We start from the raw sequence: 144,179 nt of genomic DNA on the forward strand, positions 1-144,179 counted from the left end.
GCTGATGACCTCGTCATCTGGGTTTCAAAACCAAAGAATAAACTCAAGTCATTGGAAACCCAAATTAACACAGCTATGACTAAATTGGAATATTGGTGCTCTACTAACCTAATGCAAGTAAATGCAGACAAAACTAAGTATCAAATATTCACAAATGTCACTAAACCAGTTAATATAAACATCAAGCTTAACTGACTTCCCTTACAAAGAGCAATCAGTTCACAATATCTAGGAGTCATATAATAATAATAAATTTAGCTTCTCTTATGAAAAGGTTGCCAGATTTGACACAGTGTATTACATATAATTTGGAAACACACCTAATACACATTTGAAACGGTTAGGGAACCGAATATGCAAAATGTCAGAAAAATTTACAACTGAGTAGCGTTTGTGCTCATTTACAGTTAAGAGAGGGGGGGGAAAATATCATCAGATAGGTTAGAACGATTTGAATGCCATATACCGCGAGAAAAATAATAGTACCGATTGATTGGCATTGATATCTAAACCAATCAACAGCCATCGGTTAAGATAACTTGAAATTTCCATTATCACTCCCATACAAATGATTTCTCAATATCTGAACTGATCCTCTGAGGGCACTAATGGCTATTTCCTTCACAATGCTGTGGTTAGGTCCAGGTTTTTACATTCGTTGGCAAAGAAGGAGGGTGTGGTACCTCGTGCTCCCACCATCAGACCAACACATCAATGTGGGACAGGCTATATTTATCTTTATAGAATGGGATTGTTGGTTCATAGATCTATTTCTTTTCACTGTCCACCTCATGCGGTTGGTCTGCATGTGTCTCAAATCTGAAGGTGGGATCGAGAATGTATGCCGAGTTGTTCTTAATGGCAATGATATCAATTCGCTGAACACTTCCTTGTGTGGCTAGTCCCTGCACCTCTTGATGGACTGTAAACCCTACTTCCTTCAGTGACTCGGCCAGTATAGAACGGACAGCATGGTGACAGATGTTGCAAAGGGCCTCACTATAGGGGCAGAAGCCAAGATATGGGGAAGAGTTTCAATCTCGCTGAGACAGCGCCTACAGCGGATACCATCCCGACTTCTACCCGGTAAAGCTCGGACCGGAGCGACATAGCCTACCATTTTAAGGCCGTCTATCCATTCCGAGAGGATTAGACCTTTGTGGTTTCTTATCCAGCTGTTTGCTGGGGGGAAACCTTTGTTAAGAATCACTCCTTTACCCTTTTGTTGCAATGTACACCAATTATTTTCAAATTCTTTGTCTCTTAAAGCGTCTCTAACTTTTCGAGAATCCACAAAATTTTCACGATTATTTATAAAAGAATTAGCAGGAGTTAATTTAAGGCTCTTTAAACATGTTTTACTCTCCTCAATAAGGTCTCTGGTGGAAGTAATGTAAGGATCATTAGTTCTGTGTAATACCCTTAAGCCGTTAATGTGTTGTAGTGTGGATTCCGAGTGTACCCTAAAAAGACCAAGTCCTTTATATTTACGATGTGTATATATCATAGAATCGGGTGTGTCAGCTGGTAGTTGCAAAATTTCTTTAAGAGTGCTTTTAATAATTTTATCAGCGTTATCTAAAAAAGTATTGGGTACTGTTATCAAAGGCCTTGTCTGAAATGTGTAGATTAATGATGGGCAAATTGAGGAATTTAATATACAAAACATTTGATCAGGATGTAATAAAGGCGACGAAATTAGCAAATCTAATCTAGTTTTCAGGTCGTTTAAAACGGTTTGGGAATCGAATATACAAACATCAGAAAAATTAACACCTAAGTAGCGTATATGCTCATTTGCAGTTAAGCATGTAATAGTCGTGTCATCAGAAATGTTTAGTTGATTTGGATGCAGTTTACCGCGAGAAATATTAATAGCTACAGATTTATTTACATTTATATCTAAACCAATAGCTTTGAAACGATCAATAGCCATCCTTTTGAGTTCTAAAGCAGAGTTTTTGTTTTTAGCTATGATAACAGTATCATCTGCAAAACCAAGTACAGTAATAGGTTTTAAACCTGAAACAAGATTGAAACCATATTCGGCAGCGATCAAGTTTTCTGACACTTCATTTAGGATGTCATCAGTACATAGATTGTATAATGCTGGTGAAAGGGGCGATCCTTGCGTAACTCCTTTTCGTAAATCTATGGGATTAGTTTTTCTATGATTGATTTCTACTCTAGTGGAATTATTTAGTTGAAGATTCAAAATTAACGTTTTCAACAAGCTTGGAATAAGCAAGCTATCTAATGTGTGTGATAGGTGCAAGTGCCCAATATTATCGAATGCCTTACTAATGTCATGGAAAATGAGAGTTGCATCACATTTTTTAGATTTTGCGGATATTAAAATGGACCTGAGAAGGGATGTATTAACTATTGTTCCTGGAGAATGTGTAAATCCCCTCTGATGAGGATTGAATTTTATGTATTCTCGAAGGCGTTTATCGAGGACACGTTCAATTACCCTACGTAACATGGAACAAATAGTAGGCCTAATTGGTCTCCAGTTTTTAAAGTCATTTTCGTCACCAGATTTATAAATGAGAACACTTATTGCGGTCTGGAAGCATGGAGGTACGTGACCAGTGTGGAGCATTCTTGTAGCTACGGAGGAGATGATTTCTGCAGCACTATCATCCTTCAGAACTCTCATCAGGACGTGGTCTGGGCCAGGAACAGTGTCCATCACGATTCGAGATATTGAAAGCGCAACTTCTGACTTGGTGATAGATTTCTGGAATGTTTCATCTAATTCGAGTATTTGTGCTTCGGTGTAATGGGATGGGTATTCTGATCGAATATTGTTATTTGGTTGAGAAAAATTTGAACTGTCATGTTGTTGCACCTCGCTGACATCTAATTTGCACGTTGCTTTATTTTGACTCAGTACTGTTCTTATTGCTTTCCGCCATTGATTGAAGTAGTCGAATTGTGTTTTCTCATAGAGAAATTGTTTTTTTTTTTTTTTTTTTTTTTGTCGGTCTCATTTTGTGGCTCTTTCTGGGTTAGTGTATCTGCTGTAAGTCCTCTGGTTATTTAAATTTTTCTTTAGTTTTCTGGCTTCGTAATATTTCCTTGTTGGATGTTTGGGTCCGGGCAGATAATCAATTGCTTCATATAAGGAAATCAGGAATTGCTGTGTCACATCATCAAACACATTGTCGGATAACTCTGCGCTAAATTTATCCTTCCAAGTAGAAAGATTTTGTTTGTAGAATGATAAAGGACTTGTATTAGCAGTAGAGTGGTTTTCAGAATTATTAGTTAAATTATTGGAATTGTTCTTCCACACGATGGTTGAATATTGGGGTTGTTTACAAATGAGACGTTCTCGATGAATATCTGGGTGAGATTTACTAATATGTATGGCTATTCCTCTTGAATTTAAGAAGCATTTTTCACAATAATCACACTGAATTTGATTAGGACTCTGCGTTGTATTACAAGTATCTAAAGAAATATTATTTATGTCTGTTGACTCTTCTCCTGTTGCAGCCTCCATGTAGTAGGAAATATCAAAGATTTGCTTATACTTGACCAGGTAAGGGTCTATAAATTAATAATAATATGTGGTATTTGTAAAGTTTCATATACCGGTATCGCAATAGTCTCACCTACAGTATATTCCAAAACTTATATCAGACACAGCACAGAACTATAAAACTTTCATATCACGATATGGAAAACCAATAAAAACTGGACGTTGTTGATAAAATGTCTATAGCAACACATAACAATTCAGGAAACAAGACGAAAAAGTCACAATTTTCCAAAAGTAATTCAATAAATTATTATGCGAATATCACTTTGTTTGGAAAAGAATAATTACTATGTATATCTTGCATAAAATAAGTCGAAACACCTTAAATGACACTAATAAGTTCACATAAATAACGTCAAATCGTTCTGTTTCTCCGATCTCATCTGGTAACAAATTATCTTGGAAAGATCATATTAATACCTTTACTGTAGTAGAAAAAGCCCAAAAGAGATTAAATCTGTTAAAAAGATTAGCTGGCTGCAAATGGGGAACCCAAAGACGTACACTAATTTCCACATATATGTACATGAAAAACAAATGTAGCCTAGAGTCAAAGTAAATGCAGAATTGTCGGAAGCATTTCAAATAAGTAAGGGATTAAGGCAAGGAGATCCTTTAGCTTGCCTGTTGTTTAACGTTGCCCTAGAGAAGGTAATAAGGGCAGCTGGAGTACAAACAACTAATACTATTTTCTATAGAACATCCCAGACCTTGGCATTTGCTGATGACGTAGTTATCATTAGTAGAAACATCAAAAGTCTGAGTAATGAGTTTGAGAGACTGAATGAAAAGGCTGGACACATGGGATTAGCTATCAATCAAGAGGAAACAAAATATATGTATAGTGAGGAATACTAGAATATCAATACCAAATGAACTTAAGATATAGGAATTTACGTTTGAGAGGGCCAAGTCTTTTAAATATTTGGGATCAGTAATAACAGAAAACAATACCATGGATAGTGAAATAGGAGCTAGATTAATAGCAGCCAATAAGAGCTATTTTGGATTAGCAAATATATTAAAAGCAAAGAATGTTCCTTGTATGATTAAAACTAAAATTTATAAAACAATGATAAGACCGGTGTTGATTTATGGAGCAGAGACTTGGACCCTGATAAAAAGAGAGGAAAATTCTCTGGGAACTTTCGGAAGAAAGATCTTAAGAAGAATATATGGAGTGATGAGGGAGGAATATGGAGAAGAAGGTTTAACCAGGAATTATACCAGTTATATGAAGAACCGGATATAGTGGTGATTATAAAAGCAGAAAGGATAAGATGACTGGGTCATCTCATGAGAATGAGCGAAGACGAAATAGTCAAAAAGCTGCTTTTAATGAAACTGGAGGGATGAGGAAAAAAGGAAGACCTAAGCTCGATGGTTTGATGGCGTGACAGATGACTTGGTGGCATTGGGAGTGAGAAATTGGAGGAGGAAGGCACAGGAAAGACAAACATGGAAAAGAATTGTTGAGGATGCCAAGGCTCATGAGTGGCTGTAGTGCAGAGATGATGATGATGTACATGAAACCTGTTCTCAAATATTGGAATGAAATACTCATCACATGCACCCCACAACAATGAAATAAAATAGAAAAATTTCAAAGCCAAGCACTATGCTTAATTACGGTGCAGTGAAATCCACACCAATAGATTCAATGAGACGACTTACTCAAAAAAACCACTGATACACAAGTTTGAAGAATAAGCAGAAATCCGGTATGAGAAATTATCAGACTGTCTAATGCAGACTATAGGAGAAAATACAAAATCTTGCCTACTAAATTAAAAACACAAGAAGTATTTATGCAGAAAGTTAAAAGATTACAAACGCATCTCATTCCCCAAACTAACATTGAAATGTCACAAATCCGACAAAATCCCTTGGAATACATAAATATTCAAACAGGAAACAACTTATTGGAACCAAACCAAGACCAAAGGCTCTTTCCTTAAACACATCCAAAACAACTGTTGTTTCATTTTCACTAAGGTCTAGTGGTCTTAAATCTCCTCAATCTTCTTTTAGGCTCAAAATTCATCATTCTGATTGTTCTTCTCAAAATTGTGAATGTCCCATATTAACCGAATCCTCAGAAGTTAAGTATTTAGGCATTACAATCGACCAACATTTACGATGGAATAAACATATTACATATTTATGCAATAGATTACGTAAAACAATTGATATCTTTGTTATACTTCGGACTTCGGTCATATTTACCAGTTAATATTTTACGTCTCATTTACTTAGCTTTATTTCAATCCATTCTCCAATACGGAATTTTAGGATGGGGAAATGCTTGTAATTCTAATCACATTCCAATAATACTTATTCAGAAAAGAATAATTAAGATATGCCTTAATAAACCAATTGATTACTCATCCGAGCTTTTGTTCACTGATTTAAATGTTTTGAAAATTAAACAGATTTATTATATTGCCTTATTAAACTTCATACCTGTACATAAAAACTGTAATAAATTCAAATTGTATCATCATAAATATGGAACTAAAAGATCTGATTTTATACGACTAGAGGAACCAAAGTGTTTCACAAGCACAGCTCTTAGCCATGGCACCTACTTTGGTCCAAGGTTATATAATAAAATAATTGATAAATACCCAAATTTGGAAAATTTTAGTATCAAAAATTTCAAAACTAGCGTTAGGAATTCAATTTTTAAAGAATATATGAGGCATTCAGAGCTGAAGTGGATTAAGTCACAAATTTTCATAAACTGAGTTTAATTCATTTTCTGATTAAGTGAAGTTGGAGGTTTTCTGACTAGTAATGGATCAAGTTTTAATACCAAGCATTTGCCGGTAGATGACACCAGTCACTATTGGCTCAGATTATTTGTTCACGATGTTCTGAGCCATAGTGGATCAAGTCACCAAAGTGTTGCATCAATTTACATCACAATTGTTTATATTTTATAAATCTAGAATTTGAGAATGAAGCGATAAAATTATTGCTAGGGAAATTAGATAATCCACTAGAGTAAGTTAACTTTAAGTCCTATTATCTCAAAACTACGACTTGTGGACTTGATCGCCTCATATATTGATTTAATATATGTATGTATTTGTATGATTTAAATTGTTAAAATTGAAATTGTATTTTATTCCTATAATTGTTTTTTTCTTGACCCACTTTGTGTCAAATAATTATCTTTGTTTGTGTAAAGTATGTGTTTAGATAACTCCCTGAGCACGAGTTTTTTACTCCTTCAAGGAAGAATTAAGAGTGTATTTTTGTACATGTTATTTTACTAACAATAAACAACAATAAGCAATTGTTAAAAATGATACAAATCTAAATGTAGCAAAACAATTAACATTAGAAACAATTAATAGCAAATATCGTTGTGAAACCTGGCTACACATTTACAGTGATGGATCTTTACTAACCGATTTTGATGCTGCAGGAGCTGGAGGAACTTTTAAATTTTTCTCGTTCTATAAAGAAGTCAGGAAGGACTCCACAAACTTTGATGGAGAAGATGAAGCTGTATTCACTATTCTAACCAGTCTACTTCAAATAAAAAATACATTTTCCAAAGCTGTAATCTTCATTGGCTCAAAAGCAGCTATACAAGCTACAGCTAATAATAGTTCACAGAAAACTGACAACTTCTCAGTGCTGCATCCTGATCAAGCAGCTCCAAAAACTGGCAATAAAATAGTTCTGCAATAGGTTACAGCACACTGCGGCATTACAGGTAATGAATTGGTGGGTCAACTGGCTGTGAAAGGCTGCACCCTAGTACAAAAACTTATTACTCAAAAATAATTTATTCTGTCACATTAAATAAAAAATTTCAATACAAACAAAAACTTTTGAACAGAATAAAGGAATGAGGTAAAGATAAATCATGAGAACCCCTCTCCCAAAATTTAAACATCATCCCTGAAGAACCAAGAAATTCAGCAGTGACAGCCTTCTGCCTTCTGACCAGGCATGATTGTTTGGCAGCTCATTTATATAGAATCGGCATCTCCCTCTCACCCAATTGTGTGTTATGTGGAAAGGACGTAATCTTGGATAAGTCATCATCATCACTGGCTCAACAACCCATTGAGAGTCCTAGCCTTCCTCAGTATTTTATTCCAGCCGTCTCTACTTCTGGCCTTGACTGTCCACATTCGTGCACCAATAAAGTTGGCGTCTTCATATACATTATCCTCCCATCTGCTCTTCGGTCTTCCTTTGGATCTGCTTCCTCCAGGATTGAATGTAAAGGCTCTTTTAGCGGGTCTAATATCGTCCATTCTTACCAGGTGTCCAGCCCACTGCAATCGACCAATTTTAATAACTGTTATAATGTCTAGCTCCTTAAATAGATCGTATATTTCTTTATTATATCTAATTCTCCATTCATTATTTATTTTGATGGGTCCATAAATTGCTCTCAGAATTTTCCTCTCGAAGATACTAAGTCTTCTGATGTCCTGTTTGTTCATAGTCCAAGTTCCCGAGGCATACATCAACACCTGCCTAGTAAGCGTCTTACATATTCTTATTTTAGTTGAGATGGTTAAGAATTTCGATTTAATATATTTCAGTAATCCAAAGTAACATTTATTCAGCAGCGGATTTTCAGGGGAGGCAAGGGAAGCCTGGCCTCCCTAAATATTTGTCAGAGACAACACAAAATGTGTTATCCCAGCACTCATGAGCTGAGATGGCAATATTCAAACTGACCGCGTTTCTAGTCTTAGGGAGAAACATGTAATTCGTGCTGCTAGCAACAGGAAGCGCTGCAGGTAGCACTATGGGGTGGAATACACAGCACAAGCACGGAAGTTACTGTACTATAGTGACATCTAGCGACCTTGCGTTCTAATAGTTGGGAGTAGGTAGGCAAAGCAGAACTCAGCTCCTGGTAACCATGACGACAGCTGTTTAGCCAATAGGGAAGCTGTCTTGTTCGCGCACTTCATACCAAAAAGACGCCATGAAAGGAGTTGGTTTTGGCTTAGGCTCCTCGCTTCAGTCTGATGCAGTGAGCTTGTAGCAATGGATGTGAGTGATAATATTGTGGTTTCACTGTTGGTGGTTCCCTTTTCACGACGAAATGATTTCGACAGAAGAATTATACTACGGCAAGGTAGACCTACTCCGAAATTTTCATTTCTTCAAAATGATAAAGGTAAGACCAGAACATTAAAATCCTCGTGGTACTATCAACACAAGTGGCTGTGTGATAGCAGTACGAAGGAGAATCTGTTTTGTTGGCCATGTATACTTTTAAGTAATAACAAAGGCATCTGGTCATATGAAGGCTACAGTGACATGAAAAACTTGTCTAGGGCTTTAGTTAGGCATAGCTCAAGTAGAGACCACTTGAATTGTTACGTGGCATTTAAAGGACTCTGTAAACAAACCCTTAATATATCGGAAATGTTGAGCGAACAGAATAGACTGTTAAAAATTAAATACAATGAAGAAGTAAAACTCAACAGGGAAATTTACAAAATTTTAATTGATGTCACGTGTGCTCTGGCTGCGCAAGAAATCGCGTTCAGGAAAAGGAATGCTCTCGAAACCCTGGAAATTTTAAAACTATATTTCTTCTAGTTCTAAGTAGAGATGTGGCATTAAAAAAACATTGGGAGAATATGGGATACTTTAGAGGGGTATCGAAAACAATTCAGAATGAACTCATAGAGTGCATTGAAGAAGAAATACAAGATTTCACTGGAAAAAGAATTAATGAGGCCCCTTTCTTTGCCTGTATTGTTGACGAGACAACTGACATCACTGAAACATCTCAGTGTTCTATCGCTGTTAGGCTAATTGACACAGAAGGTGATATTCAAGAGTTTTTCCTTGGTTTTCATGATGTTAATGAAAGCAGAAATGCTGAAGGCTTGTGTAATGTTCTTCAGAAATACGATGTTCAAAGTAAGTTGGTGGCTCAAACCTATGATGGCGCAAGTGTTATGGCAGGTGAGTTGAATGGCTTGAAAACTAAAGTTAATGAGCTTGCTCCACAAGCTTTATTTACTCACTGTTTTGCACACAGATTGAATTTAGTTTTACAACAGAGTTGTTCTAAAATTAAGTCTGTGAAAATTTTTTTCTCGACACTTCATGGAATACCTGCCTTTTTAAATCGGTCCTCAAAGCGTACTGCTATTCTCGACAGAACTGTGGAACAACGTATGCCTACAAGCAGTGATATCAGGTGGAATTCTAATATCAAACTCATTTCTGTAGTGCACACAAAAAGGGTAAAATTAATCGAAGCTTTCAATGAAATAATAGATTTGCCAGATTCAGACGGTAATTCAGCAAGGGAAGCACAAGGATTTATAAACAACCTACGTGATTTCAATTTTGTTTTTCTTCTCTTGACTTTCCAAGAAATATTTAATAAAACTGAGTTATTATTTAATATTCTTCAGAAGAAAACAAATGATATTCGAATGTGTATCAATGCAATTTCAGATTGTCTCTTGTACATAAGAAATTTAAGGAGTGATCAGCAATACAGTGTATTCATGGAGGCTGCTGGAACTGCTACCAGGTCAGATTCATTGATTTCTTTAAGAAGAAATGAATTAATGGAAGAATGTGCTCCTTACAAGTATAAGCAATTGTACTTCGAAATTTTGGACAATATTTTAACACAGTTGGAATCAATATTTCAAAATTATGGGAAATTGAAGTTTCTTGAATTAGGTGACTCTACTCGATTTTCAATTTATAGTCAGCATTTCCCTACAGAAGCACTAGATTCATTATTTCAGAATTATGAAACTTATTTTGACAGTGTGAAATTGCGTGTTGAGCTTCAAACTGTGTTTTCTCCACTGCACAAGGAGACATTCCATGGCAAGAGTTTGAGCGAACTGATAAAGAAGATGATTGAAAGTGAAACAAGTGAAATTCTTCCCAATGCCTTTAAACTTTTCTGTCTTATAGCCACAATTCCTTCCACAAGTGCTTCCGTGGAAAGGAGTTTTTCGTGTTTGAATCGCGTAAAAACTTTTTTGAGAAACTCCATGACTCAAGAACGGCTCTCAGCATTGGCATGTATATCTATTGAAAAGGGGATCCTCCACAAACTTCAGAGTCGACCCACATGGAATGATGACCTGATCGATCGCTTTGCAAAGAAGAAGGATCGTCGAGTGAATTTGGTGTTCAAGTAATGTGAGTACCGGTATACGTATTTTTAAATACTTTTTATTTGTAACCCTTCATCACGTGCTGGCCTCCCCAAGCTTTGAACCCACCGTCCACCACTGCATTTATTTGTTATAGATATTCTTCTCTTAATTTAGAGACTGATGTCGTTGTCATTATTGATCATGGAGCCAAGATATATAACATTTTTTACATATTCAAATTTGTAATTTTCAATTGTAAGATAAGTTGGTGCTTTATTAATAATGTTTCCTTTGCGACTGGAGATATCATGGATAAGCACCACCTGGAAGATTGAGAAGCCTTGCCTGTTAACCTCATCATCACGGAAAAATACTGAACTGCAAGACGGCTGATGGCTTCATTGCCATGATACCAGAACTTTGGCTACCTACTAACCAACCAACCAACCAACCAACCATATTGGTGTTCTCTGAATGAGCTGCGTTTCAAGTATTAGTTTAATTAAAAGTGAATATGTGTTGTCTATTGCATATTAATTTTGTGTAAAATGACACATTGAAGTCATTATTTGTAGAATTAAAAGGGAAACTGTTTTCAAGTTGGACGTATGAAACAAAATGTGCTTACAAAGACAGAAGATCGACAACGAATTTACATATTAAAAAGCACATGGAGGAAAACAAAGTATAAATTTTCAATTTTCATGGTATAAGAAATATCCTTCGCTAACAGAGTGTTATGAGACATATTGTTGTTGTTCCTGCAATAACTCCTATGTGACATATTTATCGATTTTCAGATTTTTGCTCTATTAAATAACTTAAACAGTGATACAGCAAATAATAAAATCTCCTATATGCAATTATATTTCTTTGTTTCGAAAATGTAAGAATTCACAGTCTCCTATGTACTGCTGCCTTAGGATGAATAAATGTGTTTTTTCTTCCTACTGTAAACTTTTATATTTTGCACATAGGAGTTATTGCACGAACAACAATAATATCTGTATTCTGTTCGGAGGTGAAAATGAGTGGTCCTCATCTTCTTGAGGGGTCTGTCACAAAAAAATGATAGAAAAGCCGAGAATATTCTGCTTTATAAAAATATATAAAGTAAGCAAATTTTTTCAGCTTAGGTATTTATACGGTACCTTAGCTTCATCACTGATATGTAGAGCCCGGATTTTATGTAATTACATATTTTGTTCCTATATATGTAGCTATAAGGAAAGCTAAAATGTCGGCGAATCATATCAAAGAGATAATTATTCCAAAGTTTTAAGTTACATATTTTTACACATTTTGGTGCATAATAAATATTTTAGCATATTTTACATATTTTGAAAGAATACACATTTTTTTCACCAATTTTCCCTCTACTTAATTCAAAAGTTATACGTTTTAAAATTGTTTATAAAGCTTATTTCTTCGTCTCTAGTGCGTAAATATAATTCAATAATTGAAAATAATAACGTATTCTGTGAAAAAATGGACATTTGTTTGCAATGCTAATAGTGTGTATATCCCTTAAGAAGTAACGGTAAAGTAGGAACAAATACCACTGCGAAGGGTAGGTCATTGTACTGCTAACGCGGTGAAGGAAAAAATAAAAGTTACCCTGTGGGTATGACCATTTCGCACAAACATCTGCAATCAGTTGCTCTAAAAGAAAACAATAGTTTTTTCTGTTTTCTTAAGAAGCTTATTTTGACATCAGGTGATATAAATAGCTAGTCTACTGCTATTCACATCCAAGCTTAAAGATTGGATTTCAATTGACGATTTCTTTACTATGATGGTAAAATCGTGCTGTGCAAAGTGTGTGACAAACGCATTGAGTGCTCCATGAAGTCACAATTAGAACAGCATTTAAAAATTGAACTTCACGTGAGAAATAAAAAAATGTGCTCCGTCGAAAAGAAACAATTTCTTCTTACACAAATGGTGCTGAAACATTCTTCGTCTTCTACCAGTGAATTCAATAAAAATTTGTGCATGGCAATGGTTGCTGCAAATATACCATGGTATAAACTTGGAGTTCCAAAGTTTCAAGCTTTCCTACGCAAATACTACAACTTCAATAATTTGTATGAATCAACACTCCATAAAAATTATTTGAACTCCTGCTACTCTGACACAGTGGAAACGATGAGAGCTGAACTTGATGATTCCTACTTATGGGTTGCCACTGACGAGACAATCAATGACAGCAAAAAATATGGAAAAATATTTAATTATTAATTGCGCCACCAAACAATAATTATAATTAATTGAGGTTGAATCACATGTGCACCTCTAATTTTTCATTAGTGTGCAAAAATACATCTAATAAAGTTTAATTATTAAATTACATATTTTTTTTATTTATTACATATTTATCTACATATTTTGCCATTTTTAGCTACATATTTATGTACATATTTCTCATTTCCATATTACATAAAATCCGGGCTCTACTGATATGTGTGTCAATTTATTATTATGTACTAAAAGGAAGGTGGGTATAAAGCAGATAATAATAACACATACTTATTTTCTTCTGGAAGTGGAATAAAATAAAGTTCTTAATGGATAGCTTACAGGCCCAAAGCTAATATGAATATATCTTCTCTACAAAGTAAAGAAGTATGTGTTTAAAAATTGATTTCAATAAATGTTTGTCATATGAAGATCCAGTGTTATAACAATTGAATTGGTCATTGTAGAAAGGGGATAAGTCATGAAAAACGCGAAAATGAGTTAAGAGTGCCATTGCTTTCTCCAGACCTAGACACACATTTCCATACAGGAATGGGACAAATTTGCTCATTTTCAACGCAAAGCAGAGTACCATAAGCAGCGCAGTCATTGCAGAAAGGGGACAAGTCAGCGACTTACCTTCTTTCTGCACTGACTGACTGGACGTGACGCAACTGAGTGCCGCGCGCATAAGTTATGCGCCCATCAGCTGATAAGAAAAATGACAGATAAGCTAGAAGTAGTAAGTGACCCAGGGGAAGAAAACTGTGTTATTAGTGGTAAACATAAGGTAAAGGTAAAAGGTAAAGGTATCCCCGTAACATTCCATGAAGGCACTTGGGGGACATGGAGGTAGAGCACTATGCTTTCCATGACCTCGGCACTAGAATGAGGTGGTAAACGCAATGAAATTAACTACCACAGAAATGTAAATAAGAAAAATAAACTGAAGGCATTGGAACGTCAATTCCATTGGGAACTCTATAGCAGCCCGTACGATTGGAGAACAATGTGGGTAAGAAACTACTCATTGTTTGTTTAGACGCTACTTTGGGTCATCAATTTCCAACATTCACAATTTCAAAGACCATAAGGCGCACTTCTATTCCTATCATGAAGGTAAATATAGGCCACAAATCTTCAAATGAAGTGTGTTCCTTCTGAACTACATTGAAAGTAATGTCCCTTCTTCTGTCAAGGAATTGTATCTTTTCTCTGATAACTGTGGAGGGCAAAATAAAAATCATACCTTAATTCGATTGTTGCTTGTACTGACCCAAATGGGGAGATTTAACAAAATCATTCATTATTTTCCACAACGAGGCCATTCATTTCTTCCCTGTGAGTCCACACCTGTGGAGTAATAGTCAGCACGTCTGGCTGCGAAACCAGATGGCCTGGGTTTGATTCCCGGTCGGGGCAAGTTACCCGATTGAGGTTTTTTCCGGGGTTTTCCCTCAACCCAATATGAGCAAATGTTGGGTAACTTTCGGTGCTTGACCCTGTACTCATTTCACCGGCATTATCACCTTCATCTCATTCAGACGCTAAATAACCTGAGATGTTGATAAAGCGTCGTAAAATAACCTACAAAAAAAAATTCTTCCCTGTGACCGCAACTTTGGTGTAGTGAAGCGCAAACTAAGGAAGACAGACAGGGTATATGTGCCAGACCAATACAATACCTTCATCCACCAGGCAAACACAACAGATTTTCTGTAGAATCAGTTACTACTGATGATATTTTGAATTTTAAATACTGGTGGCCAGAGTATTAGGCCTACAAGAAAACCACCTGGTCATTAGACGCACTGAGGAAGAAAGGGAAAGATAACAATATGTTTACTTCAGTACAATTCAGTGAATTTGTTTACTCTAAAGATGATCCAGGATGTGTGACTGCCAGTTTGTTCATTGGTAGTGAAATGAGGAAACAGATTCTGTATGAAAAAACCAGTTTCTGGACGCATAGTAATGTCTACACAAAAGCATACAATGGGAAAATTCCCATTAATACGAAAAAAAACTTGGAGACGTATCGAAAGTGAGGCAATACATTCCATTGGAACACACTTTCTTTTACGAAGAGATCCTGAACTGGCCACCTTGTGACAAGGAATCTACAAATGACGTATTTTCCAACGTCTAACAATACACTCTATAACAATTGAAACTAATGATTTTGTATAGTACTTTAGTGTATATTTATTGTGCTCTCGTATATGCAGTTTTTAAGTATTAGTTTAAAAGTAGAGCTTTGATTTAAAACTGTGATATAAAGTCACATATTGGTACATTTCTGTAATACGAATAATGACTAAAATGCAAAAATAATTATGTAAATGGTGACAGTATGTAGTTATTACACACAAAACATCGTTATCATTGTAATTATTACCATCTAGTTCGATTTCAAATATTTCATTAGCCCAAAATTGTAAATTATATTTTTTTCTTTTATATTTAACAATTCCTTGCAGAAAGGGGATAAGTCATGGTTCGATTAAACAACTTTAAACAAAAGTGTTTGAGATGTCAGATGTCTAACATGATATATTATACTTCACTATTCATAAACAAAGTAAGAAAAAATATTTATGATTACTCCAGTATTGGAAGAAGAAAACAGTTTTTATTGATTATCTCAATCCCCTTTCTGCAATGACCGATTCAATTATAAAAAGTCTCTCTGCAACATACATTTTGATTTATGTAACTTATGTATACTAAAGTATTAACCAGTACTTACTACCAATACCGTTACTTTTCTCAGTCTTAGAATCTCCTTGTTTTCCTTAGCAAGACTGCTAGCCAGAATATCTTGTAGGAGATCCTCCTTTGAATCAGATAACTGCAATGCACCACTCGGCAGCTATGAAGAAAAAAAGAAACCAGTAATAATTATGCTGGAAAAAGTATGAGGTGTTGTGGATACTTTGTATTAGGAGCAACCTTGAAATCGTGATTCTTTGTTGAGTTCACCCCTACTACACGCAGTGCCTCATATATTCCATTGCTTTTTAAATAAATTTTCTGTATTTTTCCTTATACAGATTGAACCCTAAGTAATATCATTAATTTCTCGTTCTCGTTCAGCAAAAGAATCTTACAATCTAGCAGGAAAGAAGTGGGGATGCTCTAGGAATACTTTATAAACTACATTCAAAATGTTTATACAGTTAGTGTTGACATACTGCGAAGAAATTTTAATTACTTCACCTTTCATAAACGAAATAGAATATGTTCAAAACCAAGCACTCAGGCTCATTACTGGTGGAATCAAAACAACTCCACTAGATTCTATGAGATTCCTCACTAATATTAACAGCATCAAAATGACAATAGAAGAAAAAGCACTAATTCAATATGAAAAACTTATCAGATTACCAGGAAACAATTGGCAGTCATACAGTCCTCTCTATAGACTGAAAACTCAAAAAAGTTTCATATACATGGTTCAAGAATTAAAACTGAAAATATAATCTAAATTTAACAGAAAAAAATACTGAAATCAGAAGTAAACACTGAAATAATAAAACAATTGTCTTTAGAGACAATTAATATTAGGTACCCTCCACAAAACTGGCTTCATTTCTACACCAACGGATCCTTGATCTCCAGAGAACAAGGTGCCGGTGCAGGCATTACGTGCTGTCTCTTTTCACTTTATAGATCTCCTGGATATGGAACAACAAGTTTTGATGGAGAAATCATTGCAATAAGTGAAGGTCTCAGGAATCTTCTATGCCACATCAATAAATTTAAGAATGTAGTTATATTGTCAGACTCCAAAGCAGCTATTCAATCAATAATCTCTAAACACATACCTTCATCTCAAACAGCAGGAATAACTAAAATACTCTCTCAATTAATACCACTCAATAAAAGAACTATATTGCAATGGATACCATTCCATTGTGGAATCCTGGGAAACGAGAATCTGGATGCTTTAGCAAAGAAGGGCAGCACTGCTATTTACAGACCAGTTACTAAATCTACATATTACTTTGTGAAAAGATTTATTAAATCTACATACTTAGACTTCAACAAACAAAATTTGATAACACAATCTCAAGGGAAAAAAATGGAACTCGTGCATCATAATCCACAGTTAATTCCCGATTTACCACGCAAATCGTCTGTAGCTGCATTTGGATTGGCAACAGGCCATGATTGTTTGCCCAAACACCTTCATAGAATTGGAATATATCAGTCCCCTAACTGCCCATTGTGCAACTCAAACCAAGAAATGGATTCGAAACACCTCAAAATCTGTGCTTCAGTGGCTGACCATGATAATATCTTTGAAAAATATTGCAGTGCAAGAGGTCAAATGACTTTATTGTCAAACGCCTGGCATTAGAAAACAACAACAATCTTACATTTATCCGAATTAAATTTCTGCACATTTAAAGAACAAAACTAAAATTCTTTCAATCATTCATTATCATAATTCATTGCTCTCTTAAATTGACTGAGCATATTGGGAATTGAATCAGTGGCTTTCCCAAAATTTGCTATGAAATGTTTCATATAAAATAATTTTTATCTCCAAAAGGAAGCAAAAACGAGCAAAATTGTGTTAAACTGTTTTGTTTGAAATATCTCAAACAACTCCCTGAAATTATGGATATTACTTACTGTTCACTCTGAGAATATTAAACTCTAGTAGACTCATTGTATCATTTAATGATATTGAGTTGAATATTTGTTCTAGAGCTGAAATTGGCAACTCCTATTCCCTGTGTAATAGTTTCTTCTGTCAGTAACAGGCTTGAAGGATATTAATAGAGCCTACTTTCAAATCTCCAATATGTTTCAGCCAGAAAATTTATTGTAAAGCCATTCTTATTTTTTTTAACTTGAGAGAAGTTTTAAATGATATTCTTACTGAATTTGGTATCCCAAAGAAACTAGTTCGATTAATTAAAATGTGTCTCAGTGAAACGTACAACAGAGTCCGTATAGGTCAGTTTCTGTTAGATGCGTTTCCAATTCACTGTGGGCTAAAGCAAGTAGATGCACTATCACCTTTACTTTTTAACTTTGCTCTAGAGTATGCTGTTAGGAAAGTCCACGATAACAGAGAGGGTTTGGAATTGAACGGGTTACATCAGCTGGTTGTCTATGCGGATGACGTGAATATGTTAGGAGAAAATCCACAAACAATTAGGGAAAACACGGGAATTTTACTTGAAGCAAGTAAAGAGACAGGTTTGGAAGTAAATCCTGAAAAGACAAAGTATATGATTATGTCTCATGACGAGAATATTGTACGAAATGAAAATATAAAATTTGGAAATTTATCTTTTGAAGAGGTGGAGAAGTTCAAATATCTTGGAGCAACAGTAACAAATATAAATGATACTCGGGAGGAAATTAAACACAGAATAAATATGGGAAATGCCTGTTATTATTCGGTTAAGAAGCTTTAATCATCCAGTCTTCTGTCAAAAAATCTGAAAGTTAGAATTTATAAAACAGTTATATTACCGGTTTTCTTTATGGTTGTGAAACTTGGACTCTCATTTTGAGAGAGGAACATAGGTTAAGGGTGTTTGAGAATAAGGTTCTTAGGAAAATATTTGGGGCTAAGAAGGATGAAGTTACAGGAGAATGGAGAAAGTTACACAACACAGAACTGGATGCATTGTATTCTTCACCTGACATAATTAGGAACATTAAATTCAGACGTTTGAGATGGGCAGGGCATGAAACACGTATGGGCGAATCGAGAAATGCATGTAGAGTGTTGGTTGGGAGGGCGGAAGGAAAAAGACCTTTAGGGAGGCCGAGACGTAGATGGGAAAATAATATTAAAATGGATTTGAGGGAGGAGGGATATGATGATAGAGAATGGATTAATCTTGCTCAGGATAGGGACTAATGGCGGGCTTATGTGAGGGCGGCAATGAACCTCCGGGTTCCTTAAAAGCCAGTAAGTAAGTAAGTAAGTATAAGTTCTGTTCAACACTAGCTAATATCCCAGAAATTCGGTCCATACATCTTCAGGCCAGTTTTGTCGTGCATATAATTTCTAAACTACACGACACATTCCAATAAAGTAAATGGAAACCGACAGAAGGATAAATGTATCCAACATATCATTGAATTGGAGTGAGTGACATCATCTATCTTCACTGCGGTAGAGGGGAAGTTTAGGCACGAATTGGCAGGTCCCATAGAAGCCTTGGTAGTGTAACTCGAGAATGCGAAGCGATAGAACGTTCACAATTGTGTAAATGATTCGTACCAGTAATGAACCAGACTACAATCCCAATTGAGAAACAATCAATAGTCGACATGTTAAATTGAAAAAATTCCAAAGTGCAATTGAATGAAGAGAGAAAATTCACAATGTCGAGACATATGCAGCGCAAAGGGGAGTGGGAGTACTAGCAACGGGTAGCAAACAATACAGTACAATGGTTAATGTAGCTACCGACATATTTACTTTCAATGCATACAAGGTTGGGACAGAATTTCATGTAACTTCGAAAACGTTGAATTACATGACAAACAAAAATCTTTATCCCTCGCCAACTGTTGTACATGATTAGCTAAGAATTTCAGACCTGCCGTTTAAAAAAAAAAAACAATCCAAGCATCCCCTGCTTTGTAAATATTGATATTGTAACGGTATGTGTATGAATGATTTGTCTTTGTAATCTGACAGGATGTAATGACATGTATGATAGGGTGGAGTGAAAAGTATATGGAAAAATTTTTTTGTTGAATTTCAAATCGGCAGAGTGTGCAAAAGTTGTGTATTGATATAGCTATTATTCATTGAAAGTCTCAAGTTTCTATCTCAATTCTTTGATGCACCCCAAGTGCTGTGAAGTATAGAACAAATATCGGAACATCAAACGGTTAAACATTTTTTATAGTAATCTACAAATTACTATTTCAAAGCATATTTCAAATCATTTTAAACATCTAGTACATACACTTCACTTACAAATACTAATTTCGGTAATTACTACTAAAATCCCCACTTAAAAAAAATAATAATTCAATTTTAATGAAATAATTATTTACTTATAACAGCCCTTGGACAAAAGTGCATATTACAAATGAATAAGTGAATACATTATACCATATTTTGTTAGTGATACAATTTGTGTAATATTTTGCAACTTATTTTCCAAATTTCAAGGAGTATATTCAGACTTTGTATTGAATGATTTCATTAGAGACCTTGATTGTAATTCTGCAAGAACAAAACCATGTCCACTGTCTTCCCCACAAACACTTTTGGATGTTTCTGTTATAAGGTGAACATAAATCTCATTCGCTCGAGTGTGACGTGGAAATTTGAGTATGTCAATGTTCATCTCCTGTCGTGAATGAATTACATCTAATATTTCTTCTTCTTATCTACATTTTTTGTTCTGATGGTTCGTGTCTGTGTTTCTTGCCAGTGAATGAGTTCAGTGTAATACTTAGCTTAAAAATTCACTTCTGGAACACGGAACATTCTTACCCTTGTAAAAGATTTAGAAGAATATCTTGCTGCTATAATTCTTCTGATTGCTAGTTGCTGAATGTCTCTTCTCTCCTCAGTTATCATCGATAAAATAATGTTTTAAGAATGAGCAAAGAAGCTCTTTCTCTGAATAACTGGATCAATAATGGCCTTTATTTCTTTAGGTAAATATCGAGACAGATTTATCAGTTTCCAGAGGTGACGTGAACCTTCTGTTGATTTTGGTTTCATTTTAATAGAGAACCAGACTGGTTAATAACATATGTTGCAAGTATTAGGAGTTCCTCAGGTTTTTCTTACTGATATAGAGTCCCAATATCCTGCTTGCTGTAGTCAACCATCTGGAATGTAGGACTGGTCCTGGCTTCCTTGGTGATAATTCTGTGAACAGACATCAGTTGATATAACTTGGCATACATCATTCAGGTATTTCTGATGTGTACTTAGATCAGATATTACTTCTTAAATTATGTGTGGGAAATTCTCTACCTTTATACGATTATATTTTATAAGGGGAATGTCTTCACATTTCTTTATTGCTTTCCCAATTGGTCCAGGCAGAGAAGTTGGGTTTACTGTGTTACCATCCATTCTGTGAAATAAATGTCTTAAGGGCAGGTGATTATTATGAAGAAGACAAAAAAACCATTGCAAAGGCCGATTTAGTTCCACTTCCAATAGACGTATGACTCCACCTTTGACTCCAGTATTTACATTTGTTCCATCACATCCTATTACTTTGAGATTTTCTAAGCAAATATTCTGTTTATGGAATAATTATAAAATTTCTTGTAAGATAACTTTTTATTCACCACTTGGAACTGTAATGTGACCTATGTATCTTGAATCTGGTTCTTGAACAAGTATGTAATGATCTTCCAATTGAGTAGATGCATGGAATTTGTAACTCTTCTTAATTTGAACTGTTTTAAGACCTTTTCTTCTATCGAAGTACAACCCATTAAGAGGGCGGGAATTTTTAGTAAATCTTTCCTTAGCTTTCTGTCTAAACTTCTTCCTTTCTATGCGTACTTTACTATGATCGATGACATTACTTGTCTCACCATCATATCCAACACCAATGTCTTGCAAAAGAGCACTAGCAATAGAGGCAGCTGCTTGATGTGAAAGGTCACGCCTTGCCATGTTTGGAAGATGCGATCTCATTTGATTTTTCTTTATTCTGGTTATTGGTTTAATTCTACTTTTATTTCCTTCCCCATCTTCTAATCCTGAAATGCTTTCAGATGCAATACTTATCGGATATTCTGTTGACACTCACTTCCAGTCTCCTTTATTCCTCTTTCTTCTTAATATACCAGGTCATTTTAAGGTCAATACCACCAATTACCATTTTCTTCATAGTTCTCTGGTCAACAATGAACTCTCATTACTTGGAATCTTCTTGTCTTTTGGACACTTGCATTTTGAAAAATCTGTACATTTGCAAAAGGCAATATGGAACAATTGTGAATTAGTAGTTTTGCAGTAGTTTTCAATTTTAGTTTTGTAATTCGAACCACTTTCTCTATCTTAGAATAGTTTCAATATGTTTCTGTATTCATTGTGTAATGGAATGATGTTTCAACTACACGCTTATGAGTAATGTGAGGAATAGATGCTTTCCTCCGCATCTTCTCAACATCTACGGAAACTATTTCTGCAATATCTCCGATGTCTGGTTCTTTTGAATGAATATCAAGTTTCATGTTCCATCTCACAGTTAACAGTTCCTCAGTACATCAGCACTGGTGGGAAGAACATTTTCTGATATTTTTGGTAGAGTGTCAGATATTGGGCATTCTGTTGTGCTCCTTGTATTTGGGTACTCTTACCCCTTTCCAATATCTCGCTACGACTGTGATCCACGTCCTCTCTCAAACTGAAGATGAGGTAATATAATCAATTAAGTAATAAGAATAAAACAAAAGCTCATTTTTCTTATTTTTAGCTATAAGGACATTTTTGAAGCCTCTGGGGCGCATTTAAATATTAAAATAAATCCAAAAAATTTCGTACACAATCATTTGACATTAAATGACAACTTTTTAAAGTCCTGCCGAATTTTAATTGTGAAATTAATTTTTTGACTCCACCCTAATGTATGAGTGCTGTTTATTTATAATTTTAGAGCATGTGCGTTCAGAAAAGGTTTTTCGATGTGGCAAATTCTGATATGTTTTCTCGTTTCTACGTACATGCGTCGATGGCCCTTTGGCCGCCAGTTCGATGGTGTAGGCTGGGTCAGTCTGTAGTTGACTAGAACTGGAGCCATCAGCTCAGACTGGAAAGGCTTGGTGTCCATGTTTGGGAACCATAGGCCTATATCTCAACCTATGATGTGAAGGTAAACTGGCCACTGTACTTGGGTTTTTCTCTAAAACTAATTAAATTATAGCCCACCGAGTTTTTATTTTGTGCATATTGTGGGATTTTGGTGAAATTATTTAAATTCTAAAAGATGCTTTCCTTTTCCTTTGAAGATCGGCCATGGCACTTAAAGATTTTGCTAGGCTGAAACGAATCCACATCGTAAGTCTGCATGCTGTAATGATTAGTTAAGATTGTGATTTATTCTGATAGAATAACAAAGATCATGAGCTGATTATGTATAGATATGAGATGAATAATGTTGAATGATTGAATTTTAATTTTATCGTTATTGTTAAAATAAATTCTCAGTGTCAGTTTAATGTTGCTCAAAAACAAACACAATTTTGTACATTTAGCTTGTCTAATTTTTCAACATTATGAAACTAGTTTAATCAAAGGTTTTGAGGTTTAAAGAGAATTGTTGGTTTAAGGTTGAGTTTACTTAGTGAAAAATAAAGTTTTGATACAAACTGCATATTTCGTAGTGTAAGAATTTATTATAATCTTTGGTATATATAGGGATAACTTCAGTATCATATTACCATAATATCACTCATCACCTGGCAACCCTGTGTATAGCTACATGTCGTCATTGTTCCTGCAATAACTCCTAAGTGACATATTTATCGATTTTCAGATTTTTCTTTCTATTAAATAACTTAAATAGTGATACAGCAAATAATAAAATCTCCTATATGTAATTATATTTCTTTCTTTCTAAAATGTAAGAATTCACAATCACCTACGTACAATGATGAATAAATGTGTTTTTTCCTCCAACTGAAAAATTGTGTATTTTGCACATAGGGGTTATTGCAGAAACAACGACGATATAAGTCACTCAGCTGAGTGCGCTCCTAGTATAATGGCAGTTGGCATTGGACATATACGTCAACATATATGCCTAACTTGGAGTCCGGCCATAAAGGGAAACATTGAAGGAGGAGAATTCGATCCAGTGCTGTAGATTGAATTCAGTGTAGCTCAGTGGTCAGAGCGCTTGGTACGTAGAACCAAGGACCCGGGTTTGATCCCCGGTGCCGGAGCGGATTTTTCTCCTCAAATATTAATTGTCAATATTACAGAGAATATTCTGTATGACAAATTAATAAATCTATAATATTCTCATAGCTAGCAGTGCATATGTCTGCACAGATAACTGTGCACTTAACTGCTGAATCCCGGCCAAATAAGTCACTCAGCTGAGTACGCTCCTAGTATAATGGCAGTTGACATTGGACATATACGTCAACATATATGCCTAACTTGGAGTCAGGCCATAAAGAGAAACATTGAAGGAGGAGAATTCGATCCGGTGCTGTGGATTGAATTTGGTGTAGCTCAGTGGTCAGAACGCTTGGTACGTAGAACCAAGGACCCGGGTTCGAACCCCGGCGCCGGAGCGAATTTTTCTCCTCTAATATTAATAATGCATTTACTTTGATTGATATATTTTGAATTTTAAGGTCATTTCAAAGGTCAGTTTAATAATATATGAGGTGTACGAACAACACTGTTATGCACTGTATAAGGATCATGTGCAGAGACTAAGTGGAAGGCAGAGAATAGGAAAGATTGGAGAATGCCGGGTTTGCAGTGAAAGGCCTGCCCTTGGGCAGAACACGTGTGTGTGTGTGTGCGTGCGTGCGTGCGTGCGTGTGTATTTTGAGAAGCCTCTTACAAATCCTGAGGAATTGAAATGAGAGAAATTTTAGCAGTCTATATATATTTTTGGGGAGGCTAAAAACAAACCATCATCTTTCTTATCGTTCATCTCGGGGAAGGATTACACCAAAGAGAGAAAATACTGCAATGGAAGAAAACTGGATTTGCAAGAATTTTACAATGGACACATATTTAACATACCTTGCTGTATAATGGCAAAGAACATCATTTTCATGACATTTTTATTTCATATTTGGAATTACGTTGGTAATTTTAATATTCTTATTTCACAACTTAATACAACATTAGCCAATATTTTAAGAACTTTAAATGAGTCATATTGTAAAATGTTGGTCATACCTGACTATATTCATCAGAAGTCAATATCCGATCACTATTACCTGGTATTTCATGAGAAGTCCCGGTACATGAAGTATGATGTCAAGATTAGGTTTCTGAAAATATACAGAATTTGATATTACAAATTTAATAAGAGTAATTACAATACTCATTGGCCACTCCACAAAAAGTATTTCACATCTAGGTCTACAATATTTTTAATAGATATAATTGATCATCCAGCGCTGTAGCATTATATCTATGAGAAAATAAATAAGATAACAGTAAGTTAATAACAAGAAGGAAGTGAGCAAATTTTATAGGTCCATCTGTGCCAGAAAAAGAATGTTTGAAAACAGTTATTCGATAAATTTATAAAATTATGTATTCTTCATCAGATGAAGTGGATGAATCTGAAGGTTATAGTACAGGGATGCGAAACTCGCAAGTAGGGGTAAGATATACTTTGACTCACCACTGGCAGTATCATTGTCAAGCAAGTATTGCGCAGTGCAGGAGATTCTGAGAGAAAAGCTACAGTTGGGGACAGTAGATGATCGAAAGCGGACTGGCAGGCCCAAGAAATTGACTGCAAGGGATGAACAATATCTGAAAGTGACAGCCCTGAGAAGTAGAGCAGCTTCAAGTGCACAGCTGGCAGCAGAACTTTCTGAAAACAGTAATACTAAAGTACATGCATCTACAGTATGACGGTCACTCATCAAAAATGGTCTTCATGGACGTGTTACTGCAAAAAAACCTCTCTTACAGAAGGGTAATAGGACAAAGCGATTATCATCTGCCAGAGAACACAAACTATAGGGAGCCAATAATGGAAACAAGTCCTTTGGAGCAACGAATCAAAATTTGAAATCTTTGGAAGTCATCGAAGGCAGTATGTCAGGCGGAGGAAAGGAGAATGATTAAAGGAGGCATGTCTGCAACCAACTATGAAACACGGGGGTGGTAGTGTGGAAATATGGAGTTAATGGAGTGAGTTATTAATAAGAATTGAAGGTAAGCTGACAGCTGTTAAATACAAACAAATATTGATTCATCATGCAATGCCATCAGGTTCGCGATTAATTAGAAGATATTTTGTCTTTCAAAAGGAAAATGATCCGAAGCACACAGAAAATATAGTGAAAACCTACTTGCAGCAAAAACAAGGTAGAGGAGATGTTCAGCTGTTGGACTGGCCTCCTCATAGTCCAGATTTAAATATTATCGAGTGTCTTTGGGATTATCTGGGCAAAGAGAAGGTAAAAAAGTAGCCAAAGTCTGCAGCTATATTGTGGCAGGTGGAGGAATATTCCTGCCACAGTTCTCCAGAAATTGCAAGAAAGTATATCTAAGAGAATTCAAGAGATACTGTTGTCTAAAGACGGCCACACATCATATTAGTGCCATGAACCTACTCTGTGACTCTTGTGTGTGATATTGCTTTTTTCTGTGTTTTCTAAATACGGTACTTTGGTAATAAATACTTTATTTTTCATGGTATTTTTACTGCCTAAGACAGTAGTGTAGATTACCTGACATTTGCCTTACGATTGGGGAAAATCTCGGAAAAAACCCAACCAGGTAATCAGCCCAAGCGGGAATTGAACCCGCACCCAAGCACAACTCCGGATCAGCAGGCAAGTGCCTTAACCGATTTAATCTGCTGCGTATGTCGCTTTTAATGATATCATCTTGGAAAATAACTTGATGACTCAGAACGAGACTGTTACAACTCAAAAATAGAGATTTTTCAGTACAGACATTTAAAGTTTTCCATTTTGATTACACAACTTTTAACACTATATCACTTCGGAATATGTATTATATATCTTGTGCGTGTTAAATATTACAGTACCTAATTAACTAGTGTCAGCCTGTTATGGGCCATCTTCAGAACTCTGAAACTAGTTAACCAGGTACTGTAATATTTAACACGTGAAAAATATATAATACATATTCGTAAAGTTTTTCATTGTAGATGGTAAATCAGATAATCATCTCACAGCAATGAAAATTGGTATATACATTCATTATTGTTATGAAAGTATATTAAAATATTAATTTTGTCGGTATTTATTTTATGTAATTTGGGATGCAACATTTCATGAGCTGATTTTAACCATTTTCTCGAAGGACACCATGTTTTTAAGAGTTGGTGGTTGTACTGTCCTTTCTCAACCCCCAACACCTGTCTTTGGTCAGCGGGTCCTTCGGACCTAGCTGGGAGGGCTTACTTGAATCCACCGACCGTTCCCACGTTTGCCTCCTGTGGGACGCATCTCTATGCCATGACAGGCTAGCATAGATAATTACCTGTTGGTCCACGGGAGATATTTTATTTCTCTCCTACCACTCATTTCTGAGAGGCATTCCCCGATCCGCCACCTGGGGACACGCCCTCTAGGTCTCGATCTAATCCACTTCAAATAACTTCAAAGTAGACTGCTGCCTTGATCTTGATGAAGTCTTCAACAAAAACGATATAAATCCAGAAGTAGCAAAATCCATTGCCCTACAAACAATTAATAGAAAATATCCACAAAAAGACTGGTTGTACATTTACACTGATGGATCTCTCATGGATCAAAATGAAGGAGCTGGAACAGGAGCTACTTATCAATACTTTTCTCTTTATAAAAATTTTGGCAAGTACACAACAAATTTTGATGGTGAAGTTGAAGCCATTTATACATCACTTCAAAATGTATTTGTTGGCTAAACCAATGCAAAAACATAGAAATCCTGTCTGACTCCAAAGCTGCAATCCAGTCCATCAGCTCAACTACATCCCCTAAAATGGAAAAAGTAAAAGAAATTCATTGCATGGTAAAACAAATTCAAATGCTAAATAAAAAAGTGGTCTTCCAATGGATCCCGGCCCACTGTGGACTGAACGGTAATGAGAAAGCAGATATGTTAGCAAAGAAAGGAACTAAAATCAACTTAAAAACAAATTTCAAGTTCCCATATGAATAAATAAAGCGAGTCATAAAAAGAATAAGTAACAGCCAACAGGCAAAACATCAAAATTAAAAATGGAAAGAATCACTCAAAGATCCAAAACTAATTCCTGATCTACCTCTAAAATCTCCCTTGGCCATGTTTAGATTGATTACTGGTCATGATTGCCTCAGTAAACACCTCCATCGTATTGGAGTACTGAATTCACCTAAATGCTTACTGTGCACCAGAGAAGAGGACATGGAGATGGAGCACCTGGCTAATTGTGAAACTCTTAGGAAATTTGTGGACCTTCCATCAAAATATTGGGAAGCAAAAAGAATAATGACTTCATTGTTAAATCCAGAGCATTAGATACACACACACACACACACACACATTTTATGTAATTTTTATGTGACTTTTTTTAGTTGCATCACTTTCGCATTAAAATATCCAGACAAAACTTCTCAGATATAACTGTATATCATAATATTTTGTTATTTGCAACAGGTTTTTCCTTATATGACTATGTAATAAGTTCAGATAATACAATGGAAAAATATGCCAAATATAGATTTTGAAACAAAATGAGATTGGTTGGTATCAGGATTATTACAACAATAAAAAGAAATAAATTACACCAACCAGGATGACTGCAACAACAATAATAATAAATAAATTGCATCTTGTAGTCAGAAAAAGTATATGTTTATTTGTTAGTCAAATGTAGCTCTATTTTCTAAGATGTCTGGTACCGGTATATCTAATAATAAAGTTATGTTTTATTTAACGACACTCGCAACTGCAGAGGTTATATCAGTGTCGCTGGATGTGCCGGAATTTTGTCCCGCAGGAGTTCTTTTACATGCCAGTAAATCTACTGACATGAGCCTGTCGCATTTAAGCACACTTAAATGCCATCGACCTGGCCCAGGATCGAACCCGCAACCTTGGGCATAGGAGGCCAGCGCTATACCAACTTGCCAACCAGGTATATCTAGTTCATTGACTTTGTACATAGGGTATTGCCTTTTCTCTTGACCAATTTCAGTACTGGTACCTACCTATTGTGTTGGCAGTATAATAGGTCTTCCTTTAAGAACTCTTCCCACCCCACCGTTTAACTGTAGAATGCACAGTCATTCTCGTTCTGGGTAAGACCTGTGATTAAAAATTTCTGTGCTATGACCAGGGAAAGGAAGTTCATGCCCTGAAAACGTGAAGAATATGTATGCATTTATGCCGTAAAAATAGATAAATATGCTACAAAATATGCATTATCAGTCTGAGATTATTTTAACAGAATAATAAGGTACCGGTATAGGTAACTTACGTTTAGTCTATGGATTTTGAAGTGATTGCCTCATTGTTGAATGCTCCATTTATGCTGTTACAGTTCACAACTAAGCAGTAACGTATGTTTTCTGTTGTCATTCTTCGCCTGTTGTCTCTCAGCATAGCTTTGTAGCGTGAAAAACTTCGTTCTACGTCACAAGAAGTAAGAGGGGCTTGCGCAAAAGCTGGGAGCTGTTCTATAGAAAATTTTCTTGGTTTTTGGGGTGTTTTTCCTTCAAGAATATCTTGAATTTCTTTAAGTTGATAATAACCAGGGTTTTTTTTGGAAAGAATATTTGCTGTTTTCTCGTTCACTTTATCTCCGACATTTCCTGGAACTGATGTTAAACTGGCTATTGTTCTATCGAAATCTGCTAAACACTGCAGTAAAGGAATACCAATTGCTAACTTGAGAGGCTCCCTATGAGGGTGTCATCGTTACATTCAAAATTCATAAACATAAATTAGTCGTGTTTACGAGGTTACACACTTTTAAAAATGAGAGAAAGACTAATAAACATACATAATATGCAGTTTCCCTGCATAAATGTTAAAATATGATGCTTTTATAAATAAAGGCAAAATATGCACTTTTATGCACAATAAAAGTAATATCATTGTATTCGGAAATTTGTGATTCATGTAGATAATCTTTCAGCATATTCACACAACGATAGAGAACAAATATGCAAATGCATGAACTTCCTTTCCCTAGTTATGACATTAATATGACTCAGGTCAGTTACGCAGTACAAAAGTAATGAGGCAATGGATTTGTTCTTGTTTTGTCCAGCACAATTGTCTAAAAATAAAATTACCTGGTTTTTTACTGTGTTGGGCAAAGAAGTAAGAAATTTATAGAGACATATGTCAATCTGATTTGAACCTCTTTTGATCAAACCCTTATATAAAAAATAACAATGGCCCTGGCCAGTGGCGAGGCGTGGGTCCAAGAGTAGGGGAAGCTCGTCTATAGAAGGGTCTTTTCCAACTTTTGCCATAGATTATATAAATTTAATTGCTTTCTGAATTATGTTAACATTTTTATAAAACCTGAATATCCTTACCTTATTTTTTGAAGTTGAGTTCAATCTTCCGACTTTTGTTGGCGAAGATATCTATGACGTCATCATTAAATGTCGGTATTCTCCGTAGTTTTGCAAGCAAAGCCTTCTCAATGCTAAGAAGAGCAAGTGACGACAATCTATCTTGATCTTTAGAGTTTCGAAGATATGTCTTTATGCGCTTCAGCGTTGAAAAAGATCTTTCAGCAGAAGCGCTAGATGCTGGGATGGTTATAATGAGTTGGGCAAGCCTGTATACTTCTGGGAGTACGTCCGTAAGATCAGAATTTATTAAGTACCTATACAATTCAACGATACTCTCTTTGTGCATATGTGGTTCTTTATACAGTACAGATAGCTCACTTCTCAATTTAGGGAAGTCAAAGAAGTTACCATAACTCTCTTTTAGATTTGAAAGTTCATCTTCCGGAAACTTTTTTTCAAAATTGTGAAAATTTCTGACATCTAAAAGAGGGAGGAACTTTAGCTTGAAAATGTCACTGAATCTGTGGTTAATGTTAGCATTCATAACATCAATTATTTCGAAAAACAATCTTCTATATGAAGATTTCCTATCATCGCCTGAAACATTTTCTAGTCTAGCTCTCTTTGTGCGGTTTGTGGGCAGCAAGTCACTTTCTAACTGAGAGGTGACGATTTCAGTTTTACACCATATAGAGCCGAAATCTTCTCTGAGCCGTGTAAGATGAGCAGTGAAGTTATCAATGCTCTTTATGCAGAAACTAATATCAAGAATTTTTTTTTAAAGAACTTGAAAGAGTGCATCAGAGTGGGGGAAAATTGAAGCGAATACTACAAGAAGGAAGTTGAAATCAGAGTCTTGCAATTTTGAAAGCAGGCCTGCAGCTAAAATAATCGTATCAGAATCCCATTTGTCGGAATTTTCATTTATGGACATAAATAAATCGCGTAAATCAATTTTGTATTCATACACCGTTTCTAGGAGCCTGCTGTTATAGTTCCATCTTGTGGGAGCTAAACTGGGAAATCGTTTTCTTATTTCAGTATCTAGTGCTTCAGTCCTCTTTGTAGATTTGGAAAAGAATGTCCCGAAACCTGTGAGAATGATGAAAAATATCTTACACTGTTTGATGTAACTAACAGCTTGTGATAGAACCAAGTTCAATCTATGGGCGTAGCAATGCACAAAAATTGCTTGGGGACATTTTTCGCACACCCGAACTTGAAGCCCGCTGTGTTGTCCTGCCATAACGGCTGCTCCATCGTAAGTCTGAGCAACTAACTTTTTCTCACAAAGTCCATCAAAGTATTGAAAACATGCTGAGCTAGGGCATTCGCGGAACGGTCCTCACTTATGTTCCTAAAACCTAGAAATCTTTCCTCAATACTACGTCAATGTTCACATATGGTACCGAATTACGGTCGACAGTTGTGATTTTGTACTGATATCTGTCGTTTCATCCAAGATAACAGCGACAAAGGGGGCTTGACTTAGGCCTACATCTTTCTTAATTTCTCGATACATGTATTCTGAAATGGATGATATGATGTCATTCTGAATATCACTTGACAATCCTGAAAAAACTGTTGAATTATTTAAATGAGCTTGTAGTTCGGGATCCATCTCTGCCCTTTCGTGTAATAATTCAACATAATTTCCCCTATTTATAGAGCTTGCTGACTCATCGTGGCCGCGAAAAGCTAATTCTTGTTTCCCCAAGAAACACGCAACTTTAATAAAATGAGTAACTAATCTCCTGTTTTTTCTAACAGTTTCATTGTGGGCCTCAATAGACGAACGTAAATGTTCATTCAAGCTACATTCTATTCGTACTTTTCCGAACTGTTTTAACTGGATTTGAACTTGTATATGACTTTGAGAAAGTGTATGTCTTTTTTGAGCTTTATGAAAATTAGTCAGGTCATCGAAACCTGCTTTAGACCAAACATTTTTCTCATTGGAAAACAATAGACAGGGCCAGCAAAACAACTTTTGTAATTTACTACAACCACATAACCACGATGTTGAATCGTACATTTTCATATTAAAGTGGCGCGTAAATACTTTACGTCCTTTTTGTTGAATTTCTAGCTTAAGATTACCCAAGGGCCTACCACTTTGAATACTATTCACTTTATCTTGTAACATAATGAACTGAAACTCTTCTGCTCAATAAGATGGTCAACTGAACAGCAGGGAGTGGAAGGCGAAGTGAGTTATTGTTACATGCTGGAAGCACGCGGCCGACATCTGAGCTTCCTGCCTCCATATCAAACAACACTATGATCACTCACAACATGAATTCAGAAGAATTTCAGTCAATACTGGGATATGGATGGAACAGGTGAAATCATATTAATATAAAGTTCTTCACTTCAACACGCAGACATCTAAATAACCACGAAAAATAACACTTTACAGCACCAACACGTGAACTGGCCACTGCGAATGGGGACTCTCTGCTTGCTGTAGCGTCTCCAAGTCTCCAAGTAGGCAGACGCGGGCAGTGGAGAAGTGAGGGTGGTTAGCAGTGGCGAATAGTGGAAATGCAGGGAGGCGCGGGCAATGGAGTGTGGGCTAGGTTAAAAGTGGCTACTCGGCTAACTTACCGGTCTCACTCTCGATTCCATTCCGCGAACGAAATTCATATTTAACGGAAATAGACGCAATTCCGCAATGAGAGAATTATGTTATTGGACAAAACAAACTAAAAATAAATGAAATAAAATCGTCAGCATTACAAAGCAGAAGAGGAAGCGCCGCTTCCAGCGCGTCTATGGACGCTTCGCCACTGGCCCTGGCTGTTTGTGATGTCATTCATATATGAGGCGTTCAGAAGTCAACATGATTAACTCCTTTTCCAAAGATTTTGAGATATTCAAGGTTAAAGTTGAATACACACAATTGATTCTGTGTTGTAGTCAAGAATAATATTGCGTTCTGTGGGCTTTTTACTGAACTATGGAGTTAATCACTTTGACCACTGAAAATAATGGTCAATTTAATACATTGCCAACTTAGAAACTCTGAAATAACCAGAAGTGGAGTTAATCAGGTTGACTTCTGAACGCCTCATATATATAAATTCTCCCCCCCCCCCGCTCTTATTTATACTCGCTTTAACATATTTGGTGACATCGCGAGTTAATCATCTGGGTGAAATCCGAAGGCCTGTGTACTATTGTTGAGACTGGTTCTATTGTTGTGAACTAGATGGCGACTGTATATGTATTACTGATTTGGTATGAATAAGATTTAGATGATGAATGAGGCCGGTGATTTTCAAAGACATTGTGGCCCGAATTTCCTGGCATTTGGCTTACGGTTGAGGGAAAACCCTGAAATTCAACCCGACCAGGAATCGAACCCGGGCCCTCTGCGTAAGAGACCAGCATGCTGACCCCTACACCACAGAGGTGGTCATATTCATATATTGTGAGATTGTAACAGGACAGTTTTCTTTTATAATATAAAGATGAACACTCACCACAAGATGAAAGAAGTAGCCTACTACCTGAAGATCAGAGTAGCACAAAACTTTGCTTGGAGCCTGTTTTGCTGATTTAATATCTTTAGTCTTTGTAGCCCTTGATGTTTCTTTCCTTTATATCTCTATTATAACTTTCTTGCAGTTTTAATTTCTCTGTTTCTGTACTATTCTTATATGCAGTATATACACAACATTGATCTTTCTTAGGGATATAAAATATGAAGGATTAAAGTGAATTAAATACTGATGTGTAAGAACATGCACGATGATTAATATTTCAATACTACTTCGATGGTGAAGACAAAATTAATAACAACATTGTTTTTAAACAATGCAGGCAGCATTATGCTACCATTATTGTAAGTACTGCAAGGTGTGCAAAATTTAAACTACAAGCATGGATATTTTCAGTACGAAAGTGTTACAAGTCAAAATGGAACATTGCTTTTAGCAACAGTTGAGAATGGAAAACTCTTACAACGTAAAATATAACACTTTCCAATTGAAAAAAACTAAATAGCATAACTTTAAAACTGTTATATGTGCATTTATGTCCTAGTAGGAAATTTTTAGAGTTGTAACAGTTACCCTCATCTAAAGATTAAGAAGATTAAAATTGAGATAAAACCTAATAATTTTACCTTCTAGGGAGAAGATCTAAAAATATCAATATTCGTGCACGTACATAAGAATTATAGAAACACATACTTAGTGGTCAGTAATAATAATAATAATAATAATAATAATAATAATAATAATAATAATAATAATACATTATTAAGCATGGCAATTAATGTTTCTATATACTCCTAATTGAACCGTTGAGCAAAGTAAACATAATATTACATTTTGTCCGAAAGAACAAGAAAAAAGTTCTTCATTCTTTATGATACCACCTCTTACTGCTTGTAGAGACAGAGTTTGTAGAGCGACATAATACCGCTACTGCTTGTCTTCAGTACGTGAATGAAACACACAGCAATGTACAGTAAACTCCTCGTACCCGTTTGAATGTCTATGATTACACGATGTAATCACGACACCCACTTTGGTCACCGCTGTTCTAGAGGAAGAGAGGAGAGGATGCGTAACTATTTTGTATACCAACGTACCTGAGTTATGTATCCCGACCCCAGTGGTCGAGCTACGAGTCCCAGAGGCCCAAAACTTAGGGTTCTAATAATTTAATATTAATATCATTATAATACACGAGTAAGAATCATTCTGGCCAGACATATAGTCTGGGATTTATCATTAAGAAAATAACTCATGACTTTAAGTCATGCGTCTTATCGCCTCACGAGGGTACGAGTCACAGTTCACCCTAGCTGGACTCATATAGGATGACACCCCATCACGGGGCCATGACTGTCAATATGCAACGTCATTCTGTCAGACCATGTAAGTTTGACACCAGAATTGACACGTGACCCAAGCCTGGAAGAATTCAATAAAACTGAGGGTTTTCAGCCTCTCACCCTCTTTCGTTTAGCTGTCGTCGAAATTGTAATAACTGATCAGCAGGCTTCACGTCTCAAGTCTTGGGTTCAAACCCTGACTGATTACCTAGCTGACATGTAGTTCAGTCTAAGGGAATTGTACATTTCAGAACCGGCTATACAGGATTGAAAATAAACCAAGTATCATAAAACTGGCTTCTCATTTCGGTTGAATAAGATAACACACAGCGCAAAGTGAACCAACGGACCGTGGCTTCAAGTTCGCGATATACAAATACTTGTTAAGCTGCAAAACTTAACTCCTGTACCTGCGCTGTGACGTCACATATACTTTGTATCAGGCAACCTCATTCCTGTTTATAGGTAGCTGAATTACAAAGCCTAATTATTATTATGGGGTGTATACAACAGTAGCGGCTCGTACCTGAAAAAGTAGGTGAAGCACAAAATTGTTGCAAGGTTTTCAAAGCCCATGTAGGCTAGTTGCATTGACAATCGGAACTCTATGTAACTAAAGTAATTCCCTCCCATAAATTCCCATGATATTCAATCGTGAAAGTGATTTCATTGCATTTATTTCTGCCAGTTATCAATGCACTTACCGGTACATGTCAATTAAGATATGAAGAGTCCACTGCAAGAATGATGGATTCCATTTGGAATACATTTTTCAGGATAAACAATTGAAAGTTTGAAATGCTTAGCTCTCAAAGCTTAACTGTGATTTTCCGATCATTACTGGACAATAACTATCAGTGTTAATGCCATATAGGCCTAACTCTCTATTTACAGTCTATATGTCTTAAGCTATACATTGACAGTCTTGGTTCATTTTCGACAAGAAAGTGACATCCATCATTCTTGCAGTGGACTCTTCATATGCTTATTGCTTACCTATCTTGTTCACTAAGTTGATTCTCTGATCCTTCAGGGCTGCGAACCTGCCAATAACGTTCTCATGGAGGGGCTGTGATTCCATCATCTTGTCCAACATATCTTTTTGGAGCGAAATATTCCCTAACGCTGACAATATCTACTGTGACATTGAGTTTCTTTGTTTTGTTTTTATTCGTTTTAAACACGAGAAGTTCCTCTCGACAGATACGCTAGTACGACGGTAGTATCAAAATGAGGGAATATAACTTATACACTTCTCCAAATACATCTTTGTGTCACGAAGAAGTCTAGCACTTTCTTAACTGGTATATTCCTATATTCACTGTTCTGGTATAAAACTCAAGTTCACTTTTTGGAACCTGCGTCTTTTTTAATATGTTGAAATAGCTAGCTTATAGTGAAAAAAGCGGATCATGTGGGAAATTTCTACTATAGGTAATTGTCAAATTTGGAAGTATCAGCAAGGCTGACGAAACGAAGTTTTTCTAAATCCCCAAAATCTTTTATCGATCTGCATGATGATGTTGTCAATGATCTCAAAGAACAATATCTTGTAATTACGATCATGTTCTACATCACTTTTTCCACTGTAGCCGCAGTCTGTACTTTCTCCCTGAGGATTCACTTCTACTTTTTGCTACGTTCAAAATTCTAGCATAGTGCAGTACGCCATCTGAAATTTCCACATTAAGCGATGAAGTGCTTTCGTCATGGCCCCGAAATGATAATTCCTGCTTGCTTAAATACAAAGCAGTGTCGATGACTGACCGCATAACATGTCTGTTTAAACAAACATTTTCAATATATTGCACTAACAATAGCCTAGCATTTTTTTCAGGTTATTCCCAATAGTGTTCATATTTTTCTGTAAATTTTTGAACTGCAGCACGCACTTCAAAAAAATGTTCTGCCGAATTTTCATGTTTTTGTAGAGCAAGACTAACATTATTTTAGAAAATCACTGAATCCAGTTTCATTCCGCACATTTTTTTAACTCAAAATAGTAGGCATGATTAACAAAATAGTATTTCAATGTAGTGGCTCCCACACAACCACTCACTGATGCTTGCAGTACCATGAAGTTTTAAAATTAAGTTCGTATGATTTACCAGTTTGTGAGTTTAACTTCTTACAGTTTATGTCTGAAATTGGTTGAGTTCTGTCTAGAAACAATAGATATCTCTTATAGGCCTACTGCTCACACCAGCGATTAAACGAGGTTTGAATTAATGTACACACTGTGTCACTGAACGGATTCATTTACACATTGCAACATAACAATACAAAAACTTATATGGTAGGTCCTAACACACTTATTAGAAATTAATTAAAAACTGAAATGCACTTAATATCTTCACCTAATAAAGTGATAAGTAAAATAAATTATATTTTAAAAATTAGGCCTATCATAACTGAATAGCTCGACATAGGCCTACAGACACAAAACACGACGAAAACAGACTGAGGAAAGGCAAAAATTCATTCTCAACTTCCACTAAAAAGGCTGTGTTCAGAATATCAAACTTTCTTTCCATTGCTTTCATAGTATTAATCTTTAATGGAATTTTCCTATGAGTGACAGTAAAATTGTAGCCATAAGAATAAAAAATGAAAGAATGAAGATATCAGCATAAAAATTAAAATCATAAAACGTAATAGAACCTACTCGTATATAGGAAGAAGAATTGACGAAGCAGAATTTTTAGGATAGAATTTTCTTTAGGACGGGCCATGTTGCTGGCCAGACAAGTAGTCGTAAATCTCCGTGTCACCCACTATATAAAGGGCATCGGTTGGGCTGAAGGCCAAACACGTGTTCGTCACAGCAACACCCGTATCTTGAAGAATATGGAAGTGCGGGGGGAAATGTCTCAGTCGTTGTCATAGCAACCACCCTAACATAGAAGAACAAAATAATATTTTAAATCTGAGAATCATTGCCTCGTCGCTGCCGCTCAAGGAACTGAGACGTGAACAGCGGGAATATTAAAACAGCCTGGCGATGCTGTACTTGACATTTATTGATTTATAGCGCTATAGTTTTTAAATTGAATAATTTAATACATGAAATATAAATCAAATGATTCGCAAAATAACAAGTGAAATGTTCTTCACCTTCTTCATTTGAATAGCCGCTACTGCTATACAGTAGAACCTCGCTAGTTCGAACCAATTGGGACAGGGACCTGTTCGGATTATCGAAATTTGGGATTAAGTGAGGGACAGGGATGCAAGTAGGGAAAACACGCCTTATCCATCCCCTCCCCACCACTCACTGATCACTCTCTGTTCAGTTTCATGGTCGGAAGAAGCTTAGGCTACATATTATCATAAAATTATAGCAAACAAGAACTTACATTCATTCATTAGTGATAAAATAAGTTGTAGTACTGCATATACCTGTATAACCTGTTTCGTATTTACTTTTAAATATTTACGAAGACTTTCGGAATTTTTTTAGTTTTCCATTGTTCTCTTCTATTCTCTGTTCCATTCCAGCTTGGGCTGATTAGTTGGTTGGTTTTGTCCGAGATTTTCCCCAGCCGTAAGACGAATGTCAGGTAATCTGTGGGGAATTCTCGAGCTCATTTCGCCAAATACCACCTCGCTATCACCAATTCTATCAACACTAAATAACCTAGTAGTTGATCCGGCGTCGTTAAATAACCAAATAAAACAAGAGTATTATATTATTCCTTGAACTTCATATCGCCACCGGTGTAGCTCAGACGGCTGAGACGCTTACCAGCCGATTCGGAGTGCGCTCGGGAGTGGGTTCGATTCCCGCTTGGGCTGATTACCTGATTGGGTTTTGACAGAGATTTTTCCCAACCGTAAAGTGAATGCCAGTTAATATATGGCGAATCCTCTACCTCATTTTGCCGAATACTATCTCGCCATCACCAATTCCATCGACGGTAAATAACCTCGTAGTTGATACAGCGTCGTTAAATAAGCAATTAAAAAATCTTTCCATATCAAATTCTAGAATGCGCGCAAACTTGGATCCGAGAGCGGAACTGTGGACTCATCTGAGAAAGCAGGCTCGTAGGGACAGGACGTGCACGGGTCCGTCACGCACGGGTCCGGGGCTGTGGTGCCTCCCCTCTCTCTGAGGACCGCGTCCGGATTGATCCCCAAATCCTCATGAATGACGTCTGAGTGGATTCCACATTTGATTTCTACCTATGTTTACCTAACGGATGTTGATGAAAAGTCATCTTCTTATTTTTCACATTAGGACGATACCTATTAATATAGAAATCCTTTCTATGTTAATACTCGTATCAACGTAAAAAAATAATTTCTTATATTGCATTTTTTGCATTTTTTTGACGTTTTTGAACTGCTAGGTCATTTTTATATTTCTCTCGGCATTTATTGGTCATTTTTAATAATTTGAAGAACTTTTAGATCATTTCGAATGCACTTTACTTTCTTCTTTACCGATAGGTCTGTTAAATCATTTTCTAAGCAAATAGGTCAGTAGTAATTACCCACTGAATAAGTGAATTACAATGAAGTTTGAGTTTTGTAGTTTGGAATAGACTCTAAAGTCCATCCCTCATTCCACTGAAGGTTTCACTAAACAGAAAGGAAGTAATACAGGATGTTTCCGAGGTGGTGTTACAAACTTTCAGGGATGATGACGAAGGGCACATGTATCAATTTGAGATAAGGAACCCTGGTCCGGAAATGACCGAGTCGAAAGTTACAAGCAAAAATAGTTGTGTAGAAATGAAATAATTTTATTCCTCTGTACACCTTATTTGTGTATTTATCTGTACATCTTACACATACTGTATTCATCTGACGTTGTTTACGTTGTCTACTTACAGTATTCCATTCAGTGCGCTGTCTGAGGGATGGGGACAGGAAACTACAATAAAACAATGCAGATAGCGTAATGTGTAACGGACATGGTCGGTCCTGATATGCATGTCTGTAGACAGCAGTGTATGTGTACAAGTTGCAGTGTCCAGTCGATCAGTTCTAGTAAAATGGAGGAGTACACGAGAGCGGAATAAGCAGACCTGATTTTCGAATACAGATGAGCCAATGGGAACAGTAGACAAGTTCACAGATTGTATCAGGCCAAGTACCCACGTAGGAGACAACCGACCCATATCATTTTTCCACGACTGTTCCAAAAGTTAAGGGAAGAAGGGCATGTGGTACCAAATTACAATTCCATTCCTACACAACTATTTTTGCTTACAACTTTCGACTCAGTCATTTCCGGACCATGGTTCCTGATCTCAAATTGATACATGTGCTCTTTGCCATCATTCCTGAAAGTTTGTAACACCACCTCGGAAACACCCTGTATAAAATGCTTGACAGCAGTTTAGTTTGAGGACTTTGACCGCTACTGTTATTTTGTCCTTACCAGGGTGTCTTTAGAATTTATGTTTGGAAGGGGGGACACTTTCATAGTGTCCTGGAAGGGACGTCTACTGTAGTAGACAGTATTTTAACACAAAGATTGCAAGAATGCATGCTGCGCCCACAATTTGTTTTGTGATTCACACTCTCTCATCTTGAAGATCTGGTAACAAAAGAGAAGCGCAGAAGGATGAGGAAACAGAGAATGAAGACACTGACATGAACCACCCCTGATTGAAACACATTGTAAACCCTCATTAAAATCTATAGTTTTCCTTAAAACCTTCATTTTGTCGCATGTTCTTTTCCTTTATCTTAGCCAAATTCCAGGAAGTTGCCTCCTCTCTCCGAGATTTGCAGGGCAGTCATTAAAACAAGGTGACTAATTTTTAAGAAGTTGTGGTGCGAGTACGGTAAATAATACTTAAATGTAATTTTCTTTTAATTTCATATCATTTTTTCATTAGTTTAAGGGAATTTTAATGATAATTTTAAGTAAATTTTAGGTTATCAACATCCGTCCCCTAAATATAAGGTTATGTTTAGTGAAAAAGATAAGAAGCTGTTAGTGGTGAACGGGTTCAAATTCTGCTTTCACAAACGGTTATGTGACGATGTGGAACGGTACATATGCACGAAAAGGACATGTAAGTGTTTTTGTAAACTAAATTCAATGAATGTAATTATTGATTCTCAGTTGTGCCATTCTGACGAATGTGATGATCAGACACTTAACGATGCTACACTTACGTCTCACAATGTCGAACGTATAAGAAAGAACATTCACGCCAGTCGTAGTAGATGTCTTCCGAAGTTGCCTAAAAAACCCTAGCAGAATTACATGAATAATTGAAAAAAAAGCATTGTCCCATTAACATGTGTAAGCAATATGGATGTTCTCTCGAAAATGAAAACCCTATTTTTAGATGGGACGTTCAAATCCTGTTCGGTGCTTTTTTTATCAGATTTTCATAGTGGGATAATCATTACGTTCGTCTGGTTTTTTCTTCCTGCAAGGTAAAACTGTTGAAATATACAAAATGACTCTTCAAGTATTAAAAAATCATACAAATCCCGATGTTGTTTAAGTTGATTTTGAGAAAAGCACTCACTGAGCAGTTATCTCAGTTTGGCCAGAAACTATACTAAAAGGCTGCAGGTTCCATTTGGCGCAATATTGGTGGAGGAAAATAAATCCTGTGGATTTGTGAAATGAGTTTAAAAATAAGGACTCTGAGATAGGGAGACTTTTAAAATGTATATTTGATTTACCCGCACTTCCACCGGTTGATAAAGTAGCAGACTGTTTCACTTTTGATCTTATGGCTCGTAAACCCGTGAATGAAAAGCCTGATGAGTTTTTGATTACTTACTGGATACCTTCATCAAAGAAAATTGCGAATTTCCACCTGCAATGTGGGCAGCATTTAGTTCAAACACAGAACGCACTACAGATTGTTGTGAAGCGTTTCACAGTAAGTTGAATGCAGAATTCCATTCACTTCATCCGAACATTTTTCACTTCATTGAGGTTGTAAAATAAATTCAATGTAACACTTACATGAAGCTTCATAGTCATGAGAACACTCAGAAAAAAAAACCAAGAGAAAGAGCAGTAGGCTTATTGAACAGGAAATGATTAAATACAGTAGCGGAGCAATTAGCCGTTTTGATTATTTAAAGCTTACGTGTGGAAGTTCCTCCCAAACATTGTTATTATTTTTAGTTGTTTAGTTAATTTTATTCACAAATCTGACATAAAGAGCAATTAGCCGTTTTGATTATTTAAAGCTTGTGTGTTGGAAGTTCCTTCCCAACTTTAAGTTATTATTTTTAGTCGTTTAGTTAATTTTATTCACAAATCTGACAAAGAGCAATTAGCCGTTTTGATTATTTAAAGCTGGTGTGTTGGAAGTTCCTTCCCTACGTTAAGTTATTATTTTTAGTCGTTTAGTTAATTTTATTCACACATCTGATACAACGGAGCAATTAGCCGTTTTGATTATTTAAAGCTGGTTTGTTGGAAGTTCCTTCCCTACGTTGTTATTATTTTTAGTCGTTTAGTTAATTTTATTCACAAATCTGATACAACGGAGCAATTAGCCGTTTTGATTAAGTGACACATTTTTAACCATACCTGTTTACAAGGAAACTGCGTGTAGTAATTGATTCCTTGTAAATAGAGAGTCCTAATTCTGTATTAAATGGGAAAGAAAATGTGGGATTTAACTCGGATAAAATGTATGCAGACTCCATTCAAGACCTGGGAATCTACTCGGACATCACCCATACGGGATAACTTAGATAACTGGGTATCAATTCGGACGTTTGGGAATCTATTCGGCTGCGGTGTCTCTGAGTATACTCTTTCGTCATTTAAGTAGACAACTGCGTCATGAAACACGAAATTCTCAACCCTGCGTCCACATCTACAACGTCTAGACTGTTTACCAGAAATTCCTAAAAGTTAACATTCGATACACAATAGACTATACCTAATTAAATACAGGCTGCACGGCACAATAATGACATACTGACGCAAACATTTATTATTGTAAAAAAATAATAATTTCAATTGAACAACGTTGGGCCTTGCCGCGTTATACTGTTCAACAAAATGAAAATACTTTGAGGAACAAATGCACAATACCGCAGCGGCGAATTTACTGGGAAATAAAAACGAAATTACACTCCCGTTCTCTTCTCCTCTTACTCTTCCTCTCTATCTGTCATATCTCAACATATTTTTTATATCTGATATCATTCACAGTGTCATTTATTTCACACATTACCAGTAGCGGCTGGTGGTCAAAATAATGATTGTGCTACAATCTCTATATCGGCCTACTGTATAGGCCTACACTTATATGTATTTATCATATCTTAATTTGAGTCGTGCCTAGTGATGAAATATGAAGTCCATACGACGTTCTTTCGTAATGCAGAATTTGTCATTTGGTGTTAACCCCCCCCCCCCCAAATCTTGGACATCATACTCTTTTCTATTGACAGCATTGCAAGAGCAGTGAGACGATCCTGGGACATAGTGTACCTTAAAAACGTTCATGCGTTTCAAGCAAGAAAACATCTTTCTGGCTCAGCAGTGGTCATTGGTATTGTAACCAAAATATTTACAACTTCCTTACTTCACAGAATGGATCCTCTAAATTGTTGGAGACTATGTATTGCAACAATTGAACAGCCATCTATATTTTGGAAGTCAGGTCTTCCGTATAGAAATCCAAGTTGTATCTGTAACACTCTTTTGTTCAGTATAGTATAGCTGTTGACAGGAACTTCAATAGCTAGATGGCAGCAGCAGTCGGACACTTGAACTACCAAATACATTGTAAATAGTTCCGAGTTCCTCCACAAACAAGCATTCTTTCGTTATTCTTTACTTTTGCAATCTCCAAGCTGTGTTGTGCTGAAGCTGACTACAGCACTTTCCCGCGTAAAAATAGTCAATCAGAACAGTGATTTAAGCTTCGCACAATCGCATAACTGTCTACATTCTCATGTGGAGTTTTGAGTAGCACAACGAACCCCCTGAGGCACCGAATAGCGAAGACTAAGCACTTTATAACGCGTCATGAACATAACCACGGGAAAATTGTCAAATGACAGATCAAATACTATGGTATTACAAATACATTATTTGAGCAAAAATTATCATTGTGCTGTAGCACTGTAGCACGTAAGGACGGGCCGCCACTGCACATTACTTATATTTAACCTACATTAAACCGACTACAATGCATATCGTGGCGGCCGGGTAGCTCAGTTGGTAGAGCAGCTAGCTACGGACTGGAAGGTCCGGGGTTCGATCCCAGGTGGTGACAGGATTTTTTCTCGTTGCCAAACTTTCAGAACGGCCCCGAGGTTCACTCAGCCTCCTATAAAATTGAGTACCGGGTCCTTCCCGGGGGTAAAAGGCGGTCAGAGCGTGGTGCCGACCACACCACCTCATTCCAGTGCCGAGGTCATGGAAAGCATGGGGCTCTACCTCCATGCCCCCCAACTGCCTTCATGGCATGTTACGGGGATACCTTTACCTTTTACCTTTTTTTACAATGCATATCGTATTTTTAAATTACCTCCTCTTCTAAGGGGCATTTGATCCTCGAATCTCCAACTCTACACACTAGTACAGGCATGTCAATTGATGCCCACAGGAGGAAGCGCGCGCTTTAGAGCCCAGGAGAGTCTGAGCGCTTTACAGCGGAAAGGAAAGAGATAGACGAAAGAGGTGGTATATGCCGCTTGGTCGAGCTATATTCAGGGATGGCCAGCACTGATTCTATAGATAAAGGGAAGAGAACTTATTAAAACTGTATCCATGTTAATTTTTAGATTTGCCTGAGAACTATAAGTGCATTATAAGAATGTAAGTTTTAATTTTAATGCTCATTTTTCACAAGTTTGGTATTTTATTCTAAAGAAATATTTTTTTCAACTTTTCGTATAGAAAAGTGAAATTTTCAGGTATATTGGCCTATTTATTTAGTAGCCTTACAGAATGTTTTCGTAAATCTAATATACCGTATATACGTATTACTGAAGATAGTGTATTGAAAATTTGAAAATATTCGAATGGAAATTGTTTGTAAGGAAATGAATTAACAAAGCAACTACTGTTACATCATAAGCAAAAGATACGTGCCCATGTGTTGTAAAAATGTCAGCTCTATAGCTTCAGCAGATTTCGAGAAAATAATTTAATATTCTGATGATAGGAAGTTGCTCACAAATATCACCTTAAAAGCATAATGCGATATGAGTTTTGTTATGTAATATTAGTTACACTTAAAACAGATACAGTACCTAGGTAACTTTGCTTTGTACTGTTATATTGTTTTGATTAGTTTATTTATTACTTTTGTAAGGCTAAAGATACCTTCAATATAAATTCCAACTTAAGTCATACTCAATCTCTTTCTTTGGAATATCACTTTCTTTATGAATGATGTGTTTCATCCACTTAATACAGTATAATATTATACTACTATGGAATTTAAGCGAATATTCCTTCTTAACTCTCTATTATGTTATTAAGATTTAAAACACAAGTGCAATATTAAGAAATCACCGTTAGTACTTTTGTTTTACAGACAATATAGATAATATTAAACAGAAAGAAGTCATATAAAAATAACGACATAAAATTTCACGTTCCGTTTGAAGTTCGTGCACCACTGTTTTCTTAATCCAACAGGTTGCTTATTCATGTACACAACCCTTCCTATTTCCATACTTAGCGCTTGCTGCCCGCGCACGACGTCAAGGTCAGAAAATTGCGCTTGCTTTGACATCACTGCACTAGTAGCTTCAGTAGCTTAACCACTATGCTACAAAGTCAAGTTGAAAGAACAACCTCTAAATCTCTAACATAAATACACATTCAGTAATAGAAACCCCACACTAGATATCATCAACAACGATGTTAATTCCGAGCATTGAAAACAGGGTTTAAGCAGACGCACAGTGGTCCGGATCGCTAAAAAGCCGGACAAAAGTCATTTTTCAAACTTCATATTAAAAATACAAAATTACCTCAATAATAATTCTCAATAGTCATTCTAATAAGACCAAGTGTTTTTCGAAGAATACTTCAAAGGTTCTGGTCAATACTTACGAGCAAAAGTGACACAAATCTTTCGTGATTAATTCTGCGATTTTGTAAGTGATTTTTGAACAATGTGTCTGCCTTAACAATGCAAAATAAAAATCTGAGAATATTTTTTATGAATGTATTAAGGTCTTATGTATAGGGGAAAATTATAATTATCATTGTTTTTTGTTTCTAAGTTCTAATAATAAATACAAATTTTAATGCTCGTGTTTTGCGAAAAAATAAAGAATGTTTTAGAGTTTTAAAAAAATGTTCACGAGTGTACACCGTGAAACTTACATATTGTATATTGGTAGACATTTATAAGTTCGTCACTGAAGGTTTTATCTGCGGAACCCTGCAGTACTGTGAATCGTGACCTTCAAATCATCCCCATGCGCGTGGTCAGTCAACACATGTTGCGAGATAAGCACGCAGTAAAATTTATGTTTGTATATTTAGATATTGAGGAATAATTTATTGGATGTAAACAGCATAGGCCCTTGACTTTTCAGTGTCCAGAGGATTTCTGTCGGTCTCAGTTCAGTGTATAATGTGTGAATACAGTGTATGAAAAATGAATTTACGTGTGAGTCGCCGAGAAATTTACGACATAATTCGAGGAAAGAACAGTGGGACTCGTGTGCAACAAGAAGAATATGTTGTGGATTATATGAAGAACAAATTTGAATTACATTTGGACAATCGTGGGACAAATTCTCTACGAAGTGTAATAAAAAGGCGCTTTTTTCTTCCGTACTATCAGTTTTGGAAGAAATGTTATCGCAGCGAAAAAATGTTTGTTCCTAAATATTCAGACTGGTTACGACAAGAAATTGAATTACCACTTACAAACATTCCTTCCGCTTCTTTCTCTTCAGAAACGTTTGGACGTCCTTCAAAAGAATTTCAAGAATTATGTGAGAGAAGTAAGAGGAGGAAAATAGAGTATTTGAGGAAGAATCTGGATGCTGAGGAGCTTTCATATGCCACAGTGATGAATTTGAGGGCTAGAGGTGACGAAAATTCAGCAAATCTGTTAAAAGAAATTACCACAACGACACCTATCACAGGTAAACAAATTCATGAATCGTGGCTGAAGAAAAGAAAACAAGCTACGAAACTGTCAGAAGAAGAAGCGTTATCAACGACAGTAAGTACAAATTTATCGAAACATCAATACATGTCTATTAGAAAAATGGCAATTAAACACAATCATGACTTGTATCCGAGCTATTATGCAGTTCTGAAAGCAAAAGACGCAACTTATCCGAACAATATAAGTGCTAGTGTGAGTGCATGTGAAGTGAAAGTTCAGAAATTATTGGACCACACGTACTTCTAGCAGAATTTTGACACTTATATCTGACAGCGAGCATCCTGGTTTCCCCCACTCGCTTCTGCTCTCCCCTCTGTAAAGACTAGTGGCTGGGCTGTCTTAGCTCTTTTCTGAAAACATTAATTTCTGTTAGGAATTGGACGTCTACGTAATATTGTGTAACTGTTTAAAATAACTTAAATAAAAGGGCCTCGTTAAGTAATTAACTGTTATGTGAGTTCCCCCCTTTCTACAACCCTGCGACAAAACCAATTGGACGGATAGTAGATAGCATGTCTGAGTAATTTTATCTATTCGGATTGGGCAGAAGTGAAGATTGAATTTACATTATTTTATACTGTCCATCCATAAACCACAAAAGAAGTAAATTAAAATCATCAGTACCAGTTGCAGAAGACACAGTCCTGCAGTATATATTGACTACACCCCAACTCTGGCTATTAGCAACAGAAATCTACAATGAACGATCAAATATATGTACACCTCATTTCTCATGAAAACAAAAACTGAAAAGACTACGGTGGACTATAGTGGACTTTATGTTGTCAGCAAACAGCTGGATACATTAAGAAGATTGTTTGATTGATTGATTGGTTGATTGATTGATTGATGTTTGAATTGCGACCTTGAAACAGTTCTGTATTTCAACTTGTCTGCATTTACAATAATGAAACTACTCAGTGCAATCAAGGCACACTTCTCAGATGCAAATGCTCAACACCTTAGTAAGTATCAAAATGCATACTTTATTTCTGCTTAGCCATAAACTCCATAACAAATGTATAAAAATGTAGATATTCTAATATAATTTAGCACAATAATATAATGGAATTTACAAGTATGCAAGTTCATACAAGTTATATTGCCAGTAGTATTAAATGGTACGTAACATTTTGGATACCCCTACAAAACTACGAAAATATTCACGGATTCTTTATGTTACTAAATGTAAGAATGTACTCACCCACAAAAATACAATCCTTAATTGAATTTCGATTATAACTTATACAGATTATATATAATTTTAAACTTGTGGATTACATAACTTATGTAACTTTTCAACCCTTATATTAGGGGTTGCTGATGAAACCGTGTACATAAAATGACTATAATTATTGCATTTATCGAGTTTTGCAATAAAATAACAGCAGTGTGATAAAAATATCTAATCCGGCCCTTATTAATGAAAGCATAATTATCTCACCGCTCAAGAGGGGTAGTTATTCATTTCCAAATGGCATTAAAATTTGCACACGTTAGATACATGTTATTAGTAATAAGTGTACCAAATTTCAAGTTAATATGGCCACAAGAAAAGAAGTTATTACTTTTGTCCGGGTTTTAAGCGGTTCGGACCACTGTGAGACGTTCCCTCAACACGACACAGTTAACCAGCATTGAGTGAAATCAACAGTAAGGCTAGGGCTCCACGAGTGGGGCTACTTCCGTCATTGACTTCTAGCTGAATGTGGTAGGCCCTACCCACAAGTGGCGTGGTAACACGTTAAAGTACGGAGTGTCCAACATGCCCGACTGTCCAACAGACCCTAGTTTACCCTATCTGTTTTTATCAACTTGCTCATTGTGTTTTGCAATCGCGAGTCTGTAGTGTGAATTTAACTGATTTTCATTGTTCACTTTACCCAGCATAGACAAACTGAAGACGCTATTCATATTAACCTTTGACTTATGATGTGTTTTTATTTTACCCCATAAATGTACTAAATCTGTCACACCCACTTTTGACCAGCTAAGTTCACCTCGGAACAGAACACACGGGAAACAGAAGAACGCATTTTTCACATCACATCCACACAACCAGTTGTTTTTTAAATAAATATCTGGGTTGAATTTGCGAGATCTATTAACTTTAGCACTTTGCTGCTTTTGATGGATATTTAAGTGCGGTGTTGGTCTGCCTAATTCTTTAACACGAAGTTTGTTTTCATATGTTAATGTTGAAAACGGAGATTTCAATAAAGCGCCAACCGAATTCATTTTTTCACAGTACACAACACGATAACACAACCACTATTACGATGACAACCTCACGACTTAACACGATCACACTACAATTGGTACTGTTGTAGAAATAATAAAGTGAAAACTTTCTCAAGCAAGTTTTCAAGAAACCGGGAGAGATTTTATTATCTTATTGTTGCAGTCTTCGCTCTACGAAACTTGTTCCGACGAAGTGGAAGGGCAGACAGAGCGAGAGGTAGTAAGGGATCGGCGTAGAAAATGGGGATGTATACAGTTTTACAAGCATTGCAAAAGCCAGCGGCAATTTGTGCCTGGCACATTTTAGATCATGCTTTGGATGCTGAAAAGGACGAGCGAACATGAAGACTGCGCGCGCATCCCATTATATTTCTTATGGGATGTAGTGCCTGGCACAGATCCATCCTCCAAACATTGGTTACAACGTGTTTCTCTGAAAAGATCATATTGACGGTAGAGATTGTATAAGCGTAACTTGTTTCTCTCAGGTTTTGAGCGGAAAATATGAATTCTCCTTTTCCTTCTGTATTCTGGTAGTGCCATGGCACAACGGCACTACCTCTAAAGCCGCCCCTGATTGTGACACAACTGCAAACACTGCGAAACGTAGACTGTTTTACTACAGCTGGTAGCTGACTACTACGATCAGTGGAGTCAGGCTTCGGCGACAGATAACGGCACGAAAATGGAACATGTTCTATTCCTCCGGCAGTAGACCTTGGCACTGCCGCCGTAATTCTGTTAGGCGCAGTGAAATACTGCCCATATAGCCACCTAGATTATTTTGCGTGTATTCCATTTTCAGGGAGTAGTCTGCAGCTCACAACAGCTGTCAAACACAGCTAGTGGAGCCCTAGCCTAAACGGAGAGCAGTGAACCGTCAGTGCAGTGCAGCTACTTCAATTTTACGAACGATATCCGTATAGGTTAATGTTAATGTTTTATTACTTCAGAATATCACATTGACAATTCAAAAGTACGAATGAAGACTAGAATTAGATATAAGGTGAGCACTAAAATGACATTATCTAGCTTAGACGATATTCATTGCATTTACGATACAGCCGGGGGCTTATAGCGGGAGGCAAGCCCCTGCTGGCCCCAAGATGCCTTCGCCATAACACTTCTATATTATTCCTGAACCATCAAAAACCAACATAATGCATAACAAACATAGATAAAAGTATCAGAGTTAACAATAATGTCTACGAGATTTGAGAGTAGTTCAAAAGTGGCATATGTGAACAGCTGGCGTCTTCTACGAAATTACCACACTCCCGCTCCGGTATTGTGCACTTAAACCACTTTGATCTAAATGTACCAGTATCTTATTCTTCGGACTTTGTACAAAATTACTGGTAAATATCATACTTCAAGTAAAATGACATAATTAGAATAAACTGCATTATATTTCTGTTTAATAGTAAAACCTAAAATTTACTACAGGATATAAACTCCTAGTCTTAAGAAATCTCACGACAATATTATGAGGAAGTATTTTAAAAAGATAATCATGAAAGCAAGTTTTGCTGCTGTTCGATGCTAACCTTTCGCTGTCAAAATGTAGGCTACATCGAGCAATGTTATACAAAAACAACAATTATGATTTAAAAACTTTCCGCGTATCTGCATTACGTTTAGCCAGGTTTTTTAGAAAAGTTCTACTCCTTGCTTTGCGATTTTGTTAGTGTATGTCAATCATGCCTGTGTGTAATGTCATGTTTATATACACCGCACGCGATCATTAATATGGTCGTTTCATAATATCGCGCCAGCCAATATCATGTCATAGGCTATTTGCACGTAAACAGTGAAGAGAATAGTGCAACCTACAACGTAAGACTGTTCCGATTTGCTAACAAACTATGAAAACATTTGTAGAATATATTACATAATAAGACAGAGGCATTGAACTTCTACACATCTATCGTTAATAGTGGAACATTGAAATAGATTGGAATAATCTTATTTTCATATAAATGCTGAGATAAAAATTTAAACAAAAGTTAATAAATCATGCTAAGAATAATAGGCCTATTATTAAAAAAATATTCGCCGCTTTTCTAAAACCACTAGCAACGTGTTACATGTGGAAGGATTAGAATGCTTGGTTCTAAAAATCGGACGCAATATCTATATACTGTAGTGTGTAAGGGGTATAAGTTCTGTCCTTTTCTCAGTCGTCGGGCACAGTTTACAGGATCAAAAAATGTCCATACAACATAGGGTCAAAACTTGATAATATTCCCAGAAAAAAAAATATTTCTTTTTTTATTTTATTTGCGTTATACTTACTTATGTCGTTAGTAAAATTACGAAAACAAATACATCAGTAGGTACATCTAGCAAAGAGTTAATATTAGTTTAAATAAATATTTGTGTATTCTGTTAAGTTTTCATGAAATGAAATAAAAAAGCATGCTTAATTTTTTTAATGTTCTGGCTTGAGAGACGTGGCAACGTGTTCAGCAGGCAGTACTCTGCACAGACGTAAGTACGAGTCAGCTGAGTTCAAGCTCCTTGTCCATAAGTCTACTGCCGAGCGGATGGCAGTTCAGTACAGGGTATTCGATAAACAATTTACAATGTCATTCCCTAGTTTAAGAAATTAATGTGTTATTAATTTATGGAGAAAGTCGTCGTAATTCAAGTGAGGCAAGAAGATGTACCGTCAACGTTTTCGGCGAACTTTTGTAGCAGTTTCGCAACGATTTTTATAAACTAGGAGTTTCTTACTCCGTTTTGAAAACCACACAACCAGGAATTTGTTTAAAAATGATACTGATTTACGGAAGCGGGAGAGATTAAAATGTTGCATTAGAAAAAATGTTTGTGTGATTTTGTGCAGAAAACCATTTTTGTTTATTTTTTAAACGTACAATAAAAAAACGGAGCAATATTGTTACATAAAATGTAAATTTACCATAATGTTCTATTAATGACATTGAAAGTTTATATTTACTGCTCGTTTTATGTAAACAACAGTATTGTCATGGTCGCTCCTGCATAAGAACAGAGCATCTGTTGGACCCCCTCCTCCCCGCTTGAGCTGCACTGTGTACTTCTAAACCACCTTCCCCCCCGCTAGAGCTGTACTGTGTACTTCTAAACTCCCTCCTCCCCATCCAACAACGTTGTAAAACGTCTATTATTGTAAACTTTAATAATTGGTTAAATATTGAAATTAGAAAAAAATTGTAAGGACATTTTTTCTTTCTTACGACATGAATAATCATCAGTTAAAATAATGACACACTCTGTGTTTACCGCATCAACGCGAACATTATTATGGTTAGGTTTCATCACATCGCGCAACCCAATATTATCTCATATTTCCACGTAAACAGTGAAGAGAATAGTGCAACCTACAACATAAGACTGTTAGGAATTGCTAACAAACTATGAAAACATTTGTATAATACGTCACATAATAAGACAGAGGCATTAAACTTCTACACATCTGTCGTTAAGTCGACCTGGTTGGCGAGTTGGTATAGCGCTGGCCTTCTACGCCCAAGGTTGCGTGTTCGATCCCGGGTCAGGTCGATGGCATTTAAGTGTGCTTAAATATGACAAGCTCATGTCAGTAGATTTACTGGCATGTAAAAGAACTCCTGCGGGACAAAATTCCGGCACATCCGGCGACGCTGATATAACCTCTGCAGTTGCGAGCGTCGTTAAATAAAACATAACATTTTAACATTCTGTCGTTAATAGTGGAACATTGACATACATTGGAATACTCATCTTATTTTCGTATAAATACAGAGATAAAAATTTAAACAAAAGGTAATAAACAATACTAAGAATTATATTATTAAAAAAATATTCGTCGCTTTTCGAAAGCCACTATCAATGTATTACATGTGGAAGAATTAGAATGCTTGGTTCTAAAATTCGGACACAATATCTATCTATAACGCTGTACTAAAATTGCAACTTACCTGTTTCTTCAATGAAATTATTTACGATATTCATGAACAGTACTACACATCACTATGTCCTAATGACACTTAACATTTTTACGCTGTATTTTAACACTTAACATCCTCAATATAATTTTTATCTTTAAGCATAATGATCAAGACAGTGCATTATTACCTTTCAAGATCCGAAATCTTCGTTCCTTCCATTTTCAAATATTAATACACATAGGACAGTCTGTGTTATCTAACACATAATAAATCAATATCCCTTATGGCGACACACGCATCACAGATTGCTACTGGATAATTTTACTTAGAAAATTAACAGAATTTAAATATTTACAAACACATTTATTCCAAGAATAATTAAACACTCCGCGCACCACACCGAACACGATACAGATGCGAGGAGAATGCCAATATAATTCCTGACATACGAAACTCCCTTCCTGCCTTTTAGTTTTTATGGGAAAAGTTGACCTTGCAGCGTGCACAACTTGGATTCGTTTTATTTCGCTCTCTGTGGTGCAACTTCTAAACTACTGGGATAGCCTAGGGATAACTGCCAGGCATTTAGTCTTCATCGTAAGACCACAGTCTATTATATACAGTCGCGAAGCTCAATATGTAGTAAAAATGCAAACATGGGTAGTTGCCCACCACCAGGATCGCTACTATCGCCTCATAATCGCAGATCTCTCTCCTAGCGGACGACAAAATATGTTCCACTTTCGTTGTCGTGTTCTTTTGGAAAAATTAACACCTTGTTTCCATTATTGAAATATTAAATGCATAAAGTTAATTTATTATTTTAATGAAGTATATTAAATTTCACCATAAACTCGAAGATACCTGCAAGAAATAGGTTAATATTATTTTTGTTTGTGCAAAACGAACTGAAATTTACTATAATCGCTTCACTCATTCAAGATTATAGCGATAATTAACTATTAAGCCAATAAATATTAATTTGCATTTCCCTTTACAACAATAATAATGTAAATATGAATTAATCGAGTAACTTACGTGTACCGGTACTTGTAGTGTAGGCTTACGAAACTAACAAAGTGGGATGAGGTTAAGCAATAATAATCACACCAGAATTGGAAATAAAACGTGATCAATAAATTTTATTGTAACAGACTTTTTCTACGTCTCTAGTAAAGTAACAAATACAAATAACAACAAAATTAACAGCTATAATTAAAAACATATCCTTTGAAAAAAAGTAGGCCTAAGCAATAATAATCCCACCAGAATTGAAAATAAAACGTGATCAATAAATTTCATTAAAACAAACTTAATTTTTCTACGTCTCCAGTAAAATATTATTATTCCAATTATTGTATTTTAGCCATTAACATTTTCATTACAACCAATAACGAACATTTCACAAGCATCAATATGAAATACGCAACGAGCTAGCACTCGATGGAAATAAGATACAGTCCAAAGTCGACCGTGGACAGTCTATTGTTTCTAGTTGCTAACCGCTTGGAGCGCTTTACCACGAGATTTGCAAAAAATCACCTCAAGTTTCGCGACTGTATATAGTAGACTGTGGCAAGACGATAACTTGATCAAGTTGCATTATATTTCTACTTTCATAAATAAAGTTCTCACTGTCATCGTACACAGAAGTAATTTGTTCGTTAATGCAGATTTAGTCAAATTAACAAATATGATTACAAAGAAGTAAGTTATATCACAATAACGTAATGTATTTATTTGCATAGGTTACGGAAATTGTATTGAAGTAAAAGTCACGTATCGGCTGATTCATCCCTGGTACTTGCTATACTTACTGTTATTTTACTTCGGTTTCCTTCAAAATTTATTAACATCAATAGTGATACTGTACTTGCTATTTGGGAAAAGGAAATTGTACCAGAACAATGGAAGGAGTCCATAATTGTACCTGTCTTTAAGAAGGGGGACAATATCACTTTTGTTCTCGTCGTACACCAATGGTCCTCAGCTCAGAGCACTGTGTCGTCATCAAGCCTTGCCCGCTCGCCCGCTGGGCAAGGGAAAGTCGTAACAGGGCAGGTAAGACGTTCAGCGGCGGGACCACAATATGAATTTACTGCATAGGTTTGTGATTGTTTTCTGATGATAAAAGATACGGGCTAAATAGAAATAGCTACATTAAATAAACTGTCTTAAGCAATTTGAAAAAAAAGCATTGTAGCATATTTTCAACAAAGTTAGAAGTTAATAAATTTATAATTACTTTCAGAAATGTAATATACATTTCATGTTAATTATTCGGGCAATGCATGGCAATTACTGTAAATGTATAAACTGCTTCTGTTAAAGAAAATGTTGAACAAAACATATATAAACCCTAGGAATAGTAATGTCACAGTGTACTATATACAGTCATGAAGCTTGAGTTTTGAGGGTGCTAGAAACAATAGACTGTGACGGTACTATTTTCCATTGCCTGTAATGATCCGATATTAGAGATCCTAGTGGCGAGCAACTATCTAATGTTTGCATATTTACTACGTATTGAGCTTCGCGACTGTATATAATAGACTGTGGTAATGTAGAAATTAACTCCATTCAGTTCACTCAACACTGGCATTAGCATTGATTTTTCAGGATTTGTGTAATTCTCTTTTCCCTCAGCAGTTTCTCAACGTTTGGAACTATTGTTTGTATAGTGCATAATGTGATAGCACATTTTAAGTTGTGATCCGATACTTGGCTTCCATGACATGGCTTGTTTATCTTCATCATACGAAAAAATTACTGTTCGCACAGTTATGTGAATCCGAAAATGCATGTCTGTACAATCGGGGAAATCTAACACATGGAAAGTTCATATAAAAGTCATATAACTTTTTTATTTTGATATTTGTCCTTCAATTCACTATCGTAAAGTAAATCAATAAGTTTCAATTACAAATAATAATCGAAAATCAAATTGAAAATTTTCCTAGTCCTTAAATCTAGAATCAAATTCCTGGCGCAGATCGCATGATGTGTGATTATATTCTTCGAAATCCAAAGTCTTAAGAAACTAGTATTCCTATATCGTTGTTAATTTTGAAAAGTGTGCTGTAACTTATCCTTTTAGTTAAGCTAACATTCCACAATTAGAGGTGGTTTCATATTAAACGCCTTCACTCTGTCATATAACTGTATAATAATCTTGTTCTTACCTTATCGAAAACAATTTAAAGCATTCAGATAATTCCATTAAGAAGGCAAATTCACAAATCCATTTTTTCATTTTTCACTTACGAACAATACCAAGTTGCCAAGGATATAAGTTTATTCCAAGGAAGTCCAAAATAATTTCTACAGCCTCTACATGAAAAATCAGAACCAGTAGTAGTATCCTTTATGAGAACAATGTGTAAGAGCTCTCCTTAATCTGAAGGTTTTTAATAAAGCCTCTTACAAAAATCACCAGTTGGGGATTATCACTTACATAAGTATTTTCATATACTGTCAAAGAATAACAAATGAAAGACTGACAAATAATTACTAGTTGCACCTGAACGTCCTCGGCTAGACTTCGGATGGGACGCATCATGGTGGAAGGAGACAAGCTGATAGATTCAAACTCCTACACTTGTGAGAAGTTCTTCAGTTGTAATTAAACATTCTTCAAATTTTCAATCTTTAAAATGTTTCTAATATCTTACTATTACAAGTGAAATTTTATAACTGAGTCGCACAGCCGATTCACTAGTATTATTTATTAGGCTATCTTAAACAACTTCTAGCTCATTTTCTTTCAATTGTTGAAGTAATGCTGCACGCTCTTCATCTTCGTATCTGCCATATTCGTTACTGTGAGTTCTATAATGTATCTGTAAGTTGTATCTCTTCAGTGTGGCCTACGTTTTGAAGTGTTTTCTGCTCCTCACATCTTTTGTTTGAATGGCTGGCAAGAACCGCCTCTGTTCACTACAACGCAACATCACAAACCGGTCCTCTGCCCGCTACAGTAAGCACGCGTCAGCCAAGCATTGCGAGTTGATGATCACTGTCGCACACAATTTTGTCGAATATTCTTTTGTGGAAGTTAACTCCATATGTAGATGAAATTTATCGGGGATCATCAGTGTGGTTTTAGGCGTAATAGATCAACTATTGACCAAATATTTGTATTCGACAGATATTGCAGAAAAAATGGGAGTAACCTATAAAAGTACAGTACATCAGTAAGGCCTATTCATAACTTCAAAATGGCAAAAGAATCGATTAAGAGAGAAGTTTTATATAATATTCTTATTGAATTTGGCATTCCCAAGAAACTAGTTCGATTAATTAAAATGTGTCTCAGTGAAACGTACAGCAGAGTCCTTATAGGTTAATTTCTATCAGATGTGTTTCCAATTAACTGTGGACTAAAGCAAGGCGATACACTGTCACCTGTACTTTTCAACTTTGCTCTAGAGCAGCGGTCATCAGCACAGAGCACCCTGGGGCTAGCGTCTGTTACCCGCGGAGAACGCACTGCACTAGGGTGCGTTCGTAGTCGCTAGCGGGTATGCTCTCTACCTCTTCCTGCTGCACGACGGGGCACACGGGACGGCTCCGCTTAATAAATAAATAGGCCTAAATAAATAAATAACCTAAATAAGTTAAACGCTACTGAGAAAATCATCTCCGTACAGAATATTGACGTCGGCACATTCGGCGGAATAGAAAATTTCGTGTCTCTCCTAGCAGGTTGAAGTGTAAGTTCAAATCACAATCATTTATGCTTGATATTAGATCTAATTACATAGACTGTATACAATAATTGAGGACTCAATATTGTAAACGATTAAAGTACTGTAGACAAAAAGTGTGGGAATCTTGCCAAACAGTATTTTTCCATAATTCTGGCACTTTCACCATTTCCACATATTTTATTAAGATACTTTCACCGTTCACCATTTCCACATATTTAATAAGAAACATTTTATTGCACTGAAATAATAGCCTATACTTATAGGCCTACTGTGTATTCGTAGGATTAGGCCAATGAATAGGCTAATTGTTATGAAAAAAATAATGAGCATTAGGGATAAATGAATTAGGGCCTACATACTCAGATTTCTTATATAAAATTTTGTTATTTTACTTTTCGAAACCTTTATTTTACCTTATTAAGCCTATAAGTTTGTATTTTGTATTAGACTTAAAAATTCTGTAGGCCTATTAGGCTACTTAAAAAAATAACAGAAACCCCTTAAAACCAAACACGACAAAATTTGTATAAAGGATGTAAGAAAGCTGGATTTTTTTAATTTCAACTCTGACCATTTAAATAAACAATAGGCCTATAAGAAAAATTGGATTCTTTAAAATCATTCGCACAATAAAATAAGAAGAAGCCGGCCGCCCCTTTCAACTACAGATGGCATCACGCCTAGCAGAGGCACTTCCAGCGTTCCCCAGTGTCACTCGACTGAGATAGGCCTATTCATCATCAGGGAAATCTTAAGACAAAAATTATGACTAAACCGGATGGATCTGGCACATTCCACGTCTATCAGGTTACAAAGCACGGGACATAGGTAGGACTACTATCGTTTGATGCAAAGAAACGAAATTGACATTGTGACACTTTCATAATTTACCATATTCAGTCCTCAATTACTCGATGATCAAACCTATCTCGATGTTACATAGGCCAGTGATGTCAAAGCAAGCGCATTTTTCTGACGCCGTGCTCGGGCAGCAAGCGCTAAGTATGGAAAGAGGAAGGGTTGTGTATATGAATAGGCAACCTGTTGGATTAAGAAAACAGTGGTGAACAAACTTCAAACGGAACGTGAAATTTTATGTCGTTATTTTTATATGGCTTCTTTCTGTTTAATATTATCTATATTGTGTGTAAAACAAAAGTACTAACACTGATTTACTAATATTGCACTTGTGTCTTAAATCTTAATAACGTAATAGAGAGTTAAGAAGGAATATTCACTTAAATTCCATAGTAGTATAATATTATACTGTATTAAGTGGATGAAACACATCATTCATAAAGAAAGTGATATTCCAAAGAAAGAGATTGAGTTTGACATAAGTTGGAATTTATATTGAAGGTATCTTTAGCCTTACAAAAGTAATCAATAAACTAATCAAAACAATGTAACAGTACAAAACAAAGTTACCTAGGTACTGTATCTGTTTTAAGTGTAACTAATATTACATAACAAAACTCATATCGCATTATGCTTTTAAGGTGATATTTGTGAGCAACTTCCTATCATCAGAATATTAAATTATTTTCTCGAAATCTGCTGAAGCTATAGAGCTGACATGTTTACAACACATGGGGATGTATCTTTTGCTTATGATGTAACAGTAGTTGCTTTGTTAATTAATTTCCATGCGAATATTTTCAAAACTTTCAATACACTATCTTCAGTAATACGTATATACGGTATATTAGATTTACGAAAACATTCTGTAAGGCTATTAAATAAATAGGCCTATACCTGAAAATTTCACTTTTCTGTACGAAAAGTTGAGAAAATATTTCTTTTGAATAATAAAATCAAAGTTGTAAAAATGAGCATTAAAATTAAAACTTACATTCTTATAATGCACTTATACTTCTCAGGCAAATCTAAAAATTAACATGGATACAGTTTTAATAAGTTCTCTTCTCTTTATCTATTGAATCAGTGCTGGCCATCCTTGAATATAGCTCGACCAAGCGGCATATACCACCTTTTTCTTCTGTCTCTTTCCTTTCCGCTGTAAAGTGCTCAGGCTCTCCTGGGCTCTAAAGCGCGCGCTTGCTCCTGTGGGCATCAATTGACATGCCTGACATAGGCTATTAGTATTAGTGCCTTTAATCCCTGATCACAGACGTGTATGTGTGTTTTTTTAGAGACGTAATAATTAAACAACATGTTCCATTACAGTTTGTAATACTATATGTTCTGGTTTACGTCTGTATTGCCTGGGATGCATATTAAGTTGAATTCCAGTTGTGTTAAGTTGATGATTGATAAGCTACCATAGGCTATACCTGATTGTAGACTAATTACAATATAAACTTGTATTATGCCGCTATTTGTATGGAATGCCTGAGTTTAGTAATGTTGTTCTTTGTACAATTTGGCTTTTTCTTCTTAATAAATCCTATTCTGTCTTACCTAAATCTACGTTTAGGCTATGTTAAATGTTATGTTTTATTTAACGACGCTCGCAACTGCAGAGGTTATATCAGCGTCGCCGGATGTGCCGGAATTTTGTCCCGCAGGAGTTCTTTTACATGCCAGTAAATCTACTGACATGAGCCTGTCGCATTTAAGCACACTTAACCAGGTCGACTCTACGTTTATATATTTACACTATATACAGATATATGCGTATTACTACGCTGTGTTCAATCCTACTTTAAATGTTTGTAAAGTCAATTGAATTCACAAATTTGCAAAAGTCTTTTAAGAATCTTTTTGTTAGGTCTCTTCTATCTGGTGGCCAAATTCCTCCCTTAGTTATTATTAGGCTTCGAGACTTCGGACCCGATAGAGCAGTTCAGTGGGAAATCTGCATAACGGCGTATTGAGTATAGTGGTAAAGCTACAGTGGGTGGGGGTACTGTAGAATGAATGACAACAAATACGCAAAGCAAAACGCTCTGGATTTGAAGGTTCTGACGAATAATTTGGTTTTCATACAAACCTATTATCAAACTGTATATGAAACTATTACACGGCTAGAAAAGTCAGCGCAAGAGATGCCGGAAGCCATCAAATTAGTTGAGGAAATGGCACAGAGAATTTATGAGGCACAAAGTAAGCCGGTTACTGAACGTGTAAAACAAAAGTAGAAATCAATTTTATGTAAAAATAACGGATATGGAACATTGTGTAATATAAACAGCAAATTAGCGGACATAGAGTCATCCGAGAATGAAAGCCTGTTTCTTAGAGACTGCAATGATGTTAAGTTTGTTCGTTTGCTCCTGTAAAGTCATGCGACATAGAGCGCATCTTTTCACAGTACAAACTGTGTTTGGTAGACAACTGAAAAAGATTTACGTTTGAGACACTGAAAATGTATCTTGTAGTACATTGCAATTCGGTACTGTAATTGGATTTCCTAAAGACGACCAATAGGTTAAATAAATAAATTAAAATTGCTACATGTTTATTTCCACCATTAACACTGTGTATAATTAAACACAAATGCCTATAAAAGACAGGAGAATAAATGCTTTTCACATTCTTTTGACATTGTCATCTCTACCTTTCACTACGTGCAGCGAGTCAAGAACCTATAGTACAAGCATAGAAAACTTATTGCATCGAGTCCAAAGTCTTGAAGCCTGGTTATTATGTTTCTCCGCAGTGTTTGCCTTTCCATGTTGTATTTGGAGCATTCGAACAGAAGATGGTCGACGGTTTGGTCTCCACCTTCACAGGGGCAAGTTGCATCTGGTGTGATATGGAATCTATAGAAGTAGGTTCTTATTCTTCCGTGTCCTGTGAGCATGGTTGTGAGTCCCGATGTAATTGGGATTTTCGTAACTAGTCCCTCTGCGATGCTTGGAAATTACTTCTTAGTTTCGGCTCCGTTGTTTGTAGCTCGTTCCCAACTCCTCATGCTCTCTTCTCGTACTGTCTTCAGTACTTCGGTCTTTGTGTGTGTGCGTGCGTCTGTGTGTGTGTGAAAAACGTGGAAAAATTGCCTTTCTTGATTTGTACCTTTCAAAGACTTTTAGGATTTTGTCTAAGTTTAACAAGCTCCAGGTAATTTTCATATCCAATGGACAGAATAAAATTATGAAACTGTTGAAACCTTCTTGCTACATTATTGATCTCAAATAATTTTATTCAAGTACTCGAAACATTTTATTTTCCTCATTACTTTTTTAATATGCCAGTAAAAATCTGCGATTTTATTAAGAACTTTTATTTACTGAAACGTTGAGAGCGTTCAGTTCAGTATGTGCTGTAAGTTCATGGTTGAAGTAAGCATAAACCCCAATTCCGAAGAGATACGCTGACAAAGACTTATGTCCAGTTACTAGTCTGAAGATATCCGTTGCTCTTCTTGGAGAATTACGAAACACAGTTTGATTTTTTTTTTTTTAATTTCGCACCAAGATATTTTTACCAAATTTAGGCCTATTCTTAAGCTTATTATTATTATTATTATTATTATTATTATTATTATTATTATTATTATTATTCAACAGTAACAAATATAAATGACACTCCGGAGGAAATTAAACGCAGAATAAATATGGGAAATGCCTGTTATTATTCGGTCGAGAAGCATTTGTCATCTAGTCTGCTGTCAAAAAATCTAAAAGTTAGAATTTATAAAACAGTTATATTACCGGTTGTTCTGTATGACTGTGAAACTTGTACTCTCACTTTGAGAGAGGAGCAGAGATTCAAGGTGTATGAGAATAAGGCTCTTAGAAAAATATTTGGGGCTAAGAGGGATGAAGTTACAGGAGAATGGAGAAAGTTACACAACGCAGAGCTGCACGCATTGTATTCTTCACCTGAAATAATTAGGAACATTAAATCCAGACGTTTGAGATGGGCAGGGCATGTAGCACGTATGGGCGAATCCAGAAATGCATATAGAGTGTTAGTTGGGAGGCCAGAGGGAAAAAGACCTTTGGAGAGCCCGAGACGTAGATGGGAAGATAATATAAAAATGGATTTGAGGGAGGTGGGATATGATGGTACAGTCTGGATTAATCTTGCACAGGATAGGGACCAATGGCGGGCTTATGTGAGGGCGGCAATGAACCTCCGATTTGCTTAAAAGCGAGTAAGTAAGTAAGTATTATTATTATTATTATTATTATTATTATTATTATTATATTATTATTATATTATTATATTATATTATTATTATTATTATTATTATTATTATTATTATTATTACATAATATTGTCTGTCTGTAATTTTCTTTATGTATAATTTTGCTCAATAATACGATATATCAAAATGATATCTTTGTTGGATTGTGGTTCCTTTCTTTGATGTCAAATAAGTTTTGATCCATTTAAACATGGAAAAGCTTTTCTTCTGACGCAACAGTCACTAGAATTGTCAGGAAGATCCTAAGAACAATGAAGAAAGAAAATTGGAAATGTAGTACCAAACCTGTTGCAAGCGAGAAACTCAAATATTTTCATGTGGACTTTAATTTCTTCTGGAAGTATTGTCTTCAGTACCTTACTCCACAAGCTGTAATCATTTAAATTAACTTTATGATATTCACTTATTCTTTTAAATAGATTATAGTTTATTTAACGACGCTCGCAACTGCAGAGGTTATATCAGCGTCGCTGGTGTGCTGGAATTTTGAACCGCAGGAGTTCTTTTACATGCCAGTAAATCTACTGACGTGAGCCTGTCGCATTTAAACACTTAGGGTGCTATTCATAGACATTTCGCTAGCCCGCGCTACGAGCGTGCTGAACTAGCCCCGGCTATCGACTGGTTACTTGTACGGGATTCTATTATATCATATCGCTATTTTTTTTATAACACTGGTTTATGAATACGAAGAACTTTAGTTCGCTGATCATCCACCGGAAGCCCGCGCTAAGAATGTCTATGAATACGGGCCTTAAATGCCATCGACTTCGGCCGGGATCGAACCCGCAACCTCGAGCATAGAAGGCCAGCGCTATACCAACTATGCTACCGAGGGCGACTTCACTTATTCTTGTTTCTGTTCTATCCTCACATCTGTCATTGCCATTTCCAGATCTGCTACGCATTTTCCTATAGTATCCATAGATAGGGTTGGCCTGGGTAGCGTAGCCGGTATAGCCCTGGCCTTCTGTGCTCGAAGTTGCGAGTTCGATTCCGGCCCAGTTCGATGGCATTTAAATGTTTTTAAGTGCGACAGGCTCATGTCAGTAGATTTACTGGCATGTAAAAACTCCTGCGGGACAAAATTCCGGCACATCGGCGACGCCGATATAACCTCTGCACTTATTTATTTATTTTATTATTTATTTATTTATTTAACCTATATTTATTCTATAGTTACTTACATTATATTAGTTACTTTATACACTGTACGTGAACAATACTGATATATCATAATATTTAAACTACAAGAATTTTCTTTACGTAGGCTACCATGCATAATATTGTCCCATAATTGCATTCTGCACTGAAACAAGACTGACAGACAGGTGGGTTTTCACCTTTCAGTCTACCTGCAGTGCCTGCTGTCGTGATTTGGTGTAAAGAAGTCGCCTGTCGCAATTCGCGGAATGCCTTCACTTAGATAAACTTATTTTTTATTCTGCTAAACCTCCCTTTTATCCGACTTACACACCACTGCGGGTAGGTTCACAAATTCGGGCCGTCCTGAAAACAGTATCGGCGTGACGCAGGGCCACCGCAGAGATATCGCAGAACAATCACAAGACAACGGATAAACACCCAGTCCTGTGTTGGGAAGCATATGCGCTATCGATATAGGCACAACGGCAGGCAGTTACTGATAATAAGCGATAAAAAAGGTTTGTATTATTTAAGCATCGATTTGAACGAATAAATAGAATGAAACGTTCATAGTTATAGCCTTGAAAGGTAAATTAAATAGCTAATAAAGATACTATTTATTATATGATTGGTCTATCATTTGATATTTAGAAGCTGCAAACAGGTTAAATGCTGCACGCTACAGTTGATTCTCCTCTCTCCCATGCTACGATTTGATGCTCGCAACAATCGTAGCTGTGGTAGCCACATATGTTTCATTAATTGCTTCCGCAATGTATCTACGAAACAATTTTCTTTTTAAACTTATAAAACTAACGTAACAAATGAATGCCCAGCTATTACATTTTAATTTAAAGTTTGTATTTACTGGGTTAATCTATTAATGATTTGCTTACGTTTCAATTCTTAAAATATTGACTGTAGGCTATTGCGTATGTTATTACTTGCAAAAAAGCAGAACGCAGAACGAGTATAAAGTTGCACCTCATTGTATGATAAAATGCAGTAGAGGGAGTGCAACGATATGGCCAACTTAATATATTTGAAAACAACTCAGACAGTAAATTATCAAGTTACATAAATGGAATTAACTGTGCTAATTATACTAATTTGCTTCATAAGAATTTTCTTAGTGCAGCGCAGTGCCATTTTATTATTTTATTAGAAGCATGACGTTATTGGTACTTCTGAATGATGTCATACCGAGGGAGAATCGCGGATGTGCAGTTCGTGATTGTTTGTGACTGTGAAATGTTGTGTGCGTAGTTTAATTTTTGTGTTGGATAATGGAGGATATGAATAAATGTACGGCCTGAGAATGTCTTCGTGAGTTGAAAGGTTAGTTACACATTTTATTGTATACTATATTTGATGTTTTCTGAAGATGAGTGTTCCTTAAAATCACCCGAAAACTATGATACGGTAGAATGGTAAATTTAGTTCAGTATCATATATTGCATTACTTTGCTACACAATGTAGCGTTTAAAAATTTCGTTAGCCAGTTTTGCGTTTGTGTAAGAGATGATAATAGTATTATGAAATAAGTACCAGTTAATTGGTCAGTTTATTTTTCCAATTTGGCTTCCTCAGATAGGTTATGATAGAACATCCTTTGATCACGAAAGTAGGGGAGCCATATTAAATTTAGGCCTATATTTTCTACCAGTTTTCATCTTTATATATTTTTAAAAGATACACATTAATTCAAACGAGTTTATTATAATTTTTGTGGTTTTGGCCTACCACTCGTGCATATATTATGTAGTTAACATTCTATTTGTAAAATATAATGCAATAGTTATTCGATATTCCTGTTCATTATGTATTGTGTAAAAGTATTGAATGCGGATTCTTACCAAAAAAACCGGTTCATCCGAGTTTAACCATATCTTAGTGAGCCACCGGTGTAACTCAGTCGGTTAAGGCGCTTGCTTGCCGGTCTGAAGTTGCGTTCGGGTGCGGGTTAGTTCCCCGCTTGGGCTGATTACCTGGTTTGGTTTTTTCCGAGGTTTTCCCCAACCGTAATGTCAATGCAAGATAATCTATGGCGAATCTTCGGCCTCATCTCGCTATTACCAATCTCAACGACGCTAAAGAACCTAGTAGTTGATACAGCGTCGTTAAATAACCAACTAAACTAAAAAAAAATCTCAGTGAAATAAAGTGACGTCAAAAACATTTTCCTTTCATTTTCAACTACATAATATGTCCTAATTGTACCTAAATGGACTGTAAAATATTACCATGGCAACTAAAACTGATGTTTAAGCAAAGCCTGCATGGTATATTCACAGTCCAGTACATACAGTCACGAAACTTGAGTTGTTAGGGTACTAGGAACAATAGACTGTGCCGGTACTATTTCGCATTTTCTATAATGGGGCGATATTAGCGACCCTAGTGGTTAGCAACTATCTATGGATGCATATTTACTACGTATTGAGCTTTGTGACTGTATTCCAACAAACAAGGTAGGCCTACAATAAAAATGTAAGGAAAATGCTTTTGATACCGCTGTATTTCGTTCATCCGTGCTAAGCGTCATTCCTCGAAATGCAAGGTTTATTTCATATTGAACTGTTTCATTCATTTAGTGTTCTGCCCAAAGGCAGGTCTTTTACTGCAAACCCAGCTTTCTCCAGTCTTTCCTATTTTCTGTCTTCCTCTTTCTCTCTCATGTGATCCATAAATCATAATGTCGTATATTAGGCCTATTTGATATCTCCTTCTGCCTCGAACTCTTCTCCTGTTTACCATTTCTTTCAATGCATCCTTCAGTAGGCAGTTTCTTCACAGCCAGTGACCCAACCAATTCCTTTTCCTGTTTCTGATCAGGTTCAGCATCATTCTTTCTTCACCCATTCTTTCCAACACAGTTTAAAGTCGTAGTACACCCGAAGTATTTGAAGCTGTCAATTTGCTCTACTGCCTGTCTCATTTAGAATGTGCAAGTTTAACTTCTTTACTTTTCTTCCTATGACCATGATCTTCCTCTTATTTGCATTTATCTTCATCCCATACTACTCACAGCTGTCATTTAGCTATTGAACTTTTTATTTTTTGTTTTATTGGGTTATTTTACGACGCTGTATCAACATTAAGGTTATTTAGCGTCTGAACGAAATGAAGGTGAAATGAGTCCGGGGTCCAGCACCGAAAGTTACCAAGGATTTGCTCGTACTGGGTTGAAGGAAAACCCCGAAAAAAACCTCAATCAGGTAACTTGCCCCAACCAGGATTCGAACCCTGGCCACCTGGTTTCGCGGCCAGACGCGCTGACCGCTGACCGTGTGGACTGAACTGTTCATTCATTAATTATGTACATATTTAAATTGTACCTTTTGGTTAGTATTTTATACTCATTATGAAAAATATTTACTTAGATTTGGTGCTCAGGTGTTTGTTACGAGATAGTTACCCTTAATAAAGCTTCATTAAGGCCACCATATGTCCGTAGAAAAGTAGGATTGCTTTCGAGCCTCAGTGTCCGGCGTTCATAAAACCTTTGACGGTACAGCCAAGTTTTTCGACGCCCATTGCAAACCTGAAGTTCTTATGAATAGAAACCAGGTTTTCGTACATACAGTCTATTCTATACAGAACTAGAAAGTATTGATAATTAAACGGCTTCAAGGTGTCACCCTGGCAACCGCTGAAACCAGCCACCCAGAGTCCATGCTGACAAGTCGCGACTTTTTCACGTTAGCACGTGGTAGCCAGCTGTTTTGTTCGGAAGTATCGAATCATCGTTACTATGTAACAGCAAGCATTGGTGTTCTGTCATGGCTATTCTTTTCGTAGTTATTTTGTGTTGATGGAGGTGAATTACTTTGAGTTACCGTAAGTTTTAAATTTAATTTAGCTGTGTGAGTATTTCTAACGCGATTTATATTGTTGGTGCATTTATAAAATGTCGCAAGGCAGTGAGTTTTTACTCCCTCAGTTAACAGAAGTTTCATAGAACAAACTTTTACTTAATTATAATAATGATCCGAGGCACGACAGCTCATTGAGAACCACGACCGACCAGCCGGCCGCTGGCCTCACGTTCACATGCTGAAGCAGAGGTGGACGCTCATCTAACCAGAATGGAAGTATCTTGTGGTTAGTACGATGTTCCCCTATCCGTTATAGCTGGCTTTCCTAATTACTTAATTAGCCTATATTTGGGAAAATAAATATTACCTGCGTGAAAGTTTAAAATCACTCTCCTTATTTTGAATAACGTAATTTTATTTGGCGATGTGATCGCGAAGGTATTAATTTTATTATCTACCTTGTAGAATCGTCAGGAATAACATCACTATCAACTTTCGCCATATTTACGTCATTAGGATAAACTGAAGTAGGCCTGATTCCGCGTCATTATTAGGCCTACTGATACTAGACTAATATTTGAAAGCCATCGGCGTAGCTCGGTCGCTTGAGGCAATTGCCTACCGATCCGGAGTTGCACTCGGGCGCGGGTTCGATTCCCGCTTGGTCTGATTACCTGGTTGCGTTTTTTCCGAGGTTTTCCCCAACCCTAAGGCAAATGTCGTATAACCTATGGCGAATCCTCGGCCTCATCTCGCCAAATATTATCTCGCTATCACCAATCCCATCGACGCTTAATAATCTCGTAGTTGATAGAGCGTCGTTAAATAAGGAAGTAAAAAAAGTACCTGAAACTCTTAGTTCGGGTAAACCACATACCCCACTATTTTTCTGTACTGTTTACTACACTGTGACATTCTGATTTATGTAGGTCTAACACTTCTGTAAATTACGAGACATTATTAGCTGATGTGAGGTTGTCCGTGCATCTCTCCTTTGTAACTGTAAATTTATTAGCATGAATTCCTGATTACGGTTTATACCATAGGCAAAGGCTATATTGTTTACACACTATGTACCATATTAGCATTCACTGATACTATATTATTATTATTATTATTATTATTATTATTATTATTATTATTATAGTCAGATTCCGTATGACACAGATTATTACGAGATTGTCAGTTGATCAGTTCCGCCCAGTGAACTCTGTGTGTATATTAAACAGGAGGCACTACTCAAGGCTTTAAAAGCGTGACGCGAATTCTTCTAACAGAGATTTTTCCTTGTCCCTTTTGCTATAAATGCTACGTTATACAATATCAGCTTGTTGTAATCTTCAAAATTATTTGTGGAACTCCAAACTGTTAATGTTTTCTATATAATGTCAATGGAAGTTACTTAGTTATCAGCCTTGGAGTAAATGAAATCACAAAAATATTAAATAGGCCTACCGGTAGACCTACGCAGAAAAATAACGTGGTTTCTGATGAAATAGTGTGTACGAAACCTAGCGACGTCGAATTTGACTCCCAGCAAACTTTAAATGAACTGGATGTCATTTTCGTATTCGTTTTAGTACCGTACTATGTTGTCCTCAGGGAAAGACCTGGCATAGTGTTTATACGAGATTCTTTATGTAAAAATACTGTATATAGAAAAGACAATAGCGTACGCAGGGCAAGGGTTTATATATTGTTCTTCCTGTAACACATATCGTCAAGTGAAATGTACTGCCTGATAATAGATAGGCTGTAGGTCTACTGTACATTTAAGACAGAACTCAATCAGAGGTAAGCTATATAAACTATAGGAGGGTTAATCATGTAATATTTTTGTTCACAGTTATTTACATTGCCAGTTTAATGCCATTGATACTAATTTGAGGACAAGTAAGATTTCAGGGTCAATTAATTTTGGCCAAAATAGCGCAGAGGTAGTTCCATTCGTACTCCGCTAATACAACTCTATTGTTTTACAGCTGCTTCTTCAGGCTTACCAACATAACTAAGCGTGACATTACGAAAGTTCCACGCTAGTGTACGCTGGATTTTTTAAAGTTATGTTTTGTTAGATTACTAGCTTTGAATAGATTACATTAGGTTTGGTTAGTTTAGATATTTCTGTATTATTGCGTTATCATGATAAGGTACAAGGTAATTTACATTCTTGGCTTCTAGTCGAGTCATACGTATTATAAAAAAAAAAAGAGAGAAAATCTTCCGACTCCAATTTCACACCGAAAATGAGAGCCGCAATTTGATGTGAAAGTGGTGGCTGGCGGAGAGGTGCGGGAATTTGAGACAGGTTAGGTTAGGTTAGCTTTTCATATGGTTTGAATTTACGAATCTGTGACAGGCCAGGTTAGTTTAGACCACCGGTCGTCAGCACAGAGCACCCTGGGGCTAGCGTCCCTTACCCGCGGAGAACACACTGCACCATGGTGCACTCGTAGCTGCTAACGGGTATGCTCTCTACCTCTTCCTGCTGCAAGACGGTGCACACGGGACGACTCCGCTTACCCTTTACACATTTCAGCGAGTGCTGACGACCACAGGTTTAGACTTTTACTATGACTTACATGTTGAATGACTCGTAACTCCGAAAATCAAAATTTTAAAAGAGAAGCAAAAAACTATCTATATACCCAGGCTTTTAGGTATTCTTAACGAAACACTGCTATGTTGCAATAAAATCAGTCTTCTTAATGATGATGTGATTTTATATTGCTGTTTCATTTTGAGCCTGATTGCCGTACCTCTACCAGGTTAAATAAATAAATATTAAATACACATACTCACCTTCATTATGACGCACTTCTCATTTGAAACGTAATTTACTACACTCTCGAACAATTCTGTTTTTCTCCTAATAAGTATCGCTATGAAATGCATATATATCCAACTATATTTCCACAAAAAAAACCCTTACAAATTCCTCGTCTTTCACTTCAAAAATCACCAGAAGTACCTGTGCTGATTTCTCTTTAATTTTTATTGGCAATAATCTATCTGAAAATTGGCATTAGCCGTTACGTCATGTCCCCCGCCAGGAAATTAAAAAAAATAGGCGTTTTTGTCACGTATACAATCCAAATTAGGATTGAGACATGAAGTGTATTATTTAAAGGTATACAGTTACAGACACAGCCGTCTGTCTCCTTTTATAATACACGTCAAATATTGTGGACACATTAGTAAAAAAAATATGTACCTACAGGTCTCAAGTGAGTTTTAAATGATTTAATATGTTTTCAAATAATATTTTTGTTTATTTTATTGAAATATTTTATAAAATTTATGAGACAAAGTAAATATGGAATAATGTTTTATATTTATTAGGATAAATTACGTAGCCCTACAGCCACTGCTTATTGTTATTGAACACAGTTGATCCACAGTCTAGTATATACAGTCGCGAAGCTCAATACGTAGTAAATATGCAAACATTCGGTAGTTGCTCACCACTAGGATCGCTAATATCGCCTCATTACAGGCAATGCAAAATAGTTCCGTCACAGTCTATTGTTTCTAGCATCCTCAAAACTCAAGCTTCGTGACTGTATATAGTAGACTGTGGTTGATCCTTAAAATCTTTGATACAGATAGGTAGACATCTTTGTCTGGTCATTACACTGTTATTGTAGAATAGCTTCTCTGTGAAACAGGCAAGGTACGACAGCCACTCTTACAGAACGTTTTTACCCACTGTTACCAGATGTATAATAATAAGTTACAACTAAATTCTCTTAGGAATGAATTTGTCAGTGTTTCTATCTTCGACATTATTATTACTCACTTACAAATGGCTTTCAAGGAACCCGGAGATTCATTGCCGCCCTCACATAAGTCCGCTATCACTCCCTATATTGTGCAAGATTAATTCAATCTCTATCATTATATCCCACCTCCCTCAAATTCATTTTAATATTTTCCTCTCATCTACGTCTCGGTCTCCCCAAAGGTCTTTTTCCCTCCGGCTTCCCACTAATACTCTATTTGCATTTCTGGATTCGCCCATACGTGCTACATGCCCTGCCCATACGTGCTACATGCCCTACCCATCTCAAACGTCTGGATTTAATGTTCCTAATTACGTCAGTTGACGAATAAAATGGGTGCAGCTCTACGTTGTATAACTTTCTCCATTCTCCTGTAACTTCATCCCTCTTAGCCCTAAATATCTTCCTAAGAACCTTATTCTCAAATAACCTTAATCTCTATTTCTCTCTCAAAGTGAGAGTCCAAGTTTCACAACCATACAGGAGAACGAGTAATATAACTTTTATAAATTCTAAGATTTTTTGAAATCAGATTAGATGACAAAAGCTTCTCAGCCGAATAATAACAGGGATTTCCCATATTTATTCTGTGTTTTTAATTTCCTCTTGAGTGTCATTTATATTTCTTACTTATTTATTACTTATTATTGTTAATATGATTTATTATTATTATTATTATTATTATTATTATTATTATTATTATGCAAAACACACTAGTTCTGTGTAATTCGCTTGCCTATTCCAGTAGTGGGATATCTACTCTTCATAGGTTGGCAGCGTTACAAAGGCGGCCTAATGTGTCCGAAATTTGTTATCACGTAGCAATGTGCATGCTGTACGAATTTTTCCTATTTAAGAAACGAAATAATTTGGGAGGAAGGATCGCCACACAGCGCCTTTCATTGGTTATTATTTTCATATTTAATGATTAAATTATATTTTTCATATGCCGCGATGGCGCTTACATATATTCAAGTTTCATTTTATTTACTATTGATAACGTCTGTTCAATAAAATGTTTTAATAGTACAAAAATAAAAACTAACCAAATTAAATTATAACATACTTGAATTGATAGTCATGATAAAACCAATACGTAAGAAAATTAACTAAAAATAGCGTCAATATCGATAGTAGAGATCTGAGGTGTATTTCAGTTCTGGCGGGCTCTGACGGCGCCAAGGTACTGCCACAGTCTACTATATACAGTCACTGTCACTACTTTTCAAGGTCTGGCAGCGCCAGGGCACTTTTCGGATTTTCATATTACCGTAAGATTTTGCCGTTATATTAAAAAGTCATGTTTTATTTATATTTAAACAATTTCAAAGTTGGGTAAACTACAACTTTATCTAAATTTGAACTCGTGCATTTCCATCTGACATTCCACAAGTATTCCTGGGGAAATGATTGTGGTGGTGGTGGTGGCGGTGGTGGTGGTGGTGGTAACAACTACCGAAATTCCAAATTCCAGAGTCAGGAAACTTCTTTTGTTTAGAAACGCCTTTGGTGGAGCCTACATTTTGAGTTTAATTTAAAATTAAAATTCATTGTGAGTTTTTGTTACACTGTTTTTCGAATGTACAATATTAATTTTTTATTTGGTTGTTTAACTATTGTATATCAATTACTGGGTTATTTGGCGTCGATGGAATTGGTGATAGGGAGATGGTATCTGGTGAGATGAGGTCGACGATTCACCATGTATTACCTGACATTCGCCTTACGGTTGGGAATAACCTTGGAAAAACCCGAACGAGGTAATCAGCCCAATGCTGGAATCGAACCCACGTCAGAACGCAAACTCGGATGACTAGACAAACGCGCTACTGCCTGAGCTACGCAGCTGTCTGGCATTAAATTTAATGGTCACAATTTAACAATGAAGTCACTACCCTCCTTGTCTTCTAATATTTAGACTCCTAGGCCTACTGTAACACTTCAATATTTTCAGTAGGGCTACATTTTTTTTTCGTTGCTGACATAAATGCAAGGCAGAGTAGAAAGACTGAGGAAGCAGACAGACACTGTAGTTTTTTATAGGCTGAGTAGCATAATGTTTTCAAGCCGCTTGTAGACTACACGGCTCTCTGCTTGGTTGAAATGTCTGTGCTTCGTAACTCGAGAACGGCTGTGTGGGACAGTACAAGGCGGTGTTGAAACATTCATGTGAATTCGGAAAGCTAAAAATAGAGAAGTGCCAAAATGTAATGCAATCTTTTTAATGATGATGATGATGATAATAATAATAATAATAATAATAATGATTATAATAATAATAATAATAATAATAATAATTCTGATTTTGTTTATTGCTCAAAATATTAACACAGCGTATTAAAGAACAGATAAGCACAGGATGGTAAAAAATCTGAGGGATGACAAATTTAAAAAATGGTATTGAAAGTCATTAAATATGTTGTTACTGTTGTCACGTATATTGTATTCTATCTTCATAATATTAATAATAATAATAATAACAATAATAATAATAATATTAATAATAATAATAATAATCGACAGATAATGGAGAAAAATGAGAGTATAAGGGTACAGTGCATCAGTTATTCATAGATTTCAAAAAGGCATATGACTCGGTTAAGAGATAAGTTCTATATGATATTCTTCTTGAATTTGGTATTCCCAAGAAACTAGTTCGATTAATTAAAATGTGTCTCAGTGATACGTACAGCAGAGTTCGTATAGGTCAGTTTCTGTCAGATGCGTTTCCAATTCACTGCGGGGTAAAGCAAGGAGATGCACTATCACCTTTACTTTTTCACTTTGCTCTAGAGTATGCCATTAGGAAAGTCCAGGATAACAGAGGGTTTGGAATTGAACGGGTTACATCAGCTGCTTGTCTATGCGGATGACGTGAATATGTTAGGAGAAACTCCACAAACGATTAGGAAAAACACGGGAATTTTACTGGAAGCAAGTAAAGAGATAGGTTTGGAAGTAAATCCCGAAATGATAAAGTATATGATTATGTCTCGTGACGAGAATATTGTACGAAATGGAAATATAAAGATTGGAAATTTATCTTTTGAAGAGGTGGAGAAGTTCAAATATCTTGGAGCAACAGTAACAAATATAAATGATACTCTGGAGGAAATTAAACAGAGAATAAATATGGGAAATGCCTGTTATTATTCGGTTGAGAAGCTTTTGTCATCCAGTCTGCTGTCAAAAAATCTGAAAGTTAGAATTTATATAACAATTATATTACCAGTTGTTCTCTATGGTTGTGAAACTTGGACTGTCACTTTGAGAGAGGAACATAGGTTAAGGGTGTTTGAGAATAAGGTGCTTAGGAAAATATTTGGGGCTAAGAGGGATGAAGTTACAGGAGAATGGAGAAAGCTACGCAACACAGAACTGCACGCATTGTATTCTTCACTTGACATAATTAGGAACATTAAATCCAGACGGTTGAGATGGGCAGGGCATGTAGCACGTATGGGCGAATCCAGAAATGTATATAGAGTGTTAGTTGGGAGGCCGGAGGGAAAAAGACCTTTAGGGAGGCCGAGACGTAGATGGGAAGATAATATTAAAATGTATTTGAGGGAGGTGGGATATGATGATAGAGAAGAGAATGGATTGATCTTGCTCAGGATAGAGATCTACGGTGTGCTTATATGAGGGCGGCAGTGAATCTCCGGGTTCCTTAAAAGCCAGTAAGTATTATTATTATTATTATTATTATTATTAATTTTATTATTATTATTATTATTATTATTATTATTATTATTATTATTATTATTATTTCACTGTTGAAGATTAATGCTAGATACTGCTGGTAATCTATGAGATTAGGAGGCGACCCGGGTTCGATTCCTGTTCAGGTCTGATGGAATTTGTGGTAGACTAAAGAGATATTGCACAGGGTTTTCTCTGGGTACTCCCATTTACTTCTTTTATCCCACCAACACTTTCCATTTCCTATAAACTCGTTTATCATCCTATATTATAATTGGAAAAATCTTTTCACAACAAATAGAAACCTCCAATATATACATCGAACAGGTATTGAAACAATGGAAAGAAGGTTGTCAAGGAATGGGAATAAAAATAGAAGATAAATTCCTATTTAATTTACAATTTGCAGACGATCAAGTATTGATTACCCAAGATCTTTTTGTTTTGGAATTTATGTAAAATGATTAAACAAATTTTATGAATGCTGGGGTCCCTCTATAAATTATAAGAATAGAGAATATTTGGCCATTAATACTAAAAGTAGTGATAATATTGTTATAGATGATGAAATTGAAATTAAACACGTTAACCAGGCAAAATACCTAGGTACGTAAAGCAGAAGGTATTTCCGAAGAGGAATTAAAAAACCGAATTGAACAAAGTAAAAAATTATAACATGTTTAAATTCTGTATGGTGGGATAAACATCTTTGGAAGGATACCAAAAAATATATTGGCAAAATGTTAGTTGAATCTGTATTAAACTACGTAAGTGAAACATGCGTAACGAATGCATATTATAGAAAAAGAATTTTGGCCGTAGGAATGGATTATTTGAGACGAAGTGCTAGAGTCTCCCGCTTGGACCACATTAAAAATGAAGAAATTAGGCATAAAATGGATGCTGAAGAGACTGTGTTAAATAGAATAGAAAATAAGAGTTTGGTCATCTGATGAAAATGGGCGAAGATAGATGGCCTAAACAGATTTACCAGTGGAAACCTCCAGGAAGAAGAGGAAGAGGTAGACGAGTAAGAACTTGGGACAACGAAGTAATGGAGGTCATGCACAAGAGGGGTTTGAGGACTGAACACGCACAAGACAGAAGGCTTTGGAGGATTGGCACAGGAAGACGGCAGTAGCTGTAGAATCCTGAATATATATATTCGTCGTTTGGGTGGCGCAGTCGGTATATTGCTGGTCTTTTGTGCACAACTTTGCGAGTTCGATCCCGGCCCAGGTCGATGGCATTTAAGTGTGCTCAAATGCGACAGGTTCATGTCAGCAAATTTACTGGCATGTAAAAGAAAAAATTCCGGCACACCGGCGATGTTGATATAACCTCGGTAATTGCAAACGTCGTTAAATTAAACAATTTAAAATTGAAGTAAAACTAGGCTGGGGTGATGTCTTCGGGTAGTACGAGTTTCCGATTTTGACGATAATTATAAGTAGAAACTCTCTGGCTCACCCCGAACAAAGACGATGTTCCGAGAAGAATTAATTATTGTGTGTAGAATTTCTGTATGCAGTAGCGAATTTAGTGCCTGTTTTTATTCCAGTTCGTCCAACCAAATGACTGCATGGATAGTGTGAGGGATGAGATTCTTAAAGAAGTTTCGGACACTATTTATAAACACTCGCGTCCACCGCTGTGGAGTAATGGTTAGTATGCCTGACCGTAAAGAGCGGTCCGGGTTCAAATCCTGGTTGCGACAATTTACTTGGTTGAGTTTTTTTAAGCATTTTTACTCAACTCATTAAAATATAATGCTGGGTAACTTTAGCCGCTGTACCGTGGACTCGCTTCGCTAGTTTCATCGCCATCTCATTCAGACACTAGATCATACCTGCACAAACAGCGCTCAACGAGCGCGTGCGCTCTTTCGGAGCGGGAGAGCTGTGTTTACCGCTCGCCGAAACGGAGAGGAAAATACATCAGAATGACATAGACTTGCTGTAGGTAGAGGAGAGGGAAAAGACCACTCAGCTATCTAATGAAGTGCAGTGTGTAGGCCTATTCTCAGTAACTGTTTCACGTTGCTTACCTACTGCTACAGTACAGTATGGAGGAATCTAAAAGACGGAACATAACATTTAACATTTAACGATTTACAGCCCGAACTTATTGATCTTCAATGTGACCTAAGGGCTAAAGATCGTTAGAAAAATACTACTAGCCTTGTTGAGCTTTACAAGATAAACATTAGCAATAATATCCACGACTACACAGGCTGGCTGTGAAAATGATTGCTATGTTTGGCTCAACATTTATATTTGGGAGCAACTGTTGTCTATGATCAACTTTAATAAAGGCAGACATCGAACATCTGTAACTGATGTTTCATTATGATCAGTAGGCTACTGTTTATTTCAGCTGCCAACAGCATAAAACCTCGTTTTCATGTACTGATAAATAAAAATGTAACAAAATGATATTGCACATATAAGTATCTATAAAATTTCTATTATTCCTGTAAAATAAATATTTCTTTATTAATTAATATTAGCCCAAGATAGTTTTGCAAACACTGAATAGGAATTTACTTCATAAACACTGGTAATAGTTCTTCCTTTTGTGTACATTTTGTACGAGATCGTCCCTTCTTCCAGTCCACCCCTATACAGAGCGCAGCTAATATCTGCATTCCGCTCATGAGCTGTGAGCCGGCTCGGAGAGCAAATGTTAAAGCGTCGTAAAATAACCAATTAAAGAATTTAACTCTCGTTTCTTAAAGAAGTGTCTGCTACCAGTTACAAACCTCTTTTGTTACGTGTAGCTTACATACAAGGAAGCAACGTCCAAGTGAAAAGGAATTTGCTCTTAGTGTTTGTTCAAACATTGTAATTCACTAATATGTTTCTTTAGATGCGTATGACTTCTGAATGCTAACTGGAATGTTAATTGCGTGTATGTAGTTAATCCGTACAGTTTATAAAACGTCAAAACATATGTTTTACTGTTGAGTTAATAAAAATCAAATTTTGTGTGCAATCCAGAGTATAGGCCTACCTAATTTTTCCGTCATTTTGCTGCGTAGTCCTAGCAAATTATATGATTTTGACCAATAGGTCAAGAAAAACTATAAGTAGTGATGCGATTTTCAAATGAATCAGACCTGCTTCGAAACTCTTGAAATGTGAAAGTACAGAGTGATTCAAAATGATGGAAATTTGTTGCGTACACTTACTATTAAGAACAATATAGTTGTTGGCAAAACCTTCAATGTATTAACTGGCACCTTACATACACTGGATGTAAGTACTCTGTGCCACTTGGCACATCACGTAGTTTTCAGTCCGATCGTCAAATTCTTGTCGCACTCTCCGTAACATATACTCTTTATAGATACAATCACAGCGATATTCCTTTGCCTTACTTTAATGTTTGTTTTGTTGTGTACAATCAAAGACGGCATCCTTCATCCCCAAAGCAAGAAATCGCATGGAGTCAGGTCTGGTGACCTGAGAGGTCAACCATGCTCTGTAGGCCAGACAGTGACAGTAGCATTTCCATTCCAACGATATAGCAGATGTCCAATGAGAGAAATGCGGACTTCATTTTAGAAATGAGGTCTAGAGCTGTATTGTTGGAAAGCGGAGAAAGTACAGACGATCTTTTGCATTGTTATTATAGAGTTTGTCTTTGCTAGTTGAAAAACGTAAAGGACTTGTATTGTGAAAACAGCATTTTTGCACACTTTATCCCCTAGTGGTGCAAGTATGAAACAAATTTCCCGAATATGTAAAATAGAATCTTTGATAGTTTAGCTAAGAATTGATGCACGTCATGTTTTCATCATTTTGAATCGTGATATCCGTGTCACCTTCGTAATGCTCTTCATTTACGAGTATAACTAAATGAATGCGTATGTCACAGTTAAGTGCAGTTTATACAGCTTTACAATATTACATCAATTGAGGGACTGATAGTAAGGCACAGTAAATTGTAGAGCTCTGCTGTTATGTACTCATAAATCCCAAATGTTAATGATGTGACATATGCTGTTGGATAGCATCCTCTGATTGAGGTTCTGGCTGATATGTTCATATATTATTAGGCAGTACATCTTACTCGACGGTTCACTCCTGTGAAGTAACGGTTAGCGCGTCTGGTAGCGAAAGCAGGTGGCCCGGGTTCGATTCTCGGTAGGGGCAAGTTACCTGGTTAAGGTTTTTTTTTTCGGGGTTTTTCCTCAACCCAATATGAGCAAATTCTGACTAACTTCCGGTGCTGGACTCCGGACTCATTTCACTGGCATTATCACCTTCATCTCATTCAACATAGACGCTAAATAACCTAAGATGTTGATAAAGCCTCTAAAATAACCTACTAAATTAAAATCATTTGATGATATGTGTCAGAGGAAGAACAATTGTTTGTATGCATCTGCAGACTGACTAGTGTAATATGTACCTAGTCGGCGCTGTATGCAATGGAGGAGGGAAGGAACTGGCCACCCTACCCCATTATCTCCTGGCCTAATTGCCTCAAAGGTGTGTCTTCTTGGTGTCACTTGTGGATTTAGACCTGTCTTCGAACAGTTGACTAAACAACAACAATACATATCAGGATTTGTGGTATGTCCCCTTCCCTCAATTGTTTCTTGTAAAGAAAGTGCCCGTCTAACTGAATATCCAGCCTAGGGACATCAACTTCTAGGTAAAAGGTAAAAATGTAAAGGTATCTTCGTCACACGCCATGAAGGTAGCCTACTTGGGGGGCATGGAGGTAGAGCCCCATGCTTTCCATGACTTCGGCACTAGAATGAGGTGGTGTGGTCGACACCACGCTCTGACCGACTTTCACCCCCGGGACAGACCCGGTACTCAATTTTATAGGAGGCTGAGTGAACCTCGGTCAACTCCTAGGTATGAATTAGCCTATTATGGTCGAATCTCTGTAATTTGTTTCCATTATGAACATCTTATGTAACTGTAAAGGTACCACATTACTGGTACTAAATTTCATTTATATTCAATATATTTCTATAGTTTATTAACATATAATTTCAATATGAAATTGAAGACTTGAAGCAAGTAACGATTTAAGAGTTACTCTCACAATTTGGAGGAACTTGAGTCTTAACATACGTTGAAGCTATTGGAAAATACACGTCCCGCTGTATACGAACGCCAAATAAAACGATAAAGCAACGAATCTGGATTTCGATTTTTATTTTTGTTAAAGGGTTAGATAATACGGTAAGTTGTTATTCCAGTAAAACTGCAATTTTCACGAAAATGCCACTTCAAACCTATGTTTACTTCGTGTCTTCAAATATCTAATGTTAGGAAACGAATTCATAAATAGAAAAATTGAAAGTACTGATTTCAAACCTAGAAGTTTTAAGCATATACGCTTTCATATTCAGCTTATGTAGTCTTTAACATGGCTGTATTGTCTATTTATGATTAGCTAGATGCCGAAGGCGGAATTGTTAAAATATTGAAATAATATTAGAAAAGTATTCCTTGTACAACTTTTACATTGAAGCCAGTAAGTTTCACTTAAATTCACAGTTAAAACTTACAATTATTACAGACGTGCGTGCATCGAACACTTCTGCCACTGATATGATAAGCTGACGTGTCTCTTTATGATTGTAGTTCGAAAATCACTCACGAGTCTTGACATTTCTCATCATTAGTAGCCAATCATTATTCACATTGAATGATATTTCTACTTCTGCCGTTGATGTTCCAGTTTTTTATGTTTTATGCGACCACTAATATTTTCGTACTTCATTTCAGTGCCCCACATGGCTCATGGAAAGCACGTAGAAGGGGTTCAGTGGAGGAAAGACGGAGGACCTGACAACGAAAGGTAAGGAATATTATTTTACATACAAATTTATATTCGTTTTATTAAGGATATTGTGTGCGTAGAACACTTGGAGTTTAAATTTACTGCAAGAAGCTCAATTATATTTTTAGTAACTTCTTCTAATGTCGTAGCTTATCTATAGATCTCGGTTGAAGACGGTAAAAATTAAAAATGTTCACAGAGCGTACACAAAATTTTAAAATAAGGATTCTCTGGTAAAACTCTACACAGTTTTTCACTCAATATTTATATTTAGAGCAGCAAACTTAAGTTCACTTTTCTAGTTCCTGTATTGCTTGGTGTGGATTTTATATTTGTGCCTGTATTAAACTGAATTTTCTCTGCAATGTTTACTTTTAGAAATATTCTGTGTATGTTGAATCAAGGAAGTATCACTTGGGTTTAGTCGTAAACAGCTTTGTTAATCGCACTAAAATTACCAGAATAAAAGAGAACAGCTTTAATCCACGCACGCCCAGCGGGTAAAACTTGGTTCCTGGGATAAAGAGAGTTCAGGGAAGTTTTCCCTGCAAGAATTAAGTCGGACAGGAATTTTTACGAACACCTTAATATAAGAATTCTGCAGTGCTTGGGGAAAGTGGCATAAGTAATTTTCCACAAACATTTTCCATTAATGTATTGACAACTTTCGGAACATCTGCTTGCTTGGGATAAGAGACATAAGTATTTCTCCCAATACAATAATTCATACAGAAAAAAAAATCAAATCGACTTAAACCAGCGTGAAGACAGTTTTTTTTCTTCTTTTGTAAAGTTAACATTTTGACTTCTGCCACTTTTCCCGATATATATTATTTCTATCATCAGGTGAACAAAAACCTTGTGAATCTAATAATGTATCTCGTATGTGCCACATAATATTAAACCCATAATTGTTTTCATGAACATTTTTCATTTCTCTCGGCCTGGGTAGAGCAGTCGGTCTAGCGCTAGTCTTCTGTGTTCGAGGTTGCGTGTCGATTGCATTTAAGTGCGGCATGCTCATGTCAGTATATTTACTGACATTTAAAAGAACTCCTGCTTGACAAAATTCCGGCGAATATATAATAAGTCTTACGGAACAGCAGAATTAAACAACAGAGAAATTCTCTAATATTTATCACTGTATGAAGTCAAAAGAGTAGTAACCCACCCTGAATACTACCTATGTATAAGTAGGCAGATTGCATTCTAATAAAATATTATAATTTCTACATGTTTGTGTGTCAGAATTTAGTACTCGTCTAGCTATAAAATAGCAACCAATTTTTAAGTATGAACCACGGCCGACTTGATGCTCGCTTTGCTCCTTCCTTACCGGCCTTGACAATTCATGTTGATCCCTGTGTTAAAGCTGTAATCGAGAAAATATGAAATTTCCCGCCAGATGGCATTAGCTGCCAAGGTTCGCTGAGGAATGTGTGTATGGTTTCTTGTGCGGGTATACCCTTGTGCGATTGTACTAAAATATTGTGCTTCTTTCTGCTGGTAAGTGAATTTATTGTGATGTGATTCAAAATGATGAATTGTTGTGTACCATTGTGTACTTCGAATAGAAAAAAGAGTGGAGGAACAATATCATCCCACGAATTTCCGAGTGATAGAGAAAGATGCGAAAAATGGCTTAAAGTGATTTCACGCCAAGACTTCGTTCCAAACAGCAACTCCCCACCTTCAGTCGTTTGTAGTTTACATTTCAAGGAATAAGATTATTCTAATATTGGAAAATTTAGTCGATTAAAACCAAATGCTGTGCCAACAATATTCCATCATTATCCTAGGTATAAAATGACAAATATCAAAAGACCACGACGAACGATTACTAAAACTGATCTTCCTCCACCAAAGAAACGCAAAGCTTTTAGTAAGATTGGTTTTTCACTATTTGAACAAGACGTCCGAGTGGCTTAACATCAGTTAGTGACATTTCCTTCTTGCCAGTTCAAAATGACCATAAAACCACGCAAACAGACGCTGTCAACATTGAAGAGCTAAAAAGAAATATTAACAGATTGCGTGTGAAAATTACACGACTTAATCGGGTGTTACAAGAGAAGCAAGATGAGATAACGAAAACAACCGAAAAACTCTAACTAATTGAAAGACTTTTTTATTGGGTTATTTTACGACGCTGTATCAACATCTAGGTTATTTAGCGTCTGAATGATATGAAGGTGATAATGCCGGTGAAATGAGTCCGGGGTCCAACACCGAAAGTTACCCAGCATTTGCTCGTATTGGGTTGAGGGAAAACCCCGGAAAAAACCTCAACCAGATAACTTGCCCCGACCGGGATTCGAACCCGGGCCACCTGGTTTCGCGGCCAGACGCGCTGACCGTTACTCCACAGGTGTGGACCTAATTAAAAGGGATCCGTTATATAAGGAACTGGAAAATGTAAAGAAAGAGGCAGATGAAGGCAGTATTCATGCAAAATTTATCCTAGATCAGCTGCTTAATCATCGAAAGAGAATACCAAGGTGGAATAGTGAGACAATCAGAGAATAATACTGCAATACATATCTCCTAAAGGTTATTCCCATATACGATCAAGAGGTTTTTGTAAACTGCCTTCTAACAGAATACTCACTAACTAGATATTCTGGCCCTACGGATTGCTCGTCTGATGTCACTCCTTTGATTAAAGAAAGGTTGGTCTTAGAGGCAAAAAACTTCACTGTAGTTGAGCGTTTTTCATCACTTATTGTAGACGAGGCTGTAATCAACCCCAAGATAATATACGATCGCAAGCTTTTTTGGCTATAAGGAAACAACAGAAGCACAAAGAAATGAGGATGAAATACTTGATATTCCCAAGGAAGAAGTAGTGGCTAATCGAGTCTTGTGTTTTGTTTTAAGGGGGCTCTCAGCCAGCTACAGTATACCATGTGCATTTTTCTTCACAAAACAATTATCAGGGCAAGAGTTACATATACTAACATTGCAAGTGATTAGTGAAGTCGAGAAATGTGGTTTTATAATTATTAGAATTGTTTCTGACAACCATAAAAGCAATACTACAATGATGAAGCATCTTTCAGGCGGTTCATTGAAACCCGTCACCACACACCCTTGTGATGGAAACAGAAAGTTATTTCTAAGTTTTGACCAGTGTCACATATTGAAAGACATCAGAACCCAATTCCTGGAACGTGAAATATCTGATGGTACTGGAACAATCTCAGGGAAATATGTGAAATTGTTACACAAACTCCAAAAAGATGAAACAGTGAAACCTGTCAGATATCTCACGAAAAAAACACGTTGAGCCTACTGCATTTGAAAAAAATGAACGTTCGAAGGGCAAAAGAAATATTTTCTCCATGTGTAATTGCTGATATCAGAACATTGAGAGAAAATGCAAACTCACACCCTGAAGCCCACAAATTCAAAGATTCTGATGCGACATTGACTTTTATGGAAAATATCAACAAGTGGTTCGCAATGCATGATATTAGCAATACACATTATCATGTGGAAACTAGAAATCATGATAAGCAACAGTTCTTCTCTTTGGATGTTTATCGTCTAGATTGGCTAGAAAATTATTTCCTTTCTTACATCCATACAACGAAGTGTGCAAGTAGCACACGTCAAAAAGATTTTCTAACTAACGAGACATATGAAGCTATCACGTTGACAACAAAATCAACTGTTCTCAGCATTAAATATCTCTTAGAAAATGGGTACCATTATGTTCTTACTAGAGCATTTTCAAGTGATCCTGTTGAGTCGCTCTTTAGTACATTGCGCCGTATGTCCGGATCAAATGACATGTTGGATGCAAGGGCAGTGAACTTCAGTTTACAAAATATATTGAAAACGGGTATTTTATGCATGTCAAACTTTAGCAGTGTAGAGAACCATGCATCTGACATCACAGATGGACGACCTATTCAAGAAGTAGATTTGCCAGACACCCCTGCTGCACCATATAGTATTCCTGAGTCAGTTTTAAACATCCTGCAACAGCTACTAAACCATTCAGGTAAGCTATAGGTGTATTCAATGACAATTAGTCATTTGATTTACTAGAAATTGTTACAGTGTTTCACTAAAATTTTCTGTAGTTCTTATTATTTATTATTGCAATTTTTTTGTAAACCAAGAATGGCTTTTTTTACAGACATTCCATTACCAACAATGAAAACAACAAGTTTGACATATATTGATGGCTATATAGTACGAATAGTGGAAGAAAGGATCTCCTGCATGGAATGCTTAGATTGTATAGCTGAGAACACTAATAGCTCTCCATTGATGAGTCTTATTGCAAATCAAGATTTAGGAACTATGCGATATCCGAAACCTACCTTTATTTCAGTGTTATCAGTCATTCATCGTTTTGTTGAACGGGCAGTACCATTCACACCAAACAAGAATATATTAGAAAATTTGTGTTCGGAAATTGAGCCGTTACTGTGTAGATGCCCTCTCTTGTAATGCCCAATTTGTGACGAAGACGGCCAAAAACGACTTGCTAATATCATACTGTGAAATTTATTAGCCGCTTCTAGATAACATTGCAGCAGCTTTAACTGAAAACCTTGTTCCTTCGAAGAATGTGGCTTATAATCCACTGAGTCGCAAAATCTTGAAACTATGATTCGTGAATCTGCAATATCAAGTGGAATGTACCAGTGCAGTGAGTGAAATTATAAAACTTAGTACAAGTTATGGTAAATATTTACCCTAAATGATTATTTAGAAACATCGCACTTTAGGCTAGGGGTGCTACTCAGCGAATGAACTACAAAATTACGCCTCTGTCATCATGTTACTTAAAATGAAAAGGTTACTATGTGTTATATTCCCTGCTTTTAAACTCACGCTTTTACCATAATTAACAGAACTAAACATAATAACACTTACTATTTTCTTATTTTTTATTTATAAGTGTTATTATTACACTTTAATCATTTATTTCAATTCATATTGAGTATTTCTTCTGTGGACACCAGAGCTTGGCAGACAGAGCCTCGTGGTGGAATTGAAAAATTATCCAATTTCAAGAAAATATTACTATTGTCAAGGCTGTATACAAAAAAGCGAAGGTAACATCAAGTCGGCCGTGTATGAACGAAGTGAATAATTATATCTTAAAGATAGAAGACGTGAAAACGTTCACATCTTTTATTGTATCGGTATTTCAACGTACCCGCGCGTTCGGGTATTGTCGTCCGACGTCATCAACAATGGCCGACAGACACGACAAGACGGATCGTTTCCATGGAAATACTGTGGTTTGCCATTTTCTGCGAAAAAGAATGACTTGAACTCTCAATGGAAAACGGCTGAACAGATTTTAACAAATGACCCCTCGTTTTGAAGCTTGGAACCCAAAGTTTTTCGGAAAATGGTAGTTTTAAGTGAAATGTCAATTTTCCTACATCATTTTCCTACTTTCCAAAATCCATCTGTCGTCAGTTTTGAGAAATAATGGGTTTTCAGAATAAAACAGAACACAAACACACTAAAATAAACAATATCACACGAAGACTAAGATCTGCAGAATTGCTGATATATTTAGAGTTCAGATGACTTAGATTCTCTTACACCATAATTCCAATATGTCGATCTTTTAAATTATGGTTTATTTAACGACGCGCGCAACTGCAGAGGTTATATCAGCGTCGCAGGTGTGCCGGAATTTTGTCCCACAGGAGTTCTTTTAAATGCCACTAAATCTAGTGACATGAGGCTGTCGCATTTAAGCACACTTTAATGCCATCGACCTCGGCCGGATCGAATCCCCAACCTCGGACATAGAAGGCCAGCGCTATACTAACTTTGCCACCCAGGGCGACTGTCGATCTGCATTTGTGTAAATTTTTCAGAACGTTTCTGTAATTATGATAATCAAGAACTTCAAGACTTACGAAAAAGAATTTACAGGTCAGATTCTCTGGTGTGTAATTTTCTGAGTACAACTGTCTGTGTATTGTATATTAAAAACTACAAAACTTAAGAATGTTTTATATATTATTTTAATGTACAGAAGTATATATGATATTTCCATGCAGATATTCTGCGTCATCATTAGACATCGGATTTTTAGGCACTAAAAATTGCAGTTTTAGGCGCCTAAAATAAGCTCAAAATTTGTAAAATTAGGCTCTATTTTAATGAAAATAGGCATTTTAGGCACATCAAGGTATCATACTTATTTCTTTCACTGAAATTTTTAGTTATACACTAAAATACGCACAAAAAAGTATGTTTAAACATTAAAAAAGAATACTATATTATATTTATAAACAGAGCTGCACAAATTTAATATATTGAAACTAATGAAATAATGATTATTGATATCAAGATTACTCATTTTAAGTTATTGAAATTCAGTTCCATGCTCAGACTTTATTATAATTATCTGCACAGTACACCACCAGAATTTTTTCTAAATTCTCCACAGTTAACCTTTGCCTTTTGTCACTGAGAATCATTTTGAAAGCAGAAAAACTTCTTTCAACCGAAACTGATGTGAGAGGCGCAAATTTTAAATTAGGTACAATAGAAACATCAATACTTACTGGAACATTTACACTTTCCCCCGATATCACTCTTGATACTTTTTCCAACAATGAAAATCCTACATTCTTATTTAATACGTTGTCCCACTTATTTTTAACTTTTTTCCCAGTTTCGCCCAAAGCAGAATGTATGTTCACTTGAGCTTCCTTTACTATTGCTATTTGGCTACAAAGAGATTGTTTTTCACGTTCTAATTGTCCAATGCTTGCAGGTATGAAAGAAAAGTTTGATGTTATGTAGGCAATATCGTTTTTCACTCGTGAGTCATTCAGACAATCTTTCACTGCTTTCACACACGCTGCACTATCAGTTTCAGGTAATTTATCAATAACTGTGACCACTTCTTTAACATACTTAGAATAATACACCACTGACTGAATCCAGGTTTCCCATCGTGTAACAACCGGCTGAGGTGGGATATCTGGAAAGTTCTCTCTGAATATTGAAATCCTGGATGGGGCTTTACAAAAACATTTTTATGTGTTAGAAATAAACGAATTGACAAGAGGAAATTCATTCCGGATTGTTTCAGAAACCCTGTGAAGGCCATGTGCTAGACAGGTTACATGAGTGAGGTTAGGATAAAATGTTTAAGAAGTGGAGCTGCAGCAACCATGTATGAGGCAGCATCAGTACAAAACAACAGAACTTTAGAATCGTCTACATTACCTGAGTATAAAGACTGTAGGCCTTTATTTACAAAATAAGCAATGGCTTGGCTATTCACTTTCGAAAGTTCCTTAACACATACGAGGTGTGGAATCGAAGGTCCATCAGGACTAAGTTTTCCTACTACCATATTTGCTATATACCTATTCATAGGATCTGAGGTTTCATCCACAGAGACCCATATGTAAGAATCACCTAGATATATCCTCCCGAATGGAAGCTAAAGTTTCATTGTATATTCTAAGTAATTTTTTCTTAGGGTCGACTCAGATGGGATATTTTGTTTGCAGTATTTTTGTAAAAACTGTCTTAAAACCGGATTTTCAATTGCATTCCAGGGAATGTTAGCAGCAACAAACGCTCTGGTTAAATCAGCATAGAAATTGCTGCTGAGATTGGATGAAGTAGGCTGTGTTAGTAAAGTTTGTTGCAGTTGATTTTTCTGCTGAGCTTTAGCCTTATGAGCCGCTCCTTGCACATGCTGCTTTAGGTGGCACTTCTTTTCTTGCGAAATCTAAAAATGTAAAGTAAACTGAATTAAAATAAAATCCTAATTGTTGTATTGCCGTATTTCTATCACAAAGTTAGTGGGTTCGAACAATCAAAATTTTAATGACCTGCAAATACTTTAACTATCGGAATTTAAACGGTTAAAGTGTAGTGGTCTTAAAAAGAATTATACCTCAGGATAGCTCAGTCAATGTATAAATATTATAGGCCTACTCATTAAAATTAATAGAATTTATATATTTCAACTATTGTTACATACCTGTTTGCTACAAATCTTGCAGAATATTATTTTTCCATCATAAGTGAATTCTGAATATTCTGTTAGCCATTGCCGGATCAATGTAGATTTTGCACTTATATTTTTCGGCATTATCGCGTTAAACTTCACAGGAAAACGTCCTACCGCTCAAAACTTCTCAACACAAATAAGGTGAGGGAAAGAGCAACTGTTAACGAGCATTCAAATGAACCGTTGTTATTGAGATTCAATTGGACAAAAATACAAAGTTCCACTTATTGTTGCATTTCCTGGTAGTGTTAACACTAGGAGGGCCATTCTTTTAAATATTTTGTAACGGCTTACCCTACTAATTCGCAGTTTTACGACTTTTCATAAACATTTCAAAAACACTCTTTCTCCAAAAATTGTGATTTTATGACACTCTGAAGGGCAGTACAGCTAATCGGTTTCAGACCGAAAACAGTCATTTTTATAGTATAGTATATCTCTGAATCGGTAGCAGCACATTGTGATTGTTGCCTGCTTCAAAACTAAGGTTGGTTCTTTGTCGGCATTTATGCCTCCAAACATGTTAAATTCGGTGAAATCTATTGCGAGTGTCGTGAGATTCAAAACATTTTGTTTCCTTTATCAGTGGTTTCATGGCCGGTGTGAAGAAAACTTTCCACTTTTTAAATGCCTTAAATTTCGCAGTGAATGCATGTATGAATTATAAAATGTAAGAGTAAAATGCGAAACTTTACAGTGAGTTAGGCATTTTTAGGCGAATATTAACAAATTAGGCTCTAATAACCGTTTTAGGGCATTTTAGGGCACTATAAAACTCTTTGAATACCTTTCAATTCCCATGAAACACAAATATTAATAATTATTTTTACTTTTCTCCTAAAGAAACAAAATAGGCATTTGCCCTAGAATCCGATGTCTGGTCATCATACGATGAAAGAGTAATGGAACGAAGACAAATTCTCTCCGGCGCTGGGATTTTTTTTAAATTTGGTTATTTTACGACGCTGTATCAACATCTAGGCTATTCAGCGTCTGAATGATATGAAGGTTATAATGCCGGTGAAATGAGTCCGGGGTCCAGCACCGAAAGTTACCCAGCATTTGCTCGTATTGGTTTGAGGGAAAACCCCGGAAAAAACCTGAACCAGGTAACTTGTCCCGACCGGGATTCGAACCCGGGCCACCTGGTTTCGCAGCCAGACGCGCTGACCGTTACTCCACAGGTGTGGACGCGCCGGGATTTGAACCCGGGTTTTCAGCTCTACGTGCTGATTCTTTATCCACAAAGCCACACCGGATACCCACCCCGGCGTCGGACAGAATTGTCTCAGATTAAGTTCCAACTCTTGGGTTCCTCTAGTGGCCGCCCTCTGCACTACGTCATAGATGTCTGTGAACGTAGGATTGAAGTCCACACATGTGCTGAGGTACACTCGTTATGAGTGCGCCGGAGAGAATTTTTCTCCGTTCCATCACTCTTTCATCGTATGGTGACGCAGAATATCTGCATGGAAATATCATATGTACTTCTGTACACTAAAATAATATATATGATATGCGTAAATCACTTCGTGATTTAAGACGGCGTTTATTCCGTCGGATCCCGGCCAACTAGTCACTCATAACGAGAGCACCTCAGTACATGTGTGAACTTCAGTCCTACGTTCATAGATATCTATGACGTAGTGCAGAGGGCGGCCACTAGAGGGAACCCAAGAGTTGGAATTGAGACAATTCTGTCCGACGCCGGGGTGGGTATCCGGTGTTGCTTAGTGGATAAAGCATTAGCAAGTAGAGCTGAAAGCCCGGGTTCAAATCCCGGCGCCGGAGAGAATTTTTCGCCGTTCCATTACTCTTTCATCTTAAGAATGTTTGATGACATTACGATTAAAAATGAAATATTATTATAGTGAATGCCATGATGTATTTGTGACTAATTATACAGATTAATGCTTTATTGATGATAAGAAAGTGAAATCTTTTGGGTTTATATAAATAGGCGGACAGAATATTTGAAGTTAGATCTTCATGTCTATACTATTTACTGAGTGACGGCTATATAGTAGTCTATACAAAACTTACGTAATATAACAATATTTTTATTGAAATGAAATATTTGTATAGTTATTAATCAAGTGGTATGGGTCTTTTCGATAGAATATTTAATGGTGGTGTGGTGTAGATATTTAAAGATGAAATAATTTGTAAAACAGTTATGCTACCGGTTGTTCTTTATGGTTGTGAAACTTCACTTGGATAAATTTATTTCTTATTCTGATAAACCTCCCCCTTTATCCGACTTACACACCACTGCGGGTAGTGCTGACACATTCGAACCTTCCTATCACGGTATCGGCATGACGCAGGGCCACCGCAGGGATAACACAGAGCAATCACAAGACAAGGATAACACCCAATCCTGTGTTGGGAAGCACGTGCATACGCTATCGACACAGCTAGAGATGGGAACGATATATCGGTTTTTACGAAATACCGATATTTTCGTTTCGATATATCGATATATAGATATCGAATATTGATATCGAAATTTTGATTCAATATATCGTATAATATATCGGTTTTTCTCATAAATTTGTCGGTTTTTTATATTTGTTTTTGTGTTAAATCTACACTAGTTAACACTAGTTAACTCCGATAATTCCCTGAGAGATGGCGTTAATGAAAGTGGGCAGTTGCATAATTGTGCAACCTTGAAATATTCAATCCAATCAATGCCTTTCTCTGATTGGCTGGTGTGGAATGCGAATTCAAACTTTTTAATATGCAGTACCAAATTCAAAAGTTCCGCGCCGTGGCGTCGTAGTCTAAGGCATCATGCCTAGGACTCGCATTACGGAATGCGCGTTGGTTCGAATCCTCATGTGGCAAGAAATTTTCTCATGAAATTTCCGCCAGTGTATGGGACGGGTGCCCACCCAGCATCGTGATGTACTTGGGGAGCTAGATAGATAGCAAAAATCCGGTTTCACAAAACAGCTATAACTGCTGGGGGGATCATCGTGCTAAGCACACGATACTTCCAGTCTGTTTGGATGATCGTCCACCTCTGCTTCGGCATGTGGACGTGAGGCCAGCAGCCGGCTGGTCGGTCTTGGCCCTTCATGGGCTGTAGCGCCATGGATTTACTTTACTTTACTTTACCAAATTCAAAATGCGAACGTGAGACTGAAACGGGAGGTTTATCTACTGTACTACTGTTTTAGTATTAATGTTCTCAAAGGCAGCAGCAACTGCCACTTTGAAAAGGTACCGTCTGACTTCAAAACTTTTATTTCTATGTTTTAAAATGGAAAGAGAAACAAGGATATAATATTGGTTTGAGATTCCTTTAGGGCTAGGATTTCTATGCACAACCTAGTACTGACACTGTTTTCTTATTATATATTTTAGTACATAAAAATTCTATCCCTATGATCATCATCATCATCATCATCTTCTTCTTCTTCTTCTGCGGATCTCTGAAGAAGGAACTAAGGAAGAGACTAGTGAAATGCTTTGTGTGGAGTGTAGCATTTTATGGGGCAGAATCATGGACATTACTACGAAGTGAAGAGAAGCGAATAGAAGCATTTGGAATGTGGATATGGAGAAGGATGGAGCGTGTGAAATGGACAGACAGAGTAAGAAACGAAGCTGTGTTGGAAAGAGTGGATGAAGAAAGAATAATGCTGAAACTGATCAGAAAGCGGAAAAGGAATTGGCTGGGTCACTGGCTGAGAAGAAGATATCAGATGATAGACGACATTTAGATATATGGATCATATGCGGAAACAAATATGAAGGCAGAAAGTGGAAAAGACTGGAGAATGCTGGGTTTGCAGTGAAAGATTGCCCTTGAGCAGAATACTATATATATATATATATATATATATATATATATATATATATATATATATATATATAATAAAGAGGAAGGCAGAAAATATGAAAGCCTGGAGAATGCTAGGTTTGGAGTGAAAGACCTGCCCTTGGGCAGAACACTATGAATGAATGATTCAATGAATGAATGTCTCAATATGAAATACTGACCCGTAGAGTTCACTTAACACTTTCCCATTGTATCATTTAAGCTCATCTTACCTCCTACATCATTTGATTTAGGTTAGGAACTACATAATAATTATGGTATTGAAAATGTATTGTTTATCGTTGCAATTTTACATTTAATCTTTTGACTGTTATGTTAATTTGAATGCTAATAAGGAATAGGCTATTAAAATGTAAGCAATTTTATTGTAATAAATGTACACCTACAAATGTAATTGCATTAGTATCTATTTATTTGCTAACAGAATAGCGATATATCGAATGGTTTCGATTTACCGATATATTTTCTGCAATCTATATCGTTTATCGAAATTACGTTTGCAATATATTGCAATGTCAATATATCGGCATTTAAATTATTTTCACCATCTCTACACACAGCTACAACGGGAGACATCTATTGATAATATGCGATAAGAAAGGTTTTTATTACATAAGCATCGATTTGAACGAATAAATAGAATTAAACGTTCATAGTTATAGCCTATTTATTGTTGAAATGTGAATTAAATAAGAAATATATAATATTATATTATTGGTTTCCTCATTATATACAGTATTTAGAAGCTGATAACAGGTTAAATGCTACACGCTACTGTTGATTCCCCTCTCTCCCTCGCCATGATTTGACGCTCGTGGTAGCCACAGATGTTCCGTTAACTGCTCCCGCAATATATCTACGAAACAATTTTATTTTTAAACTTCTAAATGTAATGAATAAATGCCCAGCAAATACATTTTCATTTAAATGTTGTGTATTTATAGGGTTAATCTTTTAACGATTTGCTAAAGTTTCACTTCATAAAATATTGACTGCATTGTGTATGTTTTAGCGTAAGCAACTGTTTTTACTCGTCAGCAAACGCTTTTTACTTGCAAGAAACAGAACGCAGAGAGAGTATAAATGGTTGCTCCTCATTGGTTAATGGAATGGAGTACAGGGAGTGGAAAGATGACCAACTAAATATATTTGAAAACAATTCAGACGCATAAATATTTGATAAGTAAACGAATAGGAACATACATAAATGGAATTAACTGTTCTAATTATACCAATCTGCTTCATATGGACATACTAAGCGCATCGCAGTGCAATTTTATTTTATTAGAAGCATGACACTATTGGTACTGCTGAATGATATTATACCGAACGCTCCTCATTTTAATTTCGAGCGGGAATCGCAGATGTGCAGTTCATGATTGTTTGTAATCGGTGAAGTGTTGTGTGCGTGATATAATGTTTGTGTTGAATAATGGGGGTATGGATAAATGTACGGCCTGAGGATAATCTTCAGGAGTTGAAAGGTTAGTGACATATTTGTATTGTACACTATATTTGACATTTTCTGAAGATGTTTGTTTGTTAAAATCTTCCGTTGGTAATTTGAAAGGTGAAGCTAGCTTTGAGGTTATTTCGTGATTTCGGAAGTGTAAATCGTTTAAATGAGAAGGTATTTTTTGTGGATATTTGGTTGATGGTATATAGGACATAACAAGAACATAAACTAACCAAACGTAACTTGTCACAGATTCATAATTATGTGCAAGATGTATTATCGCGAGTACGAAGGGAACTACTTCAGCGCTAGTTCAGTTATTCAAAGCTATGATAAATGGTAGAATGGGAAGGTTAGTTCAGTATCATGTATTGCATTACTTTCAATGTAATATAGCCGTTTAAAAGTAGAGCTCTTTGAAGTAAAATAAAGAGGTATAATACTGTCTTTTAATTAATTTATCGACGAATTTATACTAATTCTAGTTTTTATGCATGGACACATGTCTGTGTATATATGTGTGTGAATGGTAAAATGCAACGCGGCATGACTCGGTCATAGAGTGCGTACAGTTATCTGGAACCTTTATTCTGCTACGTATAAATTTGGGTTGTAATATCATAGCAGAATATATTCTTTATAGTGTAGCTTTCACATCGCTTAAGTTACTTCTTTATAGTGTAGCTTTCACCCGCTTAAGTTACTAATATCACACAATGTAGCATTCATTCATTCTTTGTATTCCATGGATCTTACATTAGCAATGAAGCTTTAAGATATGGAACAAGTCAAAATTTTACAAAATTAAAATTTTTAAGCGAAATGTAGTGAGACGAGGCCGAAGATTCGCCAACAGATTATCTGGCATTTGCCTTATGGTGGGGCAAAACCTCGGAAAAACCCAACCAGGTAGGCCTAACCAGACCAAACAGGAATGAAGTGAGGTGAGGCCGAGGACTCGCCATAAATCACTCGGCATCCGTCTTGGGCCGAGGAAGACTTCGGAAGAAACCAGTCAGTGAGACCAAACGTTCAAGAATTTTCGTTAATCAGTTCTGCGTTTGTGTAAGATAGATTATAATATTATGAATTACTAGTTAATTGACCAGTTTGTTCCAATTTGGCTTTCTCAGATAGGTTATGATGGAATCTTCTTGGATCACGAAAATAGAAGACCCATAATAAAATTAGACCAATATTTTGTACCATTTTTCATCTTGTTCTATTTTTAAAAGATACATATTAATTCAAACTAGTTTATTATACTTTTTGTGGTTTTGGTGTACTAAGCTTACTGGTGTTTAAAGTTAACTTTCAAGTTCTAAAATATAATGCAATAGTTATTCGAGATCCGAGGGTACCTCCGATTTTAACGTTGTCTTAGTGAAGTAGGCTACTTCGTTTAACCGTACTAAGCGTCATTCCTCGCAATGCACGATCTATTTCAAATTGAACTCTTTCATTCATTCAGTGTTCTGCCCAAGGGCAGGTCTTTCACTGAAAACCCAGCTTTCTCCAATCCTTTCTGTTTTCTGCCTTCCTTTTTATATTCACATAGCCTATGATCTATAACTTAACGTCGTCTATCATCTGATACCTTCTTCTGCTCCGGACTGTTCTCTTCATCATTTCTTCCAGTGCATCCTTAAGTAGGTAGTACCTTCTCAACCAGTGACCCAACCAATTCATTTTCCTCTTCCTGATCAGTTTCAGCACATTATTTCTTCACCCACTCTTTACAACACAGTTTATCTCTCGCAGTACACTCCAAGTATTTGAAGCTGTTCACTTGCTCTACTGCCTCATTTAGAATTCGCAGGTTTACCTTCTTTATTTTTATTCCTACGACCATGGTCTTCGTCTTGTTTGCATTTATATTCATCTCATACTGCCCATAGCTATCATTTATCTATTGAACTGTTTATTCATTAATTATTTACAAAAGCGTGATGGCCTATTTAAATATTTAAATTTTATTTTTTGTTAGTATTTTATACTCATTATGAAGTATAGATATTTAGATTCCATGCTTCAGTGTTTGTTACGAGATAGTTACCCTTAATAAAGCTTCATTAACGCTAACATACGACGCGTAGAAAAGTAGGACTGTGTTCATAAAACTTTTGTTGGCACAGAGAAGTGTTTCCACCTTCGTTGTGAACCTCAAGTTTTTGTGAATATAAACAGGTTCTTGTACAGCTGTCAAAAAAAAGTGGCCGCACTCGTGAACAGCGAATATTTTCAAAGTCCACTTCGGGTCGCGGCGATGTTACACGATGCATGTGCTTGTACAAGCAGTTCCGGAACTATGAAACTGTTCCATATCTGCGCCTCGTAGACCAGAGGTAGAGTGCTTGTTTAATGATTCAAAGGTCGTGGGTTCGGGCCTTCTTCAAGTTTTCATTTTATTTTTTAATATTTCTTTAGCGATGTAAATGATATTCAAATTATAATTTATATCCAGTTATCGTTCTTTATGGATATCACGTTATTTATATTTTGTTATCGTTCTTTAGAGATATGAATAAAATTCAGGTCATCATTTGTATTCCGTTATCGTATTATAACGATATGAATAATAATTATTATTGTATTTCCAATGGGGGTTAGCCTTATTTTACATATGTATGTTAGGGCTATAGTTTTATACACAAAAAAGATAAGCATAAAGAGAAATGGAAAAGAAAATTAAATTAGCTTACGCGATGTAAACAAAACATAAACAATCCGTAAATTAGGCATTGCGATTGCAAAACAAATATCAGGTATCAATTTGTAACACACAAAAACATTAACAACACACATACGTAACACTTCTATAACACAAATATGCAGCTTTCCGTACCATATATCATAAATTAATACACAATAGTCACACAAACACAATCAAACTATAATTACGACATTGCGACGACATCAAGCATCCCATAACTGACTCACATACATAACAAATCAAGCATCCGTTACAACACATACAGTTCAACATAGTAACCACACTTTTAAAAGTTACAAATTTGGCTCCAAGAAGAATAAATAGGACACTGTTACTAATTACTATTCTTCTACAATTTCTTAAATACATCTGTAATAAATATGTGAAATTCCAATATGAATAATATTCACGTTTTTTATATTGTTATCGTTCTTTAGCGATTTAAATAATATTCAAGTTATCATTTATATTCTGTTTTCCTTCATTAGCATTATATAACAATATTCAAGTTATTTATATTGTTATTGTTCTTTCGCAATATATTAATTAAACAAACCGATATTTATCATTTATATTCTGTTATCGTTCTTTAGTGATACTGTATAAATAATATTCAAGTTATTTATATTGTAATCGTTCTTTAGCGATATAAATAACATAAATTTAATATTAGGTTTGGAAAAATCCAGTTGCATAATACTGGTATTAGTTTTTCTTTTTGTATTATTACATTATACTATCTTGAACCACAATAAAATGAAAAGGAGTAACGAGGAATTGAACCTGAGACGTTGACATTTAAATTCCAACGTTCGTCGGCTGAGCTATGAGAGCAAAAGTGTGGAAACATTTTCGGAAAAATTGGCCCAATCACACTCTAAGATCTTCTGATGATTCGTAGAAGCTACTCCAGGATGCGGGGGGCAAAGGCTAATTGAGATTTCCTGGTCTCTGACTGGGTCAACATCTTGATAGAATTAATATTTAACCCTTGCCGTGACTTTCGGTGAAGTCAGGAGGGCCCAATTAGTCAAATCCACTCTCCTCATCTCCACGCTTGGGCCCCCTGGAATTTAATAAGATGCGAAAGAGATAGTGGTGTGCGGAAAGCAACGGGATGTTACCGCATTTAGGCCTATCCTTCCCAAGAAAAACTGCAAACATGAACAAAGGAAGCTTTTAATAGAAGAAGAAGGATCTTCTGCGGACCTCTGGAAAAAGAACTAAGGAAGAGACTAGTGAAGTGCTTTGTGTGGAGTGTGGCATTGTATGGGGAAAGAACATGGACATTTCGACGAAATGAAGAGAAACGAATTGAAGCATTTGAAATGTGGATGTGGAGAAGAACGGTGCGTGTAAAGTGGACAGACAGAATACTTACTTACTTACTTACAAATGGCTTTTAAGGAACCCGAAGGTTCATTGCCGCCCTCACATAAGCCCGCCATCGGTCCCTATCCTGTGCAAGATTAAGCCAGTCTCTATTGGACAGACAGAATAAGAAATAAAATTGTGTTTGAAAAAGTGAGTGAAGAAAGAATGATGCTGAAACTGATTAGAAAGAGAAAAAGGAATTGGTTGGGTCTCTGGTTGAAAAGAATAATAGACGACATTAGGATATGTGGATCATATGGGGAGACTAAGAGGAAGGCAGAAAATAGGAAAGATTGGAGATTGCTGGGTTTGCAATGTAAGACCTGCCCATGGACAGAACATTTATGTGTGTATGTTCAGAATGCCTGGAATATCGTGCCTAAGAACAGTCGCTATTTGCAAAGACTAGTCAATTCCATGCCCACTCGACTGCAAGATGATCGAGGTAAGAGGAAGATAGACTAAATATTGAATTGTGGCTTTTTGTTTTGTTTTTTGAACGCTTAATTGTTTGAATGTTTTAAGGCCGACGGCAGTAAATTTGTTATGTTTATGTCACGAAAGATATTTTATTGAGAATAAAAACTTTTTTCTTTCCATTTGCAGCCACAATATCATAATGATAATGATAAAGTCATGGCATAATATATTAATGAACCTGATGTTAATTACTAAAATAATCATAAAAGAGAAAGGAGCCATTATGTCTAGTTTGTCTCTCTCAAAAACAGAACAAAAAAGGACATAAAAAGCACGAGGTTGTAGTCGAACGCAGGACCTCATGAATAAGAGGCCTGAACGCTACTATTATGCTATCGAATAACACACAGTACACTTTAATTATAACTGTAGATATCAGGCAACGTGGTCCAACAACATGTAACATCGCCTGTCTCCGAATTGTAGCGAAGATACCCGAAGGGAACTTTGATTCAGGAGAGCGGCCACTTTTTCTTTTGACAGCTGTACATACAGTATACTGTATTGGTATTGGCAGTTAAGTGGTTTCAAGACGTGACCATGGCAACCGCTGAACCTGCCACCCAGAGTCCATGCTGACATTCGCGACTTTTTCACGTTAGCACGTGGTAGCCAGCTGTTTTGCTTGGAAGAATCTAATCTTCGTTACTATGTAACAGCAAGTATTGGTGTTCTGTCATGGCTATTCTTTTCTCAGTCATTTTGTGTAGATGGAAGCAGAATTGTTTTGAATTTAGTTTTAAATTTAACTAGGTGTGTGTGTGTGTGTGTGTGTGTGTGTGTGTGTGTGTGTATGTTTCTAACGCGATTTATAGTGTTCGTGCATTTATAAAATGTCGCAAGACAGTAAGTTCTTACTCCCTCAGTTAACGGCAGTTTTACAGAACAAACTTTAACTTAATTATACCTCGGAAAATCAATATATTACCTGCGTGTATTTTTTAAATCACTCTCTTATTTTGAATAACATAATTTTCATTGGCGATGTGATCGCGAAGGGATTAATTTTATTATCCAACTTGTAGAATCGTCAGAAATAACAGCACTATCATCTTTCGCTGTATTTACGTCATCAGGATAAACTGAAATTGGCCTGATTCCTCGTCATTATCAGGCCACTGATACTAATATCTGAAACGCCTAGTCCAGGTAAACCACACGCTCCACTATATTTCTGTATTGTTCGCCACACTGTGACATTCTGATTTATGTAAGCCTGTCACTTCCATATGAGACATTATTAGCTGATGTAAGGTTGCCCGTGCATCTTTCCTTTGTAACTGTAAATTTACTAGCATGAAATCTTGATTACGATTTGTACCTACTAGCCTATATATTGTTTGCACACTATGTAGGTCTACCATATTGGCATTCACTCATAGTTTGTTATTATTATTATTATTATTATTATTATTATTATTATTATAGTCAGAGTCCGCATGATATTAATAGGCTATTACGAGTTCGTGTCAGCTGTTCAGGTTCGACCAGTGAGCTCTACACTAAACTGAAGACACTACCCATTTCACCCCAAAAAAACATATACAAATTTTACTGTGACATTGTTTTCCTATTACGTTTAACACTTTTTTATTAATAGGGTTTTAAAAGAACATTACTAATATTTAACATTACGAATATCAGATTAAAGTTACATGTGATAAAGATCACTCAATTTAATATCATAAAATCTCTCCAAGGTACGCCAATGGCAAGAAGTCTTAACCTCTGTACAGACGTAAAATCTAGGAGGGAAAATGATCAAAAAAGAAACGATAAACCTTTTGGGAGTTAAAATAGGTTCTACAATTAATTATTGCCAGATCAGTATACCTGTTTAATATTCCACTTAGCAAAACTAATAACGAAGGAAATATGATTGCATGCTATAAAAGTTCAATACAAAGATGAATAGCAGTTCTGTGGATAAACAAAATTCCTTGGTACCAACGAAACGAAATTGGACCACAATATTGAGTACAACTCTCTTCAGATTATACAATAATAGTAATAGCCCAAAGAAGTACCAAAATCAAAATTTTACCTGTCTAATATATGAATATAGCATATCAAAATTTAAATGAATACAATAAATACTGTAACATCTTAAAAAGATTGGTTGGTAAAAATAATTGGTAGATACAATGCACGTACTGAATACTTACAAAACATATAATAAATCAAACTTACATAGTTTAGTTTATTTACTTACACTATTGATAATATACATGCAGTAGAATTTATCAGTACATAAGAGAAGTACTAGTAATAATCACTAAAATACCAAAAATAATTAATAGAAAAAATTCAATGAAACCTGCTAGAGCAGTGGAAAACAACGTACAAGTTTCACCCTTACTGAAATTTTCTTCTGCAAGTGAGCATGGAACAGGAAACTGTAATTTTACTTGAATTCCAGGGCGGACGTGACAACATTTATTTGTGCAATGTCTGCTAGTATAACTGTGTTGGAACACAAACTAATTCTCTCTTCGTATTGCTTGGATCCATTGTTTTAGGATTTCAGGACAAGAATGCAAAATTCCCTCTATATAGCCTATCGATGGCCCAGAACCATACTGTTCCAAGTCCATTTTATTATTATTTTTTTTTTCAGGAGAGCACTTTTAAGCTGCAGGCATTCAAAGCTTCATGAAACAATTCGGAATAGCTTCTTAGCAATCTTATGGAGAGGAATATTTACAATTTTGTTCGATTCATATAATTAGGCCTATGCAGACGACAACTGGAACACAGTGAAACAGATTTCTTTCTTATAAAAAGTTGGACTTAGAACAGTATGGTTCTCAACCATATATATATATATATATATATATATATATATATATATATATAGTCAAGATTCTAGCCTAGGCTTACAGTATCACTTCGTTTTACCTTCGGTTTTCTCGTAACAAAAGCAGAATAAACTTAGGCCTAACTATGGAAATGGATACCACTTCTCATTCTTTAGTCTTCTGAACAACCAAATGTCACACAACGTCTCTCAATTTTTTTTGTCTTTATTGCGCTTATAGAACATGAAATAATAATAATAATAATAATAATAATAATAATAATAATAATAATAATAATAATGATAATAATAATAATGATAATGATAATGATAATGGTTTATTTTAACTGGCAGAGTTAATAGATCGACTATTGATCAGATTTTTTGTATTCGACAGGTATTGGAGAAAAAATGGGAGTATAAGGATACAGTACATCAGTTATTCATAGCTTTCAAAAAGGCATATGACTCGGTTAAGGGAAGTTTTATGCAATATTCTTATTGAATTTGGTATTCCCAAGGATATAGTTCGATAAATAACGCAATTTAACGTTAACACAACCTGTAGGTGTAGGTTATCTGTTACTTCATTAGGTAGGGTTCTTGGTCCTGTGGTTACACTATTATTGTAGACCTGCATCATTGTGATCTGCGAGAGTATTACTTCCATTCTTAAAGACTATTATAACACTGCTTCAATCACTATGGAGCTGCGCTTGAGCGTGAATTCGATTCCCGCTTCGGCTGATTAACTGGCTTTGTTTTCTCAAGTTTTCCCGAACTGTAAGCAGAATGTCAGATAATCACATGGCGAATCTTCGACCTCATACTCTTCAAAAACATCTCATTAGCTTGTAGCTAATACAACGTCGTTAAATAACCGGCTACAAACGCCTTATATCAGCCAGGGAATATAATATCACAGTCTAATATATACAGTCACGAAGCTTGGGATGATTTTTTGCATTTCTCGCTATAGTTTCTAGCCGCTTGGAGCTCTGTGAGTACTAGGAACAATAGAATGTGCCATTGCCATCGTGATCTAATACAGGCCGTAAGGCAGACCATGTGACTGCCTTAACCCGATCACGAAGGGCGGCTTTTCAACCATATAAATTAGTTGGAATGCATAAAGCGCAACACATATTTCTTTAAAATGTAGTGTAATTGCATTAATAAAATTTAAAACTATGATTATGAGACATTTCAAACATAATGCACTTGAGAGTTAAGGTGTAACATTATTTTGGTGTGAAAATTACGTTGTTCGTATGTGTAATACCTGCCTTTATTTCGATTAAATATTGCGAAATTCTTGTAAATTCATTTATGCACGATTCAATAATTTTCAGTTGCACCGCACGGATATTTAGATATGCTGAAGTTATAGGTTATGTTTACTGTACCAGTTGCCCCTTTCTGTCTAATTTTAGTGATCTCCAATGCCCTGCCATTATATATGTACCGGTATATTATGTCGTATGAAAATTATAGTTATGTTTACTATATTTAACTTATATTCCTATATTCGCAATTATACATTATAATTAAACATAATGTCATGTATGATACCCTTCACATTCAATTTGTCTGTATTTTAATATTACAATTGAGACTGAATTACTGTATTTATCTACAACCTAAGAGACATAGTAACACAATCGTACGTACCCTAATTTCATAGGAGTGGTATAGTAAATTTTCTGTCTACAATTAAGCAAGGTAAATGTTCTAAATTAAAATCACAATTTAAATTCTTATTTATTAAACCTCAAAATAGCTTCAATTCTCAACTTAAAATGTTGATGCGAACAGATAATATTAACATGTAAAATTGTCTTCACATTAAAATAACATAGTTTTATAATTATTCCTGCAACATATTATGCAGCAAGAAGTACACGAAACTTATGGACACATTACACTAAATAAAACTTAGCAATGATACGCAATAAAGTTATAATATAATATTTCATTGAGCTCCATATACTGAAATAGAAAACTCGAACATGCATTAAGGCGGTCCAGATCGAAAAGTCATTGACTGACTGTGCCGTATTTCGCATTGTTGTGAAAAGTTGTGTAAACTGTGAAATGTTTGTTAACAGTTGTAATAACTGTAAATGGCTAAATACAATAATTTGAATAATAATATGGGACAAGGAGACGTTTGTTGCACTATAAATTCTAAGAGGTCAGAGTTATCCCTCTTCCGAAAGATCCAGGAAGGTGAGTTTATAAAATATAATATACGCTTTATGAAGATCTTATGTATTTCACATTTCAATAGTGGAAGGAAGGTGTTAATTTTTTTAAAAGAACACGATATCGAAAGTACAATACATTTTATCTTTTGCTAGGGAAAGAGTCTGTGATGAGGCGATAGAAGCGATCCTGGTGGCTAGCAATTATCTATGGATGCATATTTCAACTGTCTATGTATGCGTATTTAGTAAGTATTGAGCTTCGTGACTGTATATACTAGACTGTGATAATATGTTACAAATACATTTCCTTAGACACGAATTCTGTTGCTCCAAACCAAATATGATGTAATTTTCTCATTCTTTCAGGAGCGAGAATTTAAAGTTTTAATGACTGTATAAAATCATAGTGTCATGTTTCATACCAATCAGGGGCGGCTTTAGAGGTAGTGCCGTTGTGCCATGGCACTACCAGAATGCAAAAGGAAAAGGAGAATTCATAATTTCCGCTCAAAACCTGAGAGAAACAAGTTACGCTTATACAATCTCTACCGTCAATATGATCATTGCAGCGAAACACATTGTAACCAGTGTTTGGAGGATGGATCTGTGCCAGGCACTACATCCCATAAGAAATAGTCTATAATGGGATGCACGCGCAGTCTTCATGTTCGCTCGTCCTTTTCAGCATCTAAAGCATGATCTAAAATGTGCCAGGCACAAATTGCCGCTGGCTTTTGCAATGCTTGTAAAACTGTATACATCCCCATTTTCTACGCCGATCCCTTACTACCTCTCGCTCTGTCTGCCCTTCCACTTCGTCGGAACAAGTTTCGTAGAGCGAAGACTGCAACAATAAGATAATAAAATCTCTCCCGGTTTCTTGAAAACTTGCTTGAGAAAGTTTTCACTTTATTATTTCTACAACAGTACCAATTGTAGTGTGATCGTGTTAAGTCGTGAGGTTGTCATCGTAATAGTGGTCGTGTTATCGTGTTCTGTACTGTGAAAAAATGAACTCGGTTAGCGCTTTATTGAAATCTCCGTTTTCAACATTAACATATGAAAACAAACTTCGTGTTAAAGAATTAGGCAGACCAACACCGCACTTAAATATCCATCAAAAGCAGCAAAGTGCTAAAATTAATAGATCTCGCAAATTCAACCCAGATATTTATTTAAAAACAACTGGTTGTGTGGATGTGATGTGAAAAATGCGTTCTTCTGTTTCCCGTGTGTTCTGTTCCGAGGTGAACTTAGCTGGTCAAGAGTGGGTGTGACATATTTAGTACATTTATGGGGTAAAATAAAAACACATCATAAGTCAAAGGTTAATATGAATAACATCTTCAGTTTGTCTATGCTGGGTAAAGTGAAGATTGAAAATCAGTTAAATTCACACTACAGACTCGCGATTGCAAAACACAATGAGCAAGTTGATAAAAACAGATATGTGTTAAATTTAATAATAAATTGCATACGATTTTGTGGGGCACTAGATTTAGCACTAACAGGGCACGATGAATCTGAGGAGTTTTGTTTGCAAAATAGACAACTTCAACAAAAAATGATGGATTTATTTTCAAGTCAGAAGAATCGGCGAATGGGTTTTATCTATCGCGCATATTAACCTGGTCAACAAAAGTGCTCAAGTGCTCCAGTTGTATAAATTTTGGTGAGTGATTATTATTATTATTATTATTATTATTATTATTATTATTATTATTATTATTATTATTATTTCATGCACTATAAAATCCCAAAATATGCATGCATTCATGCACTATGAAACAATGAAATATGCATGATCAAGCGAAAAATACATTAAAATATGCACTTTTATTTTTGTTTCAAATGTCTTATTTCACTTCACTTTTTTTGCACAGTTAAAAACCTAACAACATTTTTAAATTGGTTTCTGTGAGGTTCCTGCACTTGTCAGTCAATATGTTTTTGTAGGCAGAGAATGACCTCTCTATATTGCAAGAAGTTACGGGTTTAAACTTGAATGAACATATTTGTGACAGTGTCAGGTCAAATTCTTCATTCAAGTTTTCGCCACAAATAACCTTCTTCACTGAACAAAAGAATCGGCAGTCCGGGTTAGCATTTATGACCCTGTCCAATTTGTTTTTCGCCGCTACATCCACTTTCCCACGGGCATAAGTGAGGGATCTATGAAATTCTTTGCATGTTCTTTCTTTTGTTCCATTCTTACAATATGTGAAACAGATGCGACATGCTGGCCGACTTGAAATTTTTAGTACATTTCATCTGAAATTATAATAGACCTTACGGTTACCTAGATACGATTTAAAAACAGACATCGTAATTTAATAATTATTTTAAACAAGTTTTGTGATTTTTTTTACAAAGAACAATTGTCATATAAAATGTTCGGAAACAGAACAGCATTGCTTAACTCTTTACTCCAACAGTCGCAAAATACGACATCCTCATCTGGTCTAATAAAATCTTTTCCTTTACAGTAATCCACTGTGCAAAGAGTACACTTTTGGAATCTTTAAATTGGAAACATATTAGAACCACATCAACACGCGCAAACAGAATAAACAAGCACATTAACAACTTACGATATTCACACACAGCAAACACAGTTTAACGATGATTCCAATTTTAGAAGAATCTAAATTGCTACTAGTACTAGAAAAGGAAGAGAATTTACAACCTCCCTGAAAGAGGATGCTTTTGACCTAAATTATTTGTCGGCAATTTCCTTGAACCCTCTATATTTCCTCTCTACTTACTATTCTCAAAATATCCAAAGTAATAAATTCATTTATGACACGCAGTGTATAGAGGGTCGTCGGTAAAGTGTTGTAAAAGTGGACTTCCGTCCAGGGAAAGGTCCTCTAACACCTTATTGTGAAAATTTTAACATTTTATTTAATTTTTCTGTTATTTAGTTTTTTTTTCTTTTCATTTTTCAATCCTGATTCCTGAAGCTAAAATATGGGATATAAAATCGAGAAACTGAGGTGTCCACACAAAACCATTAAAACATGCATTTAAACTGAATGTAATGTATATTATATGCATTGTTAAGCTAAAAATTACATAAATATGCATTATGCATGTTTTTATCCCTAAAAAGTCGAAAACATGCAAATATGCACGGGAAAAGTACACATATTTGGAACCGGAAAGTAATGAAATGGGTAAGTACTAAGTTTGAGCTATGTCTTATGTTCCCATAAAACATGCATTTGCATGGAATTCTCGTCTCTAATTATTATTATTATTATTATTATTATTATTATTATTATTATTATTATTATTATTATTATTATTTCTTGTCTTTGGTTTAGACCATAGGCGGATCCAGGGAGGAAATAGTAGGAAAAAGAATTACCCTCCTCCTTAGGGTATCCTGGATCTACCACTGATTTTGGCACTAGGCATTGAATATGTATGAGCCGCCACTTATACCAATTGGTTAGAGAGAAAATCATAGAAATAAAATATGCATGTCATATTTTGCCACAATAAAGATAACATTAGGATGCAAAATATACAGCAAAATCTCTTTTTTGCCAAAAATTGATCCATCATATTTCCCTTGGAATCACAAAATTTCTGTATGGCCTATATGTAGAGGCATTTCGTCTTCATATTTTTCAAGGAGTTTTCTATAGCTTTCGACACTGAAGATTTCATTATGCAAAATTGTGAAACAAAATAGTCTGATTTTTAGTAGGAAGATAGTTCGGAATGTGAAGAATTCGTATAGGACGTCAGTTGACTTGAAAACACTAGAAAGTAGGTAAAATGTAGAAATAATTGATCGGTACAGATAACCTAAAACACGTGCAATGAAGAGGAAGAACATTATATTTCACTTAGTGTAAGCAAGGCATACAAAAGGTATAAACTAACCCAACCTAACCTACACAAGGCATACGAAAAGCCTAAAGTAAGCTAATGTAACCTAACCTGTCACAGATAGCTGCACCGGAGAACCTACAAATATTCAAGATGGAAGATTCAGTGTTGCGTGTTATAGAAAAGTCTTTTGTGCGAGATCGTGCGTATTTGCTTGCTTTCCGCACAAAACCAATACATGGTAAGTGTGAAATACCACATTCAGTATTCCCAACCTAACACACATAGCAATTTCCCTCTTCTTACCGCTTAAGCGCCACATTCATTTTACTGCTTTAGGCTTTTAACATATTATTTTTAGAGACGTTTAACATAGTAATAATTATAAATTGGAAACTTACGACTGCAATTTCACCTAAATTGCACTGTTAATTATTGTTTTTAAATATTTGCAAAAATTAAGTAAACTCTACTACTCCACAAAAGTTATTGCATTCCTGATGCAAGTAACATTAAGGAAGACGTAAAAAAATCAACAAGATTCCAGATGCCGATGTTATTACTGCAATATGTTATATAAACAATATTGTTAAAATATTAAAATGAAAAATAAATCATTACATAATCTTACCGTTTGTTTTAAGTTTGCATTTATAGACTGGGGGAAAAAAAGACAGACGTATATCACGGCTTGCTGGAGTATAGTAATCACAGAAAACATTTGAAAGCAACAATGTTGAAGATAGATATTTTGGGTTTCCAAAGTTGCCGTCATTAAACAGAAACCAAGATGGAGATTTCATTGCAACTAATTAGAAATTCCTCTTTCATTTATGTAATAAACGATCTTCGCACAAAATAATGTACGATACACGAGCGGTATGTTTGTTTTCATGTTCTCGGAAATTAAAAAAGCTCAACTACGTTTCGCTTTTTCAATCTTTTCCTCGAACGTGGAAACGTCAACATACCGCTCTTGTAACGCACATTGCTATTGTGCGAGATCGTGCATATTTGCTTGGTTTCCGCACAAAACCAATCCGCGGAAAGTCTAAAATCCCACATTCAGTATTCCCAACCTAACACACATGACAATTTCCCTCTTCTTACCGCTTAAGTGACATATTGATTTTACTGCTTTAGGCTTTTAACATATTATTTTTAGAGACGTTCAATATAGTAATAATTATAAATTGGAACCTTACCACTGCAATTTCACCTAAATTGCACTGTTAATTATTGGTTTTAAACATTTGCAAAAATTAAGTAAACTCTGAAACTCTACTAAAGTTACTGATGGTTGTGCTCCAGTGACTCTGAATAACTGCACAAATGTAACAATTAATTTCTATGTGCAGAATTAGATGTCAAAGATATTTTCCATTTCTAAACATTTCCTTGACCGGCAAAATTAAACTTGCCGATGTTATTTCTGCAATATGTTATATAAATAAGATTGTTAAAATATTAAAATGAAAAGTAAATCATTACATAACCTTACCGTTTGTTTTAAGTTCGCATTTATAGACTGGGGAAAAAAAAGACAGACGTATATCACGGCCTGCTGGAGTATAGTAAACACAGAAAACATTTTATAGCAACAATGTTGAAGATAGATATTTTTGTTTTGCAAATTTGCCGTCATTGAACAGACACCAAGATGGATATTTCATTGCAACTAATTAGAAATTCCTCTTTCAGATATGTAATAAACGATCTTCGCAGAAAATAATGTACGATGCACGAGCGGTATGTTTTCTTTCAATTCTCGGAAATTAAAAAAAAGTTCAACTACGTTTCACTTTTTCAAACTTTTCCTCGAACATGAAAACTTCAACATACCGCTCTTGTAATGCATATTACTATTTCGTGGTCACAGTGACATGTTTGCTAGCTTTGTCTAATTTGTGGCCATGAATTATTACGCAAAACGCACTAGCTTTGCGCAATATGTAATCGCATTATGGAATACGTTTTTTATAATTTTACAGCTGTGGAAAGACAGCCCAGTATGTGCGAATATTTTTATTACAGCGTAACAATCTCCCTGCTGGTCTGTTCTTCATTTAATTATAAGAAAGGACATAATTTGGTCGGAAAGGTGGACTCAGGTCCCACAGTGCCTTTCATAGTTTGTTGGAATGATTACGTGACATTTCCCGTGTGCCGCGTTTGTGATTACACGTAGGCCTACGTATTGAACTTCCATGTTATTATTATTGGATGAATTATCTTCTGTGATAATTAAATTACCGAGTCTTTCCATATGTTTACATTATTTCATTTTTACGTTTTCAGTAAACTGTTTAAATAATATAAAAATAAAAATTAACAAGAATAAAAGATAATTTTAAAGATATGATTGAAACACCTTGCATATACGAATCTGTAAGAGCTCAGGTTTGGTTAGTTTAGGTTAATGCTATGCCGTGCACATATGATCAATTGCAACTCAAAAAAAAAAAAAACAAACAAACAAACATCAAATTCACAATGATTTTCACTTCCTAAATCACCGGAAGTACTTCAACCCTAGTTTCACCAATCATAACTTTCCATTATATCTTTAAAGTTACAGATTAAAATTTTAACCAACTTAAATCGGTAAATAAATAAAAATAGAAAGAGTCAACATTGATAATGAAGGATTTGGGAGTGCCATTTAATATTCAAATTTATTTTAAATTTTTAAAATTATGTTTTGTATGTTATGTGCAATGTTTTGACAAAAAAAAAAAAAAAAGATCTCGTAGGCTATAGCGTGAATTTGTCCAAGTGCACTTTGGGCAGCGCCGAGTTCACACGACTTCGGAAAGAAGTTATTTTGCACCTAAATTATTCCAAGTATATTTATATATAATATATATATATATATATATATATATATATATATATATATAATAAATTATTTATAACACTTGAGTAAGCTGCCTCTTGCGTGATAATTTTATCATCTTCTCAAATAGTAAGCCTAGGACCTGTTAGTCTCGAATAGTCTTTCGTGAGGTCTTCCAATAAGTCTTTTCCCTCATGATGTGTAGTGAAGCATCTGTCTAGGTAGTCTGGGCGCTCCATTTTTTGCACATGCTGAAGTCAGTTGTGTTCGCATTCTTATAGATATTGTACGTTGGTGTTATTTGTAATTCGTCTGCAATGTCAGTGTTCTTCTGTAATCTAGAAGACTATAGCCAGCAGTTCTTCTTAGGAATCTCATTTCTGCAACTGTGAATCGTTGATCATCTTGGAGTCGAATAGCTGAGAACTGATTATGCCAAAATTTTATATGATTTAAGTCTTCTTTGTCTTTGTACTTTTGTGACTGAAAATACTTGGTTAATGATTCTCAAAGATTTATTATAATTTTGGATTTTATTAGACATATTACATTCTTCAAGGTATCTTTAGGATGTAACCTAAATATTTGAAGGAGTTGGTTGACCTGCTCCAGTATGAAATTATCGATGTGCACCTTACATCTCACGGGGTGTTGATTCTTAAAAGACATTTTTTTCTTGTTGAAATTTCTAAATTTTAAGTTTTTGTCATAACATTTAGGTGGTGAATAGAGTATTGCAATTGATCTTCGGTATTGTCAAAAAGGACTTGTTGATTTGTATATTACAGAGTATCTAGAGCAGGCCTGGGTACTAATAACTCATTTGATACACTGCATATTTCCCCTTAAGTCTCCACTCCATCTTCTCCGGCTGAGACGAGTACACAGGAAAGTAAGCATTGTTCAATGACGGATAGTCAAAGGCTTTTATGAACTTCGGCTTTCACTGGTCGCCTGAAATCCATCACTGATGCACAGTGCCCACTGTGCGTTTGTTTATAAGGCAGTGTAAGCGGAAAGCACATGGGCGGAGGTTTCTGAGTTCCTTTTCACTTCTCCTTTGTGCCCAGGGCTGATACAGAGTGTTATTTTCTTGCAGTATGATAGATTCATGTACCGTCAAACGCCAATGTCGAATGATTGAACTGATATATAATAGGGGTGACAGAGAGCAACTCTGTGGGATACCACAATAATTATAACGTTTTTTCATACGTAAATATGTAAAGCTACTCTATATGAAAAGAACGCGGATTGATTATAACCAGTTCGTATAGTCTGGGTCATATTTACTCTGCCCGTGTTATGCTTATGAGTGCACAAGACAGAGGAAACAAACCATCTGTAGCTGCATAACAATGCAGAGACATTAAACTAAGAGGAATACGTATGAATTTATCTAAATTAATACATGAATATAACATATTCATAACGTAAATAGAATAGCAAGATTATTATACTTAATTTCAGAATGACTGAATGAATTTGAATTTTTGTATGACGTAACTATGATTGTTGGCCTCTCGCACCTTCCACTTAACTCGCCATCTGCTGGGGGCGCTCGAGTTGGCTAGGGACTCTGCGGACAGCAATGTAGTTGTTGTGTACCTGTGTAGTAGTGCGTTGCATGTTGACTGTCGTTTGTCGATAGATACTTTAAGTGATGCATAATAATTTTCTAGAACTCCATAAACGTGTTGCAGCCATGAAGCTCTGCTGGGAATTCAACAGGTATGTCCAGTGTTTCAATGACCATATGTAGTCTACTGTGTAACTCTTTTTCTCCACTCTGCGCCGTCATAGAACTTTATTCTTTGAGTATACTCCGTTCCATAATGTCTGACAGTAGAGTTATTTTTACGACGCTATATCAACATCTAGGTTATTTAGCGTCTGAATGAAATGAAGGTGATAATGCCGGTGAAATGAGTCCGAGGTCCAGCACCGAAAGTTACCCAGCATTTGCTCTTATTGGGTTGAGGGAAAACCCCGGAAAAAACCTCAACCAGGTAACTTGCCCCGACCGGGATTCGAACCCGGGCCACCTGGTTTCGCGGCCAGACGCGCTGACCGTTACTCCACAGGTGTGGACGTGACAGTAGATGTAAAAGTTACCGGCAGAGGTGGAGAGAAGTATAACTGCTATTCAACCAATGGCATAGATCTCATTCCATTGGTTGTGTAACAATATACGTCTCTCCTGCTCTGTTGGAAATGTTTACTTTTCCTGTCAGACATTATGGAACGAAGTATAGGCGCAATACATCATTCTGTCGTGTGATACAAAAGGCATAGACTCCATTCCCAACTTTAATTCGTTAGCAGCATCGCAAAATGAATGGCTGTGGTGAATGTGTGTGTTTATATGCCAATTTATAGCTTTAGAATGGAAATCCTTTATTACATCCTAGTGAGCACTCTTATTTAAGTTTGTCCATATGCTTTCAGTATGTTTTGTCACTATGCTAAGTTTTACTTATTGTTGTTAGATTAACATAGTACAAAAAATCAAAGCAACTTTTTCAGTCTAAGAATATTGCAACAAATTATTATTAACTAGCCGTACCCGTGCGCTCCGCGGCACCTGTTAGAAATAAATATAAAGTAATTACGTAATTAAAATAGGACGTTTGATCCAGGGAACATTCGTGTTTGTTAGACGGATAAATCGTTTAATATGTTACTTAATTGAAATTATATTTAAATAATTAAATTGCGATCATTTTGGTCCAGAGACCACTCATTTGGTGTAATGACAATTCCTGTAACATGTTTCTTATTTGTTATTACACGCAACTATAGTTTAATGAAGATTGACATATCATTTAGTTTTATTGTGTATACTTTATATTACTTGCTATATGGTTCCATTGAATTATGATAATAACTTAATTTTAACCCTTGTTTTCTACGTCTTCAGTAAATGGCGCTTGGCCCACTATGGTTCTGAAACCTTCAAATAACTTAAATAGTGACACAGCATAAACAGTGATATGTAATTATATTTATTTCTTTCGAAAATGTAAGAATTCACGATCTCCTATGTACCATTGCCATGGAATGAATAAATGTGTTTTTCTTCCTACTCAAAAATTTTATATTTTGCACATGGGAATTGCTGCAGGAACAACAACGCTACAATCTGAGGCGGCGGTGAAAACGTATTGTATTATTATTTTAAAAGTCTATCAGACCTACCAAATTTTGCATAGAATAAAACTTATCGGAAATCATTTTTAAAGAAACTTTTGTTATGTAATATTTTTCACAAAAAAAAAAAACAATAATAAGCGAGATATTTTGATTTAATTCAGGCCCCGTTAAATGAAGTATTTTGAATGCTATATAGCCTAAAATCTAAATTACAACGAACTTAACTTATATTTCAATTTTCATCGAAATCCGTTCAGCCATTATCGCGTGAAAAGGTAACAAACAGACAGAAAGACATACAAACAAAAATTTCAAAAAAGCGATTTTCGGTCTCAGGATGAATAATTATACAAGTTAACACCAATTATTTTTGGAAAAGGGAAAATTACCAGAACATTTTCGGCTACATATTTATTATTGTATTATATTATACAACAGCGCAACATAATCTGCTTGGCTCATTACCCATTTTTTTTTGCATTGCATTTATTCCATATGTAGTCTATTTTATGTATTTTAACACAATTCAATTGAGCATAGTTAAAATTTGAATTATAAAATAATGGATTGCTAGCCTAACGTACTATTACTGCATACTAAATCAATACACTCTCGTTGTTCATTAATTCTCTGAGATTAAAATGAGTGTGTAAATAAATATTATTTTAAAAAATACAGAAAACGAATGTACAAAAAAACCTATCAAATTTTCTCTGCATAGGAATACTTTAATAGCTTTCGATTGTTGCTGTCCAAGGCCCCTTTTTCGATTGTTGTTTCCCAAGGCCCATTATAGACGAAGTCATTTGTTATTTCATTGCACCGTCTTAGATGGCGTTATTTTAATTTTAAAACTCATTTATCTCATTAAATATCATTCCTATCAAAATTTTGTAAAGAATAAAACTTAACTGAAATCATTTTTAAAGAAACATTTGTTATGTAATATTTTTCACAAAAATCAATAATAAGCGAGATATTTCGATTTATTTCATTCAGGCCACCTTATAACTCCCCATTTAAATAAAGTATTTTGAATGCCATACAGCTTAAAATGTAAGTTACAACGAACTTAATTTATATTCCAATTTTCATATAAATCGGTTCAGCCATTATCGCTTGAAAAGGTAACAAACATACAGACAGACATACAAACAAATATTTCAAAAATGCGATTTTCGGTTTCAGGGTGGTTAATTATATATGTTAGGACCAATTATTTTTGGAAAATCGAAAATTACCAGAAACATTTCGGCTACAGATTTATTACTAGTGTAGATGATCCATTCAATGTGATGTTATGGCACGTAGGTTCCATAGCTTAGGCTAATTTTGATTAATATTCGCAGCGTCTGTCGACAGAAAACTTGCTGTAATTTATCGAAGGATATAAACACACCATAAGCTTGGGTTTCCATTATCAGCTATAGTAGTTGTAGTTGTTGTTACTTAGGAACTGTCCGAAGACAGGTCTGAACCTCATGAGTGACATCAACCAGGAATCATTCAAGAGGAAACCAAGCCAGGAGATAATGGTGTAGGTATATAAACTAAAGGAGGGTCAATAATGTAATTTTTTACATTTTCCTCTTAATACCAGCAATACTAATTTTGCCTGTGATTGAGGTTCTGGCTGATCGGCTATGTAATCTATTAACAGGCAGTGGCCTACATCTCACTTGACGGTTTCTGTCAGAGAAATAAAAATTGTTTGTATGCATCTGAAGTGTGATTAGTATACTTGTAGCTAATCGATGATGTATGTAATGGAGGGGAAGGGAACTGACCATCCTACCCCTTTATCTCCTGGCCTAGTTGCCTCATATAAGTGGTGTCTTTCTGATATCACTTGTGAGGTTCAGACCTGTCTTCGGACAATTGACTAAACAACAATAATAATTTGAGGGCGAGTAAGTTTCCAGGTCAATTAATTTTAGCTGAACTAGCGCAGAGATAGTTCCAATCGTACGCAGTTAATAAACCTCTATTGTTTTACAGCTGCTTCTTCAGTCTTACTAACATAAGTTAGGATGACATTAGGAAAGTTTCACGCCAGTGTACACTGGATTTTTTAAAGTTATGTTTTGTTAGGTTACAGCTTTGATTAGATTAGATTAGATTAAGTTTGGTTAGTTTAGGTTTTTCTGAATTATTGCGTATCACGTTAAGGTGCAATTGTATATACATTCTTGTCTTCCAGTCGAGTCACACCTATTATAAAAAAAGTTCCGATGCCAATTTCACACTGAAAATGAGGGTCGGAAGTTGCTTTGAAAGTAGAGGCTGACGGAGAAGTGAAGGAATTTCAGACAGGTTAAGTTAGGTTAGCTTAAGCTTTTCGCATGGTTTGAATTTACGAATCTGTGACAGGCCAGGTTAGTTTAGACTGAATGTCTTGCATGTCGACTGATGAACAGAACTTCAAAACTCCTAGAAACAAAATTTTACAGGGAAGCAAAAAACTATCTAGATAACGAGGTTTTTACGCATTCTTAACGAAACACTGCTATGTTGCAATAAAATTAGCAGGCTTCGAGACTTTGGACACGATACAATAAGTTTTCTGTGCATGTACTATAGGTTGTTGATTCGATGCAGATAGCGAAAGGTAGAGATGTGTTGAGGTAACAACGTTGCTGTCTAGAGTAGAGTACGGTAGTATGGGGGAACATACACATATGTACATTCTGAAAGTAAATATACATTACACAATGACAATGTCAAAAGAATGTGAAAAGCATTTATTCTCCTTTCTTTTATAAGCATTTATGTGTAATTATACACAGTGTTAATGGTGGAAATAAACATGTGGCAGTTTTAATGTCATCATTTATCCTATAGGTCGTCTTTAGGAAGTGCAGTTACTGTACCGAAATGCAATGTACTACAAGATATACTTTCAGTGCCTCAAATATAAATTTTTTTCAGTTATCTGCCAAACAGAGTTTTTATTGTGAAAAGCTGCCCTCTACATGGCATGACGTGATAGGCGCAAAACGAAAAACCTAACATCATTGAGTCTCTAAGAGACAGTCTATTCTCGGGTGACTCTATGTCCACTAATTTGCAGTTTATGTATATAAAGTTCCATATCCGTTATTTTTTTACATAAAATTGATTACCACTTCTGTTTTACACGTTCAGTAACCGGTGTACTTGGTGTCTCATTAATTCTCTGTGTCATTTCCTCAACTAATTAGAGGGCTTCCGGCATCTCTTGCTCTCACTTTTCTAACCTTGTAATAGTTTCAGACACGGTTTGTATGAAAACCAAATAATTATTCGTCAGAACCTTCAAATCCAGAGCGTTTTCCTTTGCGAATTTGTTGGCATTTATTCTACAGTACCCCACCCACTGTACGCTATATCACTATACTCAGTACGCCGTTATGCGGATTTCCCACTGAACTACTCTATCGGGTTCGAAGTCTCGAAGTCTGAAAATCAGTCTTCTTGATGATGAGGTATCTGATTTTCTATTGCTCTTTCATTTTGAGCCATAAATGGAATTAGGCTACGTGATCTTGTTTCTTAACTTCCCAACCAAAAATGGACTTACGAGGTTTTGAAAGGAAAATTGATGGGATCATTATTATACTGCTAATAATTCTAAACACAATTCTCTTGTTGATTAACATTATATTTATTGAAAATCATATAATAATGTAATAAGTAAAAACAAATTCTAACATCTATATAAACAAAAAAAAAATACATGAAATATGAAATAAAAAAAAAGCTGGAGTTTAAAGCGATAATAATTAATTGCACTCTGCCTAGTTATGAGAATCAGATTGTGGACTTTTCCCTATCCTATTTTCGCCCAGCTCTTTACACGCCATTCTCCAATGCAGAGTGTGTTAAGAAATATGGTCTTACAAACATGAACCATTTTATCATTAATTAAAAAATGATAATGCAACGTGTATGATCTATGGCGTATTTCTGTTGTAGCATTTCTGGACATCCTCCGATTTTATTCGTCGTAGAGTGGAACTATTTAAAATTTTGGCTTCACTTGTCGTTTTCCACTGTCTTTGTTACATTTCCACTTAGCAGGTTTATTTTAACTGTGCCCCTACTCGCTCCTTGTTAATGATCCTCTTCCACGTTGCTTTATCTATTTTCCACCAGCCAGTTTTCTCTGGGATGTCACCACTTTATATTTTTGCGTCTTATGGTGTTTGAAACTACGGTATAAGAGTATAACCAATTAGAGGTGTAAAACAGTAATAATTACTTGACCGTGAAAACTACTTATTTTAATACATGATATGTATAATTTTGAAGTACAAACCTCATCAGAATCATTTTCTGAGGAAATGCCATTGTCGTTTTCACCAGGTACGTATGTTTTATCTTTCACGCTATCGTCACTGTCAAACTCATGATTTCCAAGTCATGTTCAGTCAATTCTGCAATTCAATACAATTAAATATTAAAATATATACAATGAGCGATTCGTGAAATTGAGCACGCTGTCTACATGTGTGAAAGTTGGCGTAATTTCGGCGACATGGTGTAGCTGATAATAATAATAATTGCGTCATTACACCAAAAAATGCGTTATAGCTCGAATAACAAAGCATTAGAAACGTAATAATAATAATAATAATAATAATAATAATAATAATAATAATGGTTGTGGCAGTGGTAGTATATTGTCGTATGAGACTAATGTGAGATGTTTTGTTTTGTTTTTTGCAGGTAAACGTCCCCTTCATGAGCCAGCTCTTTCGACGTCGACTGTAAGGTAAGTTTTTTTAAGTATTGACTGGGTACATTCCTGTGGGAAATCTATTTAGAGATGAATGTCTTTCAACGAGTACAATAAACATAGTAATTAAAAAAAGTATTTCGAGATACTCTATTATCACGGGATGTATAATTCTTCCTTTTCGATCTAAGAAACTACGAACCGTATGAGAAAAGTGTTGACGTATCATTGATTACCGTAATACGTAACATTCAGAAAAACACCGTCTTGAAACTTACCATACTATTATTATATAGAACGACGTATCTCTTAAATCGAGCCGCAATCTGTCTGTTGCAGTAGCCTACTTCAAAATATCCTTTTCTGCATTTTTGTAATCAACAGTGTTTATATTCTGGTATTAATATTCGTATGAAATTTCCGCATTCAGTTGTGACTGAAACTACCATCTGAGAGATATTAAAATACAGCCGTAAAATCGTCTGGATAAGCTTTTTATCTAATTAGTTGGTCTGTAATCATTAAAGTGATTGCAATGATCACAATATATAGTGATAGTGAAATGTTTTGATCAGTGAAAAGTTTATAGTGTCAGTGAAATGTGTTCTACTCGTATAGCGTCAGTGAAGTGTGCCATAGTGCCAGTGCAGGGAGTGAGATGAGAGTGAAGTGAAAGAGTATCAGTGCCAAAGAGAAGAATGGAGCGTGCGAAATGGACAGACAGAAGAAGAAGTGAAGCTGTGTTGGAAAGAGTTGGGGAAGAGAGAATAATGCTGAAACTTGTCAGGAAGAGAAATAAAAGGAATTCGTTGGGTCACTGGCTGAGAAGTAACTGCCTACTGAAGGATGCAATGGAAGGAATGGTGAACGGGAGAAGAATTCGGAGAAGAAGAAACTATCAGGTGACAGACGACATCAAGATAATATGCATCATGTGCGGGGACTAAGAGGAAGGCAGGGTGTAGGAAAGATTAGAGACAGTTGGGTTTGCAGAAAATTGTGAATTAATAAATAATTGAATGAATGTAAATTGTAATATGTATGTATGTATGTATGTATGTATGTATGTATGTATGTATGTATGTATGTATGTATGTATGTATGTATGTATGTATGTATGTATGTATGTATGTATGTATGTATGTATGTATATATGTATGTATGTATGTATGTAAGTATGTATGTATGTATAGTAGAATCTCTATTACCAGTGGTAATGAAGGAGATGGACTGAACGGTTGATCGAAAAAATCGGATAATCCGTACAATGAAAGATTTCGTTATTTCCTCCATGGTCTTGTATTTAACTCGCTAGGTAGTGGATCAGAAGTTCACTGATTTAAGTCTGGTTGTTAACGACGGGTTTTTAAGGAGCAAGGAAACCCTTTGTAATAACTGTCTCAGGAAAGATAGGAATACAGGAGGTCTCATGTTGAAGATTTACATAATTTTTTACACTTTATCCTCGTTTTTTTATTAAATCGCGCAGTTGTAACTCCAATCTCGTATTCTGATGCGAGATGAGCCACAGTTTCTCTTTCTCAAACCATTCAATTATTTCCATTTTTTTCGATACTTAGCACAACACGTTTTTTGTTATCATTCGTCGAAGACATTTGATATACAAGTTATATTTATAGAACGGCAATTTGAGCAGTAGACAATGTTGTGTAACGATAAAGGCTTGTAATAACACTCTCTAGCAAAACATGTAGAACCTACTTGCACAAAACAGTACTTCATATAAGTTATTTATTTCAGAAAAAAAGAAGAGCGAGAAATAGACAGTCGGATAATCCACCAATCGGTTAATAGGGTGACGGATAATTGGGGTTCTACTGAATGTATGCACGTATGTATGTATGTATGTATGTGTGTATGTATGTATGTATGTATGTATGTATGTATGTATGTATGTATGTATGTATGTATGTATGTCTATGTAAGTTGTAATGGCAAATTACTTTTACTTTCTTTAAGTAATTAGTTACTTTAAATTATTATTATTAAATGTAATTATTCTGTGTAATTATGTCTTCAGTGCCATCAGGTGTTTGCCCATTTGCAGTTCTAATAAACACATACAAATAAACAGTGCACTGACTACGAAGATACAGCCGTTCAGCCATCAGTCTAAATGACGCCTACATTTAATATTAAATGACAGTGACTTGACCACACCATCAATTTGTGATGATGATGATGATGATGATGATGATGATGATGATGATGATGATGATGATGATGATGATATGGGAACACATACAGACTATATAGATGAGTAGGAATACTAATATTAACTTACATCTATTTTGTGATTAATTTACTCAACAGGCCCACGTGTGTTGCGAATATCCTTTTTATATTAACCCTTTCCAGCCCAATGATTCCATATGGCATCATACACTTTACCTGCTCTGAGAATGCATGTAAAATGCCAAATGACTCCCTATGTTATCATAGCCATATTCTTAGTTATTTTTAAGATACCTGGCACCCCTGAAATCCCGAAACAAAACACTATCGGGCAGCGTTTCTCCTTCATGTCAAAATATTTTTTTTAAATTTTTAATTTAATTTGGGCTGGAAAGGGTTAATAATAACATATTTATTGCAGCCAAATGGCCATTTAGATTGCATTTAATTTACTTTTGTTTTTGCGTACTCGCTTATTGATTTTGTTCTTTTGGCGCATAGTTCAATATGATAGCGTTCACATTTCTTGCTGCACAATGTACACACGCATGAGTCACTCGGGTCGTGGTATGTTCTTGTCTTGCAGATAAGGTGATGGAATCCGTGGACTGCCAGTCTTGTTATTACATGCCTGAGTTCAGAGTTTTCCTTCGTCCATTCTCGGTCTATCATGGCTCCTGTGGCGTAGAATTCTATTGGGGTGGCTTCTCTTTTCTCTCTTAGTGTTGACAATAGTCGTTCCGAAGCGTTCGTCTTGGGCAGCGTCATGTTTGTTCTTAGGTCTTCAGTAAGGAAGATCTCCCTTGCGAGTAAATATGCAAATCTCGAGCGTGTGTACTTCGAGACTCCCATCGCCTTCTTTAAGTAGGTTGCCTTTACTCCTTCTAGTGTCTCTAGGTTAGTCATTGTTAGATGCTTTTTATATTAGAGACGGCCTTTCGTTGTCTGCAGAAATTTTCCATATAGGGTAAATATAATAATTTATTTGGATAGAAATAACTTTCAGTATCTTTGTAAGAATGGAGAGAAATATTTCAAGTTGACAGTAAAGATTGAATTGATATTTGCAGATTAGCACATTTTGCAGTATAATAATTAATTATGCTTCTAGTACATCAACTAGCCTACCGTATTTATTGAAGTTTACCCATTAATATATACATGTATAGCTCAAAAGATGAATAGGCCTACTGTATATTTTTTGTAGAGCCAGCAGCTCAGTCGGCACACTCGGTAGCCTGGTAATCTGGAGCTGCGCTAGAGCTTGGGTTAGATTCCCGTTTGGGCTGATTACCTGATTTGGTTTTACCCGAGGTTTACCCAATCATAATGCAAATACCAGGTAATCTACGGCGAATCTTCGGCTCACTTCATCTTGCCAAAAAAAAATTGCAATCTTGTGAAATCTTGACTTGTTTCACATCTTAAAGCTCAAATGCTAAAGTAAACTATATGGAATACAATAAGTGAAAAGAAATGAAATGAAAAATATGCAGATCCGACCAATGCTTGAAGCCTGTAGCATGGTTTCCTCCGAGAGGGAAGTAAGGCTGGGACGTCTGTGCAGAAGATTTCCGACATATAAAAGAAATCTGTACCTGTCAGAGTACTTTGGGCATATACATTGAAATTGGACACTGAATAGCCTCTGAAATAGATAAGGTCGCTGTAATGCAGTCATTACCAACTGATCGAGTTGTGACGTCGGAGTACGCTTTTCCTCTCGGAGAAGAGGCCCGGAGAAATAGACATGCCTGTGTGCACCATTCTCGATTAAAATTTGACTTAGGTTAAGTCGGCACTTGACCATCTTCAACGCCAATTTGCGGAGTATCAATCTCGATCAAAGTTAAACAAGCGAGTTGATGAAGACTAAATTTGATCAAGGGTGTGAGACTGATTATCTTGAATTGAATATGGTCAAGTTGAGAAAACCAAAATGGCGGCACGATTTGACGTGCTTGATGGAATTGAAGATGAAATGATGTATCTTGAACACGCAAATCACTGCGGAAATAACAGAATTGGTGTTATTGTAGAAAGAGTAGGCTAAGTTTGTAGATGAATAATAAAAATGTTTTTTTTTCTCTCAAAATAGACTAATGTTTTATATATGTTTCTGCTTTGGAAGATCGGGACTTTACTTGACAAAATATTATTTAGGCCTAATAATTGTCCAATTTTGTTAACATAATAATAAAGTAGTTATTCTATGCCGGTAATAATGTATCAAAACTAAATGACCATTTTGTAGAATGCGAGATTATCACTTATTAGCTATAGATTTGCCGTTTGAAACTATTAGGACCTACATGACGTTTTGGACAATTAGGCTACTTACGCTTGAATTAAGAGAAATTACATGAATACCTTCCTTTCTCTCTTACTCCAAAATTCCAACCTTGTGAACACAAAATAAATAGATAAATTTCAGAATAAGGATACTTTCCTTTCCCTCTTACTCCAAAATTCCAACCTTGTGCACACAAAATAAATTGGCACTAAAAACTTCCTTTTCGTATGCGTGATGATGCGTATTCGACATACACAGAAGAATTGTTTTTTTTTTTTATTATTTTAGAATAATTGTTAGCGAAGTATCCGTATACTGAAATTTTCCCAAATAAATTATGGGCACCGAAATGTGTCTTTTCGTAAGCAAGATGATGAGCATTCGACAAAAAACATACAAATCTGCTCTTTTTAGTGGCCTATTTCAAGATAATTGTCAGTGAGATATCCGTATACTAAAATTTTCCCAAATAAATTATTGACACTGAAATGTGTCTTTTCGTACGCAAGATGATGAGCATTCGACAAACACATACAAATCTGCTCTTTTTAGTAACCTATTTCAAGATAATTGTCAGTGATGTATCCGTGTACTGAAATTTTCCCAGTTATTATCAATAATGTGAAACAACCACTGTATAAATTACGTTACAAATTATGTGGAATTATGTAAACACGTATAACTCATGTGAATTGTGAGGTTAAATCCAACCAGGTAGCCTGCTTTTCTCTTAGAGAACTTCCGTCAGTACTTTAATTCTGTAATATGGATGCATAATTGCTGACGAGTTCTAAAGGAATACCCACTTCGAACTGTGAGAAGTTCGGTGCTCTTTTCTTTTTTTCTTCCATGATTATTGAAACTTGTTATTTGAAAACTGCGAGGATATTTGAAAGCAGTCCGACAAACAAAAACGAAGCGATAATTGACAGAGTGCGTTCGTTCGCTGTTTTATACGCTGTAACCTAGCGCTCAGATGATTCTTCTCAAGCGAGCGCACCGTCACCTGACGGTACTGAGTTGATGGAGGGAAAATGTCGGTGCACCGCATCTGTAACTTGATAATTGTCAAGAATTAACCATGTTTCCGTGATTGCTGATAAACGGGCTAGATGATCGAGAATGGTGCACACGGCCATCAAAGTCGATCTCGGAGCTGTGGCGGATCGTAGATTGTCAGAGCTACTTGCTCTGGTTGAATGTATAGGTCTAATAGTGTAATGTAGAGAATAGGTAATATACTGAAAGGAAAGTAGATATCGGTTCCTTCGATTATTATGAAGTCGTGCTGGCATCCGTATTCAAAACAGATCTGGGTATACATATCAGTAATACAAAGAAATTCAAAAATGAAAAAGTATTAGGTACAAAATTATAGTTATTATACATAATAGAAAAATACAGTAGTAGTGGTAGTAGTAGTAATAATAATGGCGCAATAATGATACTATTTATGTTTACATATGTTCATGTTATATACGGTATGCAAGGAATACCATACTTAAACGGGCAGTGTCTTTTGTCTCATTTTTTGAAATTCCCATTCATTTATGGAGCAACTACAAATATGTAGAATCTACATTGTAGACCTACCAGTTCATGCCAAACATAGATTAGGTACACATTTCATTATACGGTACCGGTACCTGTATTACCTAATCTTACTATTTAATCATTCGATATGAAGTAAAAAATGACATTTCATCTGAAATTAAGACAATATTTCTCTATCTCACTTAAATTACTCACTTTCAACTTTACACCAGAAAATATAAATTCATTTGGGGCAGAAGAGTACTGCCATTTTTCTGTCATTTGTCTTAAGCACGTTGTAGACAATTGTAGTACTCCATAAATCTATAAACATTAGGACTCAAAAACTTCCTTAGGGCCACAGTTTTCAGTTCCTTGGGATATCACATTCCTTTCTTGCTACGATCCCGTAAATCCACATGAATTTCCACAATCTTTGCAGTAGATAAAAACATATCACTGAATTTTTAATTTGTCACTACTTCCACCCGCAAGCTGAGAATCATGACTGTTTTCTCCTACAGATGACAATGAGGATACTTCACTTTGTACATGCAGTTTTTAAAGTCATTTCAATCTTATCAACGTACCACCAGTAAAAATATGTGTTTAATTGTATTTCAATGAGGAATCTAATCATATATTTTAAAAATATTTTTCCGTGGACAAAGGCGTCTTAATAAGGAAAAATCTAAATTTCTCCACTTCCATAAAAAGTAAGAAAATCTGTTTATATGTCAATATAAATTTTAACTTCTCAGCACTAAAATAAACGTAAAGGATTTCGGAGCTACAACAGTTTAAAGTTGCTAATTTAAAGGGTTGTTGTTATATATAATTATAACAAAACTATTTCCTGGATTCGTTCCGATCCGTTAATTTTAAAAGATTATATCAATATTCTTAATAAACATGAAATTATTATTTTTCTTCAATGATTGTCAGTCATCAGGATGCACAGATGAATTTCTGTTTTCCATTCAATATTATGGTAAAATATGCTATACCCCACTTAAGCTGAAACTGGCATTAGAAATGTAACACTCCTTCACATTGCCCAACACATCCCAAAATGAATAACTGTCTCGCACTACAAACAAGGCCAGCTGCCTGCAGGTCCTACTTTACGTTAACATGGTGCTGATATGTCGCTCTTTATCGTAGATTTGATTAAAGAATATGAAGATTCAGTATGTTGTGTTTACAATGCTATGTCATCAATAAAATTCACTTCCACGAGGATGGCCAAAGTTAATCTTGTCCGCTTGATTCGCGTTTCGGCCCACTGCACTGTGGACCGGGCTCCTTAGGAACTCTCTGTACACATGCGAGTGAGGGAAAATATTTTATTCACTGACAGTTCTTTTTAGTGGGTTATTTTACGATCGCGTATCAAAATCTTACATTATTTAGCGTCTGAATGAAATGAAGGTGATAATGCCGGTGAAATGAGTCCGGCGTTCAGCACTGATAGTTACCCAGCATTTGCTCATTTTGGGTTGAGGGAAAACCCCGGAAGACACTTCAACCAGGTAATTTGTCCCGACCGGGAATCGAACCCTGGCTACCTGGTTTCGCGGTCGTCTTGCTAACCCTTGTTCTACAAGTGCACTGACAATATTATCATCATGATTTTATTCATATTACTGAGGTAAACATGTAGTACATTATTTATGAAATTTGTTGGAACATTGAACAGGGTTAGAATTGAAACCTGCCTTTGAAGGAAGAGTGCGCTTGGGGAATTATTTCAGCTACGTGATATTAAGTTTATAAAATGTTGTAATATATTGCATTGCTACTGCGTAGGATGTCGCCGACAGCATTTCGATTCAGAACCCTTAGTTATATAGTAATCTGTACGTTGTGGTTCGATGCAGGATGTTACGCTGGTGCACACGAGGGATTATATTGTTTCGCGGAACATAAAGATATATGAGCTGCTCGAACTGGAAAACAAGTATAAATTAACTACATAATATTTTAACATTTACATAAAAAATTGACGTTTCTGTGCTTTCCACAGAACCAGTGTTTCATTCTTTTTATTTTTGAACTGTGGGGACCCTAATTTATTATGAGTTGCGCATGAATATCCTTGATAAATATTGCTTAATATTTACGTTTACAAAAAAAAAAAAAAAAAAAAAAAAAAGGCAGTACCGATAAGTTATATTACCCATATAGACTGATTACTAACAAATTTGCACATCTTTTATATTTCACGTTGTAAAATAAAATAGAATAACTTAGAAAATGTAACTTATCGTATACTGCTACATACTATACACTGTACTTTATTGGTATGTCTGCAGTTTCATATTATTCTCAAGTCAAATAGGCACTATAAACCGTTACGGACGATTCTACATCACAGCTCTCCCATGCCGTGATAGCAAATACCTTGCTATTATAATACCGGACAGCTAGTAATTATCCGTGCGAACGACACTGGTGCTGCTACCTAGGTAGGCGGTGTGGTGATACTCGTGAATCAAGCTGTAATGAACTGCAATGTATATTTTTGCTTGGCTAGTTAATAGTTTTATTAATTAGTGCTGTGTTAAAATGTTAGAGTGTCTATGTGCTGTTTATAATTGCTACAATTACAGCATTACAAATTGCTCCAAATCGTACTTTCGATTTCCGAGGGATCATAAAACGTGAGTCAACAACATTCTTTAGTAGGCCTAATTCCTTCGTTTTTGTGTTGATAGAAAAATACAAATTAGATTTTTTATTTAGACCTAATAAATGAATAAAAGTTAAAATGTATTGGAAATATTAAAGTTTTGTCAAATTAAGTTTTATTGTTGTCCACATGCTTTTACTAATTATTACAAGCATCAGATTACTATCAATTTTATCTTTGCAGTTGTCACCAATGCGTATATAAAGCATTATTATAAATTCATTCTTAATTTCAGAATTGATTTTGTCTCATTAAAGCAAAGAGAAAATATGTAACAATTAATTGCTTACTTACTGGCTTTTAACGAACCCGAAGGTTCATTGCCGCCCTCACATAAGCCCGTCATATGTAACACTTAATTACGGAAAGTAATATGAATTATACAATATCTCTCATAATAGGGCCTATGCAGCTTTGATATGAGATAATAATTTTACATTAAATACTATTCAACGTTTCTCAAGTGTTTCATATATTTTTCCACATTAGTAACTCACGTTTTAAAAATAGTCCGAATCCCGCTATGTTAATATTTGGGAAAGTAATTCCATCCCGCTCCGTTAGATGTCAGGTCCGCGATATTTCGCACTCACGCCAATGCTGCTAGTATAGACCTGTCCGGTATTATTATAGTAAGGTATTTGGTAATAGCCGTTCGTAACAGTTCGGTTGCAACATTCGTGGAGGACATAATATTCTCTCTGTACAATTATGTAACATTCAGCCTTAAGATATAAATAATTTAATAAATAACTAATGTCCAACTAATACACCTAGATATTAATATAAAAGTTGCATTTTCATAGTTAATAAACATATTAAATTTTCACATAAAATATTGACTGCGATTAGTAAGTTTTGAATTAAAAAGATATCGCAACAATGACTATCTATTATTCCTTACTACATGATGCGTTGAGGGAGGTGGTAATGGGTAGCCAACTTCACAAGGCCGAAATAGTAAAGTCGGGTGATTCTATCTTCCGTTGAAATATGTATGAAAGCAAATAAATAAGTAAATATAAATAACCTGTAGTAAATGAGAAGTACTGTGCAGTTTATATCAATTATTATTACTTCATTCACATACAGTATACATACTTTAAGGAAATGGAATGATTTTGCTGGACATTGACATTTTGGTACTACTGTTAAGTAATAATGTTGAGTTGATCGTCCTCGTCTCCTTGTATCATTGAAAGCGCGAACTCGCAGTGAGTGATATTTAAGTGAATGGTGAAGTGTTAACTTAATATACAAATATATCGTAACATGTGTGTGTTGTGAAAAATTGGAAATACAGGCTGCCAACGAATGTCTTCGCGAGTTGAGAGGTTAGTTTTATGGTTATTATTATAAAACATAGGCCTATATGGGTTCTGTCTTGAAATAATTGTGAAATCTTCCGTTGGCACATTACCACACAAATATTACACAGTACGACAGATGTTCGATATATAGAGGAGCTACTTCGAAATACGTTTTTTCTCTGTATGACATTGATTCTATGTAGAATTTACGGTGTAAACTTAGCCACCGGCGTGGCTCAGTCGGTTAAGGCGCTTGCCTGCCCGTCTGAAGTTGCGTTCGGGCGCGGGTTCGATCCCCGCTTGGGCTGATTACCTGGTTTGGTTTTTTCCGAGGTTTTCCCCCACCGTAATGTGAATACAAGGTAATCTCTGGCGAATCCTCGGCCTCCTCTCGCCAAATATCATCTCGCTATCACCAATCTCATCGACGCTAAATAACCTAGTAGTTGATACAGCGTCGTTAAATAACCAACTAAAATAAAACGGTGTAAACTTTGACAGTAAATGAATCGCTGTATGCAAGAAGGGCTTGAGTTCATATTTTATCGAATATGTGTTATTGTCGAAAATTGATATGTTACCCATGGTTACATCGATCTGTGATGCAAGGTCGTCAGTCGCTTATGCCTATACAAAAATGGCCTCAGTCCAGGACTGAAGCTCTTTTTGCATATACTTCGACATATATTACACAATTTAAAAATTACTTTGTAGTAGGCCTACGTAATCAATGGAAATGAGGAAATGTATCAGAAACAGTGACAACACAATAATAATCTGACGCTAGACGCGAAGTCGGAATCTCTACAGCTCACAAAATATGTATTTAGAGAACAAGAAAAGTAAAAGTTGTTATGAAATTTTACAAACTGTGTTACTTCTCTGTCAGAAGTCGGCCATGCCAAAACTTCCAGTTAAAGTTCCTCACTTTGACTGGATACGTAGTACTGCAATGCTCAGGATTTGTATTGAAACAAACCAAAATAACCTGTATCATTGATCTATTGAGATAGGGTAGGGGACCCAATTTCCGGACAGTCCCTCTTTCCGGACACTCGTAACTTTTTTACATTTTGTGTTTAAACTATGCTCGCTGAGTAGTTTCCGAATAAGCCAACAGATAGCAGCAGCAGTAAGGAGTTTGTAGCTAAAATACAATATACTGATTAAGTGAAACTCAAGAACAGTTTTTATTTCTCGTCAGAAAGATACAAAACAATTCACAACAAAACCGTTGCCAAGGAGAGCAGAATTTCCATAGCCCACTCCGTTTGTATCATGAACATAGATGTAGGCCAGTTGTGACTGCAGAACTCAGAGCCCTACATGTACTCCCCTCCCAGTGACGCTGAGTCACGAAACTTTTCTTGCACCAGGATAAGTTCTGAATGGTGGGGGATTTGAAGAACTTGGTCGTTGATGATCGGAGGTCTTGTTCCCATCATCTTCAGAGAAGACTTCATAGAAAGCTGGCTTAAGTCTTTCTGTGGAAATGGTTTTAGGGCTCCCGTGAATATCGACTTCGAACACGTAGTCAGATATCCTACGAAGAATTCTATACGGTCCTTCATACGGTGGTACAAGGGATCCTGTAGTTGCCACACGAACAAAGACATGCGTACACGTATATAGTGTCTTATGCTGAAAAGCTCTTCTGTTGCAGTGGTGAGCAGCGGGGGTCGATCTGACAGTGCGCATTAACTGTCTGTGTTTTTCAGCGAAGGCTCGCTGCGACAGTTCGGTTTTGTCGTCGACGAAAAACTCTCCCGGAAGTCTTAGCGTCGCTCCGTAAACCATTTCTGCGGGCGAAGCGTCACAATCTTCTTTGATGCTGGAGCGCAATCCAAGTAGGACAGCCGGTAAGATATCGATCCAACATTTAGATCCCGTGTGACACATGATAGCGGCTTTCAATGATCTATGCCAACGCTCTATCATGCCGTTTGAGGCGGGATGAAAGGCTGTCGTGCGTATTTTTGTAGAACCAATGAGATTACAAAACGCTCGAAAAATAGCAGATTCAAATTGCGAGCCTCTGTCTGTTGTAATAGTGGCAGGTGCGCCGAATCTCGCAATCCAAGTCCTGAAGAATGCATCTACAATAGTCTCTGCAGAAACTTCAGATATCGGGACCGCTTCAGGCCACCTTGTGAATCTATCAATCATTGTCAGGCAATACTGAAAACCTTTGACAACTGGAAGCGGACCAATGATATCTATATGTACGTGAGCGAACCGCGCGCTTGGCATAGGAATGTGTACGGGCACATTTTTGTGGTGACGACTTATTTTACTTCTCTGGCACTGAAGACACATACGAGCCCACAGCATAATTTCTTTATTCATTCTAGGCCAAACAAACTTGCGCTGTATAAGTTTCTTAGTTGCTTTACCGCTAGGGTGAGACAGGTTGTGAATGTTATCGAAAACTTTCTTGCGAAGACAAGATGGGATGTAAGGTCGAATGACCTGCATCGAAACATCACAATAAATTTCTTCCTTTGATTCAGTCAGCGGAATTTTTGTTAATTTTAAGCTGGTCGAATTAGATTGAAGAAGATGTTGAAGTTCTTCATCAGCAGCCTGTGCAGCCATGAGTTGATCTGCGGATATTAGCGTCGGCATGTCTATGACACCTATACGTGACAAACAGTCTGCTACAGTGTTGTCTGCACCCTTAACGTGGACGATTTGCGTCGTAAATTGACTAATGAAATCCAAGTGACGGAGCTGCCTAGGCGAAGCTTTGTCTGCACTTTGATTAAAAGCGTGAATCAATGGTTTGTGATCAGTTACGATAATCAGTCTTCGTCCTTCAACCATACAACGAAAATACTTAAGACTTTTGTAAATTGCTAACAGTTCACGATCATATGTGCTGTATTTAATTTCCGCATTGGTATGCTTCTTAGAGAAAAAACCCAAAGGTTCCCAGTGACCGAAATTGTACTGCTCGAGCACAGCACCAGAAGAAAGATCAGAAGCATCCGTGCGAAGAGCTAGAGTAGCATTGTCCCGTGGGTGAACTAAGAGAGTTGCTTTTGCTAATTGTTGTTTGCATAGTTCAAATGCTTCTTCAGCCTCTCTATTCCACGTAATAAGACGCTTGTCATTCTTTTTTGCACCGTGAAGATGAATATGTAGCGGGGCTTGTATCAGCGCCGCATTGCGGAGGAAACGCCTGTAAAAATTAATAATACCGAGAAACTTGCGCAAGTCGGCGATGGTCTTAGATTTGGGGTATTCTGCAATTGCCTTAATACGATCTTCAAGCGGCCTAACACCATGTTTATTGATTGTGTAGCCTAAGTAGTTAACTTCACTGACGCCGAAAGAACACTCGGATAAGTTAATAGAAAGTCCATGTTCACGCAACCTCTGGAAAACAAGACGAAGATGCTGTTCATGCTGTTCCTCGTCTTTCGATGCTATCAATAAGTCGTCGATGTAACACGTACAGAAGTCAAGTCCACGAAGTATGCTATCCATTAGACGTTGCATAGTCTGCGCAGCATTACGTAATCCAAAGGTCATGACGTTGAATTCGAAAAGACCGAAGGGCGTTATTACTGCTGTCTTGGCGCGATCGTCTGGAGCTATGGGTACTTGGTGATAGGCTCTGGTAAGGTCAAGAGTACTGAAAATGGTACAACCGTTTAGCCGTTGAGTTACGTCATGTATATGAGGAACTGGATACTTATCAGGGATAGTTGTAGCATTTAAACGACGGTAATCCCCACAGGGTCTCCATCCTCCGTTCTTTTTAGAAACGAGATGAAGAGGACTAGCCCAGGGACTGCTCGAGGGAGTACAGATACCTTGAGATAGCATATAATCAAACTCCGCTTTAGCGACCTTAAGCCTCTCAGATGTAAGACGTCGAGCACGTTCTTTGATAGGTGAGCCCTTCGTTTTGATGTGATGTTCCACACCATGTTTTGCTGGACCAATAAATGGCGGAACCTTAGTTATGTCAATAAATTCTCGCAATAATAGCTCGTATTTTCCGCTAGCTATCGTAGAAAAGGTTGACAAAGTAACTGTGGTTAACTTGCCAATTGTAGCCCTGGCCGTTGAAGGGTCTGTAAGCTTTCGCTGCTTGAGATTAACTAGAATGCCATAGTGTTTCAAAAAATCAGCTCCAAGTATAGGCTGAGAAATGTTAGCAATTGTGAACTTCCATGGATATTGGCGTCCTAGATTAAGGTCCAGTGTAATGAGCCTCTCGCCATAGGTATCTATGACTGACCCATTCGCTGCATATAGTTTGAAATCAGCTGGTTGCTTACCGATGAAGTTTGCCTTAGAACGGGGAAGAACAGATAAATCAGCTCCCGTGTCAACGAGAAAGTTCAAGTGATTAATCTTGTCTGTAACAATGAGACGATTTTTAAATCTCTCGTCATGGACCTCCTCGACTCCAGACGACGTCACTAGTTTTCCGAATTTTTCTCTAAGCTCCAGCAACAAGGCTGTACACATCGTCTCGCGTTAGCTCCGAACTTAAAATGATAGTAGCAATCTTTATCTTTCTTCTGTTTGTAAAGTTTACTTCGCTGGGTATCGGATGTCGACCCGCCGTTATTTTTAAGATGAGGAGATTGGTACTTTGACAATTTGCATAACTCGTCTACTTTGCTTTTCAGTTCTGTAACCTCGTCAACAATAGTCGATAATGTAAAGGGTTCTTGCCGAGCTAGTAACATTTGAGTTGTTACGTTCGTCTCCTGCATCTTGTAGCTAAAAATGCTAGCTTGTTCAAACTATCCTCTTCTCTGCAAAGCAAGGACATTCTAATAGTGGGTGCTAGTTGTGCTAAGAAGAGTGACTTGAGGACTTCTTCACCTAAATGGCCGGAAGCTAAACTTCTGAGCTCTTGTAGATAGTGGGACGGTCCTTTCTCTCCTATAGGTATGCCGCTCAATAATCTATTGAGTCTTTTGTTGATTGGTTCAGCAAAAGCGGCAATGATACGTGTTTTAATAGCGTCATACCTGCCCGTGGCTGGTGGGGATTTAATTAAATCAGCTATAATTGGAATAAACGTATGATCAGCGTTACTTACTATATATTGGAATTTTGCTTGATCTCGAGTAATCCCTGCGAAACTGAGAGCATTTTCCACCACTGCAAACCATAGATCTGGATCGTCCTTGTAGAATGGAGGAGGCTTCTCAATATGTTGTGCACACACAACGACTCTGTCACCACTACTAGTTGATAAAGAACTTTGCTCTGTATCTTCGTGCGTGTTCATATCACGTCGGGGTCACCAATATTGTAGCTAAAATACAATATACTGATTAAGTGAAACTCAAGAACAGATTTTATTTCTCGTCAGAAAGATACAAAACAACTCACAACAAAACCGTTGCCAAGGAGAGCAGAATTTCCATAGCCCACTCCGTTTGTATCATGAACATAGACGTAGGCCAGTTGTGACTGCAGAACTCAGAGTCCTACAAGTTGAAGCCACTTATTAGACAAAAGACAGTGTGTGAAACTTGAGCTCCAGACAGCAACAATCTATTAGAGGTAATGTGAGAACTGTTAATTTTTCCTCTGATATGAAATACATACTTGTTAGAGACCTTGTTAATAGGATAGTAAACAACCTAAAATCCTGATTGCATTTGCTCAATAAAGTACATTTCTTTGCCAATGTTACTAGTGCAGAGGAATGTCTCCATGTTGTCGCTAAGACGTTCTCGCGAAATTCAAACAGTAATATGCATTTTTCCTATTTCCGGACACGTAAATGTTCCCGATTCCGGACACACATATTTTGTGTAATGAAGCTTGTCATTGTTTAAATGAATTAAATAACCTTAAACAATCGTTCATACGAATTGTAATTGCGTTTATAAAAGCATCAATTTTATTTTATCAACAAAAAATAACCAGAATTAACTTTAATTATTCCAATGAATCATGTTCTCAAGTAAATTGAAACGTAGGCTTGGTATTATATTTGAAGCTGTAAACTTACAGATAATAATATTTTCCCGAGTTTTTAAATGTATTAATATCTCAATAAATTATCCTGTACTGTAGCAATAATCAACCTTAATTTAGCTAAACTCGTTTTAGGTATATGAGGGTCATTGTTGTTACACATGCCAAGGAAACAGATGAGCAAGTCTTTCATATCATTTTCATGGGATGAGGACGATTTAAATCACGCAATAGCAGATTACAGGAATGTAATGTCCGTGAGAGCTGCTGCACAAAAACGTGGCGTTCCAAAATCTACTCTATATGAACATATCACGGGGGCTGCCAGATCTTGAAAAAGGGGACCGAAAACAATGTTTTCAGAATACGAGGAAGACGAGCTGACCTTCCTTCTCATAAATGCATCTAGAAAAGGATTCCCTGTAACTACATCCGATGCAAGGAATGCAGAATTTGACTATCCAGGGATGTGTGGGAGCCCGGGGAAGTCTCCTTATTCTAGAATAAACCTACACGAATTAGACATTCCCTATTTAAAACTGCTAACAATGGTGTCAATGTAAAAGTACCAGACACTGTAAAAGCATCCGTGTGCTGGACTTCTGCGAGAAGAATATTATTCTTCTCTGTTTACCGGCACATTGTACTCGCAGACTGCAGCCGCTTGACAGGAGTTTTTCAAGCCATTAAAGGCAAATTATTTTCTGAAGGCACGAAATGGTTAATAAATAATCTTAGTCACAATTTCAACAAAATACAACTTCCAAAAGTGTTTTCAGATGCATGGTCCAAGAAAGCTACAGTTTGTGTTGCAGTTAATGGGTTCCGGTCATGTGGGATTTTTCCTTGGAATCCACTTGTCATTCCCGATCATGTTTTTGCACCATCAGAAGTTCTTGGTGCTAAACGCAAAATGTCCCCGCCAACACACTCTTCTCAGATAGCAGGAACATCTACAGGTAGTCAACCAATTACCAGTCTGTCACCATCTACATCATTTCAAAGTAGTGAAACTCCCCAACAGCACAAACACATCCAAAGTTCTACACCAAAAAAGAGAACATTTTCGACCACAGCATAGTACAGAAATAATTTAGTAGCAAGAAAAATGGGAACAAACCCAACTCGAGACAGTGCAAGGTACTTCAGCAGCCACCAAGAAAAGACCTTGTGTACGAAATATACGCCAACAATGCTCAGAAAGAGACTGTGTGTAGTTTCTGTGGTGTTAGCTACTACAGCGAAGCATCTGGAAGATAGGGAACATGGATTCAATGCGGAGTATGTTCAGCACGGTTTCATGAAGTTTGTGTTGGATCTGCTGGTAAAATACAGTTCACATGCGGGAACTTTTTGGCAAAAAAGTACCAAATTTGATATAAATATCTTTGCAATATCCGTTGTTAATTTCTTGTTAATTCTATCTATAAGAATAAACACTTAATATATTAGAAACTCAATGTCCGGAAATAGGAGCCACGGTCAAGAATGTATGTCCGGAAACAGGAACGATGGTTCCTATTTCCGGACAAAAGTACTGGAGTTTTCAAATATTTATCTTTGGTGTAATTTATAAAATGCAGTCATTTTAGCGTATGAGTATTGATACTTAAACTATAAGGTACATAATCATAATTTTAGTCGCTACCAAAAGCTTACCTAGTGTGAGAAATATCAAGAAATATTTGAAACGTCCGGAATTAGGCCCCCCTACCCTACAGCAATCCTGCCAACAATGGTAGCTATCAAAGAAGATATTACTTCTACCTGTAAGGAACAATGCCGCCGACGCAAGTCAAGTAAACATCCCACTCTTACACAAAAGTATCACTTTCTGTCCTAGTTACGTAAATAACTATTGCAGAATGAATATTAAAACATATAGATAACTTAGGGAGTTGAAATGTGTCCTCATCTCCTTGTGCGATTAACCCAGATAAGACTGAATTATTTTTTGCTAAAAAAATGCGATTTTTTTGTATGAATTATTTAATTGTAATTGATATAACATAACAAAGCTGATTTTAAATTTTTTATGTTGATAGTATCCGAGATTTTCAGTGTCCTATATATAGGACGTCAGTCATATCCCCATGCAAAAACATTATATGACATAAGTCGTTTTAGCACAAATGTATATAAATTGTTTAGCTTAACAATACATCAAATTAACACAAAATTATAATATCACTCGTACACAATAATATTACTGTATTTTTCGAGAATGTTTATGGTGTATGATACGTGATAAAACATTTTACATGTACACCAACATCACACTTCATACATATTATTGTTGTCTTTGTGTGACACTGCCTGCATCGAGTTTGTTTTTCTTGAGATACCACAAAATGCTTACTTCCAACAAACATTGAATCATTTTGCTCAGTCTTAGATGAGATGGTCTACCGCAATGGTCGTCAGCATTCGCTGAAATGGGTAACGGGTAAGTGCGGCAGGATTAGGTACAGAGCATACCCGCCAGCAGCCACAAATGCACCTGCGGGTAAGGGACGATAGCCCGAGAGTGCAGTGAGTTGACGACCGCTGGTCTACCACTTGACTGTACATGTCGAGCAGTGGATTCGAGAACAGATAAGACGTTTGCGAAATGCAAGATGATCGAGTTTTTCATTGCAGTTTATCTTGTATAGCTACCATGCATTTTGTTCTGCTACATCAATGCAGACTGAAGTGCCATTTCTTGTTTCTAATAGATGTTTTGTACAGATTGAAATTTTGGTCCACCCATATTTTTGTTGTAACTAATATATGATATTGGGCTATTTCATGATACTTTCTTCTTCAAATTTCTGGAGTACGGTAACTTGAAATTGTGTGCACGGAAATTGAAAAATGTAGTATTTCCCTGCCTTATGTCAACTTCTTGCCAATTGAAATTTATTATTCTTTCTCTTCATCTGTATATCCGTTGCTGAATCACTAGCATTTCTACTGCCATTCTCACCATCGCCTTTACTATGTTCATCATCACCATTATGACTTTCGTCATCATAATCATCCATTCCCTCTCCTTGTGTGTTGAGGGTTACTTCCGTCTCAGCTCGCAACTGACTACCAGGCATACTGTCAATTGTAGGGTTATTTTCATCACCAGAATCCTCATCATTTACGTTACCACACGCATTTATTGGTGATAAAATGGTGATGGAAATGTTATTGCACTTAGGTATAGCAACTTGGTCGTCTTGAATCATTTGTAAGGCTTCATTTAGTGAAAACCCCTATAATAACATGATTACCATCAGTCTCACGAAATCTCCCCTTTTATGACTGACGTATTACATGTAGTACGCCTAACTTTACCATGATATGGCATAACACTAAATAAAAAATTGAATCAAATTGTGAATTATTATATATGAAGTACATCATACGAGTATGCCCTATCAATATCAAACGCATTATACCTATAGCGTGTGATATATACCGACTTCGAGAACAACATGTTCTGCTCCACAGCCATGACTCACACAAATATGTTAACAACAATGACTATGACAGACTGAACATAATAAAAAAAATGGAGGCAATTTATAACACATATGGATTATGGTATCATGTTTGCCGACTATGAAAATCTTACACAACAATGTTAAAAAAATAAAACGTCCCGTGTCCTATATATAGGACGTCAGTCTTATCTGGGTTAAAAGCAAAGGAACTTCACAATGCTACATTTGTTCGGATCAAATTTCTGTACATTTAAAGGACGAAATAGAAATTATTTAATTCATTTATCATAACACACTGTTCTCTTACATTGACTGAGCACATTGGGAATTAAATCATTGGCTTTCCCAATGAAATGTTTCATATAAAACAATTTTTGCCTCTAGAGGCTCGTCTTCTCTATTAAACATTTAACAACGACATGTTAAATATAACATGTACATGTCAAATTAATTCATTTGCTCGTGCAGCGTCGGTACAGTTCGGCAAAGTTCGTACAGTTTCCATAGCAACAACTACCGATTTTTGTGGCGCGTATCTTGATCATATTTCTAGTATCATTGGTCCTTGGTGTTTGCTGTAATTTCGAAGAAATGGAGTGGACGAAAGAAAATATGGTAAAATAAAATTAATGCACTGGTGGTAAGGCCTTGTTCGTGGGATATGTCTGCAAAAGAATACAGAGACAAAACAAAGAAGGCCGATTGTTTTAGAGAACTAGAATTATTATTTAACTGTTTTCGAGAACACAAAAGAGAGTTTCCGCACTCTTGTCGTACGCTAAACGTTAATGCTATGTTGACATCAGTAATGGTTGTATCTGATGATGTATATTACTGATCGTAAAACTTCGGAAAGAATAATTGTACGATATTACCCGCTTCTTTAACATCTATCATGTCGTAGGTCCTATGACAGACAATCAATCGCGCTGTAATTTTTTTAATTGAGATGACATGGCTGCACTTAAATTGTGTCTTTCTTTGATGTAATAGGAAGTATTTTTGTAGCACTATATTGAAATCGTGTTCTGACATTCTTAGCAATTTTTTGAATCCAAATCGATCTTCAACTTTAAGTCGTTTAGAATGTCTTCTGCGTAGTATCTTTTACTAAGAAATTGCCGCACCCACATTCTCATTTTCTTCCTTTTCAAGATACTGTAACAAGCAATAGAAGCAATTACAAAAGCCAAATCATCATCTGAGTCCATTGCCCAAGGTTTGAAAAGAGGACACTATCTATCTTAAAATCTCATAGACTATTTATGGACGACTACGCAAAAAAAGTCAAGTTTAACATGTTTAACAGTATGGACAAAGTGTTAAATGAAATTAGCATTAACATGTTCAATCAACATGTTGGGATGTTAACAGTAAACAATTTAACATTTAACAGGTTTTTGTTGAATATTTTGAGATATACGGATTTAAAGGTTTGCTCTTGGAAATTTGACATTTTGTAATATTTTTCCATCGAGTATTCTGCTGTAAATCTGTATTACACTTAATGTTATAATGTTATGACTTGCTAGTCTTATTCCTATGCTACTTAATAAATTGTAATAGGCTGAACTATTATTTTAATTTATGTATGTAGATACGTTTGTATTTTTCTTAAGAAATTTAAAATTGCAGTTCAACTTACGGCAATCAAACAAGGATATTACAGTATTAAGTAACATTATACTGCGTTCTATAATGTTTGACAGGAGACGTAAACATCGTCGGCGCAGGTAGGAAGGCAGATAATTGCTTAACAACCTATGGCAGACATCACATTCCACGCTTATTTTGGGCAGTTTGAAGCGTTCTGTCTGCCCAATGTCAAGATAAGCCTTGGACTGTGACCTCTGCCATTGGTTGAGTAGTAATTATGCGCCTCCCTACCTCTGCCGACAATGTTTACGTCTCCTGTCAGACATTATGGAACGCATCTGCTGGTCATGAATTGTATAAACATGATTCTGTGCGATGGAAAGTATGAAACACAATAATAATGACTTTTCTCTTCAATACAGTTGGTGATTATACAGTCCAGTACATTACAATCATGAAAGTCCTTGAATTGTTTTCCTAAACGTTAATAATCTAACAAATATAATACAGAATGTTCTGCTAAATAAAATTATTTGTTAATAATATTATTTAGGCCATACTACATCGTTCATTCATAGGTACCTCACCCATATTTAAAAAAAAATAAGCATTGATAAATTACAGAATATACTGTAGTTAAATGAATATTACATACTTCACTGACAAACTGATAAATTAATAACAGAATAATAATACTTCCAATTAATTTAATAAATCTGTGATGAAAACTAAAATAAAACTGGCTGTGTATTTTACTCCTTGTTATCCTACACAGCCTCATTCCCCACGAGGTCAGAAGTATTAAGACCCTGGTAGAAAGCAAGATACCTAAAGGGTTTATACCCTTATGACACAAATCTAGGAAATATTTTTTATTTTCTCTACTTATGCAGAGGCGGCCGTCATAAGTGGGGCGAAGAATAATATTGTTTTATTCCCAGAAACAATTGCGCGGCAATTACAAATTTCATTGGTACTAGGTATTGTATTCCCAGCAGGACCTGCGCGGAGATTATTTAATTTGATTGGTGTTTGTTGTATAATTATATTGAATTCCCAGCAACACTTGCGCGGCGACTACAAATTTGATTGGTGCAATGTATGTTGTCTACATTTTATTTCCAGAAACACTTGCGCGGCGATTACAAATTTCATTGGTGCTAGGTATTGTATTCCCAGCAGGACCTGCGCGGAGATTATTTAATTTGATTGGTGTTTGTTGTATAATTATATTGAATTCCCAGCAACACTTGCGCGGCGACTACAACTTTGAGTGGTGCAATGTACGTTGGCTACATTTTATTCCCAGAAACACTTGCGCGGCGATTACAAATTTCATTGGTGCTAGGTATTGTATTCCCAGCAGGACCTGCGCGGAGATTATTTAATTTGATTGGTGTTTGTTGTATAATTATATTGAATTCCCAGCAACACTTGCGCGGCGACTACAAATTTGATTGGTGCAATGTATGTTGTCTACATTTTATTTCCAGAAACACTTGCGCGGCGATTACAAATTTCATTGGTGCTAGGTATTGTATTCCCAGCAGGACCTGCGCGGAGATTATTTAATTTGATTGGTGTTTGTTGTATAATTATATTGAATTCCCAGCAACACTTGCGCGGCGACTACAACTTTGAGTGGTGCAATGTACGTTGGCTACATTTTATTCCCAGAAACACTTGCGCGGCGATTACAAATTTCATTGGTGCTAGGTATTGTATTCCCAGCAGGACCTGCGCGGAGATTATTTAATTTGATTGGTGTTTGTTGTATAATTATATTGAATTCCCAGCAACACTTGCGCGGCGACTACGAATTTGATTGGTGCAGTGTATGTTGTCTACATTTTATTCCCAGAAACACTTGCTCGGCGATTACAAATTTCATTGGTGCTAGGTATTGTATTCCCAGCAGGACCTGCGCGGCGATTAATTAATTTGATTGGTGTTTGTTGTATAATTATATTGAATTCCCAGCAACACTTGCGCGGCGACTACAAATTTCATTGGTGCTAGGTATTGTATTCCCAGCACAGTCGACATTTTGGTGCAAAGGATCACTTTGGATGAAAGTGTACTTCCGACCACACTTTGAGCCAAAAGTGTCACTTTGTAGAAAAATGGCGGACGTCTTGGAAGTTGTTAAATTATTTATTAGAACATGCGGAAGAAATGGCACAATTAGTGGATAATGTACGAAAGCGCTACATTAGGGATAGGCCTAAAGACAATCCCGTGGAATTGTATAATGATATAGAATTAAAAAAAAAACTGTTCCGATTTGATAAAGAAACTGTTATTGAGATTGCTCATCTTTTCGATGACCAGTTGACAAAAACGAATAATGGAGGTTTGACAGTGCCTACAATAATACAGTTATTGACTGCATTAAAATTCTATGCTATAGATATGTACTGTACATTAATATCTATAATATTATAGTTCAGGTATATCTGTAGTAACATTCGTATATTTATAACCTCAATTCGATGAAGTGATATGTAGGTAGATATTCCTATATGACCTATTTTTTATTACGGAAACGAATTTTTTAACTTAAATAATATGAAACTAACTTCAATCTAACGTAGACGTAACCATCTTAAATTAGCATTGCGAGATCTCACGTGCCTGCTTTCTAAGCAGATTCGTAATTATATTGGGTTTAAACGATTTTCATTTTTGTTGACTACCTGTATTTTGAGATGAGATTTATCTCGATGTTCATATAATCATTATTTCGATAATATATATTTTCATGCCGGTAAACAATACATATGATATGGCTGCTTTTGCTGAGCTACTGTCTCTAGTTCATGTGCAGTCATAACCTCACCATAAAAAGAGATCTCATTACATTAGTCCTAATTTGTTTTGCATTGTAGAAGAATTTGCATTAAAAATATTCCTGAAGAGCAGCCAATAATGGAAACAAGAGAGAAAGGGAGAAAATAATAATGATAGTAATAATAATAATAATAATAATAATAATAATAATAATAGCAATAGGCCTAATGTGTTTATTTCGTTCTTTTGACTTCTATTCACTATTCACGAAAAAGACAAAAATGAAAATAAAGGGAATAAACGATATATCAATGAAGCAGGTACGTAAAAAAAACTAACCTAACGATATAAATGAAATAGGATACACAAAACGTAACTTGCTCAGTCCAACTTAACCTAACTACATAAACCAATAGAATATATGTAGGTACAAAATCTAACCTAACTATATAAATCAGTGGAACTGATACATACAAAACCTAACTTAACAATATGAATCAATGAAAAAGATATGTACAAAATTTAATCTAAATATATAAATCAATGGATCAGCTATTTACTGTACAAAACATAACCTAATTTCACCAGTAGTACCACTACCTATTTAATAAAATTAATATATTATATATCTGATCTGACTGAAATAAGCTAAACTATCGGCAGCGAAAACTAGAAACTGAAATAAAACAAGTTTAAATATATATTTTATTTCTCGTGCGATAAATTAGGCTCCCAACTCAAATTACAAGCATTATAATCTGTGGGTTCATATTAATTTGTTATTGTTTGTTCACTTGTTTTGAAAGGCATTGTGGGACTTCTGTTACCAACCAAATTGTAACTCTACACTTTGCTGACATAAAGTAACACTTTGTAAAGTGCACTTCTTCAATCGTCTATGAATAGCACTAATATGAAAGAGCCACTTTCGTCAAAAGTGTCACTTTGCAAAGTGGTGATATAAAGTGTCGACTATGAATACCAGCCTTATTCCCAGCAACACTTGCGCGGGGATTACAAATTTAATTGGTGCAAGGTCTGTTGGTTACATTTTATACCCAGCAACACCTACGTGGCGATTAATTAATTTGAGTAGTGCAAGGTGTATTGGAGTAATACCAGCGTATAGGCAATTGTGTGCTCTCAAATTTGGGTTTCTGGCATCTTGTCAGCCCATTTGAGTTGTGTGGATATACTCGGCCGCGGAACAATTTTTCCCTTGAAATTATTAAAGCCTGCTTCTCAGGGAGCTTCTAGCTGAAAACCAGATTTGCATAATATGTTCGTTACTGTAGATAATTTAATAGAAAGCCACAATTTAAGTCATACACCTGGCATCTGGCATCTTGTCAGCCCATTTGAGTAATGTGGATATAAAATGAAGGATTGTGACGGTGTCATGTGGTTCCTGGGGTAGCTCAGTCGGTAGAGCATTCGTGCGATAAGCAAAGGGACCCGGGATAGATACCCGGCTCCGGAACAATTTTTCTCTTGAAATTATTAAGGCCTGGTTCACATGAAGCATCTACATGAAAGCCAAATTTGCATAATATTAAATAACAATTCTTGTACATACACTTAAATTGAAAATTTTTATTTGAAAAGCATT

At 36.0% G+C, this 144,179-nt stretch overlaps 1 long non-coding RNA gene across 1 annotated transcript; it reads right to left on the reverse strand.

Moving 5' to 3' along the window:
- Positions 1-15,686: 15,686 nt before the first annotated feature.
- On the reverse strand, positions 15,687-53,613 carry LOC138693835 (uncharacterized). Its single transcript, XR_011330529.1, has 3 exons — positions 53,392-53,613; positions 24,841-24,894; positions 15,687-15,784 (listed from the first exon to the last, which is right to left on the reverse strand). It is a non-coding gene; the product is annotated as an uncharacterized lncRNA (long non-coding RNA).
- Between the last annotated feature and the right edge of the window lie 90,566 nt (positions 53,614-144,179).

Source organism: Periplaneta americana, unplaced genomic scaffold (assembly GCF_040183065.1).
Source record: "Periplaneta americana isolate PAMFEO1 unplaced genomic scaffold, P.americana_PAMFEO1_priV1 scaffold_23, whole genome shotgun sequence".
NCBI lineage: Eukaryota > Metazoa > Arthropoda > Insecta > Blattodea > Blattidae > Periplaneta > Periplaneta americana.